This window comes from Phocoena sinus, chromosome 1 (assembly GCF_008692025.1).
Source record: "Phocoena sinus isolate mPhoSin1 chromosome 1, mPhoSin1.pri, whole genome shotgun sequence".
In the NCBI taxonomy this organism is placed as follows: Eukaryota; Metazoa; Chordata; class Mammalia; order Artiodactyla; family Phocoenidae; genus Phocoena; species Phocoena sinus.
In genome coordinates, this window is record NC_045763.1 from 148,193,173 (window position 1) to 148,336,491 (window position 143,319).

General features: G+C 46.9%; 2 protein-coding genes and 1 pseudogene across 3 annotated transcripts; 2 read left to right on the plus strand and 1 right to left on the minus strand.

Moving 5' to 3' along the window:
- The first annotated feature begins 3,112 nt into the window (after nucleotides 1-3,112).
- On the plus strand, nucleotides 3,113-44,069 carry LAMB3 (laminin subunit beta 3). 2 transcript variants are annotated; one of them, XM_032608225.1, is made up of 23 exons: nucleotides 3,113-3,289; nucleotides 5,223-5,287; nucleotides 6,093-6,247; nucleotides 16,946-17,060; nucleotides 17,585-17,658; nucleotides 24,423-24,614; nucleotides 25,639-25,702; nucleotides 26,052-26,245; nucleotides 28,132-28,252; nucleotides 29,015-29,203; nucleotides 30,240-30,395; nucleotides 30,760-30,956; nucleotides 31,264-31,375; nucleotides 32,111-32,489; nucleotides 33,689-33,849; nucleotides 33,950-34,170; nucleotides 34,452-34,649; nucleotides 34,970-35,114; nucleotides 38,783-38,990; nucleotides 39,398-39,539; nucleotides 39,916-40,092; nucleotides 40,802-40,955; nucleotides 43,541-44,069. In XM_032608225.1, the coding sequence occupies exons 2-23, from the start codon at nucleotides 5,260-5,262 to the stop codon at nucleotides 43,675-43,677; spliced, it is 3,519 nt and encodes a 1,172-aa protein (XP_032464116.1). In that variant the 5' UTR covers nucleotides 3,113-3,289; nucleotides 5,223-5,259; the 3' UTR covers nucleotides 43,678-44,069. The 2 variants fall into 2 exon arrangements, with proteins under 2 accessions (XP_032464116.1, XP_032464122.1); XM_032608231.1 differs by lacking the exon at nucleotides 24,423-24,614 and having other exon boundaries at nucleotides 3,115-3,289; nucleotides 43,541-44,050.
- A 967-nt stretch (nucleotides 44,070-45,036) lies between these two features.
- On the minus strand, nucleotides 45,037-74,158 carry CAMK1G (calcium/calmodulin dependent protein kinase IG). Its single transcript, XM_032643634.1, has 13 exons — nucleotides 74,103-74,158; nucleotides 65,067-65,187; nucleotides 59,100-59,228; nucleotides 55,385-55,459; nucleotides 53,171-53,309; nucleotides 52,412-52,535; nucleotides 50,970-51,045; nucleotides 49,798-49,910; nucleotides 48,962-49,040; nucleotides 47,426-47,513; nucleotides 46,765-47,189; nucleotides 46,060-46,187; nucleotides 45,037-45,925 (listed from the first exon to the last, which is right to left on the minus strand). The coding sequence occupies exons 2-12, from the start codon at nucleotides 65,156-65,158 to the stop codon at nucleotides 46,097-46,099; spliced, it is 1,431 nt and encodes a 476-aa protein (XP_032499525.1). The 5' UTR covers nucleotides 65,159-65,187; nucleotides 74,103-74,158; the 3' UTR covers nucleotides 45,037-45,925; nucleotides 46,060-46,096.
- LOC116759641 lies at nucleotides 59,578-59,955 on the plus strand (annotated as a pseudogene).
- Nucleotides 74,159-143,319: the final 69,161 nt, after the last annotated feature.

Sequence of the window (143,319 nt, forward strand, 5' to 3'; positions counted from 1 at the left end):
GGTGCCATTTCTGTAATCTGGGGGTAGGTGTCTCCAAAGAGACCTTCCCCACCCCGCCCTCTGCAGCTGACTGATGCAGGAATTTCCAATATTAGTCATCCATTCTGGTGAGTAAAAGCCCAGACTGTCCCCTTTGAGAATGCAACTATACCTACAGGGCATGAGGAACTCTTTAAATTACATCAATGATTTCCACAGTGTGTGAATCCATTCATTCCACAAGTATTGAGCACCTCCTATGAGCCGGACACTATTTCTAGGTACTCGGAAAATAGTAGTGAACAAAATGGACAAAAATCTCTGCCTTCTTGGACATTACATTCCAGTGGGGGGAGAGAAAATAAACATGATAAATAGATAGATTGTATCGTTGGTTAGAAATTGGTAAGTATTGCAAAACAAAACAATTCATCCATAATGTAGGGTAGGTGGGGTTGGGAATGCTAGGGGTGGGAGACAGGGATGGGGCAGGGAAGTTTGTTGTCATTTTAAATAGGGTGGTCAGAGTGGGCCTCCTTGAGAGGGTAGCATTTGAAAAAAGAGTTCAAAGAGTTAAGAGAAGTAGCCTTGCCAATGTGGGGGAAGAGCGTTCCAGGCAGAGAGAGCAGCTGGGGCAAAAGCCCTAACTCAGAAGCAACCTGGTAATTTGGAGGCAGAACAAGGAGGCCGTGTGGCTGGAGGGAGAGGATTTGGGGGGGAGAGTAGTGGTAGAGGTAGAGAAGAAACGGGCAGTGTCAGATCACATGGGGCCTCGTGACTCTGACTGAAATGGGAGCTGGTGCAGGGTTCTGAGCAGGGGAGTGACAAGACCTGGTTGTGTGACTAGACAGTTAGGAGTTAGGGGGCTGTTGCAGAAGCCTGGGGTAGACAGGCTCAGGCCAGGAGGATGGAAGTGGATTCAGGTTGCCTTTGGAAAGGGGAGCTAACAGAATTGCCAGATGGATTGATGTAGGTACGAGAGGAGCGAGGGTCAAGGATGACCACTTTCCTGAGCACCACTTTCCTTGTTCTAACAAGCCAAGGCTCAGAGAGAAATGAGAGTGGAGAGCTCTGGAGCAGCATGGTGGGCAGTGGGGGAGGAAGGGGACGTGGAGGGGATGGTGTTGGAGCAATGCTCCCACCTTGCCTTTAGCCCTGGCCAGGTCCTACTCTAGCTTCTGTCTCTAGATTAGGCTTCTTGTCTCTGAAAAAACTGGGTTCTGAAGTTCAAACCCTGTGCCTGGGGCCCTGCAGTCCTGTGGGGACTAGATTCCCACTGGGGAGTGCTTAGTGTCCTGAGGAGTGGGCTGGCTGGGCCCTCCTTGAGGTCTGCAGAAACAAAGTCCTGGACTTGGCCGGGAACATAGGGGTGGGGTGGGGAGCCCACACAGAGCAATTGCCTTTCCCTCTGCGAAGCCAAACTGCTCTGGGACCTGCCCCAACCTGTGAAGTCTGAGATAGCTATTTACCTGGGCTCCTGGCCTCATAATGGGAGAGGAGGAGGGAGGTTTAAAGGGCCCAGCCTCCCATCACACTCCCGCCCCATCGGTCTGAGGATATGGCATCGCAATGGCTGCTTCTTCTACTGAGTTAACTATTCATGAGTTCTTTGTCACATCCTCTTCCTGGTGGTGGGCAGAGGATGGACAGCTCCATGAGGGGCAAGCTTCCTGGAAGCCTTGCGTTCAGGGAGTTGGAGAGTTGGAAAGAAAGAGAATAGATGGGTGGGCTCAAAGCTCGAGGGTGTGAGCAGTAACCTTTCCCTGTGGGGGACTGGAGGGGTGTGTGTCTGTGTTCTTATTGCAGAGGCAGGGCCCAGGAGGGCCAGCTACTGATCCTGGCTCATTAAGCCACATTTCACTGGAATGTTTACAGGGGTCAAGACACTAACATTTATTGGAATGTCCGTTTGCATCCAAACAACTTATTGCCCATTTGCTAATTATAGTATTTTTCCTGCCCATCTAAACTTCTTGGGCTACATTAGAATCTGAGGGTTAGAAATGCCCAGGTTACCATTTAATCCACAAAATCCTACGTTTCCCCCTTAAGCATTCTCAAACCAGTTTCTTGGACTTAACCCTTCAATTGTAGAGAATTTCCTGCTGAGGAGACACTGACAGGCTGGACTGGCTCGTTAAGAGTCTCCTTTAGATAGAAACTTTGAGGCAATAATGTCCAAACAAGGCCAGTGTAGGCTCTCTGGGGCCAAGATCTGAACTGGGCGACCTTCCAGATGTCTCTAAAAGCCCTCTGACCCTAACCTGGGGGGAAGACTGTCCTCCAAGACCAACCTCTTGATATGGGCCATTTACAGAAGCTCCTAGCCCAAAGCCGTAAGCCAGGAGCATGCCCAGGGTCCTACAAAGGAAGCTGTGTTCTCAGGCCTGGCAGGAGGTCAGGGGAAGTTGGTCCAATTATACCTCAGCCTTCCTTTCCATCCCTTAGGAGGGTCTGGTCTGTTTTCTGGCCCTCCAGGCAGGCATTCTTGCCCAGGGTGGGAGGGGCTAGGAGAGCAGCCCTTCCTGAGCTGAGAGCCATGACTCACAGGTAGTTACCTGTCCTTGGGCTCCCGGCCAAGGCTGCGAGGGAGCCTGAAGGGAGATATTTAGAGTTCATTCCTGTTTATTCCTCTTAAGCTTTTCTTGGGTGAGTTGGGCGTTGACCCCTCCCTGATGAACCATAGCGTTTTAATCCCCCAAGAAGCAGGGATTTTCCATTTTTTTGTTTTCCCTTGGGAGGGGTCTGGTGCTTTCCAGGGTCCTGGATGTTTGCATCTTCTTCCCTTCCAGCTCAGTGACCGGGCTGGGGCTATAACACCTTATACAGGAGCCCTGATCGCTGTGTCCTCTGCTTGGTCTTCTGTCCAGGGTGATCCAGGACACCAGAAGAGGCTGACCTCTACGGGCCTTGGGAAAGTGCCAAGCACAGTGCCTGTCACAAATGCCAGTGTCCTTCCCCCACCCCCCACCCCTCCACCAGGAATCCTGGTCTCCAAAGATCACTAACATTCCCCCCACAAGGCACCCACAGGCAGGCGGGGTGCTGCCGAGCTTGCTGTGAGGCCTCTGGGACCGACCCACCTGCCCAGTCCTGTCTGGGGGTGAGGGTGAGGGTACAGTGACTACAGATGGGCGTGCCAGCTGCCAGATTCCTGAGTCCCGCCCTGCAGTGGGTGACGCCCAGCCAGGACGTCTCCAGAGGTGAGGCCGTTGTTTAAAACCTAGGAGCCAGGAGAGGGGACTCCCACATTCAAGGCGTGCTCTCAGAGAGGTGATCTGGAGAAAGAACCGCGGCAGCACGGAGTGGGGTACGTTACCTGCCTTCACCTGCCTGGTGGGGGCCGGATGCGGGACAAGGGTTGTGTATCTGGGTGTCTGGGGCCTGGTTGCAGGGCCTGATTCATTCCTCTTCCTGGGAACTCAGCTGAGCCAGCTAAGATCCAAAGGCTAGGTTTAATGTCTGCCACTGTTTGGATTTCTTTTTCACAACTGATAAGCATCTCAGTGACTTAGAAGAAAGCAGGTTCAGAGCTGGGGCTGAGCACAAAGAGACAAGGAGAGGGTGGGCTGGCCCCACTAGAGCTCTTCTAAGGGCTGCCCAGAATGCCTAGTTCCGGGTGTGGGTGTGGTTCCAGCCCCTGGATGGGAGAGCAGAGATAGCGCTGGAGAAGGCCAGAAGATGGGTCTCCCTCTTAGGCCCCAATTGGCTGTGTGACCTCAGGCCACCTGTCTCTTCCCTGGGCCCCTGACTCCTCTGGTAGGGGATTGGAAGGAAAGATTTTGAAGCGTTAGGATGTAGGATTTAAAGATGTAGGAGTGTCCCTGGTCCCCCCTTGTCCCTGCCTTTCCAACCCCCCATCCTTCCATCCCCGCCAGAGGAGTTTTGGGGCGTCATTGGAGCAGAGTGAGCAGGTGGACGCTGCATGAACAGGGTGGGGCATTTGCCTCTAGGACCCTTTGAGTATCCACCCCTAGCCTCCTTCAGAATCCTTGTTCTGTGGCCTCCCAACCCCCATGTCTCCTGTACAGCCCCAGCCCATCACTGGAGACATTTTGGGTTGCTTCCAGTTCAGATGAAATCCTCACTCACTTTTTTTTTTTAATTTTCTTTTTTAAAGTTTTTATTAGAGTATAGTTGCTTTATGTTGTGTTAGTTTCTACTGTAGAGCAAAGTGAATCAGCTCTCCGTATACATATATCACCTCATTTTTGGATTTCCTTCCCATTTAGGTCACCACAGAGCACTGAGTAGAGTTCCCTGTGCTATTAGTTATCTATTTTATACATAGTCTCAATAGTGTATATATGTGTATATATGTCAATCCCAATCTCCCAGTTCATCCCACCGCACCCCTTTCCCCTTGGTATCCATACGTTTGTTCTCTACGTCTGCGTCTCTATTTCTGCTTTGTAAATAAATCGTCTATACCAGTTTTTTCAGATTGCACATATATGCGTTAATATGTGATATTTGTTTTTCTCTTTCTGACTACTTCACTCTGTATGACAGTCTCTAGGTCCATCCACGTCTCTACAAATGACCCAATTTTGTTCCTTTTTATGGCTGAGTAATATTCCATTGTGTATATGTACTACATCTTCTTTATCCATTCCTCTGCTTCCTCAATTTTAAAGGCTGCTAGGCCTGTCTCAATTTTAAAGGCTGCTAGGCCTGCCTTTCCATCATTTCCATCATGCTCAGTCCAGAGATGTGGCCACCACAGCCTCACTCTCGGGGTGGCTCTGTGTGGTACTGAAGACCATGCCAATAGCAGGAGAGGGCTCAGCTCCAGGTCCTCAGCCTCTTTGACCCACTCATCGTTGCGCCTGTAGGGGGACCAGGCCCTGAGAAAGGACACTCCTCTTTCCTGGGGAGGCATCAAGGCCCCGGACTTCTCCTGCAAAGGGTCCAGCTCTTTCCTGCTCCCCACGTTGTCCTTCTGACCATGTGGGGTAGGGCAGTGTCGATCCTCCTCCCCTCTATTTCAGAGGGGGAAGCTGGAGTCGGGGGGGGGTGGCGTTATCCCAGGGCACCCTGGGAGTCACATGCCAGCTGGGACGGGGGCCAGGTCTCTGGCATTTTCCAAGTTTTTGGCTACAGATGCACCTGCTGCTCAGAAGTGTCCTAGGTCAAGACCCTAGGTAAACGCTTCTGAGAAAGCATGGGTCCAGAAATAGAAAAGGGCTGGTGCACCCTAGGGGTTTGCATGGTTTCACCCAGGCCGCTTTGTTCTGTCCCAGGTGAGGTCCTGGGTGGGGATCATCCCATTGGCTGAAGATGAGGCTGCTCCTTCTCCTGTATTTTGGTAAGTATCCCTTCCCATCCTTCCAGGCGCTTTCATATACCAGGGAGGGGACAGCCGTGTGTAGGAGGACGGTCTACCAAAGTGTGAGCATCACCAGTCACCCTGGGGCCTTTGGGTTTGGGACACTTGTCTACCGGGATGTCCATGAGGTTTCTCTGTCCTGGGGGCCTTTGAAGAAGATGATTTGAGAGGCTCCCAAATGTCTTCTTCCTACCTGAGGGTGGTTTGTGGCTCCCCCAGTGCCCTGCATGGTTTATTTCCCATCCTGTCACTCTCAAGCTGGCCCCAGAGCCATCATGGTTTGAGTTCTTGATGTTCAGTGAATTGCAGCTGGGTACTCCCAAAGCATGGCAGGGTCACCTTTACAGATAAAGGAGACAGAATGCAGGTATCTCCCAGTGTCCCACAGACAGCCAGCAGCCAGCGCCACCTGGGCTGTTGACAGAGGCCATGCTGCAGGTGAGGGGAGTTGTGGGCCATATCCTGGTGGCTGAGCGTGTGACTGCAGCTCTGTTCTAGAAAGCCACATGTGGATGCTCCATTTCAGGATCATCCGGGCTTTTTAGTTGTCAGTGTTTCTCCTCCTTTCTTTTTCGATTGGGGGCTACAGACTATAAAATCAGCTTTTTTTAGCAAACAGCATCAGGATTGCGATTATTCCCACAACCAGCAGGTGGGAGCATGAAGAAGGTGGAGAAGAGGGTCTATTCTTGCCGATCGACGTCGGCTTCCCAGAGGCACACTGGGGTGGCCGGCTAGACCCTCTTCCCTCTAGGCTGCACCCCTGTACCCCCTGTGATTTCAGTCTTGCCCAGCATCCTGTGTGCCCAGCAAGCCTGCTCCCGTGGGGCCTGCTATCCACCCGTTGGGGACCTGCTCATTGGGAGGACCCGGTTTCTCCGAGCTTCATCTACCTGTGGCCTGGCCAAGCCTGAGACCTACTGCACCCAGTATGGAGAGGTAGGCTCTTCCTCCATGGCCTCCGGGGGCTGGAAGAAGGCGAGCTGGGGTGGGGGTGGGGAAGCCTGCCATCTGTTCACTGAATACTTAGAGTGGACTTGGTATCAGCTTAGATCCACGTGGTGCAAGAAAAACGTTAAGACCGGATCTCTGCCTCTAAGGAATTTTCACCTTTGTTGGGCAAGAGAAAAGGTACTCAGAACTAGCGAGATAGCTCCTTTCTCTCTTTTGCTTGATAAAGCTGGAGTTTTTCTCAGCCCTTGGGCCTGGGCAGGACAGTTTTCCAAGTCTCGGGAGTAAGCAATCAGATAGATGGGGATCCTTTAGGTGCGTGTAGTGTAAGGTGCCATCTTTGGTGGACAGCGTCAAGGCTGGTGGAGCACAGATGCTGGGATGTGTGCAAGGCTTGTGTTCTTGCTGAAGGGGGAACCGAGCTGTGCCACGGCCCCTCCCTTGCTGCCATCTCTTAGGCTAGTGTTGGGGAAAGGGTGTGGCTGGAGCTACCAAATGATTATAGGCTGGAGTTTATCCTTCTATGTCTTGCAGTCATCACGTATGACTTACCTCTCAGCCTCTGCATGTTTTGTCCACATGTTTCACCACTCCGGGAGAAGTGGGAGATGTTTTTTTTGTAGAATTTTTTTTTTTGAAGTATAGTTGACTTACAATGTTATATTAGTTTCAGGTGTATAGCAAAGTGATTGAGTTATATTCTTTTTTAGATTCTTTTCCATTATAGGTTATTATAAGACATTGAACATAGTTCCCTGTGTTATACAGTAGGTTCTTGTTGGTTATCTGTTTTATATATAGCAGTGTGTATCTGTTAATCCCAACCTCCTAATTTATCCCTCCCCCCCCTGCGCTGGGGAAATATTCAAATTAAAGGGCACAGATCAGTGAGACAAACAAGGAAGTGACTTGAGGTTAGCAAGGAGGTTCAGTGGCTCAGCTGATAGGAAACGAGCTGAGCAAATCCAGGCACTGGAACTCTTTGACCTACGTCAATTATCATCACCCGTTTAGGCAACTGATTTTTTTCAAAGATCCATTGTGATTCTTCTTCTACTTTGCCTCTGGACCTTTCTGGTAGGAACTTTGGTTTTCTTTTCTTTTCCCTTCAACAAGGTTGGGGTCTTTCCTTGCTCCTTGTGTTTACCAAGGTGGAAATCACTCAGTGTTTTCTTGTTTCCCAGCTGCCTGTCTCATTTGGCCATTTTTCTGCCCTCAAAACACAGGTTTGGACAAAGGGAAGAGTGAGGGAGTGGTTTTCCCTTGAGCCTCTGCATCTCTTGGGGTAAAAAGACAGAGAGAGAAAGGGAGTGAGAGAGATTAATGGCCATGAAGGAGGCTTGGGTTGTCTGTGGTTTCCTCCTTCTGGGTCCTTGTCCTCAGGACCGTGGAGATGGTATCTGATCCCATCTCTGGCCTCACTGTCCTTCCAGTCCCCAGTGTTCTTTTGGTCACTTTTTAATCATAGGTGGTACTGTATAGTGGCTTTGGAGGTGCTGAGCAGAGATGGCTGTGGTTTCTGCATCTCACCCACTTGGATGTGGGAAGGCCCATTTGACAGTGTTGGGTAAGATGGCCAGCATCAGGCGAGTCCTCCCTGTGAGCCCAGATTACTCCACAAGCATCAGGAGACCTGGCAGTATTGAATTTCCAGGCAACAGAATGGTTTTAGTTGCTGCCTTCCCACGCATCCTCCAATCTTGTGCCACTGAGCCATGCCTAAAATTTTCAGGGAGTCCTTTACTGATTCCCTTCCTTGGGCTGATCCGTCTTCTGGGATGGGAAGCAAGGAGAGATCATACACATCCCCTGTGTTGGGATGTTCCTCGGCCACAGCCCTGTCTGGACAGCCTCCTTCCCTCTAGGCTGGGCTTTTGGCTTCATCCTGACCTGCCCTCTGCCTCTCTCAAATGCCCCAAGGAGCCAACTGCTTCCCTTGCTCTTAAGCAGCCCCTTGAGAGAAAAACTGCGTGCTTGCAAAAGAGAAGTCTAGACTTTTGAAACCATGGGGATGGATAAATCTCAGCTATTTTGGTGCTGTGAAAGTTGAGAAGCATTGGTTCTTTTTTTCCTTTTTCTATGAGGGGGATTAAATCCATGTAACCTCTTGGAAGAGTGGAGGATAGGGCATCTTGAGTGCAGTGTGTAGCCCCAGGTCTGCCACTAACTTGTGGTGCGATCTTGGGCAAAATATTACCCCTCTCTATGTCTTGCTTTCCTCTTCCATGAATGAGTGTTAGAGAAATGGTCTTTAGGGTCGCTCTTTGCTCCAATTTTCTTTGGGAATGAGCTGCATGCTGAGACCCAACTTCTCCCCCCAACCTGTCTCCTCTCTGCCTTTTCTGATTTCTCTTTCCTTCTCCCTTCCCTACCTAACCACCTAGAGGCCACTGGTTGCCAGCAGTGAAGACACACGCTAAAGGCACAGATACCCCTCTGTACAGGTGTACCCTGAACCCTCACTTGGTGGAGGGGCAGCTGTGTGATGAAAATTAGGAATCCAGATTTAACTCTGATGAGTTCCAATTTCAGTTTTTAAGTTTATTTTATTATTAAATGATATTATAGTAACTATAACTTATTAAGCACATATTATATGTCTCAGGCACTATACTTAGAGTTTTATATAAATTATCTCAATTAATTTTCACAATACTCCATGAGGTGGCTCTTATTATCCCCGTGAGCTATTGGGAAAGTTTGGGTGTGTGCTGGGACCCCCAAACTTCTGATGGAAACACATAGGTATTGAGTTTTCTCAGTAGTTAGAGATGGGGGTGCAGTGGCCAGCCCCAGCTGGAAGGGAAGGTGGCATGGTGCAGAGCTGCATTCCTAGGGCCTGCCCCTTCAATCCCCCTGCATCCCTGTCTACCAGCTCCCACCTCCACATACATACCTTCCTTAAGTCATAGCCTCTGGTTACTGCCTCTGTTCTATTTTCATGCAGGGGTGACATGGTGAGCCCTGAGCCCAGTAAAAGTCACCCAGCACCTGCTGCCTGCCTGCCTACTGGTATGGCATGAATGTAAGTGCATTAGGGATTTATGACTCTTGGACATTTTAGCATTGCTCGCTGACCCCAAAGAAACTCAGGAGCAGTGGGGACTCCTTCCTGTTCCAAAATTATCTCTCCCAGCTCCTGATCTCAGAGTGTGGCTCTTTTCTCGTGGGTCAATCTTAGCCTGTTAGTATGTCACCTCTTCTGCCTAATTTTGTCTCACTGGCTCAATCCTATTGGCCTTGAGGGCCGGCTTCTATGGGTTTTGGGTCCATATTGCAGCCTTGACAATGGACATACGACTCAGCCAGCTTTGCCTTGTGCGCCCACCCCAACCCAGCTTTGCCCTTCTGGGCCTACCTGCCTTGACTACCCGTTAACTGTCCAGGCTTGAACCCAGGCTGGACTTTATCAAAATGGCCCGAGGCTGCAGTCCCACCCTGTCCCCTGGCTCTCTCTCTTCCAGCTCCTAGGTAACCTCTGAGTAAACTCACTGCACCGTTTTTCCCTAAAACCCAAGGCATGAATGAAAATGACTGTGATGTCTCCCTACCCTCATTCTCGTCTGTGCTTCCTCTGAGCCTTAGTTCTTCATTTGAAAAATAGGAATAATGACAGCACCCACTTCAAACAGTTGTTGTGAGGACTGTATAAAGGAAGAAGCCAAGTGACCACTGGGCTGGCGTCTGGAAGATGCTAAATGTCCCATCCCCCTCTCCCCACCTCCCGGGGACCTGTGTCCGCATGCAGGGGCCTCACGCATCTGTGAATCATGCTCCGAAGCTCTTCTTCCTGGATCAGGACACTCACTCGCATACTTATTGATTTTTTGTTTTTGTTTTTTGTGGTACGCGGGCCTCTCACTGCTGTGGCCTCTCCTGTTGCAGAGCACAGGCTCCGGACGCGCAGGCTCAGCGGCCGTGGCTCACGGGCCCAGCCGCTCCGCGACATGTGGGATCTTCCCGGACCGGGGCACGAACCCGCGTCCCCTGCATCGGCAGGCGGACTCTCAACCACTGTGCCACTAGGGAAGCACTCGCATACTTACTGAAATCAAACTGCCCTTGGGCCAGCCCACTTTCTGTTTCCAAGGTGACCGCTGCCCATCTGATTTGCAGTGGGCTGCTGGGAAATCTGGAAGTGGTCGTGGTTAATGAAGTCACCGGACTCGGGGTAAAGACTCTCTAGGTCTGGTCCTGGCTCTGACACTTAGAATAGGAACCTGACCTCAAGAAGGTCATGGTTTCTGTTTAGACCACCATTTCCCCATTCATGAAATGAAGGAGTTGGGTTAGTCAGCCTTTGTTTGTTCAGCTCTAACATCTCTGCCAACTTCTGGCTGGGCTGTATGTGACCCTGAGGGTTGGCCATTGTCTCTGTCAGGTGGGTGCTGGCAGAGGCTGAGCCATGACCTTCAGTCATCTCTGGGCTGGTGCACGCTCCCTGGGGACCAGTGGGTTTCACCAGGAAGTTTTCCAGCCCTGATTTCTGCTCCTGACAATGTCTTCTCCAATGTTGTGTCTGTTCCCTTAAATGCTTTATTTATCTCCCACTCCCTCCCTTTCTGGGGAAAAACTTAATTACCCAGCTGCCTTCATAACAGTCTTACACAGTGCATTCCTCAGGTTAATTAGCTGTGTAAACCAAACAGCTGTCATTTTTATCGCTTGGAAACAAGCTAAGGAGCAGTAGCCAGTTGACGTCCCCTCCTCCACACACACACACGCACACACGCACACACACACACACACACACACACACACAGACATGCACAGAAGCACACTCACACCCACAGGCACACACCCCGACAACCACTGCCTTTCTGTGTTTGAAAGTCATCTGTTTTCTTGACGTTTAGCATGGCTAATGTGTAGGCAGAGGATGTGACGATGTGAGGATGTGTTTATATCCATCCTGAGGTCCTTGTCCTCCGCTCACAGAGGACTTTGAGCCTGTCTCTGACCAGAATATCTGCCCTCCTATTTCCCAGAAGTTCTTAGCATGTATGAAACTTTCAAAGCTCCTACCATTGGGGATTTATTCTTTTGGATGAAGCATCGTTGAGCTCTTTGTTTAAAATGCAGACACCCTTGGGGAAGGCATCTTGTTAATCTATCATCATTTATATTTCAGGAAGGGTTTGCTTATCAGAAAATTAGCTGTGGCTTTTGCAAAGGGCCCCAAGAGAATAAGACCCAGAATGAGTAAGTTTTCAGGAGATAGAAGAAAAGGGACACTTAGAGAAAGAGTTGGATCAGAGGGAAGCAAAACTTGGGCTGTGAAATGTGAGATTTTTGGGTCCTGGTTGTTATGGGTTGGGGATTGTGGCTTGTGGGGTTAAAAGAGGGAAGAGAGTGGAAAAGTGAGATGGAAACCTGGACACAAATGTGAGTGGCCTTACGACTTTGCTGGCCTGGCTTCTCATCCCCTTGCTCCTTGGGTCAATTTCCTAGAAGCTCTCTGGGTAGTGTCTTGCAGACCTACCTCGCTTCTTTGCTCTCAGGGGCTATAGGAATCATTGTCACTGGTAGAGCTTTCGGAGGTCCAGGAATGCAAACCATCTCTCTGCAATCAGGTCTAGGGGGATAATTCTGTTTCTGTAGAAGTCTGGGCTGAGGTTGAGGCTGCCCTTACTAGGGGAGAAGAGAGGGAACATCCTGAAAACCAACTCTAGTCCCTGCAATTTCCCATGGTTGCCACGTGACCTCTGTGTCCCTTGAAGCAGAATACGATGAGAAGGTTTGGAGGCAGAGAGCCTGGGAGAGGAAGCCCTCCTTCTTCTCTTCCTAGCCCTGTGGATTTGGACACATTTCTCAGCTTCTCTAAGACTTGCTTTCCTAATCTGTCAAATGAGGATACCCACCATTTAATATAATATACCTACCTCAGAGATTTTAGAAGCATAAAATGAGATAATGTATGTATAGTGCTCAGGACAGAGCCTGGTACAGTGTAATTTTGGGGTGTGTGGTATTCATCATCTCGGTCATCAGCTTTAGAGTTGAGCTATCTAAATTTAGTTTAGATGGAGATAAGGGCTCTGCTGAGTTAAGGCTTTGGTCAAGATGTTACTTCATGACAGTGCCTCCTAGCACCGGGGACCTCCTCCCACCTGGCACCACAACAGGTCTCGATTTTTAAAATTCCCTGGCAATATCCACTGACATAGAAATGGTAAGGCTTGTGGATCATAGTGGGGTCTAATGGAGGCCTTGCTGACCAAGGTCTGAGGGTCTCCTCTTCCCCTGCTGGGAAGAGTGTTTCTAGTACAGTGTTTGGCCAATGTCTTATTTTTCTCTTGCTTCTTCTGCATTCTTGTTTGGAGTGTGTTTAACCTCTGAGCAGATAAGCTGGAGTGAGGGAGAATTGTAATAGCATGTTAAAGCAAGAAGGAACTTCGTTATCTCATCCCACCCCTGCATTTTACCAATGAGGAAGGTGAAGTGGAGGGAATGCCTTTCTTGTAGGCAGCTGCATTTTTTTTTTTTTTTTTTTTTTTGGTGCTGGCTTTCTTTTGGCCCTGGCTGGCAGCCATGACCCTGACTACAGCTCCTTAGATAGACACAGGCAGTCTCTGACTTGCTTGTGGGAGGGAGTTGGACCACGTATAACCAGAGCCTGTTTTCCTATTTTCCCCCAGAATTAGCTCCATGTTCTGCAAAAGCACAGAGCTTTGATTTGCATTGCTTTCCTTTTTCCACCCTCTCCATTGTGATTCAGGCTCCCACTGGCTCTTGCTCTCTCCTTTGCCCCCGCCATAGCTCTCTGGGAGGGTTTGTCTTCCGGCCAGACTGTTGAGCTTCTAGAAAGCTCCAGGATAAGGGAAAAGGCCCAGTCTTTCCAGACTGAGGGGAACAGGAGCCAAACTGGCTGGAAGCCTGACAGGCTGAATTGATAACAATGCTGTGTCTCTGAAGTAGTACAGCCAGGGGGATGCTGGCCAAGTGACCCCAGAGAGAGAGGCAGCTGCAGCTGGGAGAGACAGAGGAATGTAACACATATGAAAGGAGGAGCCTCATGTTGAGAACCACACACACACACACACACACACACTCTTATACACATACTACCTATAGACATACAATAATAAAAAGGAAGGGAAACTGAGGCCCAGAGAAGAGAGGGAAGAAATTGGCAGTTTGCCTTCATGTGGGCTTCTCCCATAAGCCACCCTATTTCAGGCCTCCATCCCTCTAGCTGGTTGACAAGCAGAGCTACTTAAAATACCTGTCCCAAGCCTTATGGCTTAGCCTGTTTCTGAGGATTGAGATAATCCCTCCTTTAGCTATGTTACTGTGATAAGCGGCACGTAGATGTTAAGCTCATGAGGCCATCTGATCCCTCCATCATTGTCTGAGCATGTGGAAGGCAGGTGGAGAAGGCGTGGGATACCCCAGACTGGCTGTGAAGACAAGGTGGAGGCAGGGTAACAAGCCCATGCTGAGTACCCTGGGCCTTTTTAGTTTGTTTTGCTTTACAATAATGCCTGAATATAAAAGTTAATATATATCCAAGGCATCAAAGTTTAAAATTATTAAAAAAAGAACAAAGAAAAAAAGTTACCCGTAATGCCATTTCCGAGAGATATTAGGTTAAAACTGTATGCAGTTGCCATTTTTGTTGGTCAAGATGGCTGAATATCAGCCATTTCATTTGGTTCAACCTAATATACTGGTGTATTTCCTTCCACATATTTTCTATTCCTTCAAGAATATATATTTGTGATCATGACATGTATACAAGCTTATGCCCAACTTTTTTTCAGAGAACATAATATTGTTTTTCGTAAAACATTATAATGTAAACATTTCCCCCATGCAATGAAAATCTTTCTCTCAACAGTCTTTTTAATGGTACGTAATATTACATCATTTGGGAATATCAACGGCATTTCCCCAGTCCCAGGTTGAGCTGTTCTAGCTCCTGTGTCCCATGGCCCAAGGGAAGAAACTGGGCCTTGTTTCTGGCATTCTCTTGGCCAGGGAACAGGCTGGGATCAGTTCCCAACAGAGCAGGGGGGTCTCTGGTGACAGGTCGCCGGAAGGCAGCTGGCCCTTGTCTTTCTGCAGGACGTGCTGAGTGCGGATGGAGGATGGGCAGTGGAAAAGTTTGCCTCTGAGAGGCTGGCCAGAATGGGGAGAAGGGCATGATTGCTGCCAGGGACCAAAATAGGATTCTGGAGGAGACTCAGATTCCAGCAAGAGGTGTCTTTTGCCCAGACAGGATTATTTTAAGTGCTCAGGTATTTATTTTAGCCACTGACACATCTGCAGTCTCCAAGTTAACTGAACTAGGTTAGCCTGACAAGCCAGCTTTCTTCCCAAAGTGCTTTCTCTGTCTGAGGCTCTGCCATGGTCAGCCTCAGGGTCAGACCAAGGCCTTTGGGTGAGACAGAGATTGTCACCCTTTACCGTGTTTCTCACAATGTCTGTGCACCCAGGTGGTTTCCTAGTGGAAATGAGAGGATGACAGAGAAAGAGAGAGGGAGAGAGAAAGAGAAGAGTAAGGAAGGGGTGGGGATGGGAGGGGAGGAGGAGAAGAAGAGAAAGATGTAAGGAGGGATCCTGTCTGGTGCTGGCGCTGGCTATCAATCAACAGGAAAGTCACATAGCCTCTTGGAGCCTCAGCTTTCTCGCATGTGAAATGGGAATAATATTACCACGTAGGGTGGTTGTGGGGCTTAAATAGGTTATTGCGCTGAAACTCCTGATACAGTACCTGGCACGTGGTAAGTGCTCCAATCACTTAATACTGATGTTGGTCACCTCCTCACTCCCTCGCCCCTCCTTTTAAACTCCCAGGAAGGGAGAGTCTAGTAATAATGTAAACGAAAATGGCAGCTTTTACTGAGCATTTACTATTCATTCAAAAAGTATTTATAGAGGGCCTACTAAGTGCTGGGCACTTTGCTAAGCACTGGGATACAGCGTAAAGGAAAGTAAGCTCTGCCCTCATGGAGTCTACATTCTAACAGGGAGAGGCAGACAGTAAACAAACACTGTGAGCAAATAAATTGACAATAAAAGAACAATACGTCAAGTGGGGATAGTGCTATGGAGAAAAATGTAGCAGGGCAAGGGCTGGGCAGTGGGTGCTGTTTTATATAAGGTATATGTGCCAGCCATTACAAGAACATTGAACATCCCCCCCAATATTGTTTTTTTATATTTCATAATCATTTTAAATTCTTTTTCACATTATTTTCCATTATAGTTTATTACAAGAGATTGATAGTTCCCTGTGCTGTACAGCAGGATCTTGTTGTTTACCTAGTTTATATAGAGTAGTTTGTATCTGCTAATCCCAAACTCCTAATTTATCCCTTCCCCTCCTTCCCCTCTGGTAACCATAAATTTGTTTTCTATGTCTGAGTCTGTTTCTGTTTCGTAAGTAAGTTCATTTGTATCATACCAAAAATTATTGTTTAATAAAGCACTTTGGGACGTGATGAGGACACCTCCAAGTACCAGGAAGGGTGACAATCCTCTTGTTTTGCAGTTTGGAGGTGGGAGCTGGAAAGTGGGGTGGGAAGCAGAGGCTCACAGAGCCAGGACTCCTGACTCCCCTCCTGCATCCTCCACTGTTCCAGGGTTTGTCAACAGCGCAGGGGGAAGAGTGGTGTCGGGTGAGGAGTTTCTATAACTCAAGGCACAGACTCAGCCTGTTAACTCAATCCCTCTGGGACTGAGCTGTCAGCTTCACCAGTTCGGCAGACATCACTCGTTCTGAACATGGGCTTCCTTAGCTTAGTGCCTTCCCTGGACAGGGCAGAGGTTCAGGGGCTAGAAGGCCTCAGAGAAGGCTGCCTGAGCTTTCCCCTGGTTCTGGTGGGTGGAGGCTTAGGGGAACGCAGAGGCAGGAGGTGTGGGGAGGTACACTGGTCCTTACCCAAAGGAACTCACAGGTCACGGAGGTTCTCGTCCAAGCCTTGCTTTTACATGTGGGTCAATTGGGAGCCCTCTGAACAGTATTCTTTCTCCTGGGCACAAGGTTTGGGACCGTGGTTACTCAGGGAAAATAGGTTTGATGTGTGTTGCATGAGGGACCTGGGGTAAGGTCATGGTGTCTCTGTGAAGTGTGCACGTGTGCTCACACATTTGCGCACATATGTACAAACTGAAAGAACAAGAGCCATGTTCTCTGGCTGTATTCTTCTTCTTGGTCATCTCTGCCCTGCTCTGGAGCCCGTGGGGTTCAGTTTTTTCCCTTGTTCTTTTTTCCTGTCCCCTCTTCCTAATCCTTAGAAACTTGACTTTCCCCAGGCTGCCAGAATTAAGTGAGATGAGCTATAAAACTCTCTAGCCTACACATAGCACATAGCAGATGTTAAATTAATGTGAGCTTCTCTTTCTTTCTTCTTTTTGCTCTTAGCACCCTTTTCAAATTTCTCTTTGGGGCAATGTCACATACGAAAATTATTTTTTCTCTACCACCTCATACCACTTTCCCAATCACAACCTCTATTTACTATTTACTTAGCTATGTGTTTGGGGGGACCCAAAGGACTTAAATGAAAAGCTGAACAGTAGCCTTGTTTTGAGAGGTTGATCCTTCCAAGTGTATTAATGAAATCAATGGATCCCCAAGGGTAGCGTGTCCATGGAGAGAATGTTCTGGGCTCTCAGGATACAAGGGGGGAATTCTCACTGGCCCTACCTCTTAGTCTCTGGCATCTCTTTGTCCCACAGTGGCAGATGAAATGCTGCAAGTGTGACTCCAGGTTGCCTCACAATTACAACAGTCACCGAGTGGAGAATGTGGTCTCATCCTCGGGCCCCATGCGCTGGTGGCAGTCACAGAATGGTAAGGACCTGCCACAGCCTCCAGGGGCCCAAACATGTGGAGGCTCCCACAGGACGGGGAGGGTGCCCGGGAGCCCTTTGGGGTTCCCAGGGCTTTCTTATGGTAGTGAGACGTGGGTGGTTGACAAGCAGAACCTTCTCTCTTTGTATTTGAGGTCTTTCAGATGCTGTAGGTAGAAGAATTTATTGGAGGTTAATGAAAGGGTCAGAAGAGAGAGAAATGCCTTAATTTCATTCTACTTAGTCACAGTGGGCTTGCTGATGGAACTGAGCTTCGGGAACAGAGTTGTGTTGAACAGAGGAGTTGAAACTCTTTAAGGTTTTAAGGGCATCAAGTGATGGTGGGAAGGAAATTTGACCAAGAAGAGATAGGATCTTGAATAGGTGATAGTAAGTAGAAACATACTGGTACCACTCCTCTCTGAGAGGGAAATTGGAAAATCAAGGTTAGAGAGTTTCTGATTTCCTAGAGCCTGGGAAGGTAGAAATCCTCTGCTCTAAAGTTTCTACGTTTTGTCTTTCCAGATGTGAGCCCTGTCTCTCTGCAGCTGGACCTAGACAGGAAATTCCAGCTTCAAGACATCATGATGGATTTTAAGGTGTGCTTCCTGGGCATGGTAGTGGTTAGGAGAGGGGGACTCTGGGCTATGTGGGCGTGGACTCATGGGGAGCACAGGGTCCTTGTCTCCTCAGGCTGGAAGTGATGGTACCACATTCTGGGTGGGCCTCCCTTCCCCAGGCTGAGGTGACACTTACTCTGAGCCTGTATCATGGTGACAGCAGAGGTACCACTTCTGAGAGAACAGTGGCGCCTCCACATTCCCTGTCTTGGTTGTGTAGTGCTTATATATCCTCTCCCTCTTTGCATCCCCCACCCTTAGCCCATCTAATTTATTCAGCTCTGCCAAGACCAATTGTACAAAGCCTGGCCACTTATTATACAGTTGTGTTTTCTTGGTATACTCTGTTTTAATAACTTTGCTGATGAGATTGAGTTTGACAAACAGCCAAGAACTGGCCCATCCACGTATAGGATGTGCTTTTGGAGCAGTCTGCTCATTCAGTGCTATTACTTTTCAGACTCTGCTTTTAGACTAGCCTTTGGAGATGTGCCTTTTGGAGGGAACATTTTCATTCATTACTGACAGGACTGTTTTTTTTTTTCCTTTTCCTTTTCCTAATATCCTATGTGACTGAGGAAGTTGCTCTAAGAACATTGCCTCAAGAATAGGTCAAAAGTATTTTGAGACATTCTAGTGCCATTTGAACAAATGCTCAGTCTCTAACAGTGACAACTTCTAAGGGAAATATTCATTTGGATGGATACTGGTAGTCTCATTGCTTTGTCATCACTCACCCATTCATTTATTTGTCCATTCTTGTTACACACATATTGAACACTGATTATATGCTGTTATAAAAGATGACTAAAACTAGATCACGATCCTCTAGTTGCTTTGGTATATGTAGGGAAGATAAAGAACCAGTAGCAAGACAGTGGGATGTGTGCTCTGATGTTGGTAAGAAGAGATGCTGGAGAGCCCAGGAAGGGGACATCCAGCTTGATCTGTCTTTGGGGGAGTGGATCAGAGAATACACCCAGGGGAAGATGAAACTTCCTAGGCCAGTAATATCCAGGTGAAGGGTAAGTTCATTCCAGGCAAAGAGAACAGCAAAGTGCAAAGGCCAGGAGGCAAGAGGCAAGAAGGTATATAATTGGGGGAAGGGGACAAAGGAACGCACGTAGGGTCTGGTGGGGCAAATGTGTATACGGTAGTGAGAGGTAGGGATGTGGAGGGCTACAGACTGATGAGAGATGAGTTTACAGATGTAAATGGGGAGGGAGGAAAGTAGGTGAAAGATTCATCTATTCATTCAACAGATGTACTAACTGCCTACTATGTGCTAGATGCTGGGGGTACACTGTGAACAAGATAGACAAGGTGGGGGAATTCCCTGGTGGTCCAGTGGTTAGGACTCTGTGCTTCCGTTGCACCACTGCAGAGGGCACCTGTTCAATCTCTGGTTGGGGAACTAAGATCCCGCAAGCCGTGCAGTGTGGCCAAGAAAAAAAACCCAGATAGACAAGGGGGTCTATGGTTTACTGTAGTGGTTCTCAAGCAGGGGATAGTTGGCAGTTTATAGAAAAAGTTTTGGTTGTCACAGCTGTCAGTATGCTATTGACATTTAGTGAGAAGAGGTCAGGGATGCCGCGTAGCATCCTAAAATGACAAGCACTGACCCCATGGCAAGGAATTATTCACCTCCAAATATTAACAGTGTCAAGTTTGGGAAACCCTGGTCTGGTAGGAGGAAAATAAAAAGCAGGAAACCAACAAATAAATAATTGGAAATTGTGTGACATTTACGAAGGAAACAAATGAGACCCTGGTATAGGAAATGATGGGGTGGGGTGGGCAGAGTGTGGGCAGAAGAATGCACGTTAGATAGGTATAAAATGATCTCTGTGAGGAAGTGACATTTAAGCTGAGAACAAAAGATGTGGAGGAACTCACGACGGGGAGGAGTATTCCAAGCAGAAGAAACAACATGAACAAAGGCTCTGAAGAGGGAATGTGACTGAGGGCTTGAGGAGATGGAGGTGCACAGTGGCATGAGACGGGGTGAGGGAGCAGGGCCCAAGAGCATGGCCTCTTCAGCCATGGTCAGGAGTTCAGATTTATTCAAGATTAGTGGGCAGAAATTTTGTATCCTTCAACCTTACCAAATTCATTGATTAGTTCTAGTAGTTTTCTGGTGGCATCTTTAAGATTATCTACGTATAGTATCATGTCATCTGCAAACAATGACAGTTTTACTTCTTCTTTTCCAATTTGCATTCCTTTATTTCTTTTTCTTCTCTGATTGTTGTGGCTAAGACTTCCAAAACTATGTTGAATAAGAGTTGTGAGAGTTGACAACCTTGTCTTGTTCCTGATCTTAGAGGAAATGCTTTCAGCTTGTCACCATTGAGTATGATGCTTGCAGTGGGTTTGTCATATATGGCCTTTATTATGTTTTTTTTTTTTTAAACATCTTTATTGGGGTATAATTGCTTTACAATGGTGTGTTAGTTTCTACTTTATAACAAAGTGATTCAGCTATACATATACATATGTTCCCATATGTCTTCCCTCTTGCGTCTCCCTCCCTCCCACTCTCCCCATCCCACCCCTCCAGGCTGTCGCAAAGCACCGAGCTAATATCCCTGTGCCTTGCGGCTGCTTCCCCCCAGCTATCTACCTTACTACGTTTGTTAGTGTGTATATGTCCATGACTCTCTCTCGCCCTGTCAAAACTCACCCTTCCCCCTCCCCATATCCTCAAGTCTGTTCTCCAGTAGGTCTGCGTCTTTATTCCTGTCTTACCCCAAGGTTTGGCCTTTATTATGTTGAGGTAGGTTCCCTCTGTGCCTATTTTCTGTAGAGTGTTTATCATAAATGGGTGTTGAATTTTGTCAAAAGCTTTTTCTACATCTATTGAGGAAATACTCCCATTTACCATTGCAACAAAAGGAATAAAATATCTAGGAATAAACCTGCCTAAGGAGGTGAAAGACTTGTGCTCAGAAACCTATAAAACACTGATGAAAGAAATCAAAGATGACACAAACAGATGGAGAAATAAACCATGTTCTTGGATTGGAAGAATCAGTATTGTGAAAATGACTGTACTACCCAAAGCAATCTACAGATTCAGTGCAATCCCTATCAAACTACCAATGGCATTTTTCACAGAATTAGAACAAAAAGTCTTACAGTTCGTATGGAAACACAAAAAACCCCTAATAGCCAAAGCAATCTTGAGAAAGAAAAACGGAGTTGGAGGAATCAGGCTCCCCAACTTCAAACTATACCACAAAGCTACAGTAATCAAGACAGTATGGTACAGAAACAGAAAAAGCTACAGTAATCAAGACAGTATGGTACAAAAACAGAAAAAGCTACAGTAATCAAGACAGTATGGTACAAAAACAGAAATATAGATCAATGGTACAGGATGGAATGCCCAGAGATAAACCCACGTACATATAGTCACCTAATTTACAACAAAGGAGGCAAGAACATACAGTAGAGAAAAGACAGCCTCTTCAATAAGTGGTGCTGGGAAAACTGGACAGCTACATGTAAAAGAATGAAATTAGAACACTACCTAACACCATACACAAAAACAAACTCCAAATGGATTAAAGACCTAAATGTAAGACCAGACACTGTATAACTCTTAGAGGAAAACATAAGAAAACACTCTGACATAAACTACAGCAAGATCCTTTTTGACCCACCTCCTAGAGTAATGGAAATAAAAACAAAAGTAAATAAATAGGACTTAATTAAACTTAAAAGCTTTTGCACAGCAAAGGAGACCATAAACAGGACAAAAAGACAACCCTCAGAATGGGAGAAAATATTTGCAAATGAAACAACAGACAAAGGATTAATCTCCAAAATATATAAACAGCTCTTGGTGCCCAATATCAAAAAATAAACAATCTAATTTAAAAATGGGTGGAAGACCTAAAAAGACATTTTTCCAAAGAAGATATACAGATTGCCAACAAACACATGAAAGGATGCTCAACATCACTAATCATTAGAGAAATGCAAATCAGAACTACAATGAGGTATCACCTCACGCTGGTCAGAAAGGCCATTATCAAAAAATCTAGAAACAATAAATGCTGCAAAGGGTGTAGTGAAAAGGGAACCCTCCTGCACTGTTGGTGGGAATGTAAATTGATACAGCCACTATGGAAAACAGTATGGAGGTTCCTTAGAAAACTAAAAATAGAACTACCATATGACCCAGCAATCCCACTACTGGGCATATACCCTGAGAAAACCATAATTCCAAAAGAGATATGTACCACAATGTTCATAGCAGCACTATTTACAATAGCCAGGACATGGAAGCAACCTAAGTGTCCACTGACAGATGAATGGATAAAGAAGATGTGGCACATATATACAATGGAATATTACTTAGCCATAAAAAGAAATGAAACTGAGTTATTTGTAGTGAGGTGGATGGACCTGGAGAGTGTCATACAGAGTGAAGTCAGAAAGAGAAAAAAAAATACTGTATGCTAACGCATATATATGGAATGTAAAAAAATAAAAATAAAAATGGCATTGATGAACCTAGTTGCAGGGCAGAAATAATGATGTAGACATAGAGAATGGACTTGAGGACACAGGGTGGGAGGGGGAAGGAAGCTGGGGTGAAGTGAGAGTAGCATCGACATATATACAGTACCGAATGTAAAACAGCTCGTGGGAAGCAGCAGCATAGCACAGGGAGATCAGCTTGGTGCTTTGCGGTGACCTAGAGGGGTAGGTTAGGGAGGATGGGAGGGAGGTTCAAGAGGGAGGGGATATGGGGACATATGTATATATATGGCTGATTCACTTTGGTGTACAATAGAAACTAACACAGTATTGTGAAGCAATTATACTCCAGTAAAGATCTATTAAAAAAAAAAAATAGTGGGCAGAGGACTTGAATAGGTAATTCTCTGAAGAAGACATACAAAGGGCCAACAGGTACATGAACAGACGCTCAACATCATTAACCATCAGGGAAATGCAAGTCAAAACCACAATGAGATGTCATTTCACACCTGTCAGAATAGCCATCATCAAAAAGACAAGGAATTCCCTGGTAGCCTAGTGGTTAGGCTTCTGGGCTTTCACTGCTGTGGCCTGGTTTCAGTCCCTGGTTGGGGAACATCCTGTAAGTCCCATGGTGTGGCCAAAGAAAAAAAGATGAGATAAGTGTTGGTGAAGGTGTGGAGAAAAGAGAATACTTGTGCACCATTAGAGGGAATGTAAATTGGTGCAGCCACTACGGAAAACAGTATGAAGTTTCCTCAGAAAGTTAAAAAAATAAATCTACCATATGATCCAGCAATCCTACTTCTGGGTATATATTGGAAGGAAATGAGATATCTGTAACTCCCGTGTTCATTGCAATGTTATTCACAATAGCCAAGATATGAAAACAATGTAAGTGTCAATCAGTGGATGAATGGATAAAGAAGATGTCACACACACAGACACACACACACACACACACACACACACAGAGGAATATTCAGTCATGAAAAAAGAAGGAAATCCTGCCTCTTGGGACAACATGAATGGACTTTGAGGGCATTCTGCTAAGTGAAATGAGACAGACAGAAAGACAAATACTGCATGTCTTCACTTATATACACAATCTTAAAAAGCTGAACTCATCAACATAGAGAAAAGGATGGTGGTTGCCAGGGGCTGGAGGGAGGGGGAAATGGGCGGATGTTGATCAAAGGATATAAACTTCCAGGTTTATAAGATGAATAAGTTCTACAGATCTAATGTATGGCGTGGTGACTATAATTAATAATACTGTACTAGACACCTGAAAGCTGTTAAATGACACACAGAAAGGTCATTATGTAAGCGGATAGAAGTGTTAGCTAACCTTATTGCAGTAATCATTTTGTAATATATATGTGTATCAAGTCATCACATTTGATACCCCTTAAACTTACATATGTGATATGTTCATAATATCTCAATAAAGCTGGGGGAAAAAATTAGTGGAAAGCCACTGGAAGGTTTTTAGCGGAGGGAGGGGAGTCATGGCTCACTTTACATTTTAGAAAGAAAGTTCTCTCTGTGTGGAGGTTGGCTTATGAACCCAAGGAAGTGTTCCAGGCTGGGACCTGTCAGCATAAAGACAACATTTAAAGCCATGAGAAATGGATGAAATCACTGAGAGAGGAAGTAGGGACATGACAGTATGTCATGCTAAGGGGCTTGCATTTTATCTTTAGGCCAGCACAGACCCGTGGAAGGGTCTCATGCAGGGAGTGATGTGATCAGGTAACCCTGTAGGTGAAGTGGGGAGCGTGGCTTGGAGAGCCTGGACAAAAGCTGGGCTTGAGTTCCAGGCTGTTGTAGGAACCCAGGCTCAGTGCAACTGGGACCTGAACTATGACCACGGCCACGCGAGGAAAAAGAGGAGGGACAGAATTGGGAGCTAGAGGTGATAAAAAATGGTTGGCTGTGGGAAGTGCAGTGGGAGAATTGTCTGGCCTGGCCACCTGGGTGGTTGGCTGAGCTAGGGATCATGCCTCCTGGAATGCAGATCTGCCTTCTATCACTTTCCACGGCTCCCCTGGGGAAAACCCGCTGGGGCCGGTGGTTTGTCAGGAAAATTGGACCCCGGTACCCCTGAGCCCACTTGTCCCATGCAGCCCCCTTTCTCCCTCCTCACTGTGGTTCTCAGGGGCCACCAGCACCTCTTTAAGAGCCTCTTTCTGTGATCGCGTCCCCACTGCGGTGTCACTCAGGCCCCAACCCTGTGTGTGTCCATGCAGGGGCCCATGCCTGCTGGCATGCTGATCGAGCGCTCCTCGGACTTCGGCAAGACCTGGCAGGTGTACCAGTACCTAGCTGCCGACTGCATGTCTGCCTTCCCCCGGGTCCGCCGGGGCCAGCCTCAGAGCTGGCAGGATGCTCGGTGCCAGCCTCTGCCCCAGAGGCCTAACAGCCGCCTGGATGGGGCCAAGGTAGGCAGAGGGGACCCTGAAAATGTAGGCACGGGGAGAGGTCTCTCCCACCCCATCGCTACATGGTCACCAGGCTTTGGAGAATCTATGAGAACCACCCCCTTCCCCAGGCAGTGAGCCTTGCTGTCTTTCCTGAGCTCGCCAATAATGATCCCTCTGGGCACGTCTTTGCTGCACATCCGCTTTGCTGCCCAGGAAGGATATTTCAGAAACACACTGAGTGTATTGCATAACCCAACCCAGCTCTCTCCTTGAATCCTCCCACCTGGGGTCAAATCCTTTCATTTCTTTCATCACTGCTCCCTCGCTCCCACCCTCAGGGGCTGTATTTTGTCTCCTTTCTCTGGCTGAGGCTCAGGGGAGCCGTCAGAACTGCTTGGAGCGCTGCCTTTCCTGTAGGCAGTGCGTCTCTTTCCTTCCCTGCAACAACTCCTCCTTGGTTATTGCCGTATCTAGATCCACGTAACCACATGCCCCAGACCACACGTCAGAACATGGGACTTTTCCCTGATTTGTGGGAGGTTGATGTGAAAACTCTTCCTGGGATATGCAGCTGAAGTCACATCCAATGAGTGTTTTTTTTTAATCAAGTAAGAACGGCATAGTTGAAATTGGGGTTGTCTAGAGTGTGGCGGTCAGCACGTCCATGTATCCTTGGCTCTGGACCCTCTAACTCATCCTGGGTCTTTGGAAAATTAGTATCCCCTAAACCCTCATATGTCTATTATATATCTTACTGTAACTTCTGACCCAAGGAAATCAGGAAATTCTTGGGATAGCTATATTTTCAACTGGAGAGGAGAGGTTGTACACACACACACACACACACACACTCATCTAAGGCCCAATGATCATCTCCCTCCCCCAGAGTGATTGGCAGACCTCACATCCATGGTCATCTCAGGCTCCAGGTAAGAAAGACCTTAGTATGAGAAGGTCAGGGCATTGAATGGAAAGGAGGACCTCTGAGCTTCGGCCACAGTTCACCTCTTCCTCAGATCTTCCATTTCCACTCTCTCTGCAGGTCCAACTTAACCTTATGGATTTAGCCTCTGGGATCCCAGCAACTCAAAGTCAAAAAATTCAAGGTCAGTGTGGCTATTCCTCTAGCCTGTGGGACTGTGGATGGGGAACAAAACATGGTTGGAACCCAGATCATGGACATTTCCTTGTCTTTCCTACCTCTGTCAACATGGTTGGATTGAACACTTGCCCTGCTCAGCCCATAGGGGTATTGTGGTGGCCCCAGAGACTCAAAAGGTCTGAGCCAGGGTGGAGTGGGTCTTTTCTGTTGTGGGAAGGTTGAGGAAGATGGAATGGTGCGACCAGAATTCCTTTCCTTATCGTCCTGCCCTAGGAGTCTCTATTTGACTCTAACTTCCCGTTCTTTATTTTCCCATCTCTACCCCCTCCCTCCTTGTTGTTTGTCCCCTTCAGAGCTGGGGGCGATCACAAACTTGAGAGTCAACTTCACCAGGCTGGCCTCTGTGCCCCAGAGGGGCTATCACCCTCCCAGCGCCTACTATGCTGTTTCCCAGCTGCGTCTGCAGGGGAGCTGTTTCTGTCACGGCCATGCTGACCACTGTGCCCCCAATTCCAGAGCCCCTGCCAGCCCCTCCACCACTGTGCAGGTGACAGCCCAGAGAGGGGGAAAGGAGAGGGGAGGGAAAAGACCCGGGCAGACTGGCGTCTTTAGCTTCTATAAAGGAGGGAGGGCACTAAATTTAAGACTCGAGTACTTAATATTTGAGCAATGGTGAAAATGATTCTAAATGATTATCATTTCAAAGGTCAGATTTTGCAGCAGTTCTTTGGACCTGCTTTATGGTTTGAAATTATTTTTATTCAGTAACATAGAAGTATATGTAAGTATAAGCATACATATAAGTAGAAGTATAAGCATGGGTGTTCGTGGGGGAACTTAAGGCATTGATTTTCAGCACTGGCTGCGCATTGTAATTTCCTGGGGAGCTAAAAAACATCACCCAGACCCACACCTTCATACACTCTGATTTTATTATTGTTATTTAAAGCCCCAGGTGATTCTAACATCCTGCCAGGGTGGTTCTGACATCCTGCCATAGAGCCCCTGGTTTGGGGACTGTAAAGTCCCATGTAGAGGTGAGATATGGGGCAGGGCGAGAGAACAGAGTCTAACACAGATGCTAAGTCCACCCCAGAGCAGTGAGTCAGATGCATCAGGCATGGAAGAGAGAAACTCCAGCTTAAGAAGCAACCCAGGGGATTTTGCTGTGAAACCAAACTTGAGAACCATCGGTAGAGGAGAGAGAGTCTAGGACCAAGAAGCAGAGGGAGCTGTCATTTCACTTTTCTGGGGTTTCGGTTCTTCTGTTAACAGATGGGACTATGATATTTGCCCCAGTGATAGAGGCGCACGATGAAATCACGTAAAGCGACCCTTGAGGGAAATACAGGTGACATGAGCATTGGGCAGCTTTATCCATTCCACTTCTGGGCCAGCGCTTGCCCTAGGCTACAGAGGAAGGCAGAGGGAGACCAGTGCCAGAGATGTGTCATCCATTAGGGTCCACAAACAAAAGACCAGAACCCAGGCTGAGCAGGATTGCCGGCATATGAGCATGTAGAGGAGGGCAACGGCCTGCCCAGCCCCGGCGGTTCTCAAATCTGGCTGCGTGATGGAATCACCACTTTATAAAGTATCGATGGCTGGGCCTCTTCCCTGAGATTGGATTGAATCGGGCCTGGGCATTGGTATGTTTTAAAAAGCTCCGCAGATAATTCTGAAGTGCATTCAGAGTTGAAATCCATGGAATTAGAGAGACAAGGCAAGCCAGGTGAAGGACGTGCCGTTCTAGCTGGATTTTGCTGGTGAATAAGAGAGTGAGGGGACTTCTAGTCAGGAAGAAAAACGTCAGTACAGGCCAAAAGGTGGAGAAAAGTAGGGCTTGTCCTGGGAGCGGCTAGTTCAGCTCAGCTGTGCTGTTAGGAGTGAGTAGGGGATGAGGACGGAGCAAACACAATGCAAGTCCTAGATGCCAGCCTGCTGGTGGTGAGCTTAATATGGAAGACAATTAGCACGCAATTGCTATTCTATTTTTATACCTAATGAGTCTAGGAACAATTCATCATTGCAGTCTTATTAGCCAAACAACTGCAGTCATAGATTGTTGGAATGTAAATCTCCCGAGGGCCCACAAGCTTCTAGAATCACAGTTTACCAACAAGGCTCTCTAAGCACTTTACAGGTGCTGCTTTGGACTGGGCAGCATGGGGATGGCCAAATGCAAGGGCTGAGCTTTTAAAAACCTAAATGGAGGAGCAGTGCAGGTGTGCATGCACACGCACACACACACACACACACACACACACACACACAGACCACACAAGCCGGCATCTGGGAGTGCCATAGGAGCTGAGTGAAGGCTGGAGGAGCTGAGGTCTGAGCTGGACCCTGGGGACAGAGCGGAGAGGGCAAGTCCATTGCTGGGACGCTCCTGTGATAATTATTCATGGTAACCTATGGCCCCTCTCCTAGGTCCATGGGGTCTGCGTCTGCCAGCACAACACCGCCGGCCCCAACTGTGAACACTGTGCACCCTTCTACAACAACAAGCCCTGGAAACCCGCAGATGACCAGGACCCCCATGAATGCCAAAGTATGAGCCTGGGATCACCCACCTCCCCTGCAGCAGCTGGCCCATCGGGGACACAAGGAGAATCTAGTCTTTATTATTTAAATCTAAACCTAACTGCATTCTGTAATTTAAGCTCTCCTTGCTCTTTGGGGAAAGAGAGGGTATTTGAGAAAATATTTGAGTTGCATCTTCCCACTGCTCCTGGCCCTTCTCCTCAGCCAGGCCTGGAGGGACCACGATTTGGTCCATGCTTCTGATGCCACGTGCCTTTTGGGCTAACCACAGGTCCTCCTACTTCTGGCCTATCCAGTGTAGGACATACATGGTTCCCTGTTGTCATTCTTTCTACTTCAGATGTGCCTCCAGAGTTGAAATCCATGGAATTAGATTCCTGGAGGCGGGATCCTTCCCTGCATAAATGAGGGCAACAAAGATCCCCAGCCCAGAGAAGGGCAGTGACCCAGCAGGAGACCCAGCAGGTGGCAGTGGGCGAGGGTTGACATGGGACCATTCAAAGGGCTCTCTCTTCAGCTCAACATGGGTATTATTCTTGGGTCAGTCCCCACACTGGGAGTCAAGAGGCCTGAGTTCTCTATTTTCCTTTCTTACTGGCTATATAACCTGAAATAAATTACAAAAGCCTCCCTGGGCCTCAGTTGCCCTGTTTCCCAGACCTGAGCATCTTGCAGAGTTGCTGGGGATGCCAGCAAGTTCGTGTGGAACGTGCTTTGTACATGGCAACGATGCTGCTCAAATGTCAGCCCTAGTAATCTCCTTTTGCAGGGTGTGACTGCAACGGACACTCAGAGACATGTCATTTCGACCCAGCCGTGTTTACCGCCAGCCAGGGGGCACATGGAGGTGTGTGTGACAACTGCCAACACCACACTGAGGGCAAGAACTGTGAGCGGTGTCAGCTGCACTATTTCCGGAACCGGCGTCCTGATGCTCCCATTCAGGAGACCTGCATCCGTGAGTCGGGGCTCCAGGGACCCAGGGCATCATATGTCTGTTAATCCCCATCTGTTCTGGGCTCAACAGAGCACATGTCCCTAAGGACATACAGGCCCTCAGGAAGCGTGAAGACTTGGTCGTGTGTCAGGACTTGTGGGCAATTGTTTTTAACTTAGCTGTGCCCTTCTAAGCAAGTCAGTGTGGTTTGCTCTTTATTTTTCTGCTTCCTCCAACATTAAGGACCCCTCCGTGGCAGGGGTTATTCTTGTATCCTTGGGCCCTAGCACAACGACAGACAAATAATTGATGCTCCAGGAATGTTTATTAAAGGAACATGTAAGTCACCCAGGAGTGACTTAACACATCACAAGGGCCAGTGAGTTCCTATGGGAGAGAGCAAAGAGATAGAAGCACTTCGATCCGGGTGGGGTTCATCAGGTAAGACTTCCTAGGTGAAGGAAGAGTCTTCGTTTTGAAAGCCATGAAAGGGGCTTGGATTTTGGGGTGGGAGAAAGTTGATTCACTTTCTGTTGATATTTATCTATTTATGGAAAGAGTGAGAAAGTCTTCAGTTTGACTTCTGTTTCCAGCACTTGCTTGCTGTGTGACCTTGCGTATGTTCTTTGAACATCTCTGAGCCTCAGTCTCCTCATCTGTGCAATGGGGGTAAGCATCCTCACCTCTCAGGATTATCGTGAGGATTACATAAGGTGACAGGCAAGAGTGCCCAGCTCCGTGCTGGCCACGGAGTAGCTATTCAGTAAATAATGCCAACCAAAACTTTTATAGTACTTAACATGTGCCAAGCACTGTTCCATCTGCTTTACACCTACTCATTGATTCCTCATAAGAAGCCTATGAGTGTTGTATAATTACCCCCATTTTATAGGTGAGAAAGCTGAGGCACAGAGGGATTAAATAACTCAACTAAGGTGGTAAGGTTGTAAGTCAGGAAGTGGTGGAACAAGGATTTGAACCAGGAAGCCTGGCTTCTAGAATGTGTTCTCTGCTTTTCTTCTTTGTCCCTCCTGCCGTGGCTGCCTTTGTCTCTCAGCCTGCGAGTGTGATCCGGATGGGGCAGTGCCAGGAGCGCCCTGTGACCCAGTGACCGGGCAGTGTGTATGCAAGGAGCAAGTGCAGGGGGAACGCTGTGACCTGTGCAAGCCGGGATTTACAGGACTCACCTATGCCAACCCGCAGGGCTGCCACCGTGAGTAAGGGGCCCAGCCTGCCGTGGCGTGGGGCAGGCGCCTGGGGCCACCAGATCTGTGACTGGTCCTACTCCCGGAGCTGCGTGCCGGGTGCTTTGCCACTGGCTTCCAGCAGGTGACAGAACAGGCCTGAGGTGGAAGGTGGGACAGAATCCTCCCGAGGGAGGGCAGGCAGGTGGCCAAGCAGCCAGGTGTGGGGACTGGTGGGAAAGTGCGGTGGCCTTATGAGTCAGCCAGGTTATCTGGAGGGAACGGCCCTACCTCGTTCTTTTCCCAGGCTGTGCCCCTCCCTGGTGCACGTCCTCTGGGGGTAAGATTTTGGTGGCCCGGCCCCCGAGCTCAGCAGCCCTCCCTCCCGTGCAGGCTGTGACTGCAGCGTCCTGGGTGCCCGGCGGGACATGCCGTGTGATGAGGAGAGTGGACGCTGCCTGTGTCTGCCCCACGTGGTGGGCCCCAAATGTGACCAGTGCGCTCGCTACCACTGGAAGCTGGCCAGCGGCCGGGGCTGCGAGCCATGTGCCTGCGACCCGCACAACTCCCTCAGCCCCCAGTGCAACCAGGTACATGGCAGGGTAGAGCATGGGCCGCTCAGCAAGGGAGGGCTCCCGCCCACCAGCCTCTGTCTCCCCTCCGCACTGCCCTTCTGGGTCTTTCCAAAGTCAGACTGGGCTGCTTCTGTCCGCCTTCCCCTGGGGAGGCCACCAAATGTCCCTCCGTCTGTGGCTCTCAGCCTTTGGCAATGCCACATTTGCACACCTTCTGCAGGGCCGTCCTGGGCTTTGACTTCGGAGCTTGTGTCCTTGTGGGAGCCCTTGCTTTGGGGTGCACTGGGGAGTTCTGCCCCCTGACCGGTCTCTCCCCGCACAGTTCACAGGACAGTGCCCCTGTCAGGAAGGTTTTGGTGGCCTGACCTGCAACGCTGCAGCCATCCGCCAGTGTCCTGACAAGACCTACGGAGATGCAGCTATGGGATGCCGAGGTGTGCTCACTGAGTGGGGACGCGGAGGACATGGGGGGGTGTGCTCGGGTGGGCTCGTGGTGGGGACACGTGGGTCTGTGGTGGGGGAGGGCATCCCGTACTGGTCCACGCGGGGTGGGCCCTGGCAACCCATAGGAGCGCTCGCTCCCCACCGCTGCCACGGGGCTGACACCAGGCCGTCCCCATGTCCCTATGTGCGCATGACAGGAGGGCTGCTTTGCTTCCCGCTTCCCTGAGAAACCATTTCCCAGAAGCCATCTGCAGGAAACATGCTCCTCTCCCTCTTCATAGATGGAGAAAGTGAGTCCTGAGGGGGAGTCAGTTTGACAAATAGTGACAAGGGCACGCAGACCCGAGTCTGTTCTCAGCTCTGTGACCTCAGGAGGAGTTGCTCCCCCTCTTCAGGCCTCAGTTTCCTCATCTGGGCAAGGGGCACACTGCCTCAGGTGCTTCATCTGTGAGAATGGGAAAATGAGCATGTTAACTCTGCCACAGAGTGTGTGGTGAGGGTCAGAAGCGTTAGCGTGTGCCTGGTGAGTGAGGCTCAGAACAGTGCCTGCCACGTCGGAGGTGCTACGTAAGGGCTTGCTGTCATTACCATGATTTCATTCCGGCCTTGACTGTCTTATTCTAAGTGTGAAAGACCCTGAGGTCAGACCTCCTCTTCGGGCTTTCCCCACAAACACCTGATCTTCCTGACCCCCAGGCCTCTGACCATCATTTCTCCCCCCTTAGCCTGTGACTGTGACTTCCGGGGAACGGAGGGACCAGGCTGCGATAAGGCCTCGGGCCGCTGTCTCTGCCGCCCTGGTTCGACCGGGCCACGCTGCGACCAGTGCCAGCGAGGCTACTGTGACCGCTACCCGGTGTGTGTGGCCTGCCACCCCTGCTTCCAGACCTATGACACCGGCCTCCGGGAGCGGGCCCTCCGCCTCAGCAGCCTCCGAAATGCCACCACCAGCCTGTGGCCTGGGCCGGGCCTGGAGGACCGTGGCCTGGCGTCCCGGATGCTGGACACAAAGAACAAGCTGGAGCAGATCCAAGCCATCCTCGGCGGCGCCTCGGTCACGGAGCAGGAGGTGGCCCAGGTGGCCAATGGCATCGTCTCCATCAGGTCATTCCCTCTCCCTGCCGAGCCACGTGGCAGAAGAACAATTCCACGTGGGTCCACATAGGGGCACACTGGTCCTTCCTTACATCGGTTACAGCCCTTTACCGTCTACCAAGGCTTCTCACAGGCGCCTCTCTTTTCACTGTCACGACAGTCCTGGGAGGTTGGCGTGGTGGGTGTTATTCCTTGCATTTTGCAGATGAGGAAATAGGCACAGATAGGTGACATGATAGAGTCACGTGGCCGCCGAGGGGCAGAGCGGGGCACCGGGAGCACAGGCACGAGCCCAAGTCCTGAGTTCTTTCAAGTGCCCGGTGCCGCCCGTGGGAGAGTCAGCTCTGCATTAGTCAACCTTGTGGAGGGCATCTGAGAGGCAGGGCTTTAAAAATAACTTGCGTTTGCCTTTGGAATGGGAGCAGTCCCACCCACAGTCTCCTCCCACCAGCCGAGGTGCCTTCTCAGGGAAGTTTCCTTCTGAAGTTTTTATGAGTTTGCTTTCCCTGAGCACTTGCTGACTGTGAGGGCCTGAGCCATCTAGGTGTGCCATTGACCTTGGTCTCAGCATTGAGTAGGGAGTCTGCAGGCGGTTGGTGGGCTGGGTGTGCAGGCCTGGTGGGGCTTTCCAGAAGGACGGTCCGTGCTGAGCAAAGCCCGGCCATGGAGTGCGCGAGGCTGGTGGAGGGAATGGTGGTGGGTGGAGCTGCAAAGGCCCTGGGAGGGAGGAATGTCTGGAAGCTCAGCCGTGGTGGGTCAGGGCAGGTGACCCCCTTCAGGTGGAGACCACCAGTGGGCTGCAGCTATGGGAGCTCTGTGGGGAGGTGTGGGCTGCAGAAGAGAGACTCGGGAGCCTGGGGTACAGGTGGTGGCTGATGTCCGCCTGTAGGCAGCAGAGGAGGAAGAGGGGCTCGGGGGATGCTCCTCGTGGAAGCCGACGTGGGGAGGCGGAGGAAAGCCGGGACTGTTAGGGTCACACACGCCAAGGAGGGAGAGATTTTTATGGATCTGACCGCACAGGGGTGGAGGGAGGTTGTGCTAGCTTTTGCCCAGCAGGATCCTCTCCAGCCTGCGGAGGCTCCCTTCTGTGGCTTTTACTGACGGCGTCTCTTTTTCCTGACTCAGTAGCGATTTCTCTGAGGGGATGGCTGGCTCTAGGGAGGAAGCCCCCCTCCTGTATTTTAGTGGAAGCTTCTCTCCCACTTCAGGCAGACTCTCCAGGGCCTGCAGGTGGATCTGCCCCTAGAGGAGGAAATCTTGTCCCTCCCGGGAGACCTGGAGAATCTGGACAGAAGCTTCAATCGCCTCCTCGTTATGTATCAGAGCAAGAGGGAGCAGTTTGAAAAAATAAGCAGTGCCGATCCTTCAGGTGAGGAGGGGTACACAGACACCACGCCGGGCCAGGCTTCATCTCCGTCTCCAGGCCTCCGGGTCCAGGGCCAGCTTGGTTCCCTCTCTTCTTCCCATAGGAGCCTTCCAGATGCTGACCGCGGCCCACCAGCGGTCATCCCAGGCTGCTCAGCAGGTCGCGGATAGCTCCCGCCGGCTGCTGCGGCTCAGGGACAGCCGGAGAGAGGCGGAGAGTCTGGAGCAGCAGCTGGGAGGAGCAGGAGGGGCCGGCGGCCCCCAGCTCGCGGCCCTGAGGCTGCAGATGGCTTCCTTGCCTGATCTGACACCCGCCGCCAACAAGGTGACTCCTGTCATGGAGCCCCACTTCCAGAGGCCCCCCGCCCCAGCTTGTCACTCACCGACTGTTGCTCCACATCCCCCCCTGGGGCCACGTGGACCTCCCACACCCCTGCCCATCCCGACCCTTGACCCCACATAGTGTGTTCAGCAATTACCAAGGAAACAAGTTTCTGGTGCCCAAGTTGCCGTGGAGATGTCTGGCTGCTTGTTTCCCAGGTGTGGGAGAGGAGTGATCACTGAGGAGGCTTGGGGACCCCCTCTGATGCCCCCATCTTTCCACAGCTCTGTGGGGGACCCAGGGAGATGGCTTGCACCCCGGGAGCGTGCCCTGGGGAGCTGTGTCCCCGAGACAACGGCACGGCCTGTGGCTCCCACTGCAGGGGTGCTCTCCCCAGCGCAGGTGGGGCCTTCCGGACGGCAGGGCAGGTGGCCGAGCAGCTGCGGGGCTTCAAGGCCCAGCTCCAGCAGACCAGGCAGATGGTAGGTGTGGCTGAGGTGGGGTGGGCCCGTGGTGGAGGAGGCAGAGGGGACAAGAGCCCCTAAGCAAGTCAGAGCTCCCATTCTGTAGCCAGGAGTCGAAAGCCCAGAGATGTCGGGTGACTTTCCCATGGCCCTACAGCAAGCGAGAGATAGAGTTTGAGGCCAGTGTTTTTACATCATTTCTTCTGGGGCCAAACCGAGCTAGCTACAAAAGTTTCCTAGGGAGATCTTGGGTAGCAGGTGCCTCCAGAATCCTTGGGGGCTGCTGAGAGGCCCTCTTGGGGCTTTAACCACTGCTGACCCATAGTGTGTGTCAGCAGATCAGGGCAGCCGAGGAAGCCACCTTGCAGGTGCAGTCAGATGCTCAGAGCCTGGAGATGCAGGTGAGCACCAGCCGCTCCCAGATGGAGGAAGACGTCACACGCACGCGGCTCCTCATCCAGCAGGTCCGAGACTTCCTCTCAGGTGAGCTGGTCTTTACCTTATCCTGGGCTGATGTTTCGACTTCCGCCTGTCCTCAGTGCCCCATTCCCTGTCCCTCATCTCATTTGTCAGTCAGCTACTTCCTTCCCTGGTCTCCATGCCCCTGGACCAGCCCCCATCAGTCACCTGGATGGCTGCACGGCCTCTAGGTGACCCCCCACCTCCTTCCTGCTCCTTCATAGCCCGTTCTCAGCAGAACAGTCTGAAACATCTTTGAAAAATGTGTAAGCGGGGTCACATCCCACTCATGCCTAACATCCTTCACTGGCTTTCCCTTGTTCTTGGGATAAACTCTCAGCTCCTTACCATGGCCTCTGTTACCTCCTGGGTATGGCCTGTATCCTCTCCACTTTGCTCACAAACCGTCTTTGAACAGGCCAGGCTCTTGCCAGCCTCGGAGGCTCTTCCTGTTCCTCTGCCTGGGATGCTCTCTCTAAGGCTGCTGATTCTTGCCCTCCAGGTCTGAGTTTAAATATCTCCCTCGGGGGGCCTTTTCTGACCACCCCCTCTGGTCATCCCCCTCCCCCATATTCCCCTCTGGAGTCTGACCTTCACTGCTCTACTCCGAGCCTGTGGTTGTTGAGCTCACCTGTCTACAAGTGTAACGTTTGTCTCCCAACTGGACCCTAAACTCCGAGAGGGCAGGGATGGCTGTCTGTCTTATTCGCTGTGTCCCTGGCACTTAGCATAAGTCCAGGCCCAGAAAAGCACCCAATGTTGATTGAATGAATAAGTGAACCCGATCTCCTCCCTTGCCACCTGGGGAGTGGGAAGGTCCCTGGACGGGACTCAGGGAATCTGTGGGACTTTGGGCAAGTTGTTTTCCTCTTTGCCTCATCTTTTCGCTTCTGCCAACGGGGATGATAGTATTTTACAAGTTTATTCCGGGTGTCAAGCAACGACATAAAATGTGTTTTGACAAATTAAAGATGCCTCAGGAGTATGAACTGATATTATTAAATTTCTGGCCCCTGCCAGGGAATTTGCTTGGCTGGGAGCCCAGTTAACATGAGCTGACGGCCTGGTGTAATGACAGTCGTTCTTCCTGTACTACCGCGGTGCTTCTGCTTCAAGAGGCCAGAGCCCCCTCCGGGGTGCAGGTGGCGGGTTGGAGAGAAGCAGGGACAGGCCGGAGTTTGGGGATGGGACTCACAAATAAGGAAGACCTTCCCTGAGTGAAGCCGCGTAAGGCAGGATAGGTGGCCCCCCATCCTGCATCAACCCCAGCTAGGGGGTGGTGGGATAGGAAGCCTGTCCTTGGGGTGCAGTCTGGGCTCCAATGAATGGGCAGGGAGTGGCTGGGCTGCGGGGTCCCTGCTGTCCCCTCAGTTATGCTTGTGTCTCAGGTTGAGTCCTTGGACAGGATGAGGGGCAGAGAGAAGGAGCAGAGCCTGAGAGAGGCCTGGCCCCTGGGAGGGACCTGGGATAATTCTTACAGTCTCCATGGCTGTGGATTCTAAGGTCCAGAGTCCCGCTGCAGGAAACATGGGTACCAGCTGCTGTGGGCGCACAGGGTCACAGCGAGGGCGGGAGAGTGGAAGGCCAGTGGAGGAGAGAGGGGGCACCATCTTTCTCAGGTCATCAAAGGAAGTGACAAAGATAATAGGTCAGGTTTACTGAGTTCTTACTAAGTGTCGGGCACTGTTCTAAGTGCTTCACATTATTTAATCCCGACTGCCTACCACTTTGCATGTGAGGACTCCAGATACAGGGAGGTTAAGAAACCTGCCTAGAAGCATCCAGCTTGGAGGGAGTATGGGTAGGGCTCACCTCACTCCGGAGTCCACACTCTAGATTATTGCGTTATGAGATGGACCACCTCCCAGCGCCCCACCACCCATCTTGCTTCTTTGCCTTCTCTAATGTTTGTCCTCTCCCTGCATTGTCTCCCCTGCCCTGCCCCACCCCTCCCGACCTGGCTAATTCCTACACACCCTCTAAGGATCCCCTGGGTATCTCATTCTCCAGGAAGCTTTCCTGGACCTGTCAGACTGGGTTAGGAGCCCCTGTAACAGCCATCCTAGCACCCTGAGCTTACCCCCATCACTCAGGGTTGTGCTTCCTTGCCCCACTAGATTTCAAGCTCCATGAGGGCAAGGACCAAGTCCAATCTGACTTGCAGTCTCAGCTCCCCACATCCTGCAGCTTGGAGCAGTGAATGTTTGCTGAGCCCACCCTGAGACTCAGAAGCCCATGAAACTGAGTGTAACTAAGACCAAGCCCACGGGTGCAGCTGAAGTGAGGCAGAACAAAAGAAGGGCAGGCACTAGGTGAGGGTGTGCTTGCCGTAAGAGGCTTTCTAGGGAAGGCACATATAAGCCGCGTTGAGAGTAGGACTCTGGGTTAGTTGAGAGGTTGGTGGTCTCTATGGGGAGGTCCTTGTGAAAACTCGTAATTGGGGAAAAGCCCACTTCATTAAACTCAGCCACAGTTATGCCTTGAGCTCCTGCAGTGTGCTGCCCTGGCCCCAAAAGGACATAGCAATAAAGAGGCATGGTTTCCACCTTCCAGGAATGTCCTTCCACCTGGCATGAGGAGGGGACTGGGTCTAGGACCTCTGTAGCCAGTTGGTGAGGAAACCTTTGATTGCAGAGTAAGGCTGGGTGGGCCCCAGAGGAGTTAAGTCCTAGGGCAAACTATCTGGGTGGGCGGATGCCCCCTTCCCTACCATGTCGGTACCAGTGGAATCTGTAAAAGTGACCATGGGGAGGAGATGCCATCTCTGTACTCCTGACCTTACTCTCTGACCCAGAGTTGGATTGTGAAATTCCTGCTAAATTGATTTTTTCGTATCATCCCTTGAGGTTGGCCATCGTGATTCCTATTTCACAGATCAGGAAACTGAGCTCAACGAAGCCAGTTGACTTGTCCCAGTTTGCTTGAATAGTAAAGAGGAGGCCTGAGACTGGAGCCCCTTCAATCATTTGTTCAATGTACAAACAGAGTGCCTCCAAGTGCCATGCACTGTGCTAGGGGCTGGGCTATAGCTGTGGATGAAAGCCAGTCCCCGTCCTCACGTTGTTTACATTCTAGTGGGGAAATGACAGAAAACCCAATAAATGAGTTAAGTGTCCAGCACGTGGGTGACGATAAATGTTAGGGAGGAAGATAAAGCTGAGAAGGAGGGTAAGGAGTGTTGGCAGAGGGTAGAGGTTGCGATCCTAGATTGGATGGCCTGGGCTGGCCCCTCTCAGAAGGTGACATGTGAGCAAAGCCCAGGTAATCTTGATCTGCCTTTGCAAAAGCGAGCACTCTGCCCCACAGGAGGGGCACGTGGAAGGGTTCTTATTGCCAAGGAAGCAGTTCCAGTCCCTGGCTGGTCTCCCCACTTCAGGGCTGATTATATCTGTGCTCCAGGCATTGTTCAGTACCAGCTGCCTGGTACCACCTCCTTCTCCCCAGCCTGCAGCTTCCTGTGGTGGAACTTAGTTGCCACAGCTGTGCCGACAGCCATCCTCCCGCGACAGCGAGCCCGGAAATTCTCAGAGCAGGGTGCCTGAGTGTGCCCGGGAGGGAGCCGCAGCTCCTTGGGCAGCCCGGGCAGAGATGGCATGGAGGTGCTGCCCACGGGTGTTGTCAGCTTGGAGAGGCCTCTGATCTTTGGGGAGGTGGCTGAGCTCCCCCATTCCGATGGATGGTTTGTCTTCCAGACCCTGACACTGACGTAGCCACCATCCAGGAGGTCAGTGAGGCCGTGCTGGCCCTGTGGCTGCCCACAGACTCTGCCACAGTCCTGCGGAAGATGAATGAGATCCAGGCCATCGCAGCCAGGCTCCCCAACGTGGACCTGGTGCTTTCTCAGACCAAGCAGGACATCGCTCGGGCTCGCAGGCTCCAGGCTGAGGCTGAGCAGGCCAGGTGTGGCCCTGGGCCCTGAACTTCTCCCAGGATCGGGCTGGGGTTTTGCCCCTCAACTCTGTTGCTGGAAGCAAGAGAGGAACGTCTGCAAGTCAGAGGGGTGCCGAGGGCTGGGAGACAGGAGGAGGTGCTTACTGTGGTGGGGGATGGTGAAGTGATACACGGCATCCAGCTGAAACTTTATTCGGCACAACCCCGTCTTCCTTATTGGAAACCGTCCCCAGAGGCTGCCTCAGACAACCTGCTTGGTGGGGTCCTGGGATGGAAAAGCTACTGAGTTAATACTCGGCTTCTTATCTTGGCTGGAAAGGACATTCTCTGGACTGGGGAGTGAGTTGGATCCCACATCTCTTCATTCACTGTGCACCCATTCCACCCTCCCCCCTCTTCCATTCCCCCGGCCCCAGGAGCCGAGCCCACACAGTGGAGGGCCAGGTGGAGGATGTGCTGGGGAACCTGCGACAGGGCACGCTGGCACTGCAGGAGGCCCAGGACACCATGCAAGGCACCCGCCGCTCCCTTCAGCGTATCCAAGACAGGGTTGCTGAGGTAGGCATTATGGCTTCCTTCCCCCACTTGTGGGAATGAACATTCAGACTCGGGCGCAAGGCATAGAAGATGCCAGGAAGTGACCCGGGTGGAAACTGAGCTGGGGCCCTGAAGAAGGGAGCCTATGAGCCTTGAGCCTGGCTTCGAGCCTTTGGTTTTCTGCTCTCGTGGCTGCTGCAGGAGTGGGTGGGGTTGGTCAGCTAAGCTGGAGAACTGGGAGGCCTGGATGCCGGGGGCAGATAGAGGATTGGGATGGTGGCGATAGTGATGTTCTGCTTGTAGAGAGTTTTTGTGGCCTGATGAGTTGGAGGAGAGAAGAATGAAGGTCACTGCCTATGAGACCCACCCCAAACTCCGGGTCTCTTTTTCCACAAAGGTTCAGCAGGTGCTGGGGCCAGCGGAAAGACTGGCGACCAGCCTGATGGAGCAGCTGGGTGGCTTCCGAGCGCGGATGGAGGAGCTCGGCCACCGGGCCAGGCAGCAGCGGGCACAGGCCGCCCAGGCCCAGAATCTGGCAGAGGAGGCCAGCAAGCAGGCACTGAGTGCCCAGGAGGTACCTAGAGGGCAGAGTTAGCCCAAGCAAGCATGGCCGGCGGGAGCAGGACAGGACTCTGTACACTTTATAAGACCATGGGCTCCAAAGCACTTCGAGTACCATTTATTCTGAAATATCCAGCGGGGGCTTCAGGATTAAGGCACACCTGGCCAGGTATCTGAATTCTCCCTCTGGATGCCTTTGGTGGAGCTGGCTCAGGGATGCTGGAAACAGGCAGTCCGATCCCTCTCCTCTCACAGATGAAGTGACTCTGTTCAGACCTAAAGCTCATCTACAAAGGAGGTCTCTTGACACCTGATCCAGAGCTTGTCCCCTGTCATGGTTATCCAGCCCAGACAGAAACTCTTGACTTAGCCCAACCTGAGCCCCATCACTGTCAGAATTAGATCAGAGAGAAGGTTGAAGAGCCAGTTTCAGTGTCTCCAGGGTACCGGTGGTCCCGGTACAATGGCCAAGCTGCCAAGCACACTATTAAGTGACAACTGTGTACCTGGCCCTGTGCTGGCACTGTAGATGAAGGGAGAGGAAATACAGAAGTTAAGGTATGGCTTGTGGCCCAGGGGCTTTTATAGGCAGAATCAACCCATTGGGGATATTAGGAGGCACCTCATCTCTGTGTGCTGATTTGGGTTACATCAGGTCCTTTAGCCAAAGGTCTTTAGGACTTGGGATGATGATGATGTGGAGACTGTTCTTCCTTTTTCAGGGATTTGAGAGAATAAAGCAAAAGTATGCTGAGTTGAAGGACCGGCTGGGTCAGAGCCCCACGCTGGGAGAGCAGGGCAGCCGGATCTTAAGCATCAAGATGGAGGCGGAGGAACTGTTTGGGGAAACCATGGCGATGATGGACAAGATGAAAGGTGAGGGAGTTGTCCAGGGACTTGGACTTCAGGGCATCTCTGAAGGCTGCTCCCAACCCAGGGTTTCTGAGGCCTAATGTTTGGAGCTAGCAGTGCTAAGGCAGTGAGATCAATAGGGATTTCCTGAGCACCTAGTAAGTACAAGGCATATAATGTGACTTTGAGGCGTGTGGACATGTTCACAAAGACTAGGCCTGCCCTCAAGAGGCTCGCAATCCATTTTTTCCTATTGGCCACCAGCTTCATGAAACTATTTAATAACACAAAGAGGACTGTGATAAAAGCCCAAATAATAGAAGCTCTAGGGGCTCAGAGGATAAGTAACGTCAGAGAGAAATGTTCAGGGAAGGTAATGTTCAAAAAAGATAAGATTTGAAGTGGGCCTGGGAGGATGTATAAGCCTGGAAGAGGCTGTGAGGAGGAGAAGGGACATCAAGACATGTTCTGAGGATGGAGGCGGGATCACCCAACTGGAGAGGAGGGTTGATGAAGAGAGAACAGGTGGGAGAGAAGTAGCATGGAGCCAGTGTGGCTGGTCCACGTGGCCGGCCCCGATGCCAGGAGGAGGTGGGTAGACTCAGCCCTGGAGGCAGTAGGAAACCATCCAAGGGTTTTGAATATGGCAAACCATAATGAAAGAAGCTTTCGAAAGGGTTCTGAGGTTCCTTGGAAAGGAGAACAGAGATTTTCAGGCTCAGTCTCTGAGATGTGATGATGGGGTCACTGCCCTGTGAATGACAAAACCAGAGCCTCTTTGAATTTTAGAGAAAGCTTTTGACAAAAATCTGTTTGGCTAGCTAGATGGACACTATGGAGAAAGGTGAGCTGGCAAGTTGACAGTGGCTATGGCCGGCCACAACTGAAGGGGGAGGCGAGAGGAGCTGACCTAGATGGAGGAGTCCAGGGCTGGGTCAGTGCACGCCCTGGCCCTGTCCGTCAGTGTCTTGTATGAAGATAAAGAATTTGCTAATCAGATCTGAGGATGACAGGTAGTTAATGCACTAGATAACAGAACCAGCATTCTAAGGCACTCTCAGAAGTCTAAAAGGATGGGCTGAAACTAACAGGATAAAATTAAGTAAGGAGAAAAATTCCCCCTCACTCTGGCCTTGTTTGGACCTAAACTCACAAGTATAGCTCAGGTGAGGTCTGGCTTCTCAGTGGGTAATGTAGCTAAACACTTTATAACCGGTTAGTGATAAACACGTATGAGTTGTTACTCACCCGAAAAAGACCCAAGAGTTTTGAGTAACTGTAAGCTTGATATAAGCCAGAAGTGCCTTTGCTCCTGCCAAAAGAGCTAATAAATTCAAAGCAGCCAAGACAAAGGGAGTAATGGCTCAAGGATGATATTAAAAATATTTAGTGACTGGTGTGTCCTGCACCTACCTACCAGCCAGAAAGGCTCAGGTTGTAGCATTGGAGCAAGCATTTACCTGCTTGCAGGAATTTACCTTGAATTGCAGGGTTATGGGGAGAAGGATGCTTAAGGAGCCTCTGGGGATGGGGGTCGGGGAACAGAACAGCAACTGTAAACATTTCAGTGTTTTATTAACTCATAGGTCCATGTGGGTACCCACTGGCTGAATGTCAGTCTGTTAATAACCCTGTTCCACTCTGCTGATCTCCCAGGTGAGATCGAGTTCAGTGGAGGCTACTACAGCTTCAAAAGGGATATTGACGAACCCACACACTTGAGGGGGAGGGTGGCCAGGGTTGGGATGTAGGGAAGGCCTGGTGATTATATCAGATGGGGAGTGGACGAAGGAGCTTGGGCGGTTTCATCTGGGGAAGATGGGGCCTCAGACATGCGAAGGACTGCCACGTAGGAAACAGAAAGAATAGATTCCTACACCCCGGGAGACAGACCTGGGACAATTGGGTGGCAGCAAGCTGTGCTCAGATTCTGGCTTAACCAGAAGACTTTTTAACAAGCAGAACTGCCTAGAGTTGGAGCCTTGTGAGACAGTGCCCCCTGGCCCTGTTCCTGGAAAGTTCAGGCTGAGGCTGGGTACCAGCCCTCATGAATGTGGTCCAGGGGGCCCTGCTTAGGATGACAGGGGGGTACAGGCTGGACTCGATCACTTTGGAGTCCTTCATATCCTCCACACATAATCTGGTGGTGGGATGTGGAATGGACCGAAGGGGGCGGACTAGATTTATCTGGAGTGGCATTTTTGGGGAGAGACGATGGGGAGGAATTCTGGTCACCCAGCTCTTTTGCCCTGGTGCCCACCTGAGGAATCATTGGTGGGATGGCAGCTGTCTGGGTCCAACATAGCGGGTTTCTTATCTTGGTGCCAGTGGCCTCCCTCATCAGCCTGGGACAACTCTGGCTAGAGCGGAGGAGAAGAGTAGGGGCAGAGGATCCTTGGGGTAAGGGCTTCCTGGGTCTGGCCCATGCCATGTTTCTCTAAGAGTGGGATGGGGGCTGGAGAGGCCTGAGGCTGGAGAGAGCTGCCTTAGGGGCCAGACTCCCTCCAGGTGGAGGTGATTTCTCCCGCAGATGCTGCATCCAGGTGGGTGGGAGGAGAAGGAAGGGTTGGGAGTCGTCTTCCTCCCCCTGTTGTTCCATCTGCCCTCAGACATGGAGTCGGAGCTGCTTCGGGGCAGCCAGGCCATCATGCTTCGCTCGGCGGACCTGACGGGGCTGGAGAAGCACGTGGAGCAGATCCGGAACCACATCAACGGGCGCGTGCTCTACTACGCCACCTGCAAGTGATGCGCCAGCGTCCAGCCTGCGGCCCTGCTCATCTGCCCTCTTTGCTCCTGGGGGCCAGGCTGGCTTGGAATACCGTCCAGCTGCAGGAAAATTTTATGCAACCTAAAGCACAGCCTGGACCACCCTGGTGTGCAGTTGTTAGGGTTACTCTGGGCTGCAGCTGAGCCTGGGCTGATGGGACAACTACCGCTGAGGGACAGATGTGGTGGAGGCAGGCCACATCATTGTAACCAGGAGCTCTCAAGAGGAGGGTGCTTGGCTGGGCGGTGTCCTTGCCCTTCATTCTCCGTTGAGGCTGAATCCTGGACCAACACAGAAACATAACTAAAAATGATGTACAAGTGAAAAGCCCAATAAAAATCTATAGAAAGGAGCCTGGAGTTTCAAAGAGGGGAAATAGTCTGTCTCCCTGTGAAGTAAACATTTCTCATTTGTTTCTGTCTCCCATCTGGGGTTCCTGGGGACTCCTCTGCTCAAGCCCGAGGCCTGGTGGTGGGTGAAAAATAGGCTGCCCCCACTCTGCTCTGTCTAGCGACTCATCACCCAGACTTAGGGAGACGGGGCCCCTTTGCTCCAGCAACTGATGGATTTTATACTTGAGAGACCAGAGGAGGCGTTTTCACCTCTGGACAACTATACAGTTTCTCGTTTACAGAAGAAAATGTAGAAATCCAGAGACGGGAAGCAAGCTGTTCAAAATCACACAGCTCCTAGAGGCAGAACTAAGACCAGACCCTGTGTCTCCAGAGATCTCAAAAAGAAGCTGTAAATGGATGTGTGTGTATGTGTGTGTGTGTGTGTGTGTGTGTGTGTGTGTGTGTGTGTGCTGAAAATATGGAAATGGCATGAACGTTTGTGTGCTAACTGTGGCCCGGACGCTGTGTTAGCATTTTATCTACATGAACTTCTTGGTCTTTATTGATCAGAGTAATTACTTATTGAGCTCTATGCTAGATACATCATCTGCATTATCTCATGATGTAGGTGGCACTGTTGTCCCCAAGTGAGGAAACCAAGGCACAAAAGGTTCAGTGACTCCCCCAAGGTCACAGATGTGGCAGGCAGGGCAGAGCTAGGTCTCAAACCCAAGTTCATCTATTACAGGCATTAGGAGGATGGCTGCTTGGGCTGGACTGTCTGGGTTCCGGTGGCACCTCCGCCAAGGGGTTGTTCTGAGAAGGAAATGAGTTGATGCGTGTAGCTCATGTCACTAGGTGCCTAGCCCACTGTGTGTCCCCCGACCACTCCTACCGTCGCTAGGTCCTACCTGACCTCAAGCTCTCTGTGCATTTTCCACTCCAGGAGGCCCAGAAGCCCCTGAGCTGCTTCTGACTTAGAGAAGAACCAAAAGAAGCCTCATAGAAAAAAATATGTTCATTTTATTCAGCACAACACAGAGCCTGAAGCTGGAGGGAGGGGGAGACCAGAAAACTGGGAAGGGACAAGAACAATGTGTCTGATTTTCAGAGAGAGAGAGAGGGGAGCAGAGCCAGGATCTGAATTACTCGCTGAAAGAACAGTCAACTTCCAATTTTCACTTAATTGAGTGTGTGTGTAGAGGGCATCCGGCCAGGATAATAATTCCTTACGGTACCTTGCCTTGGGTTTCTTTCTTTTTCATCTTGGAGGGTGTGGTCCTGCTTTTGGATGGGGGCAGGGAGAGAGGTGGATCAGAAGAGCGCTGGGCGTAGGCTGGCCAGGTTTGGAGCTAATCCTGGAGTTAGGATTTGAACTTGGAGAGGTCACAAGCAGACCACGAAGCTGCCTGTCATTCATGCAGATACGCAGGCCACTCCATTAACGAGCCCATTATGGCTACGAGGACGGAGGCTGGAGAGGCAAGATCCAGGGTGTGCTGAGCGGGGAGTCTGGGTAGATGCTCCATATGGCTTTGCTCGGAGATGGTGACACAGCTTGGCCAGCCCATTAAGCTTTTCATGATGAACGACACAGACCTGGGTGAGAGCTATCTACAGACACTGTGCAGAGCCACGGCACGTAGGGTTGGGGGCACGGAGAAGGCAGGCCAGGGGGACCTGGAAGCCTCGGGTGCCGCTCCGCCCGCCCACAGCTTCGGTGAGGGCTCCACGCTTGGGGACTCACTCCTGGGCCTTCTGTGAGGGTCTGTTCCAGGTGGCAGCTGTCTGCTGCTTCTGATCAGGCCTTGCTCGGCTTGCTTTCCCTTCTTCCCACTGCAGCGTAGACTCCAGGTTTGGAAAGGCAGAGAAGAGGTGAATAGCTATCTCTCCTGCAGAAGAAGGGGGTTCAGGGTGGGGGGGTGCTGTCGCCTCTGGTACCCCTTGGACCCCATCACTGAGACTCTGTGACTGCGATTTCCCCCTGAGCCCACGGCCCTGGCCCTCCTCCCTCTAGTTCCCTCACCTGAAAATTGTAGTGACATAGACACAGGCCCCTGGGATCACATAATGAGACAGACTCCAGTCTGCCCCGCCCGGCAGTGGGAGCTGCCGCTGGCTTTAACTGGCACCATGACCTCCGATTTGAAGTTCCTAGAAAGGAAATGGAGCGGCCGGCTATGATGGAGTATTTGAGGAGGAAGGAGAGCCGGGATAACTCTCTGTGCCTGTGGCTGCCACTCAGCCCTCCCTTTATGAGGTTCAGAAACACGAGCCTTTATAGAAAAGATGAATGAGATAACCAAGCCCCCAATGTCCCCCTAAAACACAGAGGCCCTGGAAACTCAAGGAATCTAACGCCCACCACTCACATCTACCCAGCTTTCTGCAGGCATTTATAATCCCTGTTGCCTCACTAAACTTTGACAGTACCTCTGTGGGGCAGGCTGAGCAGGTATGATCCAATCAACCCATTTTACAGATGAGCAAACTAGAAACAGAGATATGGATTGAAATGACAGTGGCCACACAGCTGGTGAGGGGTGGGGACAGGACTGGAGGCATTTCCCTTGACCCCCTCCTCTCCCCCCATCCAGAGCTCTTCCACCCTACAGAGCTGCCCCCAAATGGGAGAGACTCTTTGGTCAATTTCTTTCAGCTCCATTGCCTGAGTTCTTTCAGACCCAGGCTGAGCAGGGCTAGGCCTTGGGCTTTGGCTGAAAATACGTACTGTTTTCTGTTGGCCTTTTTGAGGAGCGTGGGCTCAGAGCAGTAGGAGGACTTCCCTTTGGTCCCGACGCTCAGGCAGCTGGAGCAGCAACCGCAGGGCCCGATGGCCAGGGGCCCCTGCTGCATGGGCACAAGGCTGCTGCTGATGCGGAGGGAGCCGTGGATCAGGCAGTTGAGGGACCTGCCCCCAGGGGCGGTGCGCCGGGGACCATGCTGGCAGGGCAGCCGGGTCAGGGCAGGGAGGGCCACACTCTGGTCCAGGGCGGGTGCCTCGGTGATGGTGATCTCAGGGGAGCTGGGTCTTGAGGCTTCAGACGCTTGAGTGACGGGAGGCCCGTGCTCCACGTCCGGGCGGACAACTGGGCTGTGCATGTTCGTGTGTAGCTTCCTCATGTGGTGTACCACGGCTGCTGCGTTGAAGGCTTGCTGAGGAGACACGAGACCAGTCTCTGGCCGTCTCCATCCTCAGAGGGCCGTGAGGCTTAAGCTTTCCCTTTGCCCTGGGACCTCTTGAAACCGATGCATACACTTCTCATTTCAGAGAGGGTTCAGGGAACTCCAGGGTCTGCCGGGAGACCCCAAGGGAAGCCCCTCCCCCAGCTGCCCCAGCCCAGCCTCCAGGGCCTAGACAGCCTGCCCGCCTCCTGGAGAGGACCACTCACCCTCCACTTGCTCTTGGCAAAGTTCTTCTGGATCTGGAGGCTGACTGACGGGTAGATGTCCCGGTGGAGAGCTGTGTTTCCGTTAATCCTGTGGACGTGGAGGGGACCCCTGGCTAGTGGTGGTTACAGGGACTCAGCCAGGGGTTGGGCAGGGGGCTGGGCATGCAGGTCCAAGGTAAACTGAGTGGACTGCCTCAGGACAAGGGCAGCCGGAGCTACGAAGGGGCTGGAGGCAGGGCTCCTCTTTCCGCCGGGCAGGCCATAGGGGGCCTATGCTTTAGAAACTTGCTTTAGAGCTGGGTGGGCAACCTATAGCCTATGGGCCAAATCTACTCTTTGCCTGCTTTTGTAAATAAGATCTTGCTGGGACACAGACGCGCCCGTTCATTCAGCTATGGGCTATGCTGCTTCCGAGCTGTAACGGGCAGATTGAGTGGTTGCCATGGAGACGATACGGCCAGCAAAGCCTAAAATATTTCCTATCTGGCACTTTATAGAAAAAGAGTTTACTGACCTCCATCCCCCCACCCCATGTCAGAGGGCGTTTGGGCTGTCACCATCCTTTGGCTCAAAACTTTGCTCAGAACCCACCTTCTCCTTCCTCAGTAAAGCCACCCAATACAGGCTGCCCTTTTCTTGTCCCCTCCGCCTGTTATTCATCCATCTCTTAAGTGTCCCTCAGACACTTGCCACGTACATAATACTTTCTAGGTACTTAGGGACCCAGAGAAGTAACAGACGTGGCCCTGATCGCTAGGGGCTTACAGTGTAGGTTTGAAGCCTTGTTTCATGCCATGAACTAGAGTAATTCATGGTGAACTGTGTAATGGATAAGGAAAGACGGGACGTCTGTCCAGATTGCAGGGGGCAGGGCTTTAGAGAAGGACAAAAACTGCTCTGGAGCCTGAAGAATGCTACATCGATTGCAGGGCATTTGATGTGGTGAGAATGGTATGATCCAAGGTGTAATTTGGGTTTAGAAGGCGGGGGAGGGCAGGGAGAGCAATATAGCTATTAGGCCTTTCTGGAATACAGAAGGTACTCTGGGAATCCTGAGAAATGAAGTTGGAGGTAACGGGTCAGGCCAGATTAGGGAAAACCTAGGCTTGCTGTGGTGGCGATTGGGGAGCTTGTAAATTTTCCAGCAGGGGTGTAGCATGAAAAAAGAAGTGTTTCAAGACTTTATTTACCTGCTTTACCAATTGGCTGCTTTGTGATTGTTCTCAGCGCACCTTGCATGGAACAGACTTTGATCCCAGAGTAAAATGCTGCTCTTAGGGACAGGGCAAAGTTACCTGTCTAGCTGTATCTGCCTCCTGAACTTGACTAGACGACCCAGCTGCCACCATTGGGTCAGAATCCATTTACTTAAATGCTATTTTCTTCTCTAGCTGGATCTGGTCTGTGCTCTTTGGATGTCAAACAGTAAACAGCTAGGGCAAGCAGACTCCAGGGAAACACGCTGTGAGCGAGTCAGCATGGTGTTTGCGGAACAACAGGTGAGGGTCTAGAGCCCATCCCCCATTCCTCACTCACCAGGGGTGCCTCAAGGCCTTCTCACAGGTGTACCGCTCATTCGGGTCCTTCTCCAGCAAGTGGCAAATAAAATCCTTGGCTAGGGGGAGCAATCAAAGATACAACAGATAAGGACCAGATTTCATGACTGATGGAAATTCACTTCCAGGCTGGTGGGTGGCACTGAAAGCTTTAGCTCATCTTCCAAAGAGGCAATTTTAAGAGTCTTGAAAGAGAGAAAATACCAAACCACCTAGCAACAACCCACCACAAACCACCAGAAAGGCTCTACGCAGCCGTGTCACCCACCCAACACTGGAGATACATCTCTGGGCATGAGGCACCCACGTGCCTGATGCCACGCGGGTGCACATTTGCACCAGTCAGAGGTCAGCACCGCACATGGGTACACGTGTGAATGCTAGCTTATCCCAGCTCTGATCCCCACTTAATGGACCCAACAACAAACACTCATAACCTTCCCACACACAGACATTGCAGACGCCTGATCTTGATACGTGAAAGGCAAAACTTGGCCTTGGTTTTGCCACTCCTGCCTGGAACACTCCCTTGTGCCTGGCTCTGCCCTCCTGGCCCCTTATCTGAACCACCTCCTCCACTGTTACCAGACATACTGCGGTTCTGCCTCCAGGAAAACAAAAGCATTAACCTGAGATGCGAATCACTTACTTGGCCTTTGACCCAGATGAAGATTTCTCCACTTTCCTTGGAGCCTGTTCTGTTAGATTCCCCAGGGACCGTCAAGAGCCAGGACTGGCATCCTTTGTTAAGCTCTTGTCTCTTGGCAGCCTCTGCCTTGAGCCTGTTATTTTGTCCTTCACACTGGCTGGTCTTACCTGACTCAGAAATGTCATCCCAGAACGGAGACTCAAACTCATAGTAGCCCTCCTTGATTTTCTCAAAAAGCTTAGACTCAGTGTCTTCATAGAAGGGGGGATACCCACACAGCCTGCAGTGGAATAGGAAGGTACATGCTGCTGAACGACCCCATCCTCCCTGGGCCAACCTCTCCCCTCTGTCCAGCCTCCCACTATATACACAGGCAGGCAACATAAAGGTCCCCACCAGCAGTGTGACCAGGACATGGGTCTGCCTCTGATTCAGGAATGATGCAGGTTCTGTCAAGTGTTTATGCAGGAGTCAAAGCTTGGAACAGGCCACCCTGAAAGGCCTCTTTGATCATTATACCCCCCAAACCCTCACCACCTCTCCACATACTTCCCCTGACTCTCAGATGATATATAAACTATTTTTAAGAAGGATGGTAGAAACGTCCACTTGAAGGTAAGTTTCATGAGGGATTTTTTTAGGCTCCTTTGTTCGTCATTCTTCAGTACTTAAACCACTGATTGGCACAGAGCAGACAGTCAGTGAATATTTGTTGAGTAGATGAATGACGAGAAGCATTATTCAACAGAAGCTGAGGAAACAGAGAAATGTATCCACACTAAGGAGTAAATGATTAATCGCAGGTTATTTTCCTAAGAGCAGAGTTTGCTACAGGTGAGAAGGGATGCTGGGGAAGAGGCGGTGAGCAGGTTTGGAAGGGAGAGCCTGAGAACGTGTGGAGAGGAGCAGTGACCGAGTTCGGGTTCATCCAGGCCATCATTTTGCCTTGGGCTGACGTCGCCAGGAGACAAATCTGAGATGTGAACATTTTGCCCACTTGGCTTCTAAGCTTAGCTTGGCTTCTGCCTCTTTTACTGCTCATTCTACAGAGTGGGACTCAATACATTTATACACAGTAAATGGGGGTGGGGTGCTTAAACAGGGAGTGCCATGTGGCTGAACGGTGGGTTCACACTGAGCTCTGTTTTTATAACCTGGTGGAGATCAGGACAAGAGCCTTTGGAGCTGTGTGCGTAAGTGTGTATGTGTGCACGCGTGTGTACATGCACGTGCTTTGGAGGTGGATGCTACTCAAGGAGCTGAGATGGGGAGGAGAGAAGAAAGGGTGAGCAGGCTCTGAGATTCCTCAGGAACTGAGCCAATGCCAGCTTCTACTCACAATATGTAAGTGATGACTCCAATGGACCAGCAATCCACAGCCTTGCTGTAGGGTTTCTGGGCCAACACTTCCGGAGCTGCAGCAAACCAAAGGCAGAGTCAAAGCTGAGCAGGGGCAAGAGAGAAGGCTGAGGGGTGAGGGACAAGTGTCAGGACGCAGCTTAGCGAAGAGGACTAGGGTAGCGCCTGGGATAGTGTTGTTTTTTAAGACTGAAAATTCCCCTAGGGCAGGGATTGTGTCTTTCCCAGCAGACTAAATCTTCCTCCATCAGACTGAAAGTTCCCATGACAGGGCCTATGACTCCCCCATCAGACTGGGGATCTCCAGGGCTATGTTTTCCCCATTATACTGAGTACTCTCTGGAGGCAGGGCTTATATCTCCCCACTCAGATGGGGGACCCCCCAGTACAGGAACCTTGTGTCTCCTTGCAGACAGGGAAATCTGCAAGGTGAAGGCTGTCTCTCCCACTAGATTGGGATCTCCCTGAAAGCAGAAGTTCCATTAATTGAGGAGTTCCATTGAGTAGTAACTGTCCCATCAGTCTCTGTTACCTTCTGAGGGCAGGGCTTAGTCTACCCATCAGATCAAGAGCTCCATGAGGGCATGGGCCATGTCTTTCTCTGATAGGGAGCTCTAAGGCAGTAGTGAGCTGCTGTCTGCATTTATCCCAGATACCAGGGATTTGTATCCAATGGACTCAATATGTGCTGGTAAGTGACAAACCTCTCTTTTGGGGAGAGAGAAGCTTCCCTCTGTCGAGTCAGGGTTCTTCTTCCCACTCCCAGCCCCAATCAGGTGATGAGTGGTTAAGAGGGAAGGGGCAGTAGTGGATGCTCTGAGTTTTGGCTTTCTCCCTCCTAGATTCCATGAATGTTCTCTCCTGGTACCCTGCCTGCTCTCACCTTCTGGGGGGCCCTGGAAGCCTATAGGGCTGTTAGGCAGGAGGCCCCACTTCTGCCAGTTTCCTAGGGTATTTTCTTGGGTGTATATTTGGGGACCCATATTTGAGTTCCTCAGATTCAAACACAACACTGTGCCTCCAGGATACCACCAGTTGGGGGGCTGAGGTCTTCTTCCGACTGGGAGAAAGTAGATGGAGGTCTAGTGGCCAACCTCTCAGCAATTTACTGATCTCTGGGTTTGTGATCTTTTCTCTGTCCCTGGTCTAGATAAAGGCAGGGAGTCTGTCTGCAAAAGTGAGAGCAAAAGTATAGACAGGAGGAGTGGGAAGGTTCAGGGGTAGGATGCCTTTGAAGATGTAGGATTTGTGAGCAGGAGGGTCCAGATGGATTGGCTGGCCCTAAACCTCATAAGTGACTGTACTACCAGGATCACCCCTGAAATTGAACCCTGTCTCCTTACAACAATCCTTCTTCATGAATAACATCCATGCGGTGGAGTGTAGCCAACTGGTCAACTTCCCTTCTGTTCCTAGACTCACCCACGTAGCCTGGGGTCCCACAGGCAGTGGACATGACACCATTCTGCTCCATCTTGGAGAGGCCAAAGTCTGTGATCATGATCTTAGAATTCTCCTCAGGGGTGAGGTACAGCAGGTTTTCAGGCTGTGGGAGAAGAGAAATATCATGTAATGCAGGATATAGTCACATGAAACAAGCATCACTTTCCTTCCCCTGAGGGAAGGAAATTTCTTAGGGAGGGGCATCCTGTGTTTCTGACTTCAAAGCCAGATGAATCTCCCTCCATTCTTCCTTCCTTCTTCCTACCGGACCTTCAACCCCTCTAACCCAGCACCTTGAGTTTTGGTTTTGGCCCGACTTTGCTTAACTTTATAACTATTAATGTACTAACCCTTCCCTCTTCTCATCTCTAACTACCCTAAGACTGTTTTGCTTGTTGAGGAAACCAACCCTTAGTTTATTTTCTCTGATCTCTCTAAAGTCTGGTAGGTGTCTGTTGCAATGTTGACTTTCAATAAGTATTTATTAAATTTGACTGTGGCTAAATCCAAGAAATGTATGGATTATTTTGGTAACCTAGTAGGGTGAGGCCTAGTGAAAAGTTCAGGAAAAGGCTGAGGTGCAAATGAACAATGATTGTTGTCACCCAAGATTTGTTTTAGAATCTGAGGGATGAGCTAGTCTAGCCCTCTCATTTTACAGAGCTTAGACTTCCCATGACTCATGTAGCTTCCTAAAGGGTCATTCCCTGTTTCCCATTGAGGGCCCCGCCGTGGCACCTTTAAGTCTCTGTGGACGATGCCATTCTCGTGGAGGTATTTCACTGCTGACAACACCTGCTGGATCACCAGGCTGGCATCCTTCTCTGTGTAGACACCCCGTTCCAGAATCCGGTCAAAGAGCTCCCCACCAGAAACACTGTGGGCACAGGGGCAAGTGCAGGAATCCAGTACTTATTTCAGGTCAAAGGGACATGAATTCATTTGTTCTGTAGTCCTGGGGACACAGCTGTGGTGGAACAGGCAAGTACCCACAGACTATGATTTGAGGGGTGCAGGGAGAACTACTCCAACCTCAGAACACATTCTTTGGGTACCTGGAATGATATCACTAGGGAGTCATTTATTTGGGTCAACCATTGACCTCTCCCTGGAAAGTTGTTTTTTAAGTGCAAAATGCCTCTGGTTAGGGTTTTGCAAGAAGCCAATAATCAACTAACACAACATTGTAAATCAACTATACGTCAAAAAAAAAAAAAAAAAAGGGAAGCCAATAATTGCTTCCTGTGGACACGTTTCTTAGCTGCCTTCTTTCCTGGCCTAGGACACAGGAAGCCATGATGCAAGGGAGAGGTGAAGCCGAAATCAGACAAAGTAGAAAAGAGAAGGAAGTGCAGGTGAGGCTAACTGGGCTTATGCCAGGATTTCTTTCTTCATTTTGGAAAGTTGAGCTACGTAAAGCTGAAATTATGAGGTAGAGTCATATAGTGGCTCTAATAGTAATAGTGTTTTTAGGCTCACATGGTATGGTATCTGAGGATTCAGAGGAGCTTTAAGGTCAGGTCCAACCCCCATGTCTTGAACGTTCTCTCCACTATTTTTGCCAAGTTTTCTAGACAGTACTGGAACACATCAGTGGCAGAGAACTCACTCCCTCCTAAGACAGACTGTTTTATTTTTTGTCACTTTCTTACTATTTCTATACATTATGATGCAACCTGATTCCCTGTAGTTGCTGCAAGCGACACTGGTTGTGAATATACACACGTGACAGCACCATGCAGCAATAAGGAAGTAGAATTTCTCTAATCAAAATGCACACCATCCTACTCCTTTTGTTTCTGTCCTGAAGCTCTGGGCTCTGCTATGGGAGCTAGGGGCCCATGAGAAAGACACTCTTTGTACACAGCTATGAATTCCTGACTCAGACGGGTCTGGGTCCTGGAGCTTGTGCTCTAGGAGGCTTGACATACTTTGGTGACATCTAAACCTGCCCACCTGGATGACTGTGTGCTATTCTGTTGACTTGGCCTCATTAAGGTGCCACATGGTCCCTGCTTACTTGTTAGTGCTGCTCTGGGCCCCTCCAAGCTCACTCCCTTGACTGCTTGCTACCACTATTCACTGGGCCTCAGGTGAGCCCAGGAGTGAACAGCCTGAGTTAGCTCATTAAAATTTCTGAGGAATCAACCTATCAGTCAAAAACATTGCATCCAGCTGTGCTGAGATTGTCGGGTGATGTGTGTGTGAGTGTGTACTTTATACACAGAAGCATCTCTGAGCCTAAGGCTGAGCCCTCAGGAGCACTGACCCGCCCTATAGCAGTCACTCTCAGGCATAGCTCTTATTTGGATATGACAGTGACATGGACACCTTTCTAATGGGGTGCCATTTCTGTCCTACACATGGGTACACACACAATACCAGCTTATTGTTAACATTGGGTGCCTCTCTCTTGAGAAAGTCATTCTTTCTATTGAGTTGATATCTCTCTACCTGTGGCTTCTACTCTCACGGTAACTTCACCCTGGAGGATGTTAAAATATTTAATGCCCGGTTAAGAGGACATGGACTGACTGGTCAAAATGGACTCAAGCTATGGTGCCAGAGAAGGGTTCTGGAGGCCTCCTGCTATGTCAGGCATTACCCCTTCAATTGTAGGGTTGTGGGGAGGTCCAGAAAGTTGGGGGTATAAGGAAGCAGGGAAGGATGGACAGGTTAGGGCCACAGCTATTTGCTGACCAGTAGGAAATATTTTAACAAGTGGTAAGGTTACACTGGTACATACCAACTCAATCATCAGCCCTAGTTTTACCCCTCGGTCCACTCAGGACAAATCCATGACCAGAAGGAACTCTTGGCATTTCAGGGTCTCTTGCACTAATTCTTGACTTGTCTTTTAATCACCATCTTTCCTTCATCACCGACCAACCTCTTCTAGTCCTCTAAGGCCCCGCAAGACATGTGTGGAGAAGCAGGTCACCTTCTACTTACAGCTGCATGACCAGGTAGTAGTGAGTGGTGCTCTCATAGATGTCCTCCAAGGTCACGATGTTTTCATGCTTGATCCTGAGGAAGAGTAAGGGTAATGGAGAAAGGTATATGGTTCAGGTTGTCCAGACAAAGAACGCAGATCTAGCCCAGCTGAACTTTTATTTCTTTCAGAGACTATTGTTGACAATGTTTAGGAAGATAGGGTCCTTGTGAAGCCTTCCAAATAAGTAGGCAGTCACAAAGAAATTCCAGAGAAAAGATTCCCAGAATGGTGTTCAGTTCATATTTTTGAATGGGTAATTGATCCTCGTGCCTTCAGGGAACAAATACTTCATTGTTACTCCAGGAATCTCTTTAAACTTTACCAAAAGAGAAAGTTAAAAGAACTGAGGGAGGCTAGGGGAGCATCGATCACTAGGTTATTCTACAAAATGGGTATCCAGGTCTCCTTCAGAAACATTGCATGAAGTGTGATCCCTCAGCAGGTGGGATTTTGGTTAGCTAAGCCTCCTCATGGGTAACCACGGAGGAAGTGCTGCAAAATTATTGTTCCAGGATATTGTGAGAAGTAAGACAGATGCTCATTTTGAGGGTCAGTTCGGTGGGATGCCTTAGATCAGTGATTCTTAAGCAGGGGCTCTTTTGTCCCTGAGGGGATCTTTGGCAATATCCAGTGACATTTTTGACTGTCACGACTGGGGAGGGGGGAAGTGCTCCTGGCATTTAGTGGGTAGAGACAGGAGTGTTGCTAAACATCCTACAATGCTCAGGAGAGCCCTCAACACAACAAAGAATTAGCTGGTTTAACATGTCAAGAGCAAAGTAAGAGAGTAGCACTGACATATATACACTACCGAATGTAAAATAGATAGCTAGTGGAAAGCAGCTGCATAGCACAGGGAGATCAGCTCGGTGCTTTGTGACCACCTAGAGGGGTGGGATAGGGAGGGTGGGAGGGAGAAACAAGAGGGAGGAGATATGGGGATACATGTATACATATAGCTAATTCACTTTGTTGTACAGAGGAAACTAACCAACATTGAAAAACAGTTATACTCCAATAAAGATATTAAAAAAAAATAAAATGTCAATAGCACTGAGGTCAAGAAACCTTGCCCTAGATTACCTTTGTCTGGGATTACTCAGAGGCTGAGGCAAGCAGAATTATCATATTAGCTGCGGGGTTGGTTTCTAGGCAGCATCTCTGTGCATGCCCATCCAGGAGGAAAGTCTCTAAGAAGTTTTACTCAAGGCTGTGCAGCACAAGGGTTAACTTAGACTCGGAGTCAGTTGGACCTGAGTTCAGGTCTGACTCAGGCACTTACTAGCTGGGTAACCTTGGCTGGTTTACTCAGATCTTCTAAGCCTCACTTTCCTTGTCTGTAAAGTACATCTTTCCCATAGAATTATATCAGGATGAAAAGAGATAAGACGTGTAAAATGCTTAGAACAGTGCCTGGGGAAATAGAAAACACATAATCAATAGTAGCTAGCATCTTTAAGATATTAAAAAAAAATACAGACCCCATGCAGTGGCTACATGATGGATTCAACTACATTTATAATCTGACGATGCTAACAGTAATGTATCGATGATTTACTCACTAAACAAATATTTATTGAGCACCTGTGCTGTTAGGGGCTGGTGATACAATGCAATGATAAGAAAGACCACCTTAGTCCTTGCTCTCAATGAGTTTACAGTCTCTACCCTAATCTCCCTGAAGTCCAGACTTACATCTCTAACATCCTACCAGACACCTACCTCTATGTAGAGATAGGTGGATATTTATATTCAATATATTGCAACCAATTTCTATTTCCTCTCAGCCTACACATCCTTTTCATTTGCTATCCCAAGTAATGATATGACTGTCCACATAACAGCTCAATCTCAGGGTCTTTTTTTTTCTTAAATTATACATATATATTTTATTTACACTTTAATATGTTTCATGATAAACAATTTTTTTCCGTCTTAACCATTTTTTAAGTGTACAATTCAGCGGTATCAAATACGTTCACATCGTTGTGCAAAAATCACCTCTGTCCATCCCCATAACTGTTATCGTCTTGTGAAACTGAGGCTCTATGCCCATTAAACAATAACTCCCCATTATTCCTTGCCCCCAGCCCCTGGTAACCACCTGTCTACTTTCTGTCTTTATGATTTTGACTATTCTAAGTACCTCATATAAGTGGGATCATACAGTACGTATCTTTTTCTGACTGGCTAATTTCATTTAACATAATGTCCCCAAGGTTCATCCATGTTGCAAACATACTGCAGAATCTCCTTCCTTTCTAAGGCTGAACAATATTCCATTGCATGTATATCCACATTTTGCTTATCCGTCCATCCACTGATGGACACTTGAGTTGCTTCCATGGTTTAGTTATTACGAATAATGCTGCTATGAACGTGGGTGTACAAATATCTCTTTGAGATCCGACTTTCTCAGGGTCTTTTTAATGATTTTCTTTTTTACGCTCCTACCAGCCAACCCCCAAACCTAATCACCTCTCTCTCTGAAAAATTTCTTGAACCCAGTCTTCTTGCCACCATGTGATCTTGCCACTACCTTTGCTTGCATCCTCATCCCTTGCCTTATTGAGAAATCCCTTATTGAGAAAGTCTGGCAATTGGTCTGTCCTCTAGGCTGGCATCCTCCAATCCATCCTCCACCACCATGCTTAAGAGGGATGGCTCTAAAATATAAATCCGATCGTGGGACTTTTGACTTAAAATCCTTTGATGACTTTTCTTTGCCCACAGAATAAAGTCAACATTCTTTATCACGGCATCTAAGACCCTTTATTATCAGATTCCACTTGACCATTTTAGTTTCACCTCTTGTCCCTTGACGGTACTCACTCTCAGTTCAGGGGCTTCCAGTTCGAACTCTCCCCTAACATCCCTTGCCCGTCCATGATTCTATGTTAAAGTTTATGCTACTCTTGGCCAGACTTCCCTTTCTGTACTGCCCCTCCTGCCTCCACAAAATTCTACTCATCCACCAAGGTCTGTCTTCTTTGAAAATGTACCTGAAACACATACTTGTGAAAACACGCATATAGGCAACCTGAATCTCTGTCTCCTCTGAACTCTGCCTTTTGCTGTGTGGCTCACGTCCAATGGGACTGGTGCTACTTATGGGCACCTTTGACTCTGTTCGCAAGATGCGAGCTCCTGAGGGTAAGGAATTTTGTTGGTTTCATCCTGGTGGTCTTGATGCCTAATAAACTTTTGGTTCACCATAGGGGTTCCACAAGGGTTTGTTTTATGAGTCCCGCTCTAAACAGTTGATGATTTGTTAGTGTCAGCTCCCTCATGACAGTCGGGGTGCTGAACCTGCATTTGCTTTGGAAGAAACTGAGGCTCATTTCCAAATCTTGTGCTGCTTCCTTAGTTATGGATGCTTCCTGGTGTTGGCCCTCGATTGATTTTTGGTCCTTTGAGTTAATTACCCTGTGGTTTATGTACACAAACCAACTCTGCTATCAGTTGATCACTAGTTAATTTGCTGAAAAAAAAAAAAAAGAAAATCAGCTGTCTGGCTAATATAGCTGATGGATCAAACTGACCCATTAGCTCAATCAAAGGGAGTAATACCTTTGGGTGTGGAAATTCAGCCCCAGTCCTTCTCGAAGGTAATGTGTGAAGGAAATGTTGCGATCCCACGGTTGCACTCGACCAACCCTAGGACCCACTCACTTTTTCAGCACAGCGATCTCATTCTCCAGGCTGCTGTCGCGGAAGGCAGGCGACTTTTTGATGCACTTCAGGGCAAAGAGCTTCCCAGTTACCCTTTGCTTCACCAGGAAAACTTCTGAAAAAGCTCCTCTGAGTAGAAGACACCAAGAGATAAAAATTATTACTGGCCGGTAGAGAGCATTGCTGGAGGCAAAATGGGTAGATGAAAGAAGGTGGGACTGGTAAGTCATATCATTGTCATCGTGGGCACCCCGAGGAGCTGTATCCATGGCAGACCCCATCTGACATGGCCTTGTGTTCTTTCTTTCACCTGTCACGTGGGAAAGAAAAGATTCTATTACAGACTCAAGGACTAGGCGGCTGCTCTTGCCTAGTTCCATAATTTGATAATGGTTCCCCTCTACTTGGCAAACCCATTAGAGGCCACTGCTGATCTTAGCGAAGCGGCAGTGATAGCACTTGCTCTCCCGGCTTCACTATGCTGCCCAAGGATGGCAAGAAGAAGAAAGATGCTGGAAAGTCGGCCAAGAAAGACAGAGGCCCAGTGAACAAATCTGGGGGCAAGGCCAAAAAGAAGAAGTGGTCCAAAGGCAAAGTTCGGGACAAGCTCGATAACCTAGTCTTGTTTGACAAAGCGACATATGAGAAACTCCGTAAGGAAGTTCCCAACTGGAAGCTTATAAACCCCAGCTGTGGTCTCTGAGAGACTGAAGCTTCCTGGTTCCCTGGCCAGGGCAGCCCTTCAGGAGCTCCTTAGTAGAGGATTTTTAAGCTGGTTTCAAAGCATAGAGCTCAAGTAATTTACACCAGAAACACCAAGGGCTGAGATGCCCCAGCTGCTGGTGAAGATGCGTGAACAGGTCCCACCAACTGTACATTTTGAAAAATAAAACTTTATTAAATCAAAAGAAAAGAGAGGCCACTGCAGAGTCAATTTACTTGGCTTCTCCCAATGTGGTGTGCTGTGTGGTCACTGTGTGGCAGTTGGAAGTAGCACTGGGAGACAGGGCTCTGACAGTGAGAGAAAAAAGACTCTTGTATCTGTTTTAGATACCGATGATTGCCCTGAACCAATGATTAGCGGCAAGGGAGGTGAGCGTCCTCTCGCTCAGTAGGATCTGTGAGGACAAAAGGGAACTCAGCAGCTCTGGGCAGGCTGTCTGAAGATGGAAACGATGGAACCCAATGGGAACACAGGGTAGGGTTCCAAATTGCAGGCTTCTTGGTTCAAGGGGGTCCTCTGGAGACAAGGCCATAACAGCAGTTAGCAAATAGTGGATGCTGGAGCCTGATGGCCCACGTTAGAACCTCAGCTTTTTGGGTAACAAGTCACTGAACTTCCGTATGCACAGTTTCTTCATCTGAAAAGTGAGAATGTCAATAGTATCTGATTCATAAGGTTGTTTAGAAGAGTACCTGAGTTATAGACATAAGTGCATAAAAGTTTTCCTGAGATCTAGTAAACTACATGTGCTAGATACTATTATTCTTATTAGTACTATTGTTATTTGAATACCAGCAGGGAGAACACCTGATTGTAACAAGAGGCGATACAGTTTAGGTGAGGAAATAGCTGAGCCATCCTCTCCCCTGCCATCTGGGGATTCTAGCATGAAGCCCCAATAGCAATCAAGCTTGTGTAAGGACATTCAGAATCTGCCTTAGAAAATACTTGGTGTTTCCTGTTTCCCCCAGCTGCACTTGGAACTGAGTTAATTAGAGCCTTCAGAGCTTGCTCTATTCATTCATTCATTCATTCACTCATCCTTCTAATCAAGATTTATTGAGCACCTACTGAATCTTAGACACTAGAGATAAAAAGGGAAGTGTTTCTGCTCTCAAGGAGCCTGTAAATTAGTGAAGAGCACAGACAAATGAGCAATTAACATTCACTTTGAAAAATGTTATTAGGCATTACATGAATACTTGTTGAGCTGACAGAACCTCTCCGTGTTAGGCACTGGGATTTGTATTGGTCTAGCTTAGAATCTAGCCTGAGAGACATAGATCAGCGGGAAGTATTATGAGACCACAGAAAATGCACACTTAAGACAGGGCCTCTGCTATGGTTGGGTGGTTACACACTGTACAATTCCAGCAGACGCCATCACCTTGGAGCCACTGTACCTTTTCATACAATAATTATAAGAACATTTTCGCTCTGGACAGCAAGCTAGAGAAAAGGGCGCTTTTCCCTAATGTGTCCAAACTGACCACTTGGGATGGTGGAGAGGCACATCATTTGTGACCCTCTGACTTAAGAACATACTGAGCTCAGTTTTAAGGGATCAGTGAGAGTTAGCCTAGGGAAAAAACAAGTTGGAAGTGATGTTTCAGGTGGGGGTGGGGAAGAAGCATGAGGAAAAGCCTAGAGGTGCAAAACAGCAGGGAGAGGCAGGGCTGCCTCGGGTAATCCAGCCTCTTTTGCTAGAGTGTGAGGCAGGGAATGAGGGGAGACAAATGTGGATAGGCACCAGGTCCTGTGCCTGGCAGCATATGGAAGATAGTCAGTGTTTGTGTGATGGATGGATGGATGGATGGATGGATGGGTGGATGGGTGGATGGGTGGATGGATGGGTAGGAAGTTTGGACTGGGATTATCTGTGTGTTCTACTCATCTTGAGATCCCACTTTCCTTATTGTAAAAGGAGAGTTGAACCACATGGCCTTAAAGATTGCTTCCACCTGTGATGTTCTTGGGTCCACCTTCAGATTTCTCCCCTTTCACCTGTATCTTTAGAACCACACATGGATGGTCCCCTGATTTCAAAGCTGATACCCACTCTGGGTCCACTTGTAAAATGAGATCAAACCTTCCTGGGGGATCCTGCAGTTTGTGGTATCTCCTAGGGTTGTGCAATGTTGTGGTAATTACTGCTCTTTGGGCTCAGACAGCCTTGCATTGTGCGTGTGTGCGGGGGTGGGAGGTGTGGTGTGTGTGTGTGTGTGTGTGTGTGTGTGTGTGTGTGTGTGTGGCGGGGGCAGGGGAGAGGGATTAGAAGACTTAATTGTGCCATTTGTCAGACTGGGGAGCAGAGAGCTAGTTTTGAGTGGCCAAGTTTGCTTGGGTCAGAAGGCGAGATGGGCAGAGGCTTCAGAGCCAGGAGCAAACGCTTGCTGCAATAGATCTTGATTTGCATTTCCTGCTCTGAACAGCTCTCTGCTCTTGCTGGGAGCCTGGGTGATGGAGAGGAAGGGAGCAACCAAGAAGAAAAATCTCTTCCTTGGCAGTGAAAGGAGGAGGCCTGGGACTTGGGTGATGTACCTTCTGTAATGGACGAGTTTTGCCCAGTGTCCCTACAGCTGCCCAGGGCCCCAGAATTGTGGGTGGCATCTGGGCAGATTTCACAAAAGCCTGTTTTCCCTGGTAGGTTGTTCCAGAGGAGCTGAGGACTAGAGGAAAGGGGCTTTTGTCATGGGATTCTGGCGCTTCCTGAACAAGGGAATCAGCTCTGTCTAGCTGCCCCCTCTGTGGAGAGCACCTCACCTGGGTAACTCTGTGGGGTCTGCAGCCTGGGGCTGCCTGTCCCCATCCTGAGCACCACAGAGGTGACTTCTTCTTAGCTTTTGTTCAGCCTTAGCTGCTGCAACAGCTGTGACTTGCCCTGTCTTGTCCACCTGCTTCCCTCAAATTAGTGCTGGGCTGGGTACATTAGAGCCACCAGCAACACTTAAAATACGGATGCCTGGGACTTCCCTGGTGGCGCAGTGGTTAAGAATCCGCCTGCCAATGCAGGGGATACAGATTCGATCCCTGGTCCAGGAAGATCCCACATGCTGCGGGGCAACTAAACCCGTGCGCCACAACTACTGAGCCTGTGCTCTAGAGCCCGCAAGCCACAACTACTGAACCCACGTGCCACAACTACTGAAGCCCACATGCCTAGAGCCCGTGCTCCGCAATAAGAGAAGCCACTGTAATAAGAAGCATGCACACTGCAACGAAGAGTAGCCCCTGCTCGCCGCAACTAGAGAAAGCCCGCACGCAGTAATGAAGACACAACACAGCCATAAATAAATAAATAAATAAATAAATAAATAAATATATTTATAGATGCCTGGCCACTGGGTCCTGGCCCCTTAAATTTCAGCTTAGTAGTCTGGGACCAGGAACTTGTATTTTTCAAAAATTCCCTAGACTAAAATGATTTTAGGGAATTATTCATCTTCTTGAGTGTGACAATGATATTTGTCAACATAGAAGAAAATGCCCTCATTCTTAGGCAGGGCCGACAGAGGACTCAGAGGTGATGTGTCATGATGTTTGCAAGTTGTTTACAAATAGTTCAATGCAGTATGTGTGAGTGTGTGTTTGTGTGTATGTAAAACAAATTAGTAAAATGTTAACCACTATTGAATTTAGGTGGTGGGTATATCGGAGTTCACTGTACTATTATTTCACCTTTTTTTTTTTTTTTTTTTTTGTGGTACGTGGGCCTCTCACTGTTGTGGCCTCTCCCGTTGTGGAGCACAGGCTCCGGACGCGCAGGCTCAGCGGCCATGGCTCACGGGCCCAGCCGCTCCGCGGCATGTGGGAACTTCCCGGACCGGGGCACGAACCCGTGTCTCCTGCATCGGCAGGCGGACTCTCAACCACTGCACCACCAGGGAAGCCCTCACCTTTTCTTTACTTAAACATTTTCACAGTTAAAAGTTAGAGGCATAAGCTCCCCAGGGGGCTCCAATGTCCTCCTGGGTTTAGAAGCTGCTTGGCAGACCTCACTGAACTCTGTAAGGATGGCATGTGCTGCCTCTCAGAATCCTATAGCACAAATCTGAGCACTTGGTGAGTACGCTCTTGTCAACCTGGGCTTATTTCTCTCTCCTTCTCTGGATTTTTGGGCTGCTTAGCAAATCATTTCAGATTCACTCATAAGCATTGCCTGTCTCTCCTGCCCCAAATCCCCTCTCTAGTCAACCCCATCTTGACAATGGCCCTCCATGGAGGGTGGAGGCTCTGATGACCAGGGCGGCCGTTGAGATCCTCCTGTGTGCGGAGTGTCACCCTTGCCTGGGATGGGAGGGCTCAGAGGCCTTCTCTCAGGGCCGAGCTGACTCCTTTACGGCTGCAGAGAGAGTGTAGGCAGCTGTCGCTGCCTGAGGTTACTGCCTCCTAGCCAGGCGGAGGGGGCTAAACTTAGCCAATTTGACTAAAGGGAAAGCTGGCTTGAGTGGACAGCCCACTAAGGGCCCCTCATGCCCCCAGCCCAATTAACCCAGACTAATTGGCTGACCAGCTTGGGTTCTGAGGCCTTGGGAGCCGGTGGCCTGGAGTGGGTGCCAGCCTGTGTCAGAGGCTGTGACCTCTCGGAGGAGGGGTGGGACTAAGTGGAGAGTCAGTTCCAGACAGGCTGTCTCTGCTCCACCAGCCATGTAATCATTGTCAAGGGGGAAGGAACAGACACCCCAGAGGCTGGTAGGAGTTTGGCTACAGTGTGACTTTATTTTTCCAACATGGTACTTAAATATGGAGCAGGAAGAATGGTGGTGGTGGGAGCCGATTCAGGTGTGTGTAACCCATCCACTCTCCAAGCCTCAGAAGCTCCTTTTTCTGTCTATAGCAGACAGTGGGTTTGACCTGTTCACTGCAGGGGGGAAATGAGAAAGCTGGGTGAGGAGGCCCAGGAAGGTTCTAGAGTCACTGAGTCTCCAGAGATGCTCCAGAATTCCTCTTTCCTGCAACCAGGGCAGGACTCATAAGTTGTCACAGATCTGGAAGCAGGGCAGGGGCCTCTGGGATTAAGGAGGCAGAACCCTGGGGAAAGGGCCGGATTGTCCTCTGTATTACCCCAAGGTGCCTTTCCCTAATCTACCCCCTGAAGCCCCTACTCTATTCCCTGAGAGCTATTGAGATAGTGTTACAGCAGCCTCCGCCCAGTTTATCATTCTCTGCTGGCCCAGGATGACTCTTTTCCGACTCCCCACAGCAGGCAGCCCAGCCACCCTATCCTCAGCCCCAGGACTCACGATCCCAGCACTTCCATGAAGATGAACGTTTTCCGGATGTTGGTGGTCTGTTTCTTCCAGGAACTGCAGTCATCTTCTTCCTTCCGACCCATTGCCTCCAGATTTGAAGCTTCTGCGGATGCTTGGTTTGAGGAAGGGAAGAAAGGGTCTGATCAGATAATTCCTCCAATTGGATGAGAACAAGTTGTAAAAAGAATCTAAAATACATCCTGCATGTAACAACTGGAAGGAAGGACTGGAAGCAAAACCTGGGTAATTGGCAAAAATAAGACTTATTCTCTCCACTTGCTTTTTTTTTTAATATTTTTTTTTTTGCGGTACGCGGGCCTCTCACTGCTGTGGCCTCTCCCGTTGCGGAGCACAGGCTCCGGACGCGCAGGCTCAGCGGCCATGGCTCACGGGCCCAGCCGCTCCGCGGCATGTGGGAACTTCCCGGACCGGGGCACGAACCCGCGTCCCCTGCATCGGCAGGCGGACTCTCAACCACTGCGCCACCAGGGAAGCCCTCCATTTGCTTTTTAAACTACCAAGACAAATGTTATTGACCGTCTACTGCATGCCCATTGTGCTTGCTCCATGCTCATGGAGTTCGGAGTCTAGTAGTGGAAAATCCACTTTGTACAAACATACGTAAGCGCGATAAGACATACACGAATGATTAACATGGGACTATCCACCTTGAAGGCATCTGGGCTGTTTCTTAAGATACCAAGTAATCGCCCAAGTATTTATTCAGACTACTGGGTCAGCCGCCCTTCTTTCTATTACCACAGCTCTGAGGCCACCTCCAGTCATTACTGTTCTTAACTTATGGGTTAAATGAATGAATATTAGACGAATGAGCATTGTGTTTCCCCTGCAATTCCCACCACATTTAGCACAGGGCTGGAAAAACAGTTATTCATTAAAATCTGAGTTGAATTGTATCCTGAGCTTACATGAGTTCTCTCAATACCATATTTATTCAACAGTCAACACCTATGATGTGCCAGGGGCTGTACATATATGTACCCTGACTGTATCCCTCTAAATAATACCTTCGGTAAACTCTCTTTGTCGATCAATATATGTCATCTGTTTCCTGTCGGGACCCTGACTGATGTAATGAGAAATGGAGAACCAGAGAAGTGGTCTTAGCTTCTAGTGAGGTAGATAGAGCAGATCTCAAATCTTTCATAAGGATGATTCAGAATGATTATCTGAAGATCAGATAATCTAGCCGAGGTTATAGAGCTAATTGTTTACAGTCTAGATTTCTCAGTCAAGACTAGGAACAGAAGCTATGCATCCCTCACTGTATCACACTGCATTCTAGCCCCCTGACACCTAGTTCTAGTGTCTTAATTAATGTTTTTCAATACGTTTTTAGACAAATGAGTTCCTGTTACATTTCATTGCAAGGTAAAATTATGGTACTTAGTGTATAACCCGGTGGTCAGGTGAAGAACACAGGTGATGGCTCTGCCTTCCTAGGGCCGGGAGGCTGGAGGGGTCAGGAAGCGAACAAGTCAGCTAACATGTATACAGTGACAAAGTGTGGGTAGATCATAAAAGAACAAAACCCGAGCTTGTTAGAGGGATAATCAGGAAGGGTCTTATTTAGATGAAGGTCAGGGGAGGACTCACGTCATAAAATAGGTTCTGTGATACAGGGGGAAACCTTTTCTGCCTTTAAGTGACAACCGTAAGGCTTAAGACCCTGGAAAGAAGAAGAATGTGACACAAGGATGGTCCTTGCTAAGAGGAAGAGGTGTGGAAAGACTGGCGATTTGGGCCCAAGTGGATCCTGAGAAGGAGATGGGGAGACAGACGGTGTAGTTGTCAGAAGCACACATCTTGTTTTCACCCTCTTGTAGTAAACATCCATCTAGGAATGGGGGAGATCGGTGACATGGATGGATGGGCTCCCCAGGACTCTGCTGGTGGGAGACCCTAAGCCTTGGAGGAACTCTGACTTCAACACATTTAACAGTCATCACGGGACAGGCCCAGATGGGGGAGGTGAGTGAGTCAGTGTCACATGACCTGCAGGGTCAGAAGTTCCTCAGGGCCTGTCGGGGCTGGACCCACGGCTGACCAAACTCCATGCTCAGTGGCCTCATGTTGTTAGCTTGGAATTGACCACAGTGGGAGTATTTACACCACGGGAACAGGCAAATGCTACCATCAGGGTTTCTCCTTCACTCCCCGCCCCATCCCCCAAGAACCAGACGTTAAACGTTTACCGGCTCACCTCTGCCCACGGCCCTGGTGAGGGGATATAGAGTTGCTAGGGCTCCTGTCAACCAGGGTCCAGAAGAAGAGACGGCTACAATCAGGGCTTCTCACGTGGAAGCAAATGTCTGGAATCAGGCCTTTAGTGGAGGATGTCGGCCTGATGCCTCAGGGGCCAGATGGGACCAGGCACACCTCAGAGGTGGCTAGTCAGCCTTTGTGAGTTCTCAGGGATCTGAGGTCCCTGATAAGTAGGGGGCCCTCTTCTCCCCTGCCACAGACAGGTCAAGTAAGTACCTTATAACACAAAAGGCTACCTTGAAAATAGAACGGGAGGAGAAAAGACCATCTCAAGGCTGTGTTTTCCTGAAAGATACTGGATCAACCAAATGAGACTCTTTATTAAACCTGAGATGCTATAATGGACAAGTTCAAATGTAAAGTCGCCCTTTGTACCATTTTCGCTGCCTGGTAGGGTGGGCATTCATGGGGAAGATTTTATAGGAAATAAAGAAGCTACATCTTCTTTGTACATTTTAGTCTAGGGTGTAAATGTGCAACCTGGTTATATAATAATTGGTGGCTATTATTATGAAAAGCCCATGTGGGAAATGTTAAGCATTCTTTAGCATTCGATACAGCTGAACGTAGACCTGGTGTACCCTTGTATCTCCAGGCCCATTTGTTGATTTGTTCCTCTTGGCAGGATGGCAGCCCACAGGGACCACAGCAGTGCAGGGCACAGGCAGCGGCCAGAGGAGAACTCGCCGGGCATACAATGGCGGGCTGATCTTAAACTTCGAGGGCACGGTCCACAAGGTGGAGACAAATGAACCCTGACTGGCAGAGATTGCTTTGGGGAAGATGAAATATTGGAACAGAGGGCTATCTTTAGCCAGATACTATTCTGCAGATTCTGAGCCCCAAATCTAGCAGCTGCCACTCATCAGAGCTGTGCTTGGACCAATTGCTTCTTACTGTATTGACACAGGGCAGCTGAGAAGTCTTGAAGGATGTAGGGGATGAGGGCCAGGGGCTGGACCTTAAAAGGAGCCTATCAGCAGGATGAGTTTGTGTGACTCCCTCTCTGTCTCTCCCCTCCACAGAACAACTGGGCTGTAGATGCCCCTTTTCTGGGTAAAGAACCAATGAAGGGCCTTATTTCCAACACAGGCCCATCAGTGGGGCGTGCATCACTCCCCCTTCTGAAGCCTCCGTGGATTGATGGGTCCACTTTCCAGGAAGCATCACCACCACATTAGCAGATCTGTACTCACTGTTCCTTCTTTCCCATTGCTCTTAAATAGCTTAAAAACACAGTATTCTTAGCCTAAGCTTGGCTAGAAGAAAACATCTTTCCCGCCCACCCCTCCTCCCATACACTCAGCCCTAACAATTTAGTTCCATCTTCAGAGACGCATGGAAAGCTCAAGGACCCTGATCTGAAACTCCACTTCATTCCCACCCCTCCTTGACCTTGGAGAAACCTCAGGGCCCCGGCGCCCTGCGTGCTAGGGGTCTAACTGTGGGCTCTGAGATGGGGGGCAGGGGTGTTCCATTGCTGCATCCTGCTTGTTTCCCTGAAAATCCTCCATCTCCTCTCTCGACTTCTGTAATTGAGGCCCTTTCAGAGAAAAAGAAAAATTCCGAGAAGGTTGAAACTCCCATATTGCTCTCACTTGGTTCTAAAGTAACCCCCACAGGGCAACACCAGGCTCCTAGTTCCTGCTCTGTTGTATGGTCTTCCATATGACAGATGACCTTCCTGATCTCTTGGGAAAAAATTTCATAGCTGGGGAGGAGACTACAGAGGGAAAAGTTATTCCTAAAGGGCAGGCTGCACAGTCTTGAGGTGGACGCTACCCCTGAGTGTGGCGCTTTCTGAGCTTCTGGGAATAGGCGGGTGGCATTCAGCCTGCCTATTTATGAGTTGCTGCGGAGAGATGCTCAGGCTGTGAGCCCAGGAGGCAGGCACGCTTCACGTGCTGCTTTCACGGAGCGTTGCTGTCCTTCTCTCCTTCCCAGGCTCCAGCTGGTCACAGGGGCAGCAGCTAGCCCCAGGCAGAACCCGAAGGCACGTGACATTTATCTTCAGGGGCCTCTTCGTTGCCATCACCATATTACGTAGGTACCAAGTCGTGTTATGACCCCACCCTGCCCAGGACCCTCTTTCTGGACACTCACTCCTGCCTGCCCTGGTCCACATGGCCTCTTTAGCCAAAGTTTACTATCTTGAGTCATAGCCACTTAAGACTCTGTTCTGAGGTGCTTTTAAAAAATTAATCAACAGGGCTAATTGCTTCAGAGTGTCACCCCACCTGATGAGACGTCCCAGAATCTCGGGGGCACCATGTTTGAATTCAGAGGCATTCAATTCAGTCCGATCCAATGTATGTTTCCCAAACCCACAGTAGATTCCTAAGCTGGATACGAGTAAACTAGAGGAGATGGACACATGGAAGGGGAGAATTTTCGAGTAGCATCCCTGCAGCCTGCAACTCCAGATAATGGCTCTCAACTCTGCCTATGGGAAGAGCCTTCTCCAGTGATCTCACTTGAGGCTTCTGAGCAAGGAGGCATGAATGACTTGGAGGCATGGTGGGCAAGCCTCAGAGCCTTCCTGCGGGACCAGGTGTGGCTCCTTTACTGACCCCAGAGGAATTAGCCCACCCTAAGACCACTTCTGGGGTTCTCCATTCCTTGAGAGCATGACTCAGAAAGGACTGTGTGTCTTGGGAGGGAGGTTATCAGTTGTCTTATAAGCACATAAGAATGTGCTCCCTGTCTCCAGGTTGGGACACACAGAATCATGGCAATATATAAATTGTTTGGTTATAAAGGGGCCTAAAGACTAAAGCTGGGACATTCTCTTTCCTGGGTCTGGCCTAACACAGTTTCCTGGACTCTGGCCTATATTGGACTTCTCATCAGCCTCTGGATTGAGAGGCACACTGGAAAGAGGTCAAATTCTGCCTCCAGTCTTGGCTTGGCACCAAGAAGTGTGCAGCGCCAGGCAGATCACTGTACATCTCTGGGCTTCCACCTTTCTCCTTAGTAAAAAGAGGAGAATGGACTAGATTAGGGTTCCTTGACATTTGTTTTTTAAAATATTAGTCCTAGGAGACTCTCTGTAAGCAAAGCAGATTTTCTAACTGCCCCTTCTTGGAGATTCATGTTCCGTGTTAGCTTATTAAAGGCCCTGGGGGCTGTTAAAGACACCTGCTTCATGCTCTTTAACCTAGAGTGTCCCTTAACTTTACTAGACTGTAACTGTAAATTCTTTCCTTTTGCAACACTTACTAGCATCCAGAGGATATATGGTTGCTCAGAGCCTACTGGGGAAAGTGGGGACTAGGCCAGCTCTGATGTCCTGTGATTGTATAAATGAGCAATAGATGAAATTTCCAGCAGCCTGCTGTCATCACTCACAGCCCTGCTCTCCTCCTGGTGCACAGGCACGTGGCTGGGTCTGTGTGTGCCATCAGAACCTACTTCCAATTCGTAGGCTGCAGCTGAAGTGGCTGGTCAGCTTGCCAGAGCTCGGGCCCTGGACCTGAAAAGCTCCTGAAGACTTCTGGCTAGACAGACCCTCCCAGGAACACCGGCTCCATCTCCGGCCCTCCCCCTAGTCTGGCATCTCCAAGGCCAACTGTGCATGCCAGTTTCTGTTCCCAAAATCACTGAGGAAGGTCATTTTTCAATTGCCTCCTGCAGTTTATTTCAGGCTCAAACCCACATTTAAGTTTAATCAAACCCTGCTGTAGTGACAAGCCAGAATTCTGTGCTGCTTTGTTTGGTGGCTGAGGGGTTGACACATAAGAGTCACTGGAGAGAGCTGGGTGTGTTACTTATTCTTAATGCACTCATTTTCCTCATCTGCTGAATGGGACTAATGATCCCTGCTCTGTTTATTTCCCAGGATTCCTGGGGGCTTCCAATGCATCAACGGGCATGAAAGCATTCTGTAACCTCTAAAGTGCTGTGCAGTGAGCCCACTTTATAGGCACGTGGATTAAACACTGAGCAGAGAGGGGAAACAAACAGTTTAAATAGGGGTGAGCACACAGCAGGAGACGTGAATCTGCTGTCTCCTCAGCTGGTCTCGGCTCCCACATGCCTCTCAAGTGCGACCCGCATCTCACTCTGATTCTAAAGTGTTTGAAGACGTATAACTTTCCATACATGTAGCCCTGAAATGCAAACCAACTACTTTGTCTGCTACTCAACCAAGAAGGCAGAGATCTGTTGGAGCACAGAGTTAACACTGCCTGGGTTGGGTTTCTCCATGGGCTGGTCTCCACTGGGGTACCTTTCTAAGCAGGGTTCAAGAGTCATAGGTGTAACTGTGTGTCCGCCACACGCTGCCTTTAAGACCCACTCGCACGCAAGAGGCTCACTGTACTGCGCCCCCTGGAAGGTGAGAGGAGGGACCTCCACCTGGGGAGGCGGAACAGGAGGAAGGACGGGCTGAGCTCAGAATGGCTGTGGCAAGAGCCACAAGAAGCTCTGAGTTCCCAGCCTCCCCCTCCCCCTCCCCCGCTCCAGGACACGGGTGTGACGGTCATCCACAACCCGTGCAGCTCCCTGGCACCATCACCAGCTTGCTTTCCACGGGGGTAGCTGCTCACCCCCAGTCCCCTCACCCTCGACCATGGCCATGCACCTGCACTTGTAGGGCTGGCTCGCAGCCCGTTTGGAGAGAGCTGCCCCCCCCACCCCCCATTCATGCTGCAGCCCATTCACTCCGCTGCCTCTGGCAGGCTGCGGCTGGGCCTCGTCACTCAGGGATGTCAGTTTAGTCCTGGCCGCGTGTACGTGCGTGACTGGGGCACAGGAGGTCAGGGAGGCGCTGGTCTCTTGGAAGGAGATTCTTTGTAGTCGCAGCCAGAATTGCAGAATTGCTCCCAGGCCCGAAGGTATTCGCTGCCTCAGACCGATCACCTGGGTGATCCCTGTGCTGGGCGCTTTACCTGCCATTATCTCGTTTAATGTCTTTCAAGGTAGGTATCGGGTATCGTTAACCCCATTTTATAGTTGAGGTACTGATGGGTAGAAATATTAAGAAAAATGCCCCAAATCAAACAGATAGCAAGTGACAGAGCCGGGCATGAGCCCCAGTCCACCAGACCCCAACAGCAGTCTCCCTGTCCCCCACCACGTAACCTGTCGCCTCTTTCCTGCGGGTGGTTGTTGGAATTTCACTTACCTCCGCCCTCATCCTTAGGATGCTCTCCTGTAATCCCACCAACCGATTCCCCCTGGAACGCATGGCTGGCTCGGATGATCTGGGGAAGGTTGGATCCCGGGAACACTCAGATTTCTCAACACTGAGTCTGGGGCTGGCCATCTGTCTCTTGCCTAAGTGGCTTCTGGCTCCAGCTCAAACCTTTTCTCACTCTAACCTTGAGCTTCTTTCCCAAAGTTTTGCCCTATCTTTCTAAAGAGTGCTCTTAATACACATAAAAACACCCACACTCACACCTGCACCGTAGCTATCTGTAATATCATGGAAAGGTCACCGACTATGTCAGAAGATCTGGGTTCAAATGCTATTGTCATCAAATGGATTTCACCAGTATTCAGCTTTGCCTTGTGGAGTCTCAGTGGAACCACTCTTTGCCCCACCAGCCCAATGGGCTTGTCTTAAAGATGATTAATTAAAAGCACATTACTCACTGTAGAGTGTGGTTCCCATATCAGGTATTACTAAGCACTTTGTATTATGGCCTATTGGGTCTTGCCTTTGGCCCTAGTTAAGCTTAAGTCGGTAGGACTGCCAGGGGCCGGGCTGTCTCCAGCCTCTGATCTGGGAAAGATCATCTCCTCACCCAAGATGGAACCTGCTTGACTCTCTTGACCCTTCTCAGAGATTTTCCTCCTCATCAACTGATCTGGCTCCAGAACAAGCAGCTGGCCAGCCACGCACTGCTGCTAGAACAGCAGCGAGAGCCCCGGCAGCGTCCCCGGGAGCCTCAGGGTTAATGTTTGTGCGTCAAAGTTACGTGGAAAGAAGGGTCCACAGTGCGGATGGGGGTGGTGATGAGTCCAGACCTCCTTTTACCATTTTTACCTGAGAACTGAACTAGGGAAGTTTAAAGACAGAAGGGAGAGAGACTTGCCCCTGAGGAAGGTGACTGACAGCGGTGTCCCTGCTGAGTTCTGCATCTTAACGCAGCGGGGGACAGGAGCGGGCTCTGGGCCACGGACCCTGCCAGGAGGCACTGAGGCTGGTCTGCCTGCCTTGGGTCTGCATAGCCACTGACTGCTTACAAACCTCTTTTTTGCCCACTGACTCTCCTAATCTTCACAACAACCTAGACAGGTAGGGAGAACCAAAACAGGGCATTGCCCCATTTGACAGATGGGGTCTGATAGGTTAAGAAATGAAGGGCTGAGCAGGAGGGAGGGGTGCAAGGGCGCTGGAGGTCCTGACACCCTGCAGATGGACAGCCCCTCCCAGGGACAGAGCCCAGAGGGCTGTCCCTAAATGCAAGCAGGCACGGCAGGAGGGTCACATACAGATATTTTGCTCCCTTTTCTTTGCCCGGGAGTGCGAAAGGTTCCCACTCAAGCCAACCCTGAAGTGATGGCCAGATAATCTCCGCAGAGGTCCTACCCGGACACCCATTCAGACTTATCTTCCAAGGCAGCTACAACTTCCCCTTGATACCTCGAGAGTCAGGCAAGACAGGAACTGGGGCTGAAATAAACACCCAAGTTGCTTGCAAGAGTGGCTCTTCAAACCCACTCTCTTGGTGCCACGAGCCTCCCGCTAAACAAAGAAACCTCCTCAAACCAAATAAAGAAGCAGGTTCACCTTACCCAGGGAATCCGAGAGAACGGTGCCCGTGGCCCTCCCACTCCAGCTCCTACAGGTCTGTGAGGATTAGCTGCTCCAGCGCTTCAACAATAAACCGAATTAAAGGGGAGGAATGCAGGGGTTTTCTTTCCTAGGACTGTAACCAGGCAGCCTTAAAGGGGAGGAAAAGTAGCTAGGGCGGCTTGCATCTCTCCTTCCTTTCCTCTGCCTTTCCTTCCCTCTGAGCAGATCCAGAAAAATCCTTTTGCAAAGGGGCCCTTTTATGCTGTGCGTGTGTGTGTGTGTGTGTGTGTGTGTGTGTGATTGTATTTGCATGGAGGTGTGTGATGGAGAGAGGGAAAACATAAAAGGCAAAAACAAAACGTCAAATTGAAGGTTTCCATTGGCCTGAATGGGGTGATAATAGAAAATCAGAGACTGCCTGCCTCCGTTTCCCTCTTAACCACTCAGTTGCTGGTGTATGTTGTTTAAAATACCTTCCTGAGCAATAGGATATCTATACTGGCTGAAAGCAGAGACTACAGAACCCTCAGTGTCTTATAAAATGGGAGAAGCACTTGGATATCCCTCGGGGGGCCCAGTGCTTCATGGTTTCACCCCTCTCACCTGTTTCTAGAAGCAAAGCATTCTGATCCCCAAATCTACCATCCTCTTCTCAGTTCTAACCCATTGGACCCCAGGAGACCATTCCCCTCCTTCTGGAAGCTCTCCAGCTTTTAAATTGTGCCTTTCTATTTTTTTAAAAAAAATTTATTTATTTATTTATTTATTTATTTTGGGCTGTGTTGGGTCTTCTTTTCTGTGCAAGGGCTTTCTCTAGCTGTGGCAAGCTGGGGCCGCTCTTCATCGCGGTGCGCGGGCCTCTCGCTGTCGCGGCCTCTCTTGTTGCGGAGCACAGACTCTGGATGCGCAGGCTCAGTAGTTGTGGCTCACGGGCCTAGTTGCTCCTAGGCATGTGGGATCTTCCCAGACCAGGGCTCGAACCCACGTCCCCTGCATTGGCAGGCAGATTCTCAACAACTGCGCCACCAGGGAAGCCCCTGCCTTTCCATTTTTTATCGTTTGTGTTATTTTGAATAAACAACACATTCATGTGGGTCAGAAATCAGAACTCTATTGAAAGCCATACATAGAGGTGTCTCACTCCATCCACTCCCCACCCACCCCTTCCCCCTACCTGCCCTCTATAGGTGGCCACTTTTATTACTTTCTTGTGTATCTCTCCAGTATTTCATGCAGAAACAAACAAAATAATATATATATTCCCTGGCCCCCTTTCTTACACAAAAGACAGTAAGTAAATGCTGCTGCTTTTATATTTTCATCTCTACAATCTTAATTCAGGCCCCTCTTCTCTTGGGTACTCTTGTAATAGCCTAGACTAGACTCTGATTGGTTCCTGGGTGAGGTAGTCCCCTGGGATAGTTAAGTGAGGCTTTGGAGAAGACTTCTAGGCTGGATTCCTGGGCTGTCTTTTAACTGGGTGTGTGGCCTTGGATAAGTGGCTTAACCTCTTTGTGCCTCAGTTTTCTCAATCTGCCCAATGGGATAATCACTGAATTTATTTCACATACTAGTGGGGTAGAGCGAGACGGAAGGCAAATTGCCTAGAACAATGACTGGCACTTGGTAGGTAGTCAGTAAATGTGAGTTACTATTATTCTCTCTCCAACTTTCATTTTTGCTAGAATCATCACAATAAGAAAATTGTCTCCACCTCAAAAATATCCATTCCCTACAGAATAAAATCCAAACACTTCATCCCATCATTGAAGGCATTACAGGATCTGGTACAAAAGTATCCTCCCTCCCCTGAGTCCCTCCATCCACCCAGCTGATATTCCAGCCATATCACAGGAGACACTGATTGCCAACATGCCACTTATTTCCAAAGCTCTTCACCTTTGCTTAGGCTGATCTATCAGTGTAGAATGCCCTTTCCTCATTCTCTGCCTATGGAAATGCTATAGATTTTAAAAGTTCACATCAAATACCATCTCATCCATGAAGCCTTCCATGATTTCTTCATTCTGTTAGAAATAATCACTCCTTCCTCTGTGCTGTTCTCAAAACTCTCTGTCTACAACTCTCCTTAGTTCTTAATCTTTTTCTGCCTTGAATTCTAGTTTGTGTTTCCACTGCTGTCTCCCTTTTCGAATTGAGAGTGCGTAAGGCAGTGATTTTCGCCTCTATTTCTGCCCTCTTGTCTCCCTTTCCCTAATCTTCCTCCTGTGTCCAGCACAAGGTAGGCACTCAGCCAATATTTAGTGATGAACCAGATAGGTTCCACCAGAAGTGGAAGGGACTCTTAGAATCCAATAAATAAGAAATGATTTGCTCATGGCTCGTATACATAGTAAGTACTCAATAAATGCTAACTCATTGGTATTGGTAACAAGAATAATAACATATTATTGTTATGGGTCTAACATCTTGTTTATTGCTTAGATTCTCTAGGTATAGCATCCCTGACCTGATGAGCAGCTGTTCTCTTCCTGTTTAGATGCAGGAACTAGGGAGTTTATCACAGCCTGAAAAGGTCAAGTAAGGCTCATGGACGTCAACAAATGTTAGAGTTTATCTCCATAGGGAGTTGAATTCCACCTCTCTGAAGTTGCCCCCAACACATGTGTATGTACACTCATTCCTTAACTATTTATCAAGCACTGACTATGTACTAGCGGTTGAGGATAGAAGCCAGGCTCAGACTCAACACTCAGAGAACTTCTATTGTCCAAGTGCAAGGAATAAATCAGTTCTGTACTCTGTAACTCAGAATGTGTTACTTTGTGATGCAGAGTACTTTGTATTCTGTTACAAGTTTGAATTGGGCAAGGAACTGTCTGTGAGCTCCAACCCACCAGCATCCTCTTCCCTCCCTCCCTTCCCTCCCATCCACCGGCACACTGCTGGTCTTGGCGAGCCACAGTGCCGGGAATGAATTCTCGGCTGTGGACACAGAAGTAGGTTCAGTAGATGTTGGGTGACATGGGAGAAAGTGTTGCCTCTTTATGCTGAATTCAGAAGGTGGTTGTTTTCGCAGGTACTGACTGGGTCACACGCCAGACATCAGAGGCCGGAGTGGGGCACATCCACTGCTCCGGTATTGATACAGGTGACTAGAAAATGTTTCCCAAGGAGGTGGAAGAGAGCTTTTGGCTTGATAACACATGCACACTCGTGCACACACATGTATGCACACATACACCCCTGTGCTTGCATTTTGGCTTGGTTCAGATTCTTGTAATGGCCATTTCGTTATGTTTTCTCCAATCAACAATTCAACCAAATATTTATTACACATAAACTAAAACACAGAGAACAATCGGAGATCAATTAATAGCTAAATAGGATGCTATTAACTCATGTTATCACCAGAGATGAGGCCATGCGGAGCCGGCTGTGGGCTGGAGATGTCAGGAAAGGTTTCATGGAAAAGTTTCATGGGAGTCAGCCTGAGCCTTAAGGATGAGTAGGACCAGATTTGGGAGGTGTGGTGGGTGAGATGGGATTAGGAAAAACACAGAGCTTGGAACATACAAGATGTGTGCTGGATACAACGACCTGCAATGCAGTGAGAGATTAGAGTGTCTAGTATTGAAGCAGCGAGGGCTTTGGACTTACCCGCAAAGGCAGTAGAGTGTCATTGCAAGTTCTTAAGCAAGGATGTTGATGGGAACCCAGTGGTGATGTGCCGGAGACTGGAAAATCAGCAGACGAGCCTTGCAGTCACTGAGACCTGAGCGGGTGAGGGCTGGCTGGAGCCAAGAGGCAGCAGGGGTAGAGAGAAGAAGGGAGCAGCCTGAAGGGGGTGCCATTGTCCATCAGCTTCCTCCTTTCACCCCAAAATGATTGGTGTGTGTCTGAGCTTATCAAGCTATTATTTAGTTCACAGGTGATGCTGGCAAAAGGAGAAGTGGCTAAGTGTACTCACCAGGTCCTCACCTCTGCTGCTCCCGTGTGGTCACACTTATCCCCCAAATAAACAAAATAAGGGGGTCTTCCTGTGGTTGGGGTAAGGAGAGAAAAGGGAGGTGCGCTCATGAGGACAGAGCAATCCTTTGTCTGTCAAAGAGCACATTCTTGCCTCCCCTTGGTCTGTGCTTTTACTTTTTTTTTTTTTTTTTTGGCGGTACTCGGGCCTCTCACTGTTGCAGCCTCTCCCGTTGCGGAGCACAGACTCCGGACGCGCAGGCTCAGCGGCATGGCTCACGGGCCCAGCCGCTCCGCGGCATGTGGGATCTTACTGGACCGGGGCATGAACCCGCGTCCCCTGCATCGGTAGGCGGACTCTCAAGCACTGCGCCACCAGGGAAGCCTGGAAGCCCTGTCTTTTACATTTAATTAGATCTCAGATTGAGCTTTCTGGATAGGAAATGACAAGACATAATGAGGTGCCAGGGTGGAAAAGGGAAGGGAAAGCAATATCCATTAGTTCATTCATGCAACAAATATTTGTGAGCACCTACTCTGTCCTGGGCAGTAAGCTGGGCTCTGAGCATACAGTAGTAAACACAGTAGGCACAGTCTCTGTCCTGATGGGCCTTGTGCTCTAGCAGTATTGTCAGATTTTAAACAGATACAGATCATTACAGTTGTGATAAATACTATGAACAGTTTAGGGCTTTAAGAAAGTATGTGATAGGGGGATCTTACTAGCCCCAAGGAAGTGACGTTCAAACTGGAATCAGAAGAAAGGAGAATTAGCTACAAGAACAGTTGGAGACACCAAAGAACAGCAAGTGTAAAGGCCCTGGGGTGGAAAGGAGCCATACCTATTGGAAAGACAGAGAAGTGCATTGTGGCTGGGCAGTGGGAGCTGCAGAGAGAGGAGCCCCAATTGCTGCTGGTGAAGCAGGAAAAGAAGAAAACCACGCAAGGCCTTCAAAGTATGATGGGAAAGATAATGAGAGGGGGAGGGGCCACCAAGGAACAAATCCCATTGATGTCATAACACATTTCCCACTGAAGTTGGTTAATAGAGAATGGAATGGGCACAGGGAGTGAGGATGGGGGCAGAGAAAGGAAATGACAGGATAGCAGAGACAGGCTGGCACAATGTAATACTTGTTACTTTAGTATTTGTTTTAAAAAGAAGGCACCAGATTTCTAGTGCTTCCAGGAATAGGCATGATCTGCATTGTTCCTGCAGCCTGTGATGTGCTCATCTTTTTATTTGAAGTGAACCTGTAAAACGTCTCCTCTCCTAAGCACCCTTCTCTGGGTCCACAAGCAAAATGGACCACCCTCTCTGTTCTCCCAAAGCCCGTCTCTACAATGGCGTCCACCCTGCTCCACTGAGATGGAAATTGGTCTGATGCATGTCAAGGTTGCCCAGAAGTGACACGTTCTCTAAGGGTACAAAGCATGTCTCAATTACCTCTATAACCACCATATTGCCTGGCAGAGAGCATGTTCCACAAAGGTTTGCAAAATCAAGATGCTGAATAAAACCTAAAAGGAGAGTTTTCTGGTGTGTCCTGAGTTTGACACCGTTAACGGTAGGGGCAGGAATTCAGTCCATTAGTAACAGGCTACCATGGGCTACCCCTCTCCCCCACAGAATCCAGAAGAATATATAAAAGAGTTCACTTCTTCTGGTTTGCACTGCATCTTCCAACTTCTTTAGAGTCTGCAGAGTTGGGTGTTGGGTGGGCCATTCGGTCAGCGTCTCTGGCTGCTTCCCCGTGGCCCCTCCACCTAGGGAGGAAGGTAGCAGCCCATGACACCCGAACTTTCTCTTTCTTCTCTTCTTTCCCATGATTCATCCTATGTGCTTCCTGCACATCTTCCTATCCTACTCAGCCTCTGCCAAGGTTCAGCAAGCATTCAGCTATATCTAGCTCTACTCTGGGTGGGACTGGGGGTGGCACTGGATCCTGCAGTTTGGATGCCCGACGAGGTGAGTAGATTTTCACCTGATCCCCTCCTCTTGTGTTTGCTGTGTGTCTATGGCTAGAAGAATCTGTCACCTTTGTTGCCTTGAGTCACATTCCCAAATGAGCCCCGTCTTGGTATATGCCACGTTCCAGGAAGAAATGGGGGGCAGAATAAGACTATCACCCTGGGCTTTGGATTTTTGGCTGATGACGTAGTCAGTTTCTATGTGGGTACCTGCTTCTGGCCATCGACAGAGATTGCTGTACCTTCCTCCTCCGTGTCCATCGTTACCTGCATATATTTCTGTATCCATAGCTGGCGGAATCAGTCATGACTCTCCAAGGTCACAAGTGTGACCTTGAAAGACAGTGGTGGGGGGCAAAGGTGTTGGGTGGGTGTTCACGAGTATCACTTTCCTCATCCAAACTTTTGTTAAGGCTATTTGTTAAGGCAATTTGATTTTAATCTCCTTTTTCTGTTTCTTCCTAACCCTCCAGGGAATGAACAAATAAAGAGACTGGCCTATAAAGGAAAAATTATGATGGTGAGAGTTTCACTAAAGAATTTAGCCCACATTACCATGTTTACAAACATATTCTCCCCAGACAGGGGTTTAGGTGACCTAGCATTTGTCCCCATAACATTTTTTCTATCTAAACAAACTGGGATGAGTCGAAACCTCAAGGATCTTCCTGTTCTGCTCTGTCAAATTGGGCTAACAATGTCAGTGTACCCACAAGTCTATTGGGGTCAAATGACATGAAAGGTTGTGTATGAAACATGAACGGAATTGTTGCATTTATTCCCAGTTGAAATCATGTGTCTGGCGCCCGGTCCTGCCCCCGCCTCGGGCAGAGTTACAAGGCTCAAGGCTGTTCTTAGCTTCTCCAGAGAGAAGATAGGCTAGCAGGGCTTCCTCAGTCCCAAGAGGGAGCTGCCACTGCCCTCTAGTGACAGTTTTCTGCCCAGACCTGGTGCCTGCGTCCACCCCTCTGGCTGATGGGGAGAACAGACCTTCTTTCTGGCAGGACCGTTTCTGACCAACCAACCCTTCTTCAAAAAAGCCTCTCCTCGAAATTCTCTATATTCGTGCTATAGGTGGTGAGTGCTACTCTTTTTTATACTATTCTAAGAACTAACAAATATTTGTCAGGGGTCTACTATGGTGGGTGGGAAGTGTGCCAGGCATGGAGGTGACGCTCCTCCCCGCTCCCGCTGTCTCATCTATCTCAGGAGGAGAAGATCTCACACCAGTCATCCGCAGGATGTCAACCTTCTGGAAACTTTTCAGGGATGATAACTGAGCCTCCCACGCTGTCCCCTCGCCCCCCAACACTGAAAGGACCCAACAGGACCACAGAGGCAGCCTGCTAATTATCTCTGTCCCCATGGTGCCCAGCGCAGAAAGGCATTCTGGAAGGATCCACTTATTGAAGAATTTGTCTACTGAATGCATAGTTGACCTTCAGAAGTGCCTCTCCTGATAGATGCTGAAATTCTGTAATATGTATACATCTCTTTGAGAGTCACAGTGAAGAGACTTAGGATTGAATTTGGGTGTTCTATTACTAGCGGTGTGATCCTAGGTAAGATTCTTAACATTTCTGAGTCTGTTCCTCACACGTAAAATGGGCCTAAGGGAGCACCTTCCTCAACAAGAGGGTCCTAAGAATTAAATGAGATAATGTATGTGAAGTGCTTGGGAAACGATCTGCACTCAGGAAGTGGACCCTTTGGGGGTGTGACTCAGTTTGAGACACGGCAGGGAACGATACAGAGAGTAAGGCAGCTCCAGAGGGCTGGATGGAGGGGTGGAGGCAGCAGATGGGGCCGGGGAAGGGGCAGTGTCCACATGGATAGGGAGTGTGGGTACGTGTGTGCACGCCTGCAAGTGATGTCTGGGATAGAGGATTTCCATGTACAGTGAGGTCTCAGCTTAAGATCCTAAGGTGTAGCAGTGACAGGTCCTCTCATCTCTTGGGATAACTGTCCTTTCCAGGAAGAGGAACAGCACGGAGCTCCAGAGCACTCTAGTACCCAGGCAAGTCCAGCGCAAGCCCTGGTTATGGACTTAGTCACAAGTAGGGGGAGGGCAGTGAAAAGACCCAACCTTTCCTTAATCATGGGTTAGGGAGAGTGACAACCAGGACTCTGGAACAACTGAAATGTTAGGAGCTAAGAGCTAGACAGTATTCTGGGGACATATCGACCCCTGGTGCCCCTGGGGAAAGTAGTCACAGTGACCCTCCCACCACCCTTCCTTCCAGTGGCTCTCCCTCCACCCCTGCTGAGGGTAGGTGAACCCCTCCCCCCATCCAAGATTTCAGGGCGAGGAGGGCTCCTGAGGCTGCTGGCAGCATCACCACCAAAATGGTCTCATCTCCAATTGTCCCTGAGATAGAACATTTAAATAATAGAACTGATGATAAGCAGAAATCAGCAGAAATCATTTACTCCTGAGAAAGAAAGCAACTGCTTGATTTAGTTACCAGATCTCCTGTCTGACAGTTCACAGTGCTGTGGTCCAAATTTGACCTTGGGAGGTGCATTGAAAGAATCTTGTGGAGGGAGAGAAGGCAGGCACGAGGCCTCCAGGGCCAGGTCTGTGGGCTGAGAACAATGGCCTGCATTGGGAACAGACACAATACACTCCACGTCCAAGGCTAGTTCCTGTACCTTGTATTGGAGGCGAGTCTGTAGCACTGGGATGGGAAGCAAGCTGGCATTGACACTTCAGGTTATGCATTGTTTTGATCTCAACTTTCAGCATTGCTACCTCCCCCCAACAGGTGGGAGGAAGCAGAGAGAAAACGGTCTGTCGAGTCTTTTCAGAACCTTGGGGAAAGCAACCAAGCTAAAAGATTACCAAGAGAACCAGAGATTATCTTCTTGCAGTGGTGGCAAGGCCAGTGTACTCGGTAACACTAGAAAATTATTGACTGACCTTGGGGTGCAGAGGTCCTAGATGAGACTACTGAAAGGGTCATGTTTGGAGCTCAGACCTGCAAGATGGTGTGTTTAAGAGAGAGCGAGGGGGAGGAGGTATTTCTTCTATTCTCCTCCTGGACGAGGGCATAGCAGATACCAGGGACAGAAGGAAAGAGCAGCCCCAAACGCAGGCCCTGTTCCTTTTCCAACCTTAGGAAGCTTTGGAAGTATCAGGTCAGTCATTCTGGACATTTCTCTGTAAGCTAAGGTTGACGCTATGGGAGCCTGTAACTGGCTGAGAATGGAAGGATTAAGGGCCAGACGGAGCTCAGTATCCGGAGAGGGGGCTGATGGGTAATAGCTGGTACATCATATCCCGCAAGAAGTAATGGGGTCATTGCAACAACCGTGCAGGAAACCGCAGTGGGGGGTCCGGGAGAAGGCAGTATTATGAGACTGTCCTGCCACATGCCTTCACGTGGGCTGCCTCCCCTGCCCGGAGTGTCCTCTCCTTTTCTGATGAGATTACTCACTGTGCTTTAAAAATAGCTCACATCTTACCCCTCTACGAAATCCTCCATGACAAGGTAATTCACTCTCTCCACAGTGTCTGGCAATATCTTATTCATTTTGCCATCATTTTCAAAATTTTAAATTATTAAATTAATGTGTTTTGCAAAATACTGAGCTCTTAGAGTAGATACTTGGTCTTTAAGTGCCTTGCATATAGCAGCTAGTCATTTATTAATTCAACAAATATAAATTAGGATTCAGGGAGGCAGGCTGGTGGGTAGCATGGGGGGTGAGATTTGGTGGGGGGGATGTCAGGGTGAAACCCCAAACTCAAGGTTAGGGTAGAAACAAAGGCTAGGAAGTGTCCTTGTCCCAGAGGAATTGGGGACTGGGTGGAGTTTTAATGCAGGGATCCCAGCAGAGGAATCCAGGTTGGAAATGGGATTCAGGGAGGAGAATTCATTGCAGGAATAAGGTGGGGACTGAGTCACAGAGTTGTATATTCACCCTGAGAAAAGCTGGATGCTGGCCAAGTCTCAGGAGCATTGAACAAAAGGGTCTTCTAGGCTCCTTAATGGAAGGCAGTCCTGATGTCCATGCTGGAATGGGGCTGAGTCTGCAGCTCGGGGCAAAGGGTTGAAGGGGTCTCTATTGTAGTTGGAGGACTGATGATGCCATGTATCAACAAGTCAACAAGCCAGAGACCTGGACCATTGCTTTGTCCTCTCTTCTCCACAAAGGGCAGTGCAGGCAGCAGTAGCACACCTGATGGGATCTCCAGTGAATCAGCCTCATGCCACCATTAGATATTAGACATGCTCTGTGCAAAATGTGGAAAAGAAACTTGCAGAGATGCACCATCCATGCACGTACTACCTGTCCATATTTTCCACAGAGCCTACTTCTAGTTTTAAAATTCAAGAACAGTTCTGTGGCTTTTCTCTTCCCTTGGGGAGCATCACATGGTTTCTCGCTCCAGAAAAGCCTCCTGGGAGAGATCCTTTTTCTAACCCATGGATTGGAGAAGGGTGTGTTACAGCTCAGGTATGATAAACATGTCTATGGGGGGTGTTTAATCATCACAAAAACAACCAGAAAGTGAAGTGGAAAAGTCAGGTAACCTTAGGTCTTAGAATAATGACAGTTCAGGTCCTAGCAGCCCTTTGCAAATTCTCATCTTATAGAAGAGGTTTTCATTCTAGATTTGAGTCCTTGTGGGGTGGCTTCAGATAAATCTGAGGCTCAGTTTTTTTTTTTTAACTCTAGGATGGAGGAATAATCTTGCAATTATTGTAAGTAATCTTGTAAGTAAGTATTTGTAAGTAAGTAATCTTGACTTTGGGTCCTTAAAAGCATAGTGGATAACTCCCGTGGGGTCTACACAGCCCTCTTTCCCCTTTCTGAGTACATCCTTCCACCCCTTTTCTGCTGGGAAATGTTCATTTTCTTGTCACATGGCTCCAATGGGAGCCATCATGTCCATGTAGAACCTACCCTTGGCCACAGTTGATGGGTCAAAGGTGAGCTCTGTTTAGTTTTGTTGTCAAATGAACTTACTTCAAGTTTATTAAAATTTTTTTTTCTTTTGGATTTTCTGGGCTTTTTGAATTTTGGAATTGTAGATAAAGGTTTGTGGAATTGTAGGTAGTCGAGTCTAGCCATATGTAGATCATGCATGTCTATTTTCTTTATTAGAATGTGAATTCTTTGAGGACAGGAATGAAGACCTCCTTTAGGGATCCTACAGTCTCCTGAAGTTCAGCATGTCTAATGTGAAGTCGGGAGTAGGAAGGGTCAGGGGGGAGGTGGAGCCAGAAAACTGAACATGACATGTTCTCCCCATACTGGATCCTCCACCTGTATCCTGTGTTATCCTCTCAGTCATCCAACCTGGAAGCCTGAGTCTCTCATGACCCCTCAACCTCCCTCACCCTTTCACATCCAGTAAATCTCCTAGTCTTGCTGATTTAATTTCCTAAATATTTCTTGAATTTGCCCCTTCTTCTTCATTCCTTCATGGTTTGACTTCATCATCTCTTGCCTGGATTATAATAAGAGCTCTAAATTGGTCTTATTTCCTCTAGCTTTGTCTCTCTCCCATCCCCATTCTTCACTAGCCTGGCTAAAATGATTGATCTGTAATGCAAATCTGAACACATCACTCATTTAAAATCTGCCCAGGGCTCCCCATTGCTTGCAGGATCAAATCCAAGCTATATGGCACAGTACAGATCTGGCTAAACTCCCTGCATACACCTCATTGTTTCATGCTTCACGGTCTTTTTTGTGCTGGTGCTCTCCTTTTGCTTAGGATACCCATCCTGTATTTCTTCACCTTTAAAAGCCATCTCAGACTTCAACTGCTTGAGAAGCCTTCTTTGGATTGGGCAAAAAAAAAAGTCCTGTGACACCCTATCACTCTATTTATGTGCCTTTATTACTCAGTACATGATTTTGTGTTGAAAATATTTTCTTAATGACTGTCTCCCCAGCTGGACTGCAAATCCTTTGAGAACAGCGACCGTGTCATATCCATCTTTGTAGCCTTAATTCTTACTTAGTTCATGATTAGAACTTAGTAGATTCTTAAGAAATGCTGAGTGGGAGAATGATTCTTCTGGGTTCATCTAGGAAACTGAGGAGGTGGACCTGCCAGAAGTCTATTTGCATGGATGTTGAGTAGACTCTGGAAAAGAACCTCAGTATATGTCTGCTGATGGGGTTTAGATACAAGAGGCCAAGTCTTAGGAAACCAGGAGTGTTCTATAGAAGCCAGTGTGCAGGGGAGCCAATGAATATTGTGGGAGAAATCATTCTGAGGCAAGATGAGCCTGTTCCTGGGGAAGACACTACTTGTCCAATGGGAGGGGTATGGCCTGGTGGCAGTTACTTGAAACCACCTTTGGCTCAGTGCTAATATGTCCTCTCCAGAAGAAAAAGTGATTCTAACTAAAACAAGAAAGTGTTGCTTCAGGAAACCCTGTAAAACATGAGGGCATGAATAGCCTCTTAACAGTGTTCCACGAAGGGGAAAGAGCCATTTCCACCTGACTCTACTTCATTCTCAAACTGGCCATGTGCAACAGTATAGGTAGTGAGAAGGTCAGGACATTGGTGGTAGCACATGATGGATCAGTGACGGTCATTGGGGAAGAACTGCACGGCTCTAGAGAAAAGCAGGTGAGATCAGAGTGGCAGGTGGAGAATCCCGAGGGATCTCAGAGTAGCAGCAGAGAGACTTGCTCAAGGGAAGACATGAACCAGCCCCTGAGGATTTACAATAATACTTGGGGCAACATTGCAGAAGGCTCTAGCTTTGATGTGAATTCAAGGGGTGGGGTGGAAGAGATAAGGTTATTACTCATTGAGATTTTCAATCTACACTGATAGGCTAGAAAGCTGAGGAAATTAACTCTAGAATCTAATTAATGAATTATTTCTTTTTCTCTTTATATCCTGGACATTGGCATCTGCATCTGGCCTGTCAGAAGGGTTGGTGGTTGTGAGAGGGTATACCCTCCTGTTATAGGTTGAATTGCATTTCCCTCAAATTCATATGTTGAAGTCCTAACCCCCCAGTAACTCAGAATGTGATCTTATTCAGAAATAGAGTCATTGCCAATGTAACTAGTCAAGATGAAGTCATTAGGATGGACACTAATCCAATATGACTGGTGCCTTTATAAAAAGGGGAAATTTGGATACAGATATGCACACAGAAAGTGAAGATGAAGTTGAGAGGATGCCTTTATAAGACAAGGAACACTAAAGATTGCTGGCAAACCAGCAGAAACTAGGAGAAAGGCATGGAACAGACTCTCCCTCATGGCTCCCAGAAGGGATCAACCCTACCGACACCATGATTTTGAACATATAGCCTCCAGAACTGTGAGACAGTACACTCCTGTTGTTTAAGTCCCCCAGTCTGTGGTAGTTTGTTACAGCAGCCCTAGCAAATTAATACACCTTCACAGAGATGGATAGGACTGAACTGTGGATAGAAACCTTGTGCAGCTGGGCAGTGCTGCAGTAAGGAAGTGCTGGGATCAGCTTGCCCCTCACGCACACAGGCTGGAATGCGAGCTATGGAAGATCCCAAGTCTGCCTTTGTTGCTCTGTCAAAATATGACATCCTCAACTCCTACTTTTTCATTCTCAGTTTGGAGTCAGAGCCCAGGGGGTGTCCTTTAGGAGCTGTGTATGCAACATGCTTTACCGGTCAAAATTAGCTGACAAGTGAGTGGTTATTGCTTGTTTTTCACAGCACAATTCCCACTGCTGGTCCATCTGACTCCTGCAAGAAAGGAAAGACATGTTTCCATGTCTATGACCACCCGTAGACTTGGTCAGAAAGAATTGCTTTAGTCACTGCTCGACAGCACTGTGCCTTGTGAATGCCAAGTACACCCCTGGGCAGGCTGAGACCCTTCACAATACAGACCTTCAATACAGAATAACAGATATGAGCACTTAGTTAATTCCCAGTCATTTGTCTTCTCCGTCAGACCCAGGTTGCAGACAAAAGTTTGAATTGTCAGCAGAAATTGTGACTGTTGAGTGAATATGTGGATGTGTCTATCTTTCTCTCTGTCTCTGTCTGTGTGTGTGTGTGTGTGTGTTTGTGTGTGTGTGTGTGTGTGTGTGTGTGTGTGTGAGAGAGAGAGAGAGAGAGAGAGAGAGAGAAACGGATGGAATAACAGACCTTGGATCTTTGATAGCTAGCTAAACAAAATAAGCAGCATTTTTAGATTGCCTTGAAAACTGTAGTGTTTCAAAATCATTGCCAGGGAGATTTTGAACTTTTATCAAGAAAAACAGGAAAAGAGAGAATTGTAAACCCCAGGGAAGAAATCTGAAATTTTGAGGCCAAAGACTGACTCCCTTTGATGCGCTAACAAGGATCATTGAATATCCTGTGTTTCGGGTTAAATAAATCCCTCTTGATGATGTAACATTCCTCCAGAAATATCACGGAGTGACCAGAGAGATACACACCAAAGCTCATGTTTTGAAGCTCTCTAAGGCACTAGACTAGCGCCCTCTGCTGGCCATTTTGGATCAGCCAGAGGCCCTTTCTATAGCTAAGTCCTGCCCGTTCCTGCTGATGACGGAAAAAACAAACTCGTTGGATTTCCGTCTCCCAACTGTATTTGTTTCTAGCTCCTCCTTTCCTAATTTCTTGTAGAGTATGGGTCTTTGATAAGACACAGTAAAGGAACAGTTTTCATTACCATCACCCACGGACGTTTTGAGAGCCTATTACTATCAGTGGGAGAAAGGTTTATTTTTCATGTAGATGCCCTAACCTCAAGAGGTGTTTTAGTCACTACTCACTGGGATGGACCCTCAGTAACGCTAAGACTTAAAACCTGTTCCTATGACATTGTCAGATAAGAACCTGGCAGTAGCTCACCAGTAGTGAGAGGAGGTGCCGAGATATCAGGTGGAGGCACTGCAGCTGGACGTGTTCCTCCATATGGAGTAGGGTCAAGGGGAGGGGTTGGGGGGGAGACGGAGGGAGTGAGCTCAAGGAGATTCCTGGGTCCCCATTTAAGGAGGACCCGTAAGATCTGGGAAGCAATTCTGAAAGAAAAGTCGAGAAATGTCTTGTCCCATCCTCCCGATTGCTGATCAACTACTATGAAGATTGTGTTCTTTTAGAGGCATGGACACTACCTGCGTGACCTTCTGGCCATTGCGGGGCATCAGTGAGGGGCCTTAAGGACCCTCTGTTGGAACTGGATCCCATTTTAAATATCTGGCTTGAGATAATTTCTTCATAAATCAGTAGAGTTACTGGTGTGGGGTTGCTCTCTGTAGAACTGTTTATATTTAGGATAACTAGGTCTGAACTACCAGCTTATCCAGAAACTAGGCCTTCCCACTACAGTCTCCTCTACTCTCTCTTCAAAAATAAAATTAGTTGCACAATGATGGAACAGAGCAGTGGTTGAAAACATGGACTCTAGTGTTGGACTGGCTGGATTATAGTCCCAGCTGTGTCTCTCACTACCTGTGTGACCTGGGAAAACTTCATAACCACACATTGCTTCAGTTCCCTCATTTGTAAAATGGGAATGTAAATGGTACTTACCATTAGGGTTGTCATGGGAGATAAATGAATTAATACACAGAAAACACTTAGAACAGTTCCTGGCACATAGTAAGCACTCAGTGGTTATTGCCTATCATCATCATCATCATCACCAACATCACCACCATCATCACTGCTCTATGACCAACATGTAAGAGGCTGAAAGTGTGTCCCCCATAACCACCATTCCATTTTGACTTGGTTGCACCTGTTCCTGTGAGTAAGAAGAGATATGCTTGGGTGGCAGGGTGACAGTACTAGTGCTTCAATATCTAGTTCATCTCTCTCTCCTAGCGACATGGAAGGCTTCTACCTGGAATGTGGGCAGGGCCGTGCGAGTAGTTGAAATGTGAATGGATATGATTAGTGTCATCACTTCTGGGCTGAGACAGTTAAAAGCCCAAACGTGATTCTTCACTATCTTTTCCTTTGTCACAGCAGCTTAAGAAGGTCAGATGTTCTAGAAATTGCAGCTGAAAGATGATGGGCCGTCTGTTGACCTGGGTGCTCCAGTGACCTCATGTAACAGAGATGCACTATTCTTATTCCATATGCAGCATGAACAAGAAGTAAACTTTCATGGTGTGAAGCCACTGAGATTCAGGAGTTATTACCGCAGCACAGCCTGGCCCAGGAATTCTGTCCGGTCTGCTTATCTGGGACCATGTTAGAAATGCAAATTCTCAGGTTCCACCCCACACATACTGAATCAGAGACTGAGGGTGGGACCAGCAGGCTGGGTTTTAACAACTGCCTAAGGTGAATATGACACAGGTCAAATTTGAGAACCACTGCTCTAACTTATCTTGAATAAAACAGGTGACAAAGGCCAGGGAGAGATCCTTCTCTCTCAGCTCCCAGTTACCCAGGGACTTTGACCCCATAGGTGTCCACAGTTTGGGATGATCTATCCTGCTTTACCCCTTCCCATTGGTTGAGATATTTAAGCATCAGCTGTCTTAGAATAGTTAACATCGAATAGATCTAGCCCCAGGGTTTTTGCTTGAAGTCAAAAAATCACTTGGAAATGGGTTCATGGTTGTCTTAAGAAGGTGAATGCTTTCTGATTCTTTTAGGTGTGTCTGAAACCACAGGGGTTTATTGCTCTCTTTCTCACTCTCTGCTCTATAGCCCCTCTTTTTCCCAGCGAAGATAGACTGATGGTCCCCATTTCACCTAGGAGGAAAATGAGGCTCCGAGTGGTCAAGTTATTTATCCATGGCACAGAGCCATAGCTTTGCACTACAGCCCTGGTGCTTGGCCTCACGCAAGCAGGTATTCAGCAAATGACTGTAGAATAATGAAGATATAAGGACATTAGCTGGCCTAATACATTGCTTAATTGTCTGAGCTCAGCTGCATCTCAGTCCTGGTACTCATCCCGGTGCCTGGGTGGGTCCCAACAGCACTAAGGAGGCATCTCGGCAAAGGGCAGGCACAAGAGGGACAATCTGATCCAGCACTAAGGAGGCATCTCGGCAAAGGGCAGGCACAAGAGGGACAATCTGATCCAGCCCTTTCTGAGCCCTTTGCAGAAGAGCTGTCCCAGAGAAGTGAGAGCCTGTGGTCAGCAGAGGGCAGTATTGTTTCAACAACCGCTTTGTGGGGAGCAGGATCCTTTGGCTGGCAATACTGATGGAATTGACAGAGGCTAGAAGGTCTGGTCCACTTAAAGAACAAAAACAGCAAAAAAAAAAAGGACACCGATATACCCACCATATTATTAGATGATTAGCATTTCCTATATAATTCAAATTTTCTCTCTGAAAATTTTCGTATTAAAATGTTAGAATAAGAAAGAGGATAAAGCTCTAAGCTGTGCCACCTCAGTCCTAGGGCTAGTGAGCAGCTCACCCATCTGGACCAGTCCCATAGCCACTGGATGTGTGCGTTGGTATCAATCTTTATTAAGCATCTTATTCTTAATATTCATCATATTCTGGCTGCTCAGAGACCTGCTCCCAAGAGCTCCCTTGCTCTCTTTCTTTCCCTGTCTTTTCTTCCTCTTTCTCTCCTTTCTCCCTCACACTCTCTCCTTTACCCCTGGTGTGAGTCTAGGTGGATGGCTGATGAGTTAGCAAGGCCAGGTACTGGGACCAAGGGGGTAGATGTGAAAGACACAAGAGATCCCTTCCCTTAAGAGTTTACAGTCTTGGCAAGACAAACCCACAGAAGCAGAACTTCGAGGAGAAAGGCAGGAGAACATTTAAATTATGTTCTCTGAGCCACAGGAAAAACACAAGTTTGAGCCTTGGACTCAGACCTTGGAAAGAGGCTTTGAACATCTTCAGGACTTCTTCATCATGAGCTTTCGAGAATGCACCTCCTCCATACCTCCAAACATCCTGCAAGGTCTTCCAAGGTAGAGCTCATCCCTATATCCAAAGGAAAAAGGGGCAGATTCCTTAATATGGCTGTGAGAGGTCATCTGAACTCATCCAAGAGTTTGCAGATACCCCTCCCCCTAGTATTGCTATAATCCATTCTTAGGCCCACCTGAATCATTCCAAGGCTCTGTGACTCTAGAATTAGGTCAGGCCTCCTAGCACCACTCTAGCCAGAGGCAAGGCTTAGCCAGGTTCCAGATCAGCCTGGCTCCCCGTCCCCAAGCACTAGCTGAGACTTCTGAGAAGGATGCTGTTTCCTACTGCTCTGCTGCCAGAAGGAGCCAGGATGCCCCCCGGGAACTGGGTGCTGGGAGGTGAGAGGTACCATTAGCAGCTGCGGCTGCACTGGCATTAGGAGATTAATGAGCCTCTTTGAATAACCAATGTAGCTAGAGCCAACTGTTGGCAATTAGTGAGAGCAAAGCCATTCTGTGCTTCGGATCTGTCAGCTGGGACCCCCAAAGAAGCAGAACAGCAGGAAGGGCTAGACAGAAAGGAAGAGCTGAAATTTCACCTTCCCCCTCCTAGGCTAGTGCTCTAGCTGTAATGACCCTGAGCTAAGCCTTCCATGATCATAGCAATGTAATATAGGCCATGTTGATTTGAGACACAAGTAAGGCCATGAGGGTCTTTAAGAGGTCATCTTGTCTACTATCCTGCCGCCACTTAGGACGACAGAGCAGCACTTTTCAGAGTCGAATCTGGGTCTAGATCACCTGGGATCCCGGAAAACTTGCTCCCAGGTGATTGCCGATGTTTCTGATCCAGGGACAGTCCTTTGAGTAGCAAGGCCTATAGCAAGGGAGGGGGAGAGAGAGAACACTTATTTCATTAAGTTGAGATCTTAGTGTTTATACTTCATTCATCATTTATTTGTTGACTCAACAGTGTCCACTCTGTGCTAGGCAGCTGGATTCACGTATAGGCACAGCAGGGGTTAAAAGTACCCTGGAGTAACCAGAGTGATGTCCTGGGGCTAAGAGGAGGAGACTGGCTTACAACAGGGTGGGCTGTTGACTCTACAAGAGCCTGTGCCCCTCCTCCCTTCCAAGAATGCCTTCCTAAAGTTGCATAGACTGCAGCCAACAGCCAGGCAGGCAGAGGGGAGAGAGAAGTGATGCTTATGTCATCTTCTCCTTAAGAGAGAAAATGCGTCTTAAAAGCAGTGGGAGGGGGGGCCCTGAACCAAGATGGCGGAGTAGAAGGACGTGCTCTCACTCCCTCTTGCGAGAGCACCAGAATCACAGCTAGCTGCTGGACAATGATCGACAGGAGGACACTGGAACTCACCAAAGAAGATACCCCATATCCAAAGGAGAAGCCACAATGAAATGGAAGGAGGGGCGCAATCACAGTAATATCAAATCCTATAACTGTTGTGTGGGTGACTCACAGACTGGAGGACACTTATACCACAGAAGTTCACCCACTGGAGTGAAGGTGCTGAGCCACATGTCAGGCTTCCCAACCTGGGGGTCCGGCAACGGGAGAAGGAATTCCTAGAGAATCAAACTTTGAAGGCTAGTGAGATTTGATTGCAGGACTTTGACAGGACTGGGAGAAGCAAGAGACTCCACTCTTGGAAGGCACATACAAATTAGTGTGTGCATCAGGACCCTGGGGAAGGAGCAGTAACCCCAGGGGAGATTGAACCAGACTTACCTGCTAGTGTTGGAGGGTCTGCTGCAGAGGCAGGGGGTGGCTGTGGCTCACCATGGGGACAAGGATACTGGCAGCAGAAGTTCTGGGAAGTACTCCTTGGTGTGAGCCCTCCCAGAGCCCACCATTAGCTCCTCCAGAGAGCCCAGCTAGGCTCCAGTGTTGGGTTGCCTCAGGCCAAACAACCAACAGGGAGGGAATCCACAACCCCACATCAGCAGACAAGGGGATTAAAGTTTTACTGAGCTCTGCCAACCAAAACAACAGCCAGCTCTACCCGCCACCAGTCCCTCCCATAAGGAAACTTGCACAAGCATCTTAGATAGCCACATCCATCACAGGGCAGACAGCAGAAGCAAGGAGAACTACAATCCTGCAGCCTGTGGAACAAAAGCCACATTCACAGAAAGATAGACAAGATGAAAAGGCAGAGGACTATGTACCAGATGAAGGAAAAAGATAAAACCCCAGAAAAACAACTAAATGAAGTAGAGATAGGCAACTTTCCAGAAAAAGAATTCAGAATAATGATAGTGAAGATGATCCAGGACCTCAGAAAAAGAATGGAGGCAAATATCAAGAAGATGCAAGAAATGTTTTATAAAGATCAAGAAGAATTAAAGAACAAACAAACAGAGATGAACAATACAATAACTGAGGTGAAAACTACACTAGAAGGAATCAATAGCAGAATAACTGAGGCAGAAGAATGGGTAAGTGACCTGGAAGACAGAGTGGTGGAATTCACTGCTGCTGAACACAGTAAAGAAAAAAGAATGAAAAGAAATGAAGACAGCCTAAGAGACTTCTGGGACAACATTAAACGCAACAACATTCGCATTATAGGGGTCGCAGAAAGAGAAGAGAGAGAGAAAGGATGAGAGAAAATATTTGAAGAGATTATAGTCGAAAACTTCCCTAACATGGGAAAGGAAATAGCCACCCAAGTCCAGAAAGCCCAGAGAGTCCCATACAGGATAAACCCAAGGAGAAACATGCCAAGACGCATAGTAATCAAATTGGCAAAAATTAAAGACAAAGAAAAATTATTGAAAGCAGCAAGGGAAAAATGACAAATAACATACAAGGGAACTCCCATAAGGTCAACAGTTGATTTCTCAGCAGAAACTCTACAAGCCAGAAGGGAGTGGCATGATATACTTAAAGTGATGAAAGAGAAGAACCTACAACCAAGATTACTCTACCTGGCAAGGATCTCATTCAGATTTGATGGAGAAATCAAAAGCTTTACAGACAAGCAAAAGCAAAGAGAATTCAGCACCACCAAACCAGCTGTACAGCAAATGCTAAAGGAACTTTTCTAAGTGGGAAACACAGAGAAGAAAAGGACCTACAAAAACAAACACAAAACAATTAAGAAAATGGTCATAGGAACATACATATCAATAATTACCTTAAACATGAATGGATTAAATGCTCCAACCAAAAGACAGGCTTGCTGAATGGATACAAAAACAAGACCCATATATATGCGTCTACAAGAGACCCACTTCTGACCTAGGGACACATACAGACTGAAAGTGAGGGGATGAAAAAAGATATTCCATGCAAATGGAAATCAAAAGAAAGCTGGAGTAGCAATACTCATATCAGATAAAATAGACTTTAAAATAAAGAATGCTACAAGAGACAAGGAAGGACACTACATAATGATCAAGGGATCAATCCAAGAAGAAGAAATAACGATCATGAATATATATGCACCCAATATATATGCACTCAATACGTAAGGCAAATAAAAGAGGAAATTGACAGTAACTCAATAATAGTGGGGGACTTTAACCCTTCACTTACACCAATGGACAGATCATCCAAACAGAAAATTAATAAGGAAGCACAAGCTTAAAGGACACACTAGACCAGATAGATTTAATTGATATTTATAGGACATTGAGCCAAAAAAAGCAGATTACACTTTCTTCTCAACTGTGCATGGAACATTCCCCAGGATAGGTCACTTCTTAGGTCCATATCAAGCCTCAGTATACTTAAGAAAATTTAAATCATATCAAGCATCTTTTCTGACCACAACGCTGTGAGATTAAAAATCAATTATAGGGAAAAAAAACATAAAAAACACAAATACATGGAGGCTAAACAATACATTACTAAATAACCAAGAGATCACTGAAGACATCAAAGAGGAAATCAAAAAATACCTAGAGACAAATGACAAAGAAAACACACAAATCAAAACCTATGGGATGCAGTGATAGCAGTTCTAAGAGGGAAGTTTATGGCTATACGAGCCCACCTCAAGAAACAAGAAAAATCTCATATAAACAATCTAACCTTACAACTAAAGGAACAAGAGAAAGAAGAACAAACAAAACCCAAAATTAGCAGAAGGAAAGAAATCATAAAGATGTGAGCAGATATAAATGAAATAAAACAAAGAAAACAATAACAAAGGTTAATAAAACTAAAAGCTGGTTCTTTAAGAAGATAAACAAAATCATTAGCCAGACTCATAAGGAAAAAGAGGGAGAGGACTCAAATCAATAAAAATAGAAATGAAAAAGGAGAAGTTACAACAGATACCACAGTAATACAAAGCATCCTAAGAGACTACTACAAGCGACTCTATGCCAATAAAATGGACAACCTGGAAGAAATGGGCAAATTCTTAGAAAGGTATAACGTCCCACGCCTGAACCAGGAAGAAATAGAAAATATGAACAGACCAATCACAAGTAATGAAATTGAAACTGTGATTAAAAACCTTCCAACAAACAAAAGTCCAGGACCAGATGGCTTCACAGGTGAATTCTATCAAACATTTAGAGAAGAGCTAACACCCATCCTTCTCAAACTCTTCCAAAACATTGCAGAGGAAGGAACACTCCCAAACTCATTCTAGGAGGCCACCATCACCCTGATACCAAAACCAGACAAAGATACTATAAAAAAAGAAAATTACAGACCAATATCACTCATGAATATTGATGGAAAAATCCTCAACAATTTTGATGCAAAAATACTAGCAAACAGAATCCAACAACACATTAAAAGGATCATACACCATGATCAAGTGGGATTTATCCTAGTGATGCAAGGATTCTTCAATATATGCAAATCAATCATTGTGATACACCATATTAACAAATTGAAACATAAAATCCATATGATCGGGCTTCCCTGGTGGAGCAGTGGTTGAGAGTCCGCCTGCCGATGCAGGGGACACGGATTCGTGCCCCGGTCCGGGAAGATCCCATATGCTGGGGAGTGGCTGGGCCCGTGAGGCATGGACGCTAAGCCTGTGCGTCCGGAGCCTGTGCTCTGCAACGGAAGAGGCCACAGCAGTGAGAGGCCCGCGTACTGCAAGAAAACAAACAAACGAGCAAAAAAAAACATATGATCATCTCAGTAGATGCAGAAAAAGCTTTTGACAAAATTCAACACCCATTTATGGTAAAAACTCTCCAGAAAGTGGGCATAGAGGGAACCTACTTCAACATAATAAAGGCCATATATGACAAACCCACAGCAAACATCATTCTCAATGGTGAAAAACTGAAAGCATTTCCTCTAAGATGAGGAACAAGACAATGATATCCACTCTCACCACTATTATTCAACATAGCTTTGGAAGTCCTAGCCACGGCAATCAGAGAAGAAAAAGAAATAAAAGGAGTACAAACTGGAAAAGAAGAAGTAAAACTGTCACTGTTTGCAGATGACATGATACTATATGCAGAGAATCCTAAAGATGCCACCAGAAAACTACTAGAGCTAATCAATGAATTTGGTAGAGTTGCAGGATACAAAATTAATGCACAGAAATCTCTTGCATTCCTATACACTAATGATGAAATATCTGAAAGAGAAATTAAGGAAACACTCCCATTTACCATTGCAACTAAAAGAATAAAATAGCTAGGCTCAATATTAAAAAAACAAACAACCCCATCCAAAAATGGGCAGAAGACCTAAATAGACATTTCTCCAAAGAAGACATACAGATGGCCAAGAAACGCATGAAAAGCTGCTCAACATCACTAATTATTAGAGAAACGCAAATCAAAACTACAGTGAGGTGTCACCTCACACGAGTTAGAAGGGGTGTCATCAGAAAATCTACAAACAACAAATGCTGGAGAGGGCGTGGAGAAAAGGGAACCCTCTTGCACTGTTGGTGGGAATGTAAATTGATACAGACACTATGGAGAACACTATGGAGTTTCCTTAAAAAAACTAAAAATAGAATTATCATATGACCCAGCAATCTCACTACTGGGCATATGCCCTGAGAAAACCATAATTCAAAAAGATACATGCACCCCAATGTTCATTGCAGCACTATTTACAATAGCCAGGTCATGGAAGCAACCTAAGTGCCCATCAACAGACGAATGGATAAAGAAGATGTGGCACATATATACAATGGAATATTACTCAGCCATAAAAAGGAATGAAATTGGGTCATTTGTTGAGACGTGGATGGATCTAGAGACTGTCATACAGAGTGAAGTAAGTCAGAAAGAGAAAAATATCGTATATAAATGCATATATGTGGAACCTAGAAAAATGGTACAGGTGAACTGGTTTGCAGGGCAGAAACTGAGACACAGATGTAGAGAACAAATGTATGGACACCAAGGGGGGGAAAGTGGGTGGTGGTGGTGGTGGGATGAATTGGGCGATTGGGATTGACGTGTATACACTGATGTGTATAAAATGGATGACTAATAAGAACCTGCTGTATTAAAAAAAAAAAAAAGTTAACTAGAAGCAGTGGAAGCTAATTTGCTCTTCTGTAATCAATCACCCTGTACAGAAATCAAAAACACACCCTAGCAAGCCAGGAATGGCTAAGAGGAGATGCAAGGCTGGCAGGCAGGGAGGGGTCCCTATGGAGAGGATAGTTTTCTCTTGATGGGTTTAAAATAAAATGAATCTTAAGGGCATTTGGCATATGTGTGTGCATGCGTGTGTGCATGTGTGTGTGTGTGTGTGTGTGTGTGTGTGTGTGTGTTTGGGGGGCCCTATCTAAAGTGGTATCAATCTTTTCCAGACTTCTAAGCAGTCTCCAGCTTGCCCTGCTGTCCAGCCTCTTTTTTGATGCAGCAGGGGAAAAGATAACTTCAGGGAAGTCTTCTCTGTACTCCTCTCTCTGCTAAAGGTACCACAGAGGCAAGGAGCTTCCCCTTATCTCTGTCTTTAAGCTCATCACTGGATAGATTCTGTTTCCTCCTGAGCCTTAGTTTTCTTTCCTGTAGAATGGGGAGGCCCACATTCCTGGACAGAGGAAGGGAGCAGGGTTGCGACTAAAACTGGTGTAAGATAAACTCCAGGAGGACCTGGTGCTCTGGCTATCTCCATCTGGATCTTGTTGTTCCCATGGGGGTGGGAACAACAGCCTAAGCTAGTCTCAATCTAAAAAGCACCCTTTCAGGAACACCACGTGGTACAGTAGGCTGTCTCCAGCTGCCCTGTCTCACTGCTCAGAGATGTGCCCCCAACAAGCTCCTTTCCTTATTTGCTGTCTTTCCTTCCCTGTCCTTTCTTTCCTCTTTCTCCCTTCTCCCTCCAACTCTGTCTTTTACCCCTGTATCTAGCACAACCGTAGTTTTCAAATTGAAAGCCGAAATAGAGTCTGACAATGGTTCAGAGTATTTGAAATCTGGACATTTATGAGTATTCTAGAATGTATGATCTCTCTAACCACCCTTATTTATACTTTCTCCTTTGCTCTACTGCTTCTCTGGGCTGTAACTCCATTGCCATAAGACAATGAGTTGGGGTCAATGAGATGCCAAATTTCCAGATGTTTAGAAATGTCCAGATGGTATATTTAATTTTTACAGTTTCGGTTATTCTGGGCGCTTGGAGCCTTGTGGACACAATTCAGTAGAAACAAATAGATGAATAAATAAAGATAACCTCTATAACCCAAGCAGTGAGCTGTTTAGCATCTTGTTTTCAAAATCATTGGTAGATAGATGGGGATTTTTTCTTTCTGCTGGCATTGTTTGGGTGGTGTGCTATGCAGACGTCACATAAGCTGTCTCTGACCACGCTCTCTGGGGACCTTTCTAGAAAAGAGATTCTTCCAGTAGAAGAACAGTCTGAGGAAGAAACACCATGGCTCAGTTTTCTGGAGCCAAGGGGACTGTGTAATAATGAGTGGAGTCCCTCATCCAAATCCTTATCACATCATCCGTCCATCCACCCATCTACTCATCTACCCATTCATCCTTCCTTTCGTCCATCTATCCATCCATCCATCCGTCCATCCAGCCACCCACTTCCTCACCTACCCGACCTGCTTTTCTTTCCTCCCTCCCTTCCTCCTTCCTGCCTTCCTTCCTTATTTTCCTCCTTCAAAACTATGTGCCTTGCACTGTGCTTGGTACTAGTCCTTGCCTGCTAGGACTCACAATGTACTGGGTGAGACAGATGTGCACACAGCTGTTAATACACAGTTGTAGAGCATGCACATTTTCCCCCAGATCCATCTCTGGACAATCCCATGTTCTCCCCCTGGCCTCACATTTCCCCTCCTCTCTATGGTGGGGAATTATCTTCAGGAATTCGCAGAGTCCTAGAGAAGGGCTGCTCCTTTGTTAGCTAGCTCTCCTTCCCAACAAGTGCTGGTGGCTGGAAGAAGGAGCGATTTATACATAAAAGTTTGAATGGTGTCCTTTTCTCTCCTTTCCCTCTAGAGTTCCTAATTTATGTTTCTGCACAGAACAGCAGCCCTCCCATCAAAGAGCACAGCAAACCTCTGATGAAGCAAAGGACATTTCTTTCTTCTGAATGTCCTGCCCTTGCATCACCACCCCTCAGAGGGGGCAGATGGACTGGGAAACAGAGCCATTTATTTATTTCAGTTCTGGACGGAGTCTGGCCTGGTGGGAGAGTGTAACCAAGAGGAGAGAAAGCTTGTGGCTTTTGGAGCTTAATTAAACATATTTACAAAATCCAGGCTTGGCTAACTAGGGAAGCAGAGAGACAGAGGCTTTATTGCGTTATAAGATTAATAAACCAATTAAATAAAGACTGCAGCAGGCTGGCAGCCCCAATGGGGCAGGAGGCGAGTTTGACAGCTGCTCTTTTCTGATGATTGCCACACATTTTAGAAGAAAAGACAGCCTGGGCTTCCCACCTTCCATAAGAGAATACCCCAGGCTGTTGTCTTATCTAATCACTCACACTGCTAGTCAAGTTGTTTTCTAAGCCTGTAGGTCGAATGTCATGGTTAGCCAACTGGGAAAAAAGAAAACAAAAGCTATTTCTTCCCTTCTAATCCTTAAAAAAAAAAAAAAAAAAAAAAAAAAAAGCACCAGTATGAGATCATTTATTTCTCCCTGTGATGCACCATTCCTGGGAGCAGTGGAATGGGGTAGGCAGGAGAATTCTGGGAGAGGCAGGAGAATTCTGGGAGTGTCAGCAGGCAAACCACAGAGCAGTCTAGTCTTGCTTCCTTTCTGTCAGTGTTAGCGTGCTCCTCCACTGCTCAGGCTCCCTCAGGATCAAATCACTGTTTGGATTTTTGCATGTGTTATATTAGGTTTAAATGCCCCTCTCACCCCCCACCCCACCAGCCATTGCCTTGGGCATAATTAGTGAAAGAAGGCACTTTTGCAAAGTCCAGTGAATACCCTTCCTTTCTGAAGCAACAAACCAAGTACCCCTATTCAGGGAGTGGCAGTGAGGAGTGAACCCCACACGCCTCTCTTTTCTGAAGACCTGTAGGCCCACCCCTTCATGTCTACTCCTGGCCTGGGGCCCAAACGCTCCCCGATTAAAACTGTGAGTGAGACTGTGGACAGACAGGTCCCTCCTGATGGGACGTGTCAGTTTGGAGCCCTCGCCTGCGTTGATATCCAAGATCATGAAGAGTGTGAAGGGCTTCTTACCCGGGCTCAGCTGTGTGAGCCCTGCGTGTTTTGGGGGCCCCGGTGTTGCATCAGCTGCCTTGGCTTGGTTTTCACAGCTGTCAGACATGCTCTGATCAGGAGTCTGTAAAATGCTAATGGAGAGGGGCAAGTCTCAGGAAAGATTCTGGGCATTTTAGTTTTCTCATTTGAAAAAAAAAAAGTGAGGGATAGTAATTATATAATTATGATAATTTTAAAAATCAATTATAATAAAAGAACTATTATAATAAAATCAATTCTGTCTGCTTTATGCAATTGACAAAGAAGCATGGTGAATAATGTATTTGGAGAATTCTAGGAAAATATGAATATCTATAGCTACCAGAAAGTGCTTGGATACTCTTCTGGAACAAAATACAGAAAGAATCAATCAATCAGACTGACCTCGGACTTACCAATTTCGATCTTCCCAAGTTGTCACATCTCAGAGCTTCATTTTAAGCAGGCATAACAATAATTGAGATCAAAGTGTGGACTTTGGCATCATAACCAGGCTTTCTCGCTTACTAGTTGTTTAACTTTGAAAGATGTATTTGAGCCTTATTTTTCTCATCTGATCATAATTCTTACCTCATAGGATTATTGTAAGGACTGATTACCATCATTCATATAAAGTTATAGCTTAGTATCTAGTACATAGTAAGTATTCAGCATAGTAATAATAATTATATATCATAACCTTAATTGTTTTTATTAATAAATAGGATTACGTATGTAAAGCATCCTGCACAGTATCTGGCACATAGCAGATGTTCAATAAATAAAGGTTCCCCACATTCTCTCCTTCCTAAACGAATGAACAAGACTATGCATTAAAAACCTGGCCCAACTGGGTTTCCTGTTGAACAGACAGGCTGTTGTAACATTGAGTGGACAGAGACGGAGAGGGTCCCAAGCCTTCGATACCTCTGGTCCACAGGGTCACTGCTTTCTCTAGGAGAAAGAATGGCCCTTAAGGGATCAGGCAGAAGAAAAAGTTAGGAAATCATGACTCTGCAGGAAGCCTGGAACTGGCCTCTGTGGCCAGGACCCCTCCTCACCTCCAGGCTCAAAGACAGTGCCCTTCCATTTTGCTCATGTGCCTTCCAATGTATCCTAAAATCTATGTAGCACCTCAAACATCCTTAAGTAATTATTTACAATTTTCTACATACGTTGAAATCATTCCAGAAGATATGAAACTATGAAACTCTTTAAAAAGAAACTATCATCACTCATTAAATGCATTCAGTGGAATTTAAATACCATAGTGATTTGATATCCATCGTCGTCCATTTAAAAAGCCTGTGAGCAAACTGTTTCTTTAACACTGAGAACTTTTATTTCATTCTTTTTCTTAAACTTGTCTTTCTATTTTGTTTCTCCCAGAAATTTATTCTAATGTAGTATTTTTTATGTTTGATAATCCTTTATTGACCACTGAATATGCATTTCTGAAAAAATGTTATGTATGTATTACGTAAAATGTATGTATCAGAAATTTTAAAAAAATATTTTAAATTCTGGTTAAAAAAGCACATAAGATCAGACTTGCTCTGCTCTGGCACCTGGAAGCACACGGGGAAGTCCTTCACCATAACTAAACTTTCTTGAAATGAGGTTTGGAGGAATCTAGCAACTCAACTGGGTGCTATCTCTACTGCAAACCCAATGTTATCTGGCAACATCCAGTGACATGAAAATATGATGTTTCAGACCAATCTGCTTCATTCAGAAAGAGAAAACAAGATAAGGACGTGCTCTCACTCCCTCCCTCTGGGAGAACACCAGAATCACAACTAACTGCTGAACAATGATTGACAGGAAGACACCGGAAATCACCAAAAAAGACACCCCACGTCCAAAGACAAAGGAGAAGCCACAATGAGATGGTAGGAGGGATGCAATCACAATAAAATCAAATCCCATAACTGCCGGGTGGGTGACTCACAGACTGGAGAACACTTATACCACAGAAGTCCACCCACTGGAGTGAAGGTTCTGAGCCCCACGTCAGGCTTCCCAACCTGGGGGTCCAATAATGGGAGGAGGAATTCCTAGAGAATCAGACTTAGAAGCCTAGTGGGATTTGATTGAAGGACTTTGACAGGACTGAGGGAACAGAGACCACTCTTGGAGGGCACACACAAAGTAGTATGCACATCGGGACCCAAGGGAGGGAGCAGTGACACCATAGGAGACTGAACCAGACCTACGTGCTAGTGTTGGAGAGTCTCCTGCAGAAGCGGGGGGTGGCTGTGTCTCACCATGAGGACAAGGACACTGGCAGCAGAACTTCTGGGAAGTACTCCTAACGTGAGCCATCCAAGAGTCAGCACTAGCCCCACCAAAGAGTCCGGTAGGCTCCAGTGTTGGGTTGCCTCAGGCCAAACAACCAACAGGGAGGGAATCCACAACCCCACATCAGCAGACAAGGGGATTAAAGTTTTACTGAGCTCTGCCAACCAAAACAACAGCCAGCTCTACCCACCACCAGTCCCTCCCATAAGGTAACTTGCACAAGCATCTTAGATAGCCACATCCATCGCAGGGCAGACAGCAGAAGCAAGAAGAACTACAATCCTGCAGCCTGTGGAACAAAAGCCACATTCACAGAAAGATAGACAAGATGAAAAGGCAGAGGACTATGTACCAGATGAAGGAAAAAGATAAAACCCCAGAAAAACAACTAAATGAAGTAGAGATAGGCAACTTTCCAGAAAAAGAATTCAGAATAATGATAGTGAAGATGATCCAGGACCTCAGAAAAAGAATGGAGGCAAATATCAAGAAGATGCAAGAAATGTTTTACAAAGATCAAGAAGAATTAAAGAACAAACAAACAGAGATGAACAATACAATAACTGAGGTGAAAACTACACTAGAAGGAATCAATAGCAGAATAACTGAGGCAGAAGAATGGATAAGTGACCTGCTCAATATTAAAAAAACAAACAACCCAATCCAAAAATGTGCAGAAGACCTAAATAGACATTTCTCCAAAGAAGACATACAGATGGCCAAGAAGCACAAGAAAAATTGCTCAACATCTCTAATTATTAGAGAAATGCAAATGAAAACTACAGTGAGGTATCACCTCACACCAGTTAGAATGGGCATCATCAGAAAATCTACAAACAACAAATGCTGGAGAGGGCGTGGAGAAGAAGGAACCCTCTTGCACTGCTGGTGGGAATGTGAATTGATACAGCCACTATGGAGAACAGTATGGAGGTTCCTTAAAAAATGAAAAATAGAATTACCATATGACCCAGCAATCCCACTACTGGGCCTATACCCAGAGAAAACCATGATTCAAAAGAACACATGCACCCCAGTGTTCATTGCAGCACTATTTACAATAGCCTGGTCATGGAAACAACATAAATGCCCATCCACAGGTGAATGGATAAAAAATATGTGGTACATATATACAAAGGAATATTACTCAGCCATAAAAAGGAACAAAATTAGGTCATTTGTTGAGATGTGGATGAATCCAGAGACTGTCATACAGAGTGAAGACGCATATATGTGGAACCTAGAAAAATGGTATAGATGAACCAGTTTGCAGGGTGGAAATTGAGATACAGATGTAGAGAACAAACATATAGACACCAAATAGGGAAAGCAGCGGCAGGTGGGGGTGGTGATGTGATGAATTGGGAGATTGGGATTGACATGTATACACTGATGTGTATAAAATGGATGACAAATTAGAACCTGCTGTATAAAAAAATAAATAAAATAGAATTCAGAAATTCAGAAATACCCCATAAAATTTATCATCTTAACCATTTTTAAGTAGTGTTAAGTGTATACACATTGTTATACATAATAAGAGTTTTAAATATTCAAATATTTTCATAAAGTTCTAAATGTTAAAATTACTTCTTAATGGGTGATCATTATAATTATTATCAGTGTACAAATAATCAAAACAAAATAAATATAGCATAAATTTTGTCAATACTAAATTAAATTGTAAAAAATTATTATGACTACATTTCTTAATGAGTTTAATGGGATTTTCCCAATTGGATAACAAATATTACTTATTGCTAGAGTGACAAAAGTTCTTCATCAATTCTATTCTTCTTTGAAAACTGTTTGTTTTGTTTTTTATAGATGTGAACACTGGCCGATCTTGCTAACATGAATAAGTTGATAGGAACAGGAGATGTTTTATTTTGATAACTTTGTTAATTATTTGAAATCTTTTTGGGTTAAATGCCCCAAACCACACAGTGACCTATCATCAAAAATTATTTTCTCCTTCAATTTTGTTGAAAGAGAAAAAGCTTTCTAACGGATTTGTTATCCATAATTAGAACCATTTGCTTTCTCAATTTCTGGGAATATCCAAAAGATTTTCTAAAATTTAATCAATGACTATTAATTACATCTGTTATTTTTTTCACCTTGTCTTGTTCCATTTATTTAAAAAAAGATTGGAAAATTAAAACATTGTTAATTTTAATCCACTTTTCCCCATGCAGTTTGAAGAAATAAAATGCTTTTCTTTTATTACATGCTTTACCTTTTGGTTAAAACCTTAGAGCTCAGATTTAGTCCTTTCAGTTTATGGAAAATGCGTAATCTATTTAGCAAAGCCTGTTTTTCTTGTCAAGCTAGTCTGCTTGACAGACTTAGCTTTCTCTAAGAAAAAGTGTGACAAGTTTTTAATTCAAATCAACATTACAATACATTTTGGGGAATATTATGAAACCCACCATATGAAGGATTACTTCTAATCTTGTAAAAAAAGGTTCCTAAAAGCAAGATGAAGATCATGAAGAATATAATATAATTAATCTATTTCATGAAAAATTGTGGAAACAGGAATAAATCTACATGCTGTTTTTCATGAGTTTGTCACAATTCAATGTTATATGCCCAAAGTGAAGTTATTTATGAAACAAAAAGCATGATAAAAGCTGTGGCATTTTTTGAGTAAATGTGTATGTACTGAACTTTGGAATTAGCTTTTGGGAAAAATTAAATAAGAATCTTGTATGAAAACACAGAAGTAACTCCTTTAATTTCATTAGACATTGAGATAAATTCTCTAACACTTTAATGAGGGAGAAAGGTATACATTGCTTAAAATGAGTTTGTCCAGCAGCTAGCATTTAATTTTCTTTCTTGATTAATAGGAGGTGTAGGAGGGAAAATATTTAAACATTTTATAAGATGAAGTAGTCTCAGGATTGATTGTAATTGGAATACATATCTCACTATATTACTTGATAAAATAGATTTTAACAACCTACTGAATAATGCACACTGCATTCAAAAGAAATCACATAAAACTTTTATCTGTGGGTTATATCCAGTACAACTTAGGAACTTTAGTAGACCCTGAAAACATCTCAGTTGTGTTTAAAAGAATCAGTGTTACAAACCTCTGCTGGTGTGGCTGTTGGAAGGTTTTGTTGTTTTTTGCTGTTTGAGTTGTGGCTTACCCTAGGATTGAATATTGAGAAGAGTTGAAAAGAATTGTTCTTCTTTGATATGGAGGGAGAAGGAAAGCCATTTTTAGTCTTCATTATTCCTTACAATGTTGTCTTTTCTTCATTCTCCCCAGACCCTGTCAAAAGCAATGCATTCTTTGACAAGACTTGAGGAGTGCAGAGTTGCTGTCCTTACCCCAAAATGCCAACACACCCACCACCCATACTCCATAATACATCTGATTAAAGGCCACTTCTACTAGGGTCCATTACCTAGGATGTGGCTTTCTCTTACCTAAAGAATGGATGAAACAGGGAAGGAATGGAAGTCTTAAAAAGGGATTATTGTGCCTTAATTCATCAATAAGGAGACCCACCCCAAAATAATATTTTTAATTTTCCTTTTTGTTTGGTGCCCTGAAGGATTTTACATCCTGAAGAGTACACCATAGTAGGCCTGGGAATGCGTGAAGGAAACCCCTTTCTTTTGTAAAGTTGGAGAAGCGTGATTAAAAAGGGGGGGAGTGAAAAAAGGGAACCCACGTGACACCAGGGAGCAGTGTATGTAGAATTTGAGTACCTGAAATTGATAGAATTAGCCACATCTGCGGACCCCTTGGAAAGTCCTCACGTATGGAATGTTCTTCTCCACCATCCACAAACACACACACACACACACACTCTTACAAGCTTACATCCACTGTATACTCCCAAACACACTTTCACACACCTTCACACTTATACACACTCTTGCACTTGTACACATATAGACTCACAGACTCACACACACAGAAACATCCATACACACTCATGGTCACTCACACACTGCCTTACATACCCACACACATCTGCACACACCTACACTCACACACAGTACAGAGGTTGGTACTAGGCCCAGAGAGGTCTTTCATTTGCTTTAGGTCACACAGTGCAACTGTGTGCCCCAGTTTTAAGACTCCTTTTCTAAGACATCACCTATAACTCCCCTCACCCTGGCTACAAGTCCTCCTTTTCTTCTAGGAGAATGGGAGTGATCTGATTTTCTGTTGAGATGTCCAGCCCCTTGCTCGGCTAGGATGGTAAGATTCCAGGTCTTGGCAAGTCCACCCTAATTCCCTGACTGCCCAGTGTTTTGTCAGCAAAGCTCTGCTTGCCCTGGGAATCAGTAGCGTTTCTGTCAGAGACAGTGCATCCAGGGAGATCTGTCCTAACAGAATAAAAGTCCAAGAATGTACCTAATTGATGATTGGTTCTGGCATTGGTTCGCTGGCTGGCAGCAAACAAGGATCATTATTGACGCACCCAGATACACTTGTGCTGCTTGTGGTCCTGCTTGTCCAGAGAGAAGCAGCATGGTTGCCCGAATGGAGATGGTCACCTTGGGATATGGTTCCATGCCTGTCCCAATTGTGCTGTGTGACCTGGAGCAAGTAAAACACCTCTCTGGACCTCCCACCAACCTCTACAATATGTGTGAGTGTAAGTATGTGTGAGTGTAAGTATGCAATGTAGGTGAGTGTATGAATGTGAGTGTGTGGATGTGTGTGTGAATGTGAGTTTGTGTGAGAGAGTTTGAGAACATATGGCATGCGTGCGTGTGTTTGTGTGTGTGTATGGGAGTATGTGAGTGTATGTATATTTCAGTGCAAAAGTATAAGTGTGAAGGTTTGTGAGAGTGTGTGAGTGTGTGTTTGTGTACATGAAGATGGTGTAGAAAGGGAAGGTGAGGCAAAAGGGAGTCTTTATTTTATTTATTCAAACATCTTTATTGGAGTATAATTGTTTTACAATGTTGTGTTAATTTCTGCTGTATAACAAAGTGAACCGGCTATATGTATATATATATATCCCCATATCCCCTCCCTCTTGCGTCTCCCTCCCACCCTCGCTATCCCACCCCTCTAGGTGGTCAGAAAGCACCGAGCTGATCTCCCTGTGCTATGCGGCTGGTAGGGAATCTTTAAAGAAATCTTAAAGCATCTTAGTATCACCCAGTAATGAGGAAGGACACATGAGATTATTCTGCTTCCTTCAACAGATAACGATTTGTACATACAATATATGTTTGTTGCCAGGCTCAGCATTGGAGTTCAATGATAAACCAGAAAAAACGTGGTCCTTGTCCTCATGGAGCCTATGGTTTTGGATTCAGATTAGAACACAGGCTTTAGCACTTCTGTGTGAGTTACCACAAGGATTGTTAGGGACTGTAGAAGCACAGAGAAGGGCACCTGGATGCAGCTAGAGGCAGTGCCCTTCCTGCTGAGACCTGAATAGTGGGCACAGGGTCCTGGTGGAGTAGAAGCAGAATGCTCTGGACGGTGCTGTACAGTATGGTAGCCACTAGCCATATGTAGCTGTTGAGCACATGAAAACATGACGAGTGAAAACTGGCATGTGCTATAGGTGTAAAATACACACCAGGTTTTGAAGACTTAGTATGAAAAAGAATGTAAATTATCTCAATATTTTATTATCCTAATTACATGTTAAATGATAACATTTTGCATAGACTGAATTAAACAAAATATATTATTAATGATAAGTTCACCTGTTTCTTTCTACTTTTATTTCAATGTGGCTACTAGAAAATTTAAGATGGCATAAGTGACTTGAGTTCTTCTGGCGTTTTTCTACTGGCCAGCGCTGCTCTAGGCAACAAGTATGGTCTGTGCAGAGGCTCAGAGGTTCTGTGGTCTGTGCAGAGATTCAAGGGGTTTGGAGAACTGGAAGAGATTTCTCATTGCTCAGCTGGTGAGAATGGGAGAGGTCGTGGGGTGGCAACATGAAGGGTCCAGTGAGCCCCTTAGAAGTATCACTGAAGGGCACTTCCCTGGCGGTCCAGTGGTTAAGACTCTGTGCTTCCACTGCAGGGGGCAGAGATTTGGTCCCTGGTTGGGGAACTAAGATCCTGCATGCCCCGAGGTGCAGCCAAAAATTTAAAAAAGCATCACTGAAAGCAACAGGAAGGATTTTATGGAGGGACATGCCTTGAGCAGATTGACGTGCTTTAGAAATTCTCTTCTGGCTTCTTCATGGAAAATGGAATAAGAAGTAGAGGCAAAACTGAAAGCAGGAAGACCACACAGAAGGTTCTAACAGTGATCAGTTGAGAGAAGCCAGTGGCTGGGCTTGGGTGTTCCCAGGGTGGATGGAGAGAAGGGAGCCATCGATATGAGTACATCTATTACAGACACAGAATCATTTCAGCAAAGAACGCTACAAGAACCAAAGTCTTCAGCTTTTGCATCTGATAGTCATGGAATCCTCAAACCACAGACTGACAGGGCAGGAAGGTAGCTTGGAAGTTATCTAGGCATTCTTCTTTAAAGCTTCTGATAGAATGAATTGTTTAATCCCAAACCTGAAGAACTTTACAACAGGTAGGTGCTTTGCTTCCTGGGCTGGAGAGAGGAGATTTTCTTCCTTAGGGAGGTTTGTCAAAGCAGCAGCAGCTTGAGTGCCTCTTGGGGACAGGCTACAAAATCCATTAAGCCAGTCTTGCCTGAATCTCTAACAGGTGGCTCTGGAGGCTGCTGTCCCCCAGAACATCTGGGCCTGGCACTAAGTTCTCTTTCTGCAGAGGTCAGAGCTTTGGCAGATGTTTGGGAATTGATGGGTGCCTATTAAGACTGGCTCCCTGGTGCTGCCCATGCCTCCAGCCCACAGACCCTCAAGAATTTGATGCCCTGATGTAGAAAATCATCCAGTAATGGACTACTTGGCAGCTATCCTTAACAGTCTCCCAACTGGTTCCCCCTCTGATGATCTTTTTCACTGCCCCCAGCCTCTTTAATAAATAAAGAGTCTTTATTTGTGATGCTGAAATCCAGTTATTTTCCTCCCCTGCCTCAAAATCTTCCAAGAGCCCCATGTTCCATAGATGGAGGCTCAGCACTCCTTAACAGGCTCCTCAAGGCTCTCTACAGTCTGGCCCTCTTCCTCTCCCACCTCATCTCCTATCATTATTTCCAAGTCTCTAACCCTCTAATGATGCTGACCACCTGCTAGTCTCAGAACACACCACATCTTGACTCATGCTGTTTTTACCTGCTGTCAGCTTCCCGCTTTCTCCCCTTAGATGAGTCTGTACATTTTCCAAGCTCATAAAAAACTATTGCCTTGTTCTTGAAGCCTTCTCTTCTGTCTCTCATTGTAATTCATCCCAGGCCTCTCTGCCCTTCCACATATAATTCTGTTGAGCACCTGTGCCAGCCAACTTTGTGTTCTCATTTCTTGTTTACATGTTTTCCTTCCCCACCATGCCGTGAATTCCTTATAGGCAGGGACTCTGCTTTCTTTGTGTTTGTAACCTAGGGATGTATAGTAAATACTGGCTGAGTGCCTTCTTGGGGGCTTTAGGATTGATAGTATTTTACTTTTAGTCTTCCATAGGAGCCTGCCTGGCACAGTCATGGTAACCTGGGGGAGGCAGGGCTGGGACCAGAGTGAGTGAGGAGTCTAGGGTGCAAAATGTAAGAAGACACTTACTCTCAGGTGCCCACCCTGCACTTGTCTTACCCTGGATGTGAGTGTTTCCTAGGTGCCTTCCTTGCCTCACCCTAGCCAGAGCTCTGGCAGGAGGGAGGGATCAGAGAAGTCTTGGGATCTAGAATGAGTCCATCTACAGGGACAGGCCAGATTCCAGAGTCCAGTTCCTCCTCTCACACTAACATGTGGAGCTGTCTGGATAAGCCCATGTCCAAGGGGCACAGAACTCCCAGCATGATTCCAGAGCCCACTGGCACCCAGTGAGTGACAGGGTCCCAACAGATGGGAAGGTCTAGGGAATCTGGAATGGCTGATGTTTGGAACACTCCAGAGATAGGCAGGAGGTTAGCCCTCACCTGCAGCCTCTCTAAAGAGAGCAAGGTACCAGCCTGTGGGCTGAGGCATGGAGCCAGGTAACAGTCTTAAGATATAGAGCCAGTAAAAGCATGTAGACCAGCAGGGTCCCTAGGTAGTAGGGTTGGATCAGGTCCTACAGGGACTTGAGGTACTAAGCTAATTAATTAGAACTGATGAGTGGCACCATATTTCTATGGGCCAGGCTCAGTGAGGTTGGATGAGGTAGAAGGAACAGGAAGAATTACATCATGGTGGGAGTGGGGACAGTGAGGATAGTCAGCCTATGTACTGAGAGCACTATGCCTTGTGTGTGATGGCACCAAAGGAGAGTGGGGGTGTCACATGAGGCCCAGCCCTCAACTCTGGAGCTCTAGAGCCATCTCTGAGGGTGTCGAAGACTTCAGGTCAACCCGAAGAAAGGAGAGATAGAGGGAAGGAGAGAGGGTGAGGCAGAGGCTGTTTAAATATGGCCCAAGACACATCAGGGTTGTTTTTGGGATGAAGGCAGAGCTTTCATGAAGAGCAGCCAATAGGTCCAGTTACAGGGCTCTAGCAGTGGTCCTCTATTGCCAGGTCATGGACTAGCTGAGTCAGAAAACTCAGAGAAGCGTGTTATAAGTATAGTTTAATGGGCTTCAAACCTGGGAGATACAGGTTCAGTAGGTCTAGAGTTCATTTTAAATGAGCTCTCAGGGTGAGATGCAGCCTGATTCGGGAGCCACTAGCTGGGAGCTGAGTTGAAGGAGGCAAAGAGGTTGGCAGTTTATTTGGAGTTAGTCTCACATTTTCCTTTAGGCCTCCTTTAAGCTGTGAAACTCTCCAATAAGTGTACCACTGATATGTAAACCAGAATATTAAGGGCAAAATTCTAAGACACACTAAATGTTTCCAGCTGTTGTACTTCCCTTTCCTCTGTATCACCCCCTTCAGATGTCCTGATGATCATTTTCTTGCTTTAGTGCAACGGTTCTCAAACTTGGCATGCAAAAGAATCACTTAGAGGGCTTAATCAAACACACATTCCTCCCATCCCAGAGTTTCCAAATAAAAGGATCTGGATTGGAGTGGGGCCTGACAACTGCATTTCTAACAGTGATGTTGATATTACTGGTCCAGGGACCATAATTTGAGAACCACTGATCTGGTGGAACAAAAGGTATAACACACACATAATTGGAATGCCAAAAGGAGAAGAAAGAGATAAATTTCCTCTAAGATCAGGAAAAAGACAAGGATGTGCACTCTCACCACTATTATTCAACATAGTTTTGGAAGTCCTAGCCACGGCAACCAGAGAAGAAAAAGAAATAAAAGGAATACAAATTGGAAAAGAAGAAGTAAAACAGTCACTATCTGCCAAAGACATGATACTATACGTAGGTAATCTTAAAGATGCCACCAGAAAACTACTAGAGCTAATCAATGAATCTGGTAAAGTTGCAGGATACAAAATTAATGCACAGAAATCTCTTGCATTCCTATACACTAATGAGGAAAAATCTGAAAGAGAAATTAAGGAAACACTCCATTTACCATTGCAACAAAAAGAATAAAATACTAAGGAATAAAACTACCTAAGGAGACAAAAGACCTGTATGAAGAAAACTGTAAGACACAGATGAAAGAAATTAAAGATGATACAGATGGTGAGATATATCATGTTCTTGGACTGGAAGTATTAACATTATGAAAATGACTATACTACCCATAGCAGTCTACAGATTCAATGCAATCCCTATCAAACTACAAATAGCATTTTTCACAGAAGTAGAATGAAAAGTTTCACATTTTGTTTGGAAACACAAAAGACCCTGAATAGCCAAAGCAATCTTGAGAAGGAAAAACGGAACTGGAGGAATAGGCTCCCTGACTTCAGACTATACTACAAAGCTGTAACAATCAACAGTATGGTACTTGTACAAAAACAGAAATATAGATCAATGGAACAGGATAGAAATCCCAGAGAAAAACCCACGCACATATGGTCACGTTATCTTTGATAAAGTAGGCAAGAATATACAATGGAGAAAAGACAGCCACTTCAATAAGTGGTGCTGGGAAAACTGGACAGCTACATGTAAAAGAATGAAATGAGAACACTCCCTAACACCATACACAAAAATAAACTCAAAATGGATTAAAGACTTAAATGTAAGTCCAGACACTATAAAACTCTTAGAGGAAAACATAGGTAGAACACTCCATGACATAAATCACAGCAAGATCCTTTTTGACCCACCTCCTAGAGAAATGGAAATAAAAACAAAAATAAACAAATGGGACCTAATGAAACTTAAAGGGTTTTGCACAGCAAAGGAAACTCTAAACAAGACGAAAAGACAACTCTTACAATGGGAGAAAATATTTGCAATTGAAGCAACTGACAAAGAATTAATCTCCAAAATATACAAGCATCTCATGCAGCTCAATATCAAGAAAACAAACAACCCAATCCAAAAGTGGGCAGAAGTCCTAAATACACATTTCTCCAATGACATAGAGATTGTCTACAGACACATGGAAGGATGCTCAACATCACTAATCATTAGAGAAATGCAAATCAAAGCTACAATGAGATACCACCTCACCCTGGGCAGAATGGTCATCATCAAAAACTCTACAACAATAAATGTTGAAGAGGGTTTGGAGAAAAAGGATCCCTCTTGCACTGTTGGTGGGAATGTAAATTGATACAGTCACTATGGAGAACAGTAATAGTTCATTTAAAACTAAAAATAGAATTACCATATGACCCAGAAATTCCAGTATTGGGCATATACCCAGAGAAAACCATAATTCAAAAAAGACACTTGCACCCCAATGTTCATTGCAGTACTATTTACAATAGCCAGGTCATGGAAGCAGCCTAAATGCCTATCGACAGACTAATGGATAAAGAAGACGTGGTATTTATATACAATGGAATATTATTCATCCATAAAAAGGAACGAAATTGGGTCATTTGTAGAGACGTTTGTGGACCTAGAGACTGTCATGCACAGTGAAGTAAGTCCGAAAGAGAGAAACAAATATCGTATGTTAACGCATATATGTGGAATCTAGAAAAATGATACAGATGAACCGGTTTTCAGGGCAGAAATAGAGAAAGAGATGTAGAGAACAAACGTATGGACACCAAGGAGGGGGAGTGGAGGGGGTGGTGGTGGTGCTGTGATGAATTGGGAGATTGGGATTGACATGTATACACTAATATGTATAAAATAGATAACTAATAAGAACCTGCTCTATAAAAAATAAAATAAAAGTCAATAAATAAATAAATAAAGTATAGAGTAAAATAAATAAATGGTCTACATATAGACAGAGAATGTCAGAGTGGACAAAAAAAATGCACAACAATGTTATCTACAAAATCCATTTTATAAAGACACAAATATGTTAGTAGTAAAGGGACGCAGAACCACTGCTCTGGTTCTCAGGAATGACTATCAGGCTTTTGTACTATTGGTGAATTTATTAGTGTTCTTTTCACAGGAAAATTTTCAAATTAACCTTTTTGTGAAATGAAAGGACTGGTCATCTCTTACAGGAGTTTAAACGGGAAAGATAGAGGCAACTGCACTGGGACCCCTGAAATGGCCAAATCAAAATGACAAACCTGAATCAGTGGGCCTTGTGTATGTGGACACTTTTAATGACCATGAAGGAGACGCTGATGGTGGGTGATTCGTACTCTTCTAGCTCCACCTGAGAAATGAGTTTGACAACAGAGCTTTATTCTGAAAGCCAGTTCTTGGTTGGCCTTGATTTTTGTTTTTATCCCAGAAAGCCTTCCAAGTGGGCCAGAATGAGAAAACACAGGTCAGTTCATTGCATAGAGCTGTGTGAAGGCAGAGGACAGGTGGGGGAATTGGCTGCTGGAGGGAGAAAGCTAACCTGGGCCATTTTGGATTTGGGTTGTTGGAGCTATTTTCTGAGCAGGACACTTGTGACTTTGTCTTTCCAATGCACCAACAATGAAGTGGAAAGTAAAATATTTCACTGGTTGTTTTGTCACATCTCACATGCAACATTTGATTGATGGTTTGGACTGAACTGCTCAGATGTTGAGTATTTTGGAATTTTATGCTTTTATGTCTGAGATGATCAAAATGCACTGAAGAATATTAGTTTTATGCAATGTTAAAGGATGCTCTATGTGTCTGTGTTTGAGTAGGTATGTGTTGTGGAAAGGGAGTGTGGAGAAAGCCAGGTTCTGAAATGCCTTAAACAAAGTGAACCGGTTTCTTTGTTATGAACCTTTAATATGAGCAAATGTGCAATGGGAGTCATTTTTTTATTGAAGTATAGTTGATTTACAATGTTGTGTTAATTTCAGGTATATAACACAGTGATTCAGTTATATATATATATATATATATGTATATGTATATATACATATATATATATATTCTTTTTCAGATTCTTTTCCCTTATAGGTTATCACGAAATATTGAGTATAGTTCCCTGTGATATACAGTGGGTTCTTGTTGGTTATATATTTTATAACGGGAATCTTGACAGACAATGTGGAGAACTGTACTGTGGTGTGCAATATTTCCCAAACTTATTTGAATAGAGGCTCTTTTTTTTCCCATACAATGCCTGTATTAGAGGTGAATAACTTCCAATGTGTGGCTTAAACAAAGTAAGGTTTTTATTTTCTTTCAGGTGAGTGAAATCCAGAAGTAGGCAGTCCAGGTGACTGTGACCCCATGATATCATCTGGAACCCAGGCTCCTGTTACCTCTCTGCTTTTATAACGTTAGCTCATTACTTCCATCCTCCAAGTCACTACACAGTTCCAGATGGCTAATGTTGTGCTGACCGTCACATACTTGTTCCAGGCAGAAAGTTCGAGGAAAGCGTGAAGGGCATAAAGTATGCTCCCCCTTACTGAGCATCTCCCTTAAGGGGATTTCTTGGAAGTTCCATCCCGTATCTTCAATTTGCATCTCGTTGGTCACGTTTAGCTGCCATGGAGACTAGAAATGTAGGCCTAGAGTTGGGCACATTGCTGCTGTGAAAATTAATAAACAGAGACCTCCATTTAAAGTCAGGATGCCAAAAGGAAAGCTCTTATGTCCTGCGATGATAGCAGAGCCCAACAGGAAGAAGAAAGACTTCCTCTTCTTGTCTGGCATGAGCTCAGCAAATAAGAGACAGTCACAACTCAGGCAATGAAAAGCCATTATACTTCGAGCTCTCAACTCCTCCAACGGACTCTTGGTTTACTATAATCCTCCCAACTTCCTTTTCTCCTCTATAAAGGATTTCTCTCCATTTCTTGCTGGGGACTTGCACGTGGCTCACCATGGTTGCAAACCCTGAACTTCAATTTTTGCTGATCCCAAATAAACTCTTCCCTTTTTTTTTTTTTGCTGGAAAAATAATTGGCAGTCTATTTGTTTTAGGTCAACACTGCTCTGAGTTAAATCAGAGTTTTATAGCCAAAGAGGAAAGGAAGAAAAAATGTCAAAGAGGCAAAATAGTCTCTATACAAATATCCAACCGAACAAACCTCAGGGCTAAGTTTGGGAAATGTTGATGTGTATTATTTCCCCACTGGTTTCCAATGTTTTGTCTTACCCGCATGCTACATGGTCTTCCTCTCTCTCTCTCTCTCACAAGCACACACACATTTTTGTCTCCGTATATCTTTGTCTCTCACATACATATATGTATATAGAAATATATATATTTATACACATATGTCTTAGATTACCCACAGATTATAAGTGACTAATAGACTGTTAGAGCAGGAAGAAAATTTAGAAATTATTTAGCTTAGAGGTTCTCAACCCTGGTCACACATTAGAATCAGTTGGGGGAATTTATAAAAATACTTATGCTTGAGTCCTACCAGTTGGAATCATAATCTTTGGGGATAACGCCCAAATATTCATCTTTTTTCCTAATGCTTCCTTCCCAGTTGATTCTACTCTGTAGCCAGGGTTGAAAGTGTATGGTCTAGACCAACTTCATTACTTTATAGGAAAATTATCTGTAAAATTACTTATTTCATGTCTGCTTCCCCCATTAGACTATAAAACCTATGAGAGCAGGAATAGTATCTATTATGTTATCACTAGATTCATCCCCAGAGCTTAGCACAGCACTGGCACAAACTTGAATAAATGAATGAGTCAACTAAGGCCCAGAGAAGGGAAGGTCGTCATGCAAGGTCATACAGCAAATACACACACAGAAGAACCAGGATTAGAACTATGTCTCTTGACTTCTTGTTCAGGGCTCCTTCAGGTATTCCATGGCTTCCATAGTTAGAAGGTCAGAACTTGGAACAATTTACTCCAGAACTGATAGATGTGCTCTTGTGTTCCTGCAGTGCTTATGGTATGCTGTTGTACTTATTTGTGAATCTCTCGTTAAGAACTGTATCTTATTTCTTCAAGCATCATCTACCACACACCTTGCCTGGCTCACCATAAATAACTCATGATAACAGCTAAAGGAAAAGAATGAAAGAAGGAAGGGAAGAAAGAAAGAAGGAAAGAAAGAAGGAAAGAAAGAGAGAGAAAGAACCCATGCAAATTCACTCCTTTGGAACACCATAACTTATTTTCAGAGTCTTTCTTGTCAAATGCCACTTTACTATGCCTTTCTATGCCTTAAACCTGGATTCTACATGCCTTAAACCTGGATTCTACATGCCTTAAACCTGGATTCTACGTGCCTTAAACCTGGATTCTACATGCCTTAAACCTGGATTCTACATGCTCTCTAGCCAACAGCTCAATTTTAATTACCTATCTGGTTGAAAAGTCTTGAAGACTAATTCACAGTAAGGTGTTAATGACTGATAAGGTTTGATGGCATACCTTATCATAACCTTCTTGGGATCTTTGCATATCAACCAGGGACAGTATCCTGGCTCAAAAGAAGGAAAGTCTAATTGGAAAAATCTAAGTCTAATGAACAGAACTCATGAGGGGTAACTAGGGGGTGTAAGCAAGGTGGCCTTCCTAGAGGGATATAATCACATCAAAACACTTGTCATATATCAGGCAGCTAGGTGTTCCTCTTTGAATAGGGAACCTGGAATGCATGCCTAGGGGTCAAGTCCTCAAGTCTGCCTTAGTTAGAGGTCTACTTTGATCAGGGGATTCTCACTTAGATGCATCATGAATGCAATGGTAGAGACCAGCTACCTCCCTGGGGTGCTGTGGAGGCTTGGCCACAGGGGCACAGACCCATATGGTCCAGGAGGAAAGGAATGCATATTCAGTACCTGAGGCAGAGCTCTTAATAAATGTTAACTCTCTTTCTTCTCCCAGCAAGCATTGCTCAGTCAGCAGCCCCAGAGGGAACAATTAGATTGTTTATCCAAACCTCAGCCACTTTGCTATGTAATTGATTTTTCATTGAGTGTATTTAGGAAATAGTTATTTACATGAATACAGGCACACCAGGGACTTGGCAGCATCTGATCATAGGAAATGGGAGGGAATCTAGATCAAAGTGTAGAATTCAGTGGGAGGGAGGGTGGGCTTTAGAGGCAGATAACCTAGGCTGAGAATCTGACTCTGACTTTGTGTATTTGGGCAAATTATTAACCCTCTGAGCCTTGGTCTCCTCATTTGAAAAGGGGGATAAATTTACTTGCTATGAGGATTAAATTAAACAATATTATAAAATATCATAAAATTCTGAGGGCTGGGCCTGCTACCTCCTATACACTCAATAGGCTGTTGTTATTATTACTATTATTATACTATTATTACTGTTAGTTTCCATGCCAGGGAAGCTTTCGAGTCCTCCACTTAGCCTACCTGACCCCAACCATATTTCAATGTTTGGCCTAAGTCTTAGCTTTCCCCCAGAGCCCTCCCTGACAGCTCTGGTCCTTCTCCAGTTACCCACTTCTTCCAAGAACATTATGAGATTTAGTCTGTAGCATCATATTTTAAACCTCAGTTACAAGCAATAGTGTTTTATTTTCTTCTTCCCTGTCTAGGTCAGGGATTGTCAAACTACAGTCCACAGGCTATATCTGGTCTTCTGTTTTTGTGTGGGCTGTGAGCTAAGAACAGTTTTCACATTTTTAAACGGTTGAAAAAAAGTCAAAAGAAGAAGAATATTTTGTGACACATGAAAATGATATGAAACTCAAATACTAGTGTCTATAAATAGAGTTTTATTGGAAGATAGCCACACGCATTCATTTGCATATTCTCTATGGCTGCTTTTGGGCTCTGATGGCAAAATTGAGTAGTTAGTAGAGACAGTATGACCCATAAAACCAAAAATATTTAGTATCTGGCCCTTTAAAGTAATGTTTGCTGAGCTCTAGACTATAAGCTTCTTAGGTGGGCAGGGTGTGCCATTCTTGTCTGAATTTCGATGGCGCATGACAGAACACTTGTCATATAGCCAGTGTTGGATAAATCCTGTGCATTGCTGATGGCAACATATCAGTTTTGCCACATGGGTTCTATTGTGTGTCCTCCCTCGGCTCCTACTATTGGGGTGTGGGTGGAAAATTATTTGTACAGCAAGGGTGTGTGGTGAGTTGTTTCCCTTGTGGATTTGAGGTCTGCAAAGGCAGAGAGATCTGTTCTTATTGCAGCGCCAAGAGAAGGAAATGAATATTCACGGGCACCAATATGCACCTTGCACTGTCCTTTGTGTTCTGTCCTTTGATGCTGTATCTCATTTAATGCCCATTCATTTATTCAACAAATAGTTAACAAGTGCCTGCCATGGTCCAGGCATTGTTCTAGGCAGTGAAAATGCAGCTGGAAGCAAAACAGATAAAACATTTTCTGCTATCATTGAGTTTACTTTCTATGTTGAAATGGGCAGGAATTCTAAATAAATAAGTACAATATATTGTATAGGTGGGATTAAATGATAAGGGGAAAAATAAAGCAGACATGGGAGAGAGTACTTGTCAGCTTTTTATTTTAGGTGGGGAAGATTGTTCAAATTTTAGATGGAGAGGTCAGAGGAGACCTCTCTGCAAAGGTGATTTGAGCAAAGACTGAGGGTGTGAACCATGTGGATATGTGGCAAGAATATTACGGTTGACCCTCAAACAACAGGGGTTTGAACTGCGGGGGTCCACTTACATGCAGATTTTTTCAATAGTAAATACTGTAGCTCTACATGATCCATGATTGGTTGAATCCATGGATGCAGAACTACAGATACAGAAGAACCATGAATATGGAGAGCTGAATGTAAGTTACACATGGATTTTCCACTGCGTGGAGGGTTGGCACCTTAACCCCTGTGTTGTTCAAGGGTCAGTTGTATAGGTAGAGGGGCAGCAAGTGCAAAGGCCCTGAGTCAAGAGACGACTTGGTGTGTCCAAGGAATAGCTGCAAGGCTGGAGTGAGGAGAAGGAGAAGAAAATAGTAAGAGACGGTGGAGAGAGAAAGGGGGTAGGGGAACGGGGGAAGGAGCCCGATCATGGAAAGCTTTTCACATCACTGAGAGGGCTTAAGCTTTTCTTCTGAGATGGGAAGTCCCTGAAAGTTTTGAACACATGATTGAGGATACCTGATTTTTATTTTAAAACAAGAGATGTACAAAGTAGGTGTTTCTTGTTTTCATTCTATAGATAAAAACACTGAAATTCGGAAAGGCCAGGCGGTACGTGGTTATACAACGGGTAAGAGGAAGAGGTGGGATTTGAATGGAGGCTTAGCCAGATTCCACTGCCCTCTCCGTCTGGCTGGCTGGCACGGAGTGGAGCCTCAATAAGGGAATTCAGAATTACTTCTGGTTACTTGGGCTGTGGAATGAGCTGCACAGCCCCGCACGCTGTCCCTCTGCTCAGCTCTGCCTTGGTGCTGGGGACAGCTAGGAACATGGTCTAAGAGCTGGCCAGTGGGCCCTTCCGTCTTCCTTAAACTTGCGCCAGCCGTGCAGTGGCCGAATGACAAACATTAATTAAAGTACGAGGGAGCAACTTAATTAGCTCCTAATATTCACATGCTGCCAATTAAACACCTTGATGACTAGTTTACTCTGGAGCTTAATTAGGTGTTTCTAAATAAATCTAGCCCTGTGCTACCACCTGTCAGTTTCAGAGCCAGATCTTTTCTTGGACATGCCCCCTCTTACTTGGGAAGGAGTAGAATGGATGGTGTGGGTGGAGAAGTAAAATGAGATATTGGCATCTCTCGAGATTATTTCATGGTCCTGTTGTGGATTTTGAACTTGGTGAAAATCACTGTGCAGACCATATCTCTGTCCCTGCCTGTGCTACCGCTAGACTTCTGGTCACAGACACCTTTAGCTAAAGGGCTTGTAAGAGAGGAAAACTGTAATGTGCATTGCGACGTTTCCCTCCTGCAGGTAATGTGAAGTCCCGCTATTTGGTCCCAACTGTCTGTTGCCTAAGCACGGGTTATCCTCTTAACGACTGTGGAAGTGACTTGTTCTGAATGAGGGGCCAGAGTTTAACAGCAACACAGGAGTGAAGGCTTTAGACTCCTGCAAACTCAAGATGTGTTAACAGAACCAAGGGATTGCTGGAGATGCCAGACTGTGTCATTCGATGGAGAGATGACGCCCTGTGGTACTTGGTGCTGGTCAGTGACGTGAGTGCTGAGTAAAGGGTAGCATTTTCCAAGGAACATCGACAAGTAGATATTTCCCATGGATGCTGACCAGCTTGGTAGGGGTGCCTAGAAATCAAATCAGTCAAGGAATAGATGAAGAAATTGAGTCTTGGGACTGGGTACGGTAGCCATCATTCAGTCTATGAAGAGCTACTCTCATAGCAGGGGTTGTAAGTATATTCCATGTTGCTCCATAGGTCAATACAAGTGTCCAGGGGTGAACAGTACCATAACCCACATTTTCAATCATTGTACTTTACAGAAGGAAAGGGAGAGGTTTGCTGGGTTTACAGACCTCGTCACTCTCCCCGTAGCTAGGGCCGTTTTGAAACACGATCCCAAAATCTCTGATTCTCCTCATCGATAGATGGCGTATTTATCCCCTCTCCTTGAACCTGTGACATTTTCACCAATAGAATATAGGATAAGTAGCAATACACTAGCTTCTGGGCCCAGGCATTAAGAAACTGGCAACTTCCATGCCCTCTCTCTCGGATAGCTCATTCTTGGAACACAGCCACCACAGTGCAGGGAAGCAAGCAGGTGCCTGGACGGCCACATTTAGGTGTCTCAGCTGACAGCCCCAGCTGAGGTCCCAGCAGACTGCCACCATCAACCACCAGACACATGAACATGCTTCTCTGCATGGAGCGGAAATGAGCTGCCCTCACTGAGCCCTGCCCAAATAGCACATTTGTGAGCAAAATAAATGATTGTTGCTGTTTTCAGCCTTGTATTTGAGGTGGCTTGTTAAATAACTGCATCACAGGCAAGGCGTGCTCCCAATATTCAGCATTAGTCCTAACTTGAGTGTCAGACCGTTCTGTCTGTGCAGTAAGTTAGGTCAGCCTGACCCTGGCTCACTGCCTGGTACATAGTAGTGACTCAGAGCATTTGCTGAGTGAACGAATGACTGTGTGTTCCAGTCATGAAAACTGAAACCTTGCTTTTGCCTTTGTCTTGAGACCCAGTCTTCCTCTACTGTCCCAGTTCAGTGTGTTTTTTAAACCTTGATTTGAACAATGGTGTCCATGTTTGAAATACAATCTGAAGGTATTTCAAATATTGATACCTAAAAGAAGTAAGTGTGGAGCTGCTCCGGGTGAAGTGGGGAGACGGCTCTGCCCTGTCAGCCCGGCCTCCCCTCCCCATCTCACAGGCACCCTGAGGAAATTGCTTTTGTGGTGCTCAGGTGGAAAAACCAATGTCCCTGTTCATCTCCATACCATTTGCCTTTGATCCTTGCTCTTGAGTCTGTCCTGACCACCTTTCTCTCCCATAGGTAGGACCACGGGTTAAAACTGAACCAGTAAGTGGTAACAGAGGCCTTGTTGCCCACTAAGAGCCCTGGTGAGTTTTCTGAGAAATGAAGTACTAACGTCTCAGCAGATAAAAGTGAGGCCCCCCCTAGGAGCCCCATGAGGCAGTGAAGCAGGCTCTCATTTTTGGGAAGAGAGGCAGGGCTGGCTGTGGTCTGCCTTGCCAGCATGAGGGAAGGGTAGGGGCAAGAGGGAGTCTCCACATGTGGGTGTTAGGATAGAAGCCCTTGAACAGGGGGTCAGGAGCATCCCATTTGGCCTAAAGCAGATACTGTAGGAGGTGTTGCCTGTGGGGAAAGCTGAGCTCTCACCAGATCTCATGGGAGGTATTTATGTGTGAACACAAGTTTGGAAGATGGAACATGAGGCCTGAAGGGACAACAGTGGCACAATCCTCTTTCTCTGGGCCCCCTGAATGTGGAAGTCTGGGCCTGGGAGATGATGACTGGGGCGGAGGCTAAGGTGAGGGAAAGTGGAGGGGTGCTGTGAAGTGTGCTCAGAAGGCAGGAGGACACTGGAGAGGGACCCAGTGAGATAGGCCAGGGCTGAGGGGGCGGTCAGGTAAAGGACTGGAAAGGGCAGAGCCAGGACTCAGGGAAAGGCAGCTGATAAAGAAGCTTGCTCTCACGGAAAGGGCTGGAAGACAGACATGTGGGAAAGAGAAAGGGGGAGGACTCCAGTGAAGGGGCCACAGACTTCCTGAAGGTTCTGAGAGAACTGCTAAGTTTCTTCCTGAACTATGATGGGGGCTTGGGGTAGGGGTAGGGGGAGGAGTGGGAAGGAGTGGGGTAGGTCCAGTGGCTCAGGCCTAAAGGACTGTTACTTTTTCAGAAAGCCAGTGTGATACAGTGGAAGAACCCTGTCTGGGAGTCAGGAGGTCTGGTTTCCTGTCTGACTTAGCCATCAACAAGTCATTTTAGTTTTCTGGGCCTTTCATTTTCTTATCTGTAAAATGAGGATGTTGATTGTTATTGATTGCCAAATCCCTTTGAGTTCTAAGATCCCATCCAACAAACACGTGCGGGCTAGGCACAGTGCTGGGCACTGGAGGTGCAAGGTGACCAGATGCCCTTCCTTCAAGGGGCTTGCACTGCAGTGGGGAAAATAGACATTTCTACAGGTAGCCAGGCTACAGTGTTAAAGGGGGTGAAAGCACTGATTCTGTCACTAGGCCCAGGTTAACACTTAGGGTGACATAGTAAAAAGGAGAAGAAAATCTCAAAAATGGGAGCTAAAGGAAGAACTGATTGATTTAGAGGGAAAACAAGGGGGTCTGGGAGAGTGTGCCCCAGGCTTCAAAGCCAAGGGAAGAAGCAAGGGGAGGAGGGCTGTCTGTCCTTGGCCCATCCTGAACCCCAGGGCCTGCTCTGAATGGCTGAGGCCCCGTGCTGAACAAAGGGCTGTGGGAAGGCTGCGTCCCAGGTCCTCTTCTCTAGGGACACGGAGAAGTGCTCAAATCAATTCATTTCTCTGAAACATTTCTTTATTTTCATTTTAGAAAAATTAGAAAATTGAAAAAAACAAATGATTCATAAGTTTAGTAGTCAGTTAGCATAGTGTAGCCCAGATCTCCCTCCACCCCTCTCTCTCTTTCTCTCAACGCACACAATTTTGTGCTTTTCTCACTTGGCAATATAATTGAACATCTCCCCTTGTTGATAAGTATAGATTGACATTGACAGCAGATCCCAGGACTCCAACATGGTGGCAGCCATTCCAGTGAATAAGAAGAAACTCACAGATGTCAAAATAGGGGAGCGGCGGAGCCGGATACTGATGTGGATTTCACCCCTTGAGACGTTGAGTGGGTCTCAAAGAGGTTATCACTGCTATTACAACGGGTGTGTCAATGTAAAGAAAAAGAGTGTAGCTGAGGTTTTCTGGTCTGGCAGCTTACATGCTCTTCAGCTATTGCCTTTCTCACAAAGGAGCTCAAACACGAGCGGTCACGCAAATATCATTGAAGTGTGGAGGGTGCCCCGTGCATCCCTGACCATGATGTTCTTTGCCTGACATCCCTGAATCCTTTCATATCCTACTTGAGAATTAACACCCAAAAAAAGATGAATAAAGCACCCAATAAAAAAATATATCAACATCTTCATTTTTAATGGCTTAGTAATTTTATTATTGTGCGAACATAACATAAATTATTTAACAATTCCCTATTGTTTGAAGTTTAAATTCCTTTCCTTTTTTATTTGCTATTATAAGCAATGCTTTAATGAAAATAGTATTATGCATAGATCTTGGCACACCTACCTCATTATTTCCTTGAATATGATGATTTTACAGCTCCCCATGTGTATTACCATGTTACCCTCTGGAAGATTTGTTCCCACTTACTCCCAATAGCAGCGTATAGATGTCATTTTCTCCCTCTTGCCGACTCCAGGCATTATAATTCTTTTTAATCTTTGCCATCTGAAAAGTAAAAAGGGTATATCATTGTTTTAAGTTACATTTCTTTTATTACCATTGAGGTTGAACATTGTTTACATTTTTAAATTGTAATTGCATTTCTTCTTTCATGATTTGCTTTTTCAATATCATTTTGCCATTTTACCCCTGTGGTGTGTATATTAGTTTCCTAGCGCGGCCATAACAAATTACTACAAACTGCGTGGCTTAAAACAACAGAAATTTATTTTCTCGTAGTTCTGGAGGCTGGAAGTCTGAAATTAAAGTGTCAGAAGGGCCATTCTTTTTCTGAAGACTCTAAGGAAGAATCCTTTCTTGCCTCTTCCTAGATTTGGGTGGTTGCCAGCATTCCTTGGCATTCCTTAGTTTTGTGGCTTCATTACTCCAAGTTCTGCCTCCATCTTCCCTCCAGGCTTGTCTGTGTGTCTCCAAATTTTCCTTTCCTTCTAAGGACACCAGTCAATGGGTTAGGGCCTACCCTAATCTAGTATAAACTCAACTTAACGTGATTACATCTGTGAAGACCTGATATCCAAAGAAAGTCAGATTTACAGGTATCAAGGGGGTAAGGACTTGAGCATATCTTTTGGGGGGACCACTGCACTGTGCTTTTTTCCCCCTATTAATTTGTAACGGCTTTATACTTCACCTTTAACTCCTTTGACTCACACCTGCCCCTCAGCTCAACCAGAGAGGGACAGAGATTGGATTGGATTTGAGGAAGGTAGGGTTTTAATGCCTAACCACTACGTGAATCATGAATCCTGTGGGTCTCAAGAGCTCCTGCATTAACCCTTTCTTAGCAAAGAAGCTAAGTGATGGATGGAGAGAAAGAAGAGGTTACTTTCCTGGCACTGCTGTGAGTGACTCTTGGCAGCTCTTCCACTAGCACGTCTTGAGGTCAGTTGGTTAGAGCGGATCATGATCAGCATGGGAGAGGCTGAGCCACCAGTGACAGTCTTTGAATCATAAATAAGAGAATGAATGACCCCTGGCACTGGGAAGAGCGTCATCTGGCTTCATTTGTGCTTCCAGGCTTATATGAGGCTGTTTGACTAATACTGGTTTCTTAAAAGCATAACGTGGCTCTTTTCCTGCTTCTCAAGTATTCAAGCATTTCAGGGGCAGCTTGACCCTGAACTTAGTTTCCTTGTTCCTGAATGGATCCTGTTCATCTTAAGAAGCAGAACTATTACCAGCTCAGAAGACTCTCTGCTCTCCCTGACCTCTGCAAGATTCTTCTCTAGATGGATAGGAGGATGGGAAGAATTGGCTCCAATATCCAGATGAATGAAGCTGGAGCAGCAGTATTCTAGTGAGAACTTCCACTGGGGCCCAAATCCAGATCCTTCCCTTCTGTGACCTCACCTCCGAGGAGCAGCTCTGCAGAATCAAGAACAAGATGGGGCTCCAGAGAGGTTCTGGAGTCTCTGAGAGTGGGAAGTACCTTGTCCCCTGGTGGTGAGGGGGCAGCCTGCCCCCTAATGGGCCTGGGGCAAGAACCAGTGTAGCCAGAAAGACCTTTATCTTTTACTGGGACGTCAAGCGCTGTCAGGGCCGGAAGTGAGAGTGAGGATGAAGAAAAGTGCACCACGCCCACCACCACTGCTTCCTGCTCAGGAGAGAATGTAAGCATCAAGACAAGTGGCTTCCAGAAGGCAAAGGCCGACCATGGGAAAAGTGCTGGAGTAGAACGCTGAATTTAGGGAAAGTGTAGACCTGGGTTTGAATCCTAGCTCTGCAATTTACTAGCTGAGTAGCATGAGCTAATCCTCTTCTCTTCAAGTTTCAATTTCTGTTTTGCGAAAGTAAGACAATATTTTGGTAAGTTGTTTATAGGATAAAATAAAATAATGTAGGAAGAAAAGCCCATCACGGGGTATGGCACATAGTAGGTACCAAATAAATGTTCATTTATTTCTTCCTTTTTTTCATCCTATATACTTTGATTGGAGCAATACGACTGAATGGTTCTCCGTAAAAGAATCCCTTCACCCAGCTAGTTGAAGTTCTATAATTCTCTCGTTCTTTGGGCTAAGACACTCTCCCTTAAATATGTTTTTGAAAACTTACTTCTGTCTTCACCTGATCAGAAATCTGCATATCACAGACCTGGCCAGGACTTGTGGGACACATTAAGCATGACTCTGATGGGAAGGGTGGGGGGCTAGAGCTCCACTCCACTCTGGGAGAGCAGGCCTAAGCAGCTCCCTGTGGGTATACCCTGGACTGGAGAGGGAGACACAGGACAGGAACCCCGGGATAGCCTGGATGAAATATGACTCTCCCTCGGGAAATGTCCATCACACAGGCTGTCTAACCTCCCTTCTAGGCAAATGAGAACCTGAGGGTCCTGGAGACTTTGGGCAGAGTGTGAAGATGAGAGCATTACCTGCCTACAGGTGAGGAATATGGGACTGAAGCGGTCACCTTGGGGAGCAGTTGAACCCCAAATCCAGGCAGACTATTGAAACAAGTCATCGGTTTGAAAGGGCAAGTCAGAAAGGGCGAGTCCAGGTGGGAAGACCAATGGACAGCATCCAGGGAAGCCAGAGGTGAAAGTTCAAATCCAGGGTGGGCAATGGAGACTGAGCCATGCTTCGAGATGGTAGCTGCAGAGATGCTTCACAGAGCTCCTGCAGCCTCGGACAGGAGCCGTGATGACCAGGTAGGTGTATTAGGATTTTCCCTGCCATCCACAATCTGAGTCCCCACCTCCCTGATCAGTTCTAAACCCTTTTCTTGTTTTGCACCTGAGTGTGAGGAAACATGATTCCTAAAGCACAGGCTCCAAATCCCAGCTCCTTCTTCCTCCTCTGAAGCAGAGTGAAGGATCCATCAAGGAATTAAGGCCACTTTAGTGAGCATTAGGCCAACGCTTCTGGAAACCACTTTATTGCTTTGGAGTAAGTCCTTGTGGTATCTCTGTAGCCAGGAGCCTTACTTAGGGCATCTGAGACACTCTGGCCTCGAGACTTAGTTCCCAAGGGCATTGTCTCCCACAAGAGTCAGTCTTTTGAAGGATTAGGCATTTTCATCATTAGGGGGAATGAGATACCACAGGGACTGCCTTGACCCTTCCGGGGGGGTCATAATCCCATAGACTAAGATTCTGGTTCTGTGTAAGGGACGGTGGATATTATGCTCTGTGTGCTTGAATGTGTGATTCATTTGGCACTGAGAATAAAGCCAGGTTGAATAATATTAAAATATAAACCTCAGAGGATCTGAAGAAAAGCCCTGAAATCATTGTTGAATCATAAATTAACACTCTAAAGAGACTAGAAATTTATCCTAATTTAAGACCTTCTGTTTTTATTTTTTCCATTGAGTTTAAATGCTTCCCATGAATCCTAAATATTTGGGGGCTGCAAAGTTGATTAAACACCTGAAATGTAGTTCCCTGGGGCATAAGAAGAAAAATATTAAGCACTTTTTAAAAGTCCATGAGTGAGGGATGAGTTATGGTTTCTTTGAATAGTGAAAATTGTGCCTTCTCTACTGAGGTCAAGAGGAAATGAAGAGAAAGGAAATCAATAGAAAAATGACTCTCATGCTTTAATCATTATTTTCTTCTTCCACCAGGCACTTGCTGTTGGTTTGTACAATTAATAGTAAAGTGATTAAAAACATACTAAAACCTTGAAATAGAGTATGGGACAGTAGCCTGAACAGAAAGATCCTTGCTCCTACATCATTCTGCCTCCTTGATGCCCCGCTCCCCCATCCTTTCATCCATCTTTTGAGCATGATTCATACCTTAATGCTGCTATGATGTTACATATTTATATGGTGATTCATCTTTCAAGAGAGTTTGTGCCTAGCGCTGCAAATGGTCTAGCAGTCCACATTTTATCAGCCCTTTCCACAAACACTGAATTATGACATCCCTGGTACCCAGAAACACTGTGCTTGTGGTCCTGTCACTTGCTATAAATGGGACCTTGCCTACAGCTTGATATCCTTAGTCATGAGTCAAGTGGTCAAGTCAATAAGTGTTCATTGAGCACCAATTCTCAGATCCTACTCTTTGATGTGTGAGGTAAAGGAAGAGCAGGCTGGCCAGTTGGCATCCAGTGATTGGGGGCAGAGGCCTCTTATCCACAGGATTTATTATCTCCATCTTTTGGAGAGGTTAATTAGCTTACCCAAGGTTCTAGGCTAGTAATTGGTAGATTTGTACTCAGGTCTCCTTGATCTTAAGAAAATGATAAAGTAGGGAATGACAGAGAGGATAAGTGGGAAGTTTAGATGGATTCTGAAGCAGGCTTGCTATTACCAGCAGGGAATTTTCCATATCCTCCCAGGGTGCACTTCTTCAATGAGTTGAGGTTATTTGATGTATTGGAACAGATGGACATCAAGTATGTACTTAACACAATTCCAGTTACTGTGGGGTTAACAAGTGCCAACCAGGGCCTGATTTCCACACCCTCTGCTACTGCAGACTTGCATCAAAGGGGAATGCAGTTGGAGTCTTGGGTGATGAAACCTTGGGAACCAAGAATTAATTCACAGAATTAGGCAGATGTCTGGGACTAGCTACAAAAAGAAGGACTGGCCACAGAACTCGGGTCAGGAGAGAGAGGAAGCCAGCTCTTAACCTGGAGAAATCCCCTGAGGTGGTGGAGAAGGAGAGCAGAGGAGGTGTTAGAGTTTTCTGAGCAAGGTCAGCCCCTGCAGGCAGGTCTTTCTTCAGTTTGGTTGACCCCAATTTGTAATTTTGATAGTTTTTCTGTTCACAAGTCCAACCTATCTACAGATGATTACCTGATTTGAGTCCCATCCTGGTACTTTGGGGGGCCCATCCTGCCTCTCCCTGGATGCGCAGGACTGGTGGATTGTCCCCACTGCCTCACTGATTAGGGCTTGCTGGCAACAGACATTCTTTGGGTGGTGGCTGCTTCCTGTTTCTTGCGTCCTAAATACCAATTTATTACTGAGTCCAAGCTTGCTCTGCTCACTGCACGACAGGCCAGTAAATCAGGAGACGAGTTGTTGAGGCAAGGAATAGTGACTGTAATTGGAAAGCTGGCAGACCAAGAAGATGGCAGACTAGTGTCTCAAAAAGACTATCTTATCAGGATCTGGATGCCAGTTTCTTATATAGAACAGAGGGGGAGGAGGTGAGGAAGTAAAGCAAAAAGGCCATAAGTCTTGCAAAACATCTCCTGGTTTGGCCAGCCTTGGGGAGGGGACGTGTGAATTTCTTCTTTCTTGCAGCCATTCACAGGTGGGCAGGGTCAGAATGTTTAACATTTAGGCAGAGGGGCAGACTTCCCTGAGGGAAGCCATTACATATGCCAATAGCTATAGACAACTTCCTTTTAGTGATTAGAGTAACAAAAAGCAAGGGAGAGCAAAGGTTAAAGTAAAAGAAACAGATCCAACATGGAGTCAGATTTTGTTCTTCCCTGTTACAAAATAATACTTGGGTTCTTCTGCTTGTGCTTTGTCTTTGGCCCTCTCCCTCCCCAATGAGTGGATCTTCCTTCAACTGTGACCTGAAACATGTCGGGGGTGAAAAGAGCTTTGAATGCTGCACCTCAGCTTCACCTTGGTGGGAAGATGTCTCCAGACTCCGCCTCTGCAGTCAGTGTCTTCTGCTCCCACCCCTCTGCAGTGTGAGGTTCTTGAGCTGATCCTAGATCTGTTCCTCTTTCTGCCTCCCTGATTCATCAAAGGAAGTCTCAAACCTTGATCCTGCTCTCAGAGAGCCTGCAGTCTTGCTAGATAAGCAAGAAGTATGCAAACAAAATAGATGGACAGCATTCCAAAGAAGAATGCAGTCCAGTGCTAAGCTGTGTAATGTGGCATGTGGTAGGAAAACATTGAAAGGAAAGCAGCACAGGTGCTGGAATCAGGAAAGGCTCCATGGAGGAGGTGAAGCATGGATTGGACAATGAAGATGGAGGAGTTAGTCCTCCTTTTCCCCATCCTAGCTACAGATGCTCCAACTGGAGTTGTGGGCTTCCAGGTCCCAGCTTTTGTATGTGTGAGTGCCAGCAAAAGGGACCAGGTGGATAAGAAGGCCTCGATTCCCTCTAGATGGCCATCAAGAGTTATTAGTGAGGAAAGCAATCATTTACCAACAGACATTAAATCTTGGCTGCTTGCCCATATGGGTAGTGATCATAATGAAATCTACTCTCCTGCCAAACAGATATGGATAAAATCTTAGAAAATGAAGAGACGGATTCTTTGACAGGGAGCTGGAAGCAGCATCTATCAACAACAGGTGCCCCATCCTCAAGGAAGGCTGTAGGAATTTAAGGGCATGAGTGTGTTAACACAAGTTTGTGTGCCCGACGCATAGTGAGGCCAAACGGAAACGTTGGCGTTTGGAGCCGAGAAAGGTTTATTGCAAGGCCATGCAAGGTGACGAGGTGGCTCATGCCCTAAAAAGCCTTGCGGCCCCCTGAAGGTTTACGGCAAAGCATTTTTAAAAGCCGGGTGACAGAGAGAGGTTCGCAGGGTACGTGATCAGATCGTGCACAATTCTCTGATTGGCTGATGATGAGGGAACCGGATGGTATCACAGGGGTTAACATTATCAGTCCTTAGCCTCCAGGAGGCCTGGGGCTATGTGCTCATGGTCATCAAGTAGTTAACATCTTCCATTTGGTGAGGGGTTTTCATATCTGCAAAACAACGCAGGAAATTTGCATCAAATACTATTATCTAGGTATTTCGGAGAGGAACTAAAGCAGAGGGTATGGGAGAAGGCCTGTCCTGGTAAGGCCCAATAGGGTCCTGCTCGGTTACAAGTAGGCCTGGGAATGGGGAGAAAAGGGCTGGAGTCATGTGTGGTACTGAAGCAGGGAACCAGGGTTTGCATAAGAGACACACATGGGACTTTGGGGAGTTGCTCGTGTCAGCTCAATTCCTACCTTGAGATTCTGATTCAGTAGGTCTAGGGTGGAGCTCAGTGTAAGGTGCACATCTCCAGTTGGATCATAAGAAGACATTGTTTAATCTTTATTCAAATCCCAAGCCCACTTGAAACCGGGGAAGTGCTGACAGAATGAATGACAGAACCACATCAAGAATGGACAGGACCTGGTGGGTTGGTGTTTCTCAAAGTGTGGACCCTGTGAGGCCCTCCTGGGTACAAATCCTTTCCATGTCCCCCATTTCTTGTTTGTAGGAAAAAGACTTCAGCTTCCCAAACCTTCCCTGGGTACCAAAGGGCAGGTTCAAAGAGTTGCTAATCAGGGAAGTAAGGAAATCCAGAAACAAAGGAGGAGCAGTCAAGAAATGATGGTATAGTGACTAAAGCAGGATCCTGGTTCCTCCTCAAGGAACATACATAACAATACCTTTGAATTCTTCTGCTGGAACTAAGGCCCCCACTCAGGTGGAAGAGGGCAACTTCAGGCTGAGCACAAGATTCCTGGAGCACCACTATTACCTCACCACCAACCAATCAGAAGAAAGTAACACGCCCTGTAGCCCTCACCCCAAACATTGCCTATTAAAAACTTCTCCCTGGTTTTTGAGCATGAGCCACCCATAATCCTTGCTTAGCCCTGCAATAAACTTTTCTCTACTCCAAACTCTGACATTTCAGTTTGTTTGGCCTCACTGTGCATGGGGCACATGAACTTGTGTTTGGCGACAGTCTGTGGACCACCTATAACAGAATCACTCCAGATCTAATGAATTGAATCTCTAAGGGGTGGCAACCAGGAATCTGCCCTTTTGACAAACACACTAGGATGGTAGACACTTAAGTAGTACGTATTAAGATTTGAGAGCCACTCAAGAAATCTTAGTCTCTAAGAACATAAGTACAGAAGCGCACCAAATTCATACAAGCAGTAAGGGTCAGAAGCAGGATACAAACCCAGATCTGGATGGCAGTGCTTGGGCAGGGACAACTAGATGAAGACAGAATCTAGCAACAGGCAAAATGGGCTCCATCACAAAACCCACAAAATGGGTCTAGGCAAGAACCTAACCTCAGAGGAACTTTATCCTTAAGGACCAGCAAGGGTCCAGGAAAAACGGCTAATGCAGGAACCCAAAGGGCTGTCTCAGAGATCCAAGGTGTGGAACTAGTTCCTAGGAACAAGAAAATAGCTCAGACTGGGGAATCATGGTGAAAATTCGTTCCAAAAGTAGGGATTAGTCTCTGATTAATACCTAAATCTGAAAAATGTTCCTAGCTGGGTAGAAAGCTCTGCTGTCTTATGTGATGTATAGTTATAAATGCTGATTGTCCAATATTAATTTGAAGGCCCCATGATTATGCCCATGGACAAAGGCTCCCACACAGAGCTCTAGTCTTTCTACTACCATCAACCCAATAATCCCGGAGAGATTCTCTTCTTTACATGCTGACTCTAGCATTGCCACTCAACCCTCAAATCCTGGTCTTATTCCTATGATAAATATTTTCCTTTTTTTTTGGCTGTTCCACATCTTACCTCCTTTCTCCTATTTAGAGAATTATTGACCTAAAGTCTTACTAAAAAGAAGATCTTGAATCTGCTACAAAGGTCAGGTACTCAATTTCCAGTCTCCTTTAGTTAGAGTGGGACAAATGACATGGGCTCAGCCAATCAGATGAGACCACCTGGACTTTATTTGGGAGCTAGTTTCTAAGAGTAGCAGAGGGTAGGGCTGGTGTCCTGTGCCAGTGTTGTTAGGAGCATGGCCCTTAGTTCCTGTGTTCAGTGGTAGCTGTTGAAGACCCCTCACAGTGGTTCTGTGGATTGAATTTGGCTATGGGTCTTCCTGCATAGCTTCTCTCATTCCTGGAAGTTCTGCAAATGACCCAACATCCTTCCAATAAATTACTTTTCTACGCAGACCAATCAGAAGACATCCAATTTCAGATAGGAAAACAGAAACCACTCTAGGCCTTTCAACTGAGGGTATTTAATATCAGGAGCTAAATACGAGATAATGGAAAAGCAAAAAACCAAACAAGGAATGGTGAGTCAATCCAAAGATTAACAGCTGCAGGAAGCAGCTGCCCCTCCTAGGACTGGAGTTGCAGTTGCAGATATGTTTTCAGATCCCAGAGGCTAAGCTAACCAGTGCGAACTTGAATCAGCCCGTCTGGTGGGAGGTGGAGCTAAGGAGATACGGCCAGAATCTGTATTCTTCTTCCAGATATGACCTGGCCTGAGGCAAAGCAAGACAGAAAAAATACCCTGACTTCTCCTTTCTCCCTTCCTCCAGGTGCCACTGGCCGAAGCTACCCAGAGGCCAGCCTCAAGGGAGCCTTGTCATTCCCTGCCATGGAGAACAGAGCAAAGGGAAGGTATGGAATGAATATGGGAGACAACACATAAGTGACAAGCCCACAGAGTTCATCTCTGTTGCTTTCAAATAAGAGTGCTGCTGATCAGATGCTAAAGGGAACATCTCTACGTGAAATACAAACATACATTTGAAATCAAAATCTACAGGGTGGGTATTTCTAACACTGAGTGATATCCCAGCTGGAAAACTATGGGGACATAACGTCATCCCAGACTTATTTAGTACAGCTAGCACCCATGTCAGTTTATTTTACTGTTTCACACTCATAGGCTGTCTGCCTTTTCTCTTTTAGCTTGGAACCCTGGGGCAGTCAGTCTCCTTTGTGACCGGGTAACAGGAATACCACCTCCCTTCTCAATTTCCAAGCTTCCAGTCCTTTCTAGGTTTCTCTTAAGCTGCTTGGTCCTGAGGTTTTTGTCCCATTAACTGGTTGGAGTGCCATAGCTCATGAGAATAAATTAAGTCTGTAGCTCACCAGAGGATTGCTAGACACCTGGCAGAGGAGGGACCCAGGGTTGGGAGAGGCTCCAAACAGTTCTTTGTGATTTCACCCAGAACAGTCCCCAGCCCCACAGGGGAGATGGGAAAGACCTGCCCTCAGGTTGAAGAATCCATCTCTATAATTTAAGACATCAAGACTTCAGCTTCTAGAGTTCCTTTTTCTGGCTTTGCTCTAACCCTGAATCAAATTAGAGACTGAGTTTTGTTTTTTTTGTTTTTGTTTTTGTTTTCATCTCAGTACCTCTAGCGCTTAACATAGTCCAATATGAGTGTGGTGAAGAAAGATAATGAATGAGTAAATAAGGGTATGAAAGAATAAATAACAGTAACTATGATAACGAAGGCATCAACTCCATTGTGTGGGCAAGTAAGATAAATGTCTTCTAACTTACTGCCTTTTCTGTGGTTGTTCCTGGAGATGGACGTGTGTACTTTATGACATTTGCTGCTATGGAAAGGAAGAAGACGAGAAGCCCAGAAGCCCAGAATCTTCAAAAATGCAGCAAATGCAAGGAGATGCCTCTTTTTCTTTACTTCACCAAACATGCTCAGTGGCCAAAGGTGGAGCTGTGTTGACTTGAGCCTGCCTTTCTGCCTTTGACCTACATCTCCCCATTCGCAGGCCAAGTCAGGCTGCTGTGGGGCAGTTTCCTTGGGGAGATATATGCAAGCTTATGGCTCTCTCTTTTAAAGTGGGGATTTCTATGATGGGGAAGGAATGGGGACTGTTATCCTGAAAGCCAAACTCAATTAATTTTCAATATGGCAAAAGAAAACAAAAGCAAGGGGAGACCCTAGTTCATAAATTCTGCCTGTTCTATATGACTTTCCATTATGAGTGATTGTTTGATGACAGAAGTTTTTAGAGCCCCAGCACTGGAAATGGTTAGGTCTCTATTGACTGGCTTCCTCTGCCTCCACCTTCTTCTCCTTGAAAGCCTGCACTAGTACACACACACGCACACACACATATGTACACCCACCAGTGTTCCCCTGTCAGCCCTGACATTGCCTTCTTGCTGTTAATTTATGCTTCTTCTTGCCTGTTGTCTGTTTTGGCTGATGCTAAAGTGACTATCTCTCTTTGGAGATCTTGGGAAACTCCAGGAAATTGGAAAAGATCAGGATATGGGGTCTGAAAAATTACAAGGGCTAGCATCTGGTTGGATGAATAATAGGTACAGAGGGATGCCTAGCAGCTTGCCAGAGACCAGGAACATATGCTCTTTTCAGGGAAATGTCATCACATATCACATATCCTGGGTGGCCCATTTTCTTCTCATTAGGAAGATATTTCTGACCATTACCCAGGTTCTCAACTTTTAAAATTGGAAGTCCCTGGAGCCATAGTCATAGGAATGGGTAATAACGTGAAAGCCACTAGGGTTTCCCAGGAGCTCATCTAGCTGACCCTCTCTTACTGGGGTCCTCTATTAACCCCAAAGAGAATGCTTGGGTCACTTTCGATGGTGCACTTCGGGCTCCATTAACAGCTTTAGTGCTGCCCACTGGACCTCTAGTTAAAGAGAAGGTGTATATTTGGGGGTAATTCTTTGAACACAGAAATGTTCCTCTGTTTCTCACACTTTGTGTGCAGTTCTGTATGTGTTCCTTTCCTTCACTAGCACCTTTATATTTCTCTTTCTCTTCCTTTCCAAATTCATCTCTTTTTCTCTCTGGTTCTGTCTCCTCCTGCTTCTCTGTTTCATTCTCTTTCTTTGCTTCCTCACTCCTCTACTTTCTCCACCTCTCCCCTCTCCTCCCCCTTCCTCCTCCCTCCCCTCTTCCTCTTCCCCTTCCCCTTCCTTCTCTTCTTCCTCTCCTTCCTCTTCCTCCTCCTCCTCCCCCTCCTTCCTCTTCTTCTTCTTCTCCTCCTCCTCCTCCCCCTCCTTCCTCTTCTTCTTCTTCTCCTCCTCCTCCTCCTCCTCCTTCTTCTTCTCTCTCTCTCTCATTTTCTCTCTTCCATTTGCTCAGTCTTTCTTCTCCACTTGGCTCTCCTTTCCTTATTGAACTGGGTTGAATACTGATGGCCTCTGTGCCAAATTCATGTCCTATCTAGAACCTCATAATGTGAACTTATTTGGAAATAAGGTTGTTATGGATGAAATTAGTTAAGTTACAATGAGACCATACAAGAGTAGGGTGGGCCCTTGATCCCATATGATGCTGTCCTGATAAGGAGAGGAGAGACTCAGAAACAGACAAGCCCAGGAAGAACTCATGTGAGGATGGAGGCAGACATAGAGATGATGCATCTCTAAGCCAAGGAAAGCCAAGGATTGCTGGCAATAGTCAGAAACCAGGGAGAGGCAAGGAAAGGTTCTTCCCTAGAGCCTTCAAATACAGCATGGCCCTGCCGACAACCTGACTTTGGATTTCTAGCCTCCAGAACTGTGGAAGAATATTTTATTTTAAGCCACCCAGTTTGTAGTAATTTGTTATATCAGCTCCAGGAAACTAATACATTTAGAACTAGATTCCAGCATCCTTCTTTTCCCCACTCACAGCTCATTTTTTTTCAGATCTAAACCATTAACCTCATCAGTTGTATTCCTGGCATCAGGTATCAGCTGGATCTTTCTCTTAGAGGGCAAAGCTCACATGTGCTGGACTCACAGCTCAATGGCTGTGTGGGCTGCTTCTCTGCTCAGAAGTGTCAGGGTTTGTAAATATTTCATACTCCTTTGACCTGATCTACCCATGTGACTATGCCTTCTTCAAAAAGACAGAAAAACTCAAGAATCTGGGGTTTAAATCTCCATGTGGCCTTGGGCAAGTCTCTTAACCTCTCTGTGCTCCAATGTCTTCATCAATAAAGTAAGGAAACCACTTTGGTCTTGCCTGCCTCCAGAGAATTTTGTTAATGGGAAAGAACCTTCAATAGTACAGCATAGAATACTGTGAACATTTTATAGCCCTTTATTATCCAGACTTAGGAAGCTGGGATGAAATAAAATATTTATTGAACACCCAGGATGTGATAGGGATTTTTAAAAATATTATTACATCAAATCTTCAAAGTAACCCACCAGATGGTCGATTCCCATTTTTAAGTGAGGAAAAAACTGACTTAAAGAGTAGTGAAGAAATGTCACTTGCAAAAGAAATGGTGAAGTTCTTAATTAAACCCAGATTTTCTGATGTCCAATACAGAGGTTATCCTATCACATTACACTGTGACCTTCTTATGTATCGATTTACTTTTTAATGACATATTTCCTTGCCACCTTGAAGTATTTCTCTGACTTCTCAGGAGAAGATACTAACCCAATAGAATCTGGTCCCTTTGGTAAGGTGAGGTGTCATGTTCAAGTATTAATTTTAACAATATGCCCAGAAACCATAGAGGAAACATTTTGGTGGAATAATTGATGAGAACAGATAGGAGTCCACAAGGAGGTGAAGGATTTGGGGTGTTTGTAATATTGAAGTTTAAGCAAAATTTTGGAGGGGATACAGGAAAGACTGCATCCAGAAAGAAGGAGGGTCAAATTCAAGAGTCACAGCGGGCTAGAGAATGTGCAAATCTGAACCCACACTCTGCAGTGGGGGCAGTTTGGAGATGGAGAATTTTATCTGCATAGTGTGGGTGTGTGTGTGTGTGTGTGTGTGTGTGTGAGAGAGAGAGAGAGAGACAGAGATGGAGAGACAGAGAGAGACAGAGAGACAGAGAGACAGAGAGAGACAGAGACAGAGAGACAGAGAATTTCTTTTATTTCTTAGGCACCTTTGATTTCTCTACTCTCTACACAACTTCCTGTTTGCTGAGTCTTTCCTTTTCTTCCAGAGCCGTGGAAAAGCCAGCTCCTTCTTTAGGTGTTTACCTGACAACTGCTTCACTGCTGAGGGAGCAGACCCTTTTTCTTCTCTTCTTGTAGCTTTTCTTCCCTTCTTTAAGTACCAATCTTTCCACCCTGAGTGCTATTAGGGTGAAGAAAAGCTCATAAAAAAGAAAATCAAGCATTGGATAATTACAGCCCATAATTTGTTTATCTTTAAGAAGCCCATACTGGAGAAGCATTAGTCACTCCGAGGATCCTGGCATAGGCAGATGCATCATTTATACTGAGTATATTACCTGCTGTGATATTTATGATGAAATGAGTTTGCCAGCCATCACCTATCAGGTCATAAACATCTAACTCAGGCTTGAAAAATGGGTTTTATTATGGTCTTGTTGTAAGATCGGGGCAGACGGGCAATATGTGACTTTCCCACTTCTGCTCCCAGGAACAGGGTGTGCAGGGTTGTGTCCCAGGGTGGGGAACTGCATTCCTTTGCCTCATTTACACCCCCGCCTGCTCCTCAGTCCAGTGAGATCACAGGTTCTTAAGTACAGAGTCCATATCTTATTCATCTTTGTGTCTGCTGTGTCTGGTACATGGTTGTTTGTCAACAAATCAATAAAATGGAATAAGATGAACTGATTCACGTATGAGGATGTTCTAGGATCGTGATTTCATGAATTCCTGGGGAAAAACAGAAGAAACACTTAGCATCACTCAAGCTCCTTTATTTGCTCATTCACTTATTCAATCAGGCAACTCTTATCTAGAGCTATTGCGTGCAGGGCGCTCCCACCGTCAAGGAGCTTATGGTCTAGTACTGAAGGTAAGAGAGAAAGAAATGGTACAAAGAAGACAATAGAGCCATAAAAAGGCTGTGCGTGTGCTGAGGATGAAAAGATCGCTTCTAGCTGGAGGAGTAGGTGGGAGTGGGTGTTTGAATAAGATTAGAATGGATGGTGTGTGTGTGTTTTGTTTGCAAGTAAAATAAATCAAAGCTAATCTAGCTTTACATGTTCACAGGGAGTCGACTGTGGTATCTCACAGAATCTAAGGAAGAACTCAACAAATAAGTCTTGGCAGGGTGGAAGCAGAGATACCCAGGCCCCTCAGTAGAGGAAGGTGTGGTCCTTCTCTTGAGAGTCCCACTGTCAGTATGATTCAGTGCCATTGCTTCTTTGTCTTTCTGGTCCAAACTTGAACTTCTGGGAGATATGATATGATTAACTCAACTGAGTGTCAGGAGTTCAGCCCCTAAGCTCATTAGCTCTGGCCAGAGGAACTATCCCCAGAAACATGGCTGCTAAGACCCGCTTTGGGCAATGGAAGCAGTTCCCAGGCCCTTTGGTGCCCTGTGACAACACTGAGAATCCACTCTGCCCAAGAGCACCCTACCTCTCCAGGCTGAGGTTTTTCAGGCCTATTCCTTTATGAGGGTAGAAGGAAGCAGGGAGTTCTTGTCAGTGCACTGAGAACTCTTCCAAAATGTTGGAACTCCACTTTGGATCTATAGATAGGACTTGACAGAAGGGGTTCCTACAGATGGATAAGATTTGGAAGTGTATGAACATGGTCATGAAGGACATTTGAGGTGTGGGAAGTACAGGGCTAAAGCATCCCCACTAGGACTTTGACCTTGGTTCCCATCTGTCCTCCCAGCCTCAGCTATGGTCATTCATTCCTTCTGCTTCCTGTCCAGATAAGCTTGTGTATGATTGTGTGTGAGTGTGTGTGTGTGTGCACCTCTGAACACGTATGAGTGCAAGTATAAGCAAGTGTGACTCTGGTTATGTATGAGTGTGTGAATGTACGCATATCAGCAGGTGTGCGAACACGTCTGAGCGTGTGCGTGTGCCTGCGTGAGTTCAAGTGTGTGTGTATGTGTGAGTGTGTTTATGTGTGTGCTCCTCTGGATTCTGCTTTGAGTGGGACAGTGGGGTGAGAATATCACAGTCAACAGCCAATCTGAACCTTCTCATGCCAAATGGGCTTTTTTTTTAGCATAGCTTTTACAGGCTATTACGTGAGATGATTTTCTTGTCCTCCACCTGAGAACATTACTAAAATTACCAAGTGCTCTCTTTTGTTAACCTGTCTTCTCTATGGGCCATCCCTGTCAGTGGAGTAGAGCAGGGAAGAAAAATACCTATTCTGCATCGCAACAATTTCATCCTGTCCAAATCCAGTAATTTATTTCCTGGAGTGTAAGTTCATTTCATCCTCTTAAACTTTCTCTCTAGGGTTCTGTTTATGGTAATCCCTAGGCTGACTATAGCCATCTCCCTCTCTCTTCCTAGCCACCTCTTTTCCAGGCAAAATTCTTCTGCTTCTGTCTGCTCCTCTGTGCTCCCTTTCCAGGCTCTCAAAGGCCTGGACTGCTCCACCGTAGGTGCTTTCTGTTTCTCCACTTTCTTTTGGCTCATTCCTTCTTATGCCCACTGATGCCCCATGTTTTTCCAAACAGCTTAAGAAAGTGGACTTTGTTTTCTTCTCTCCATTGGCAATCAAAAAGAGACATCTGCTTCTCCAGGGGGTGGTCTACGTCTCTTGGTAGAGAAGTTATTTGCAAAGGCCAGTGGGATGGGAGAGCAGGCATGTGCAGTTGAAAAAAATAAATCCCAGATGCCCTTCCTGGAATGAAGAGCGGACCCTGCCAAGGTGGCACCAGGAGATACTGCTGCACATGTATCTCACTGGATTTCTCTTGATGCTGGAAATATTTGTCGCTTGAGCAAACACTCATGCTCCCTGGAACTCCCATTGTTATGATATCAGAGAGAGAATAGGAGTCTTGCTTACCTCTCTAAACCTTTTATGAAAGGGCCCACCTGGCTGGCCCCGCTGCTTTGTTTCCCACTGGAGAAAGCCGATTCCATGCATATCAAGGCTGAATCCCAGCAACACAGGTCCTGATTTTTTTATCAACTGCAGTTCATTTGTAAATTATTAACCTTTCAGGAGCCAGGGTTTGCTTAGGGCCCTCCAGTCCACCTTGAGCATCAATGTTGTGCTTGGGAGTTTGTGGGGGAGGACAGAGCAGAGAGCAGGAGTTGGGAAAGGAGGATGGAACGTCTGTTGATTGGGGGGTAGAATTTGTCCCTTGACCTGCTGGGGAGGGGAATCAGACCCAGCATCAGCAGAAGTCCAGCCCAGCCTTTTGCCCACCGAGGGACGAGGAGATCTGGCTATGGAAGAGTCCACATGGGAGCAAAAGTCCCTCAGTCAATACTGAGTGTCTGCTCTGTCCAAGAGCACTCTGCCACTCCAGGCTGAGGGGTTTTAGGCCAGTTCATTTCTTTTTTTAAAAAAAATTATTTTATTGAAGTATAGTTGATTTACAAAGTTATGTTAATCTCTGCTGTACAGCAAAGTGATTCAGTTATGCATAGACATACTTTCTTTTCCATATTCTTTTCACATGTTTTATCACAGGATATTGAATATAGTTCCCTGTGCTATACAGGAGGACCTTATTGTTTATCTGTTCTATATATAATAGTTTGCATCTGCTAGTTCCAAATTCCCAGTCCATCCTTCCCCCACTCCCCTTCTCTTTGGCAACCGCAAGACTGTTCTCTACATCTGTGAGTCTTCTGTTTAGTAGAAAAGTTCTTTTCTGTTGTATTTTAGATTCCACATATAAGTGATATGGTATGGTATTTGTCTTTCCCTTTCTGACTTACTTC

Excerpts from the sequence above, each read along its gene's own strand:
- LAMB3 (XM_032608225.1), top strand. The coding sequence starts at position 5,260 with ATGAGGCTGCTCCTTCTCCTGTATTTTG. Across the intron at positions 33,850-33,949 it reads AAGCAGTGCCGATCCTTCAG|GAGCCTTCCAGATGCTGACC; the intron begins GTGAGGAGGGGT and ends TTCTTCCCATAG. Across the intron at positions 38,991-39,397 it reads GCTGAGGCTGAGCAGGCCAG|GAGCCGAGCCCACACAGTGG; the intron begins GTGTGGCCCTGG and ends CCCCGGCCCCAG.
- CAMK1G (XM_032643634.1), bottom strand. The coding sequence starts at position 65,158 with ATGGGTCGGAAGGAAGAAGATGACTGCAGTTCCTGGAAGAAACAGACC. Across the intron at positions 55,460-59,099 it reads GAGATCGCTGTGCTGAAAAA|GATCAAGCATGAAAACATCG; the intron begins GTGAGTGGGTCC and ends ACTCTTCCTCAG. Across the intron at positions 51,046-52,411 it reads TGGGACCCCAGGCTACGTGG|CTCCGGAAGTGTTGGCCCAG; the intron begins GTGAGTCTAGGA and ends GGTTTGCTGCAG.